Below are 127,196 nucleotides of genomic sequence, written 5' to 3' on the forward strand. Positions count from 1 at the left end.
ACTTTGTACAGGCACAGATGGCTCCTCTTCAACTGTTGATAACAGTTTAGATCAGCCTCTCTATTTGCAGATTGACAAAACATTTCTTACGCCTGTGCAGCGATCTGGCTAGCAAACTTTTGTTTGCTGGTTTTTCTTCCTTATCTTTCTGTGACCTCCTGGAAGCAACCCAGAAACATCTTGAATTCCACGAGTTCCTGCAGTTCTGTGGCTCACCGACTGAAAATTGTTCTAGGCTCTGGGCCTATTCACAGAATCGCTTTCAAAATTTGTCTGAAAGATTAAATTGTCTCGAAATTCCTTACTGTTTCATACATATATAGACACAAACGCTTTTGTTTTCAATATAAAATGTTAACTGAAGTTTATCGAAGTTCGGCTAATTCTTTAGCTGGTTAAAATGCGAAGAGGAAAATCTATGAATGTTTTCCATCTCTTAGTTTTAATCTGCATTTAAAACTAACAGGTTTTAAAGAAGGGGTTTTACATTTTCAAACAAGCTGAAATAAATTACTGCTAACATAAATTAACACACTTCATACTGCTCTAGCTACAGACTTGGGCTGTTTTGTTGAGATTTGAGATTTAAACTATGATCTTCCCACAGATTTTGAAGCGGCCCAAACAACAATAAAACTGCATATGGCTCTGAAAATCACACTCCATGCTTGCCCGCCTAGCATTGTTGGCCAGAGTAGCTATTCGGGGTAATTGGGCATATGTGTACTGTCTTCCAAAATAAATCAATGATTTTGTGGAATAAATACATCACAGTGGGGAGTCATTCCAGGCTCACACCATCAAAACCATTCCAGAACAGCTGCACTGATCGCTTTTCCCATGCAGTCGTGCAGTGATGTCCATGCTTTGTCCGTGTTTTGTTGGCTTGTCTGATTAAAAGCTTCTACTTAGTCATATACACTAGATTTTGAAAAGATATTAGTGGAAGTTCCCCATCACTTTACGCTTACGACAAATATTAGCTCAAGGGCTAGGTCCTTAAAAACAATGACATTCTGAAAAGGTGCTTCTCTCTTAATCTCCACCATTATTTACAGAGGCACTATTTTTTTTTCCTAGCATGTATCAGTTGTGTCTCTCAGGTCACATATTCAGTAAGCAAAACTTACACAAGCTACACTGACAAAGTGATTTCAGCAAAAGTCTTTGCTTAAAGCTAAAAATATTATCTCACATTATAAAAGCTTTAGGTATGTCCACAGTGTATAATTTCAGTATATGAATTAGGCTTTTTTAAGATGTTAACAGAAAAACAGGAGAATATCCTAATACAGAAGCTGCAGAGAGCAACAGGTATGGCTTATGACACAAACTCTGGGCGGTCATGCTAAAATTAGAGGCTGATGAAGACCTAGAAAGTAATTTGGAATGTAGTTAGAACGCCTGAACATAAGAACTACTCACGTGAAGATAGACTAATGCATGTAGCCTAACTTCCATTTTGCAGCAACAGTGGCCAGTCACAAATGCTAAGGATAAAGACAATAAAAATAAAGAAACAGTGATATCTGCTTGTTAATCCTCTGAGCTAGTCTGCCATCATGTTCAAAACAAGTTGGAAATTCAGATGACCCTTGCAGCAGCGTACTAGAGCATTCTAAATAGTTCACCAATGTTGCCCCATTCAGATGATAAGTCAGGGTATGATGTGCCAGTACAAACAGACTCATCAAATACTGGATTTGGAAATTAATTCAGAAAGCTGGTATGCCAAGGCCAAAGGGAACCTAGTAAGATAAACCTGACTGTTCTAGGTCAAACCCCAGGAAAATGACGACTGAGTTATTCAGCCCAAGTGCTGGAATGAGATAGGCTGGTCTAGGGATGTATTTAGCTGAATGCTGGGATTAGTCTCCCTGTCGGTTTGCATCTTGTTGTTTGACATGGTATCCAAGCACGTGCAAGGTCTGACTGAGTTTATTTTTCTTACAGCTGAGGCAAAGTCTCAGGACAATATGCACAAAGGAGGACCCTGTGGATTCCAAGATGTTTAATAATTTTGTGCTTCAGCCTTTCCCTGGTGCATACCTCATAGCCACACATACAGAGATATTTTCAGAGTCTTTGTCCTTTGTACATTCCCTTTCTGCAAAAAACGTAGTAGGAATGTAATTGCCTTGATACCTCTATGCTTTCTCAAATCTAGCTGCAGTTGCTCCATGGATGCAAAAGGTATTCAGATTGGGAGAAAGACATGTGCAGAGATGCTGTGATGATAATGATTTTGTTTCCATTAGGAAAAAGAATAGAGAGAAATTTTATTAGTAATTCTCAAGAATTTCAGGAACTCCTTAGCTTTCCGAAACTCTTAATGATAAAGGAAAATCTCTTTTGTATTAATGCAATATGCCTATCCTTTACCCTCTCTGTCATGGGCCTTGTCCCAAAATAATCGCAGCTGACATGAGGACAGCAGTTCAGCCTAAAGCCAGAATTCCATCATTGTGGTTAAAACAAAAAAGCTCTCATTCTCAGACTGTGCCTTTAGCTTAGTAACCACAAGGAGGAGAGAGGTATACTATTGTTGAAGTGGGAGGTATCAAAATTCTAGCAAGTAGCTGCTCATCTGTAGTATGCTCACCCCGTATGCGTCCGATTGATTCCTCTGTTGTACTCAAATCATAAGAGTCACCTAGACAATGGATCTACAGTTAACAAAGAGGGTATGTACAGACTATGAGTGGTATATAGGGGTGCTGGTAGTGCTTTTCCAGGGGGCAACGTGTCACCATCAGTAGCATGTTTACTGTATGTAAGAGAAATGGGTACTTAGCATTATCTTAAACTCTAATCTGGGAAAGAAAAAATACAGTCTGGAATACATCTCTGGAAAGTTGTCAGTCCTAGTCTTCTTTTAGCCGTATAGGTATCTTTTTCATATGTTATTGATTAGATTGTATTAGTCTGCAGCCTGGATGAGCTGCTGTGGAAGGTCTGACAGCAAAATCATTACACGTATCATCACAGTTATTATCTTTACTAGTAGTCAGAGTAGGAAGATAAAGTATCAGCTGGAAGTAGAGGCTAGCATTTTGTAGCTTACCAAAGCCTCTGGCAGCCTATCCTCTCCAATTTGTGAGGCCTGGAAGACCAAAGAGATTTTAGAATGTTTCTAGTCTTTCCTCCTTATGAAGAGAGCCTTAAAAACATGGCACGATTAAAAAAAAAAAAAATCACTGAAGTGGAAGACTGGTCACAGATTTTTCTGAGAGTTAACAGGTTATTTGCAGTTTTCTGTCAGAAACTTAGTTCTGGAAAGAAAAACATAGCTATATACCATGGAATTGCAGGAAAGGCAATCTGTGATGCTGTCAACCAGAACACGAGGCTACGGCAAGCTCCCTAATACGTAGCAGAAAGGAGTTCGACCAGGTGGAGCAAACAGCACGGATAGTAACTACCTGGCTGACCTAAGTAATATAGACCAAAGATTCAAAGAATTGCATTATGTAAGGTATTACAGTATTACCGATGACAAGATTTTCTTGTTCCAAACAGCATTACAGGATAGGAAAGCTGGATTTCTCCTACTATGGAAAAAGAATTAAGGTTTCAGAACCTGTTTTGTGCAGCAGAATTTTTTAAGCATTACACCTTCGGAAGATTTAGGACAAAAATGAAAAGTGCTTCTTTCTGGCAACAGGGAAAATACTTTCAATACTGAGCTTTTATTCTGAAACCAGGTATAAACAGCTACGCTAAGAACAGCTCATCGTTCGTGCAGTGCAGGCTTCTTTTTACGGACAGATATCTTTCTTCTGTGTCTGTACAATTCTTCCCTGTGGACACTCTGACCAACTCCACGTTGCTGCTCATGCCACTACAGGCTACTCATAGCTGAAACTCAGCTGTAGTTTTTCTTCTGAGCTCCCATACCTGCAGCTGCTAACTGTATATTGACCGGTTATCCTGCTCTGTGGGTCCCTCTGGCCATCAGTCTCCTTGCTGTCACTGTATCTTTACTTGCCCAACTGCTTCTACAAAAGGTGCTCTTTAATTGTGGTGGCAGCTAATTGTTGGGAATTTGATAGCCAGGCACTGAGATGCCTAAACAGAATAGGCATGTTTGAAAACGTAGGCTCTCCATCTTAATCCCGTGACAATATCCCGGCATCAGTGTGATACTGAAAGGTTGCTGGAAGCCCTAGGCCTTTGTTACTGGCCATACTTTGTTGTCTCTTGGATTTCTTTAAAGTGCTGTTCATCACTTTCTGCCAGTTACTCTTGATGAAGTATCTTTCCCATTAGCAAGGCAACTGTATGCATATTCTTGCCTGTTTTACGAGCCAAGATACACAGCAGCATGGAGCTGAAGCTACTCCACCAGGAACTGCCTGACATGACTCAGAAGCAACACCCTGAGCTGAGCGATACTACCAACGTTAAATCAAAACTACATGTAGAGGCAGCACTGAAGACATTTGAGGCTCGTTTCAAAACACTTGTGGTCAAACTGCAGGCAAGGAGTGTAGCAGAGAAATTGGGTTCTCACATGGAAAGCAACAGCTGAAGATAGATACCAGTACATGCTGTGGAACTGGAAGTACTGAAGGTAGAGGAGTGCATGCATGTTGTGGACAGTATCAACTGTAAATCTTAATTGTCTGTAGCGTTTAATAATCTAGAATTCAGCTGGATACGTAGGCAGCTTTTCTTCACCTTTCACTGCTGTTAGCTCAGGCTCTGGCTTGTTTGGAGAGTTGTCATTTAAAAATATTATGTATGCCAGCAATTATGCCAAACTGTTCTGTCAGTAGAGTGGATCAAGTAGTCAAAATGATGCACCATTTACAAAGTGCTTAGTTTCTCATTTGCTTACTACAGCATATGAATAAACATCAAGCCGTGGTCTACACTGAAGAAAAACTTTCCCACAAATTCTTTAACACTTCTAACCTGTATTTGTGAAAGAGATTTAAAAATCGTTGATGACAGTAGTTTCAGCTCTAGGGACGCATTGCATTTGCAAAGTGTTTGTTGGGTTAGGACACCCTTCTTTGCTCTATTTGTTTCCATTTCAGGATACTAGTGTCTTTCAGGCTTTGGTAACAAAAGGGTTTCCTTTCAACAGCACTGTGGGAAAAACACAACTACATTTGAATATTGTCTGTATGACAGCTTCCTCAGGCCCTACAGCTGACAGCTATACTGATTAAGAGTTACAGGTTCAAAAAATCTCACAGGAGGCAAGGCCCTGCTGACTTTAATAGCAGTTACTCACATGATGACTACAAAATCAACAGTTGTTTTTCTCATATAATAAAGACTTGCTTGAGAAAACAGGTCTCCAGGAAGACTTGTTTAAATACAAACCAAGTATTGGATTTTTTCTTTTTTAAGAAGAGGCTACTCGATTCACACTAGTACAAACACAGAATCATTCATTCACAGATTTTATTTTTTTTTTGTCACTGGAACCTTAGGTAGATTAGCAAAACAAAAGCATTCATAGCTCAAGGTCCTTTCTGCCTGTTGTGGCTTTTAAACAAACCCATTTCTGAGTTTTCCCTTTGCACCTTTTTCCCTAGACTGATTACCCAATGTTTGTTGTCTGTAGTTTTGTAATTTCCACTTCTGGGAAGATATGTAAATTAAGGAAACTTTATTATCTTGGAGCTTTGTATTTCCCTGAAAAAAGCAAAAGGTTTACTGTTAAGGTTATGTGTGAAAAGTTACCTTCTCATATGTAAAGAGCTCAGCCTTCTGTCTTTGTTTTGATGTGGGTGTGGATTAAGCGTTTAACAAAAAGTGTTGGTAAAGTTCACACTACTTAATGCTTTTGTGAGGACTTGCTTAAATACAAATTTTCTAAAATAAAATGTAATTCAAGTCTTCTCAATAAACAAACATATTTTAATTCCTTCTTTAGCTCATTGATACTCACCTGGGACCTTTTGCTAGTTTAAATACTATCTACATCAAAAAGGAGTCTGTCTTTTATATTCGAAAGCTTGAATGTTTTTCCCATCTCTAACACTTATTCTGATAAAAGACGTTGCCTCTTCCTGCAAACCTTGCTTTATTGTATTGTAAAGCATAGCAGAAATAGTAGGAATTCAAGAGGTTGTTACAGAGAGATTTATGAATGATAGACCAAAAGGATCAAAACTTTTTTAGAAAGAGAGCCAAATAACTTACAGAGGTGTAACAAATCAAAAAAAAAAAAAAAAAAGCAGAAAGAAAATAAATGGAACACACCTGATTACCTCTGGCACTCTCAGAATGTCAGAACAAAGGTTTTGCGAGTAAACCGAAGAGCAGAAATATAAATGCTTGCTTTTCACTGGGGAAAAAAATATTTTTTTTTTTTTTCCCTCTGTATCTTTACTTAAAACGTCCCTTGCCCTTATTCCGTATTAGCTTCTGGTCTCTGTTGCAAGAACAGATGAATTTTAATATTCATCTTTTTGCAAAGAATTTTCAAAGTTCTACAAAGATGTCAAATTGAATTTTATCACTCAATATAGTCTTCCAGCTGAGTGTTGATTTTTTTCTTTCAGCTACTCCCTAACGTTTGCACAGGGCCTAGGAGCGGGATCGCTGTTCAACAGTGATCACTTCATAAGCTGGTTAAGAAGCAGCATGAAGATGCCATTCCCAACCTCATCTGCTGAGAGGAGGTTTGCAGTGGGATTTAACATGAATATTCAGTTCTGACAAGCAGCTGCCTCTCTAGGGGATGGTGTATCACACCACACATCACAGTGTGAAAGAGACAGCACCCAGCAGTCCTCTTGGGTGCTAGCAGTCCTACCCATATTTTCAGATACGTACTTCTTGTCTTGTGCTCTGTTATTTTTTTATGTAGTCCATAGGTTTTACACCAAGTAATGAGTGGCAGAAGAAGCAAAGCAGCAATTGGTTTGCCCTTTCAGAAAACACTCAAGTAGCCAAAAACTAAAAGCCTTTTGCATCTAATTGCCCTGGAGATACACCTAGAAAGAGCATTGCAAACGCAAGTCTACACCGATCCTTCAGGGTAAACTACTCTCAACTGTACTGATGCCCGGCAAGTTCTTTGCTCTGATCTGTTTTCATTGCACCAGTTTCTAGCCTGGTGATCAGATGAGGTTTGTGTTCACTCTATTTCTGTTCCATTGGAAACACTGTTTGGGTTAATGTTATCCTGATTTAGTACAGCAGCATACAGCATTTTCTTTGAAATACGAGGGTTTAAGAGTTGTACCGGGAAGCTTCTGTGATTCGAAAACTCCCCGGAGAAAAGCTGGCTTCCATTTCTTCCGCAGTCACTTCCTACATCTGCATGGTTATATCATTCATACATAACGTACGTAGGTAGGTCATCACGATTCGTAAATAGGACATGTTTTTGTGACCCAGGAAGGTCTTATTTTCCAACATCAGCTCTGTCACTGATTTAATGAATAATTGTGGGCAAATCACTTGGTCTTTCAAGTTCAGTTGCTACATTTATAAACAGGAATAACATCTGATAAGGTGTGTGAGTCTTGATTAATTTAGGAAGGCAGGCACCTTTCTCCTTATGTTTAAAAATGGTTAAAGTTTATCTGATAGCTGTTACAGGCAAAATCATTATAGACTGTGTGAAGTTTTTAGAATATCAATGGTCTTAGACTTGGGAATACCTTCTGAACTATAACAGTAAGGGGCTGACAATTTCGCTGTGAGGTTTTTTGTCTTTAATAGGAGAGAGAGCCAAGCTTGTCTTACTCACACTTTTGATATCAACGTGACTGATATCTTCTAGGATGGAACTGATGACTCGCAGAATAAGAGTAGCAAAGTGTTGCCCTATGAATAACTTTCTGCAGGATGCAAAGGAATTTTGTGGTTTCTAGCAATGCTAATGGCGCTCAGGGGGTGAAAAATACTGTGCATAGGGCTGGAAAAATAAGGGCATATACAAGTCATTTTGACTTACAAAGGTTTTTTAAAGTTAATATCCATAATTTCTAGCAAGAATTATATCCACAGTTCTTTGCATTGAAAATAGATCTGTAGGGGAAATGGGAATAGTCTGCTCAGGTTTTCAGGTTTTTCATGTTCACCAGGCTAAACCTATCTGCCTAATTGCATACCGCAGCATCTAAATGGTAGAATTGTTTAAAAAAACCCCAAACAAACCCAAACAAAACAAACAACAAATTTCTCATTGCAACTATCTTATCCTGTGGCATTTAAAACTTATCTTTGTAGAGCCTAGTAAAGCAAACACTTCATCCTTTAGTAGTTATCATGAGTAATCAACTGTTAACAGTGTTCTCAGGAAAAGCATGACATTTTGTTAATGTTCTACAGGAACATATAAATATAACTAAGGGAGAAATTTGTTGTGAGCATCACAAAGATAGCTGACACAGAAGAACAGGGGTAGATTGTAATGTGAGAGAAAAGGAGGGAAGATTAATTACGAATACATTTCCTGACATTCACCTTTAGTCTCAAATCTTGTGGTAGCGTCTCTCCTCTAACCTGTGAAGAAATATAGGGGCCTGACTCCCTTAAATTCAGTGAGTTTGTACCAAAGATGTGTTCAGTGGACAGCATTTTATTTTAAAATGAAGGAAGATTTCTCCTGAGTTTTCAGAAGCAATTGCCTTTTCCAGGTGGATGAGTTTCGTTTGACTTACCCAGCACAGAATTATTATTTTGCTAGCTTAGTGAAAACTGTAGTAACTGAAAGTAATATTCCCATTTCGGTTTTCTGATACTGACTGTGGCATTTTTTTAGAGGATACTTCTCTGCCAAGAAGAGGAAAAGGATTATGACGAAGTGATACAAATCTCATAGACAGATTTTAAGTGCCAGGCCACTGTCTCGCTAAGGACAACACTGCATATTCCCAGCAGGACACTGATCTTTTGTGTATTTCAGTCTTGCACTTCTGTTGGGTAAGGGTATCACTCCCCCAGGGAGGTCTGCCTAATATTTGAAAAAGCTTTAAAGAGGGAGAGAAAATAATATGCATATCCGGGAGGAGGAGAAGAGAGCAGTGGGAAAAGAGGAGAGGGAAAGGCAGCTGACTGGAGAGAGTATGACGGTAGAGAGCATAGTAGGTTGAAATTGTGGTATAACATGGCTCATGGAAAAAATCTTTGCTTTCAAGTGGCTGGAGTCAGAGAAAATGGTGATGAACATCAAATATGATGTTAAAATGGTAAACACAAAGCTCTGTTGATACTCTGCCTGTGATGCTAGCAGATGCTTATGCTGGACAGGGTGGGAAGGAGTGGCCACCCCAACAAGGATACAGGAAGGCCACAAATATTCTGTCCAGCTGTTCTCTTTTCCCTCCGCATTTTCGCTCTCTCATTCTCCAACTCCCTACGCTCCACCCAAAAATTTCCTTCTTTCTGGCAGTTTTGCACAGTGTGACGTTTCTACCCGCCTCCTCAGGATGGCTGGAAAGGAGATGAACAGGAAGAAGGGTTGCAGTTGGGGCTGAGCTGCCATCTGTGCACCCAACAGTGCTAATGGACTGGGAAGAAACCACCTCCTCCACTTCTGTGCTCTTCCCTCTCCTGGCCCAGGGTAAGCCACGCTGCTGCCGCTGTGCTGGAGGCCCAGCAGTGCCTCCTCTTCTGCCAGAGCCCAGGCTTGCTGGTTTGGGCATGGCAGCTGTGCAACAGAGCTAGGAAGGGCAAAGCTGTAGGGCAAGAGGTAGTTGTCTCAGGAGGTGCCTTTGCAAGCAGAAGATGAAGGTATTAGGGAAATGAGGGGAAGACCCTGGAGGCAGTGCTTTGATGAGGCTCTGAAGAGTGCAGAGAACCAGCTAGAGGTTCAAGAGGCCCCTGCAGGAAGACAGGGAGTAGGATTTGAAGAGCTTTGCCTGGATGGAGCCTGCGTATGCTTTGCTATATACTTTTACATGCAAAGACTTGGGGCAGGGAGAACAGAAAATGTGCACTGTTTTGCTCGGAGAACTGGGACACTGGGGTTGGAGCAGGCAAGAAAGTGGAGGTACAAATAAACAGGAAGAGAACAAAGAAAGATGACAAAAGCACTGAAAATGTGAACAATATTTTCAAAGAACAAACAGGAGTTGGAAAAATTCCCAAAGCTGAACTGATTGTTATCTAAAGGTAGTTTCAGCCTTGAACTCCTTTTTTGCTCTTGCTTTCAGCAACAGCTGAAGATTCTGTTTTGTGAAGCAAGGCTGGAGGTAAAGAAACCACTGGTTAGTAGCTAGCTTAAATGAAAAAGCAGAACAGCTTTCTGGCTAGCCAGGGATGGAAGAAGCAATTTTCCGTGCCCTTGTTTCCCTAGAAATGATGTTTGGTCATCTTGAAGTAGTTTGACATAAAGCCTTTTATGTGAGCAATGCACCACTGTGACCTGCTGTCCAACAATAGTGATGACTTTTTGTCTTGATTGTCTTTTTGTGACACAAAGTGGTGAGGAAATACATCCCTGTTCTTGTGAGGCAGCTCAGTGAGCAAATGCAGCTTTTTCAAACACCTTACAAGTCCTGCATTTGCGTTACTTAAAATAGATCAAATGTCCCACCCGCTTCAGTGGGCTACTATGGTGTAGGAGCAACAGTCAGTGGCAGGAGCAGAGGAGTACTTTGTGCCAATGTTTCTGCGAAATCCACAGAGTTCTGTGAATCTGTGTCGTTTAGGAACCTAAACTACTCTTCCACAGTGACTGGATTAGAATATTTGCAAGTTCTTCAGAATCTTTCCTTCTGACTGGCATAAGTGTCTTTTGAATTTGCAAATTGCTTTTCCCACCGTCACTGCTGTCTTGCTCAGTCTTTCTCACTGACTGTACCTATTTCTAACCTGGAAATGCAAAAGCATGATTCAGTGGATTATCACCTGTTTATTGGTAAAATCAGTATATGAACTTGTGGAATTTCTTGCTCTTTAGATGTGCTTGTCTAGACTCGGATAAAAGATAAATTTTTGAGACCATGTTAGCTAGCGTCAACCTAATTATCTAATCCCATGAACACGCTAATGAAGTTTGCCTTGTCAGTATCAGAAATTTAGACCATGTTAGAGTTCACTCATCAGCGAGCAATAAAATGACCACTGTTTTATTGCACTAAAGGCAAAACTGGACTAGTTTGAGGCAGATGATATAAAGGAAAGGGGAGAATCTTGAATCTTGGGCTCTGTGTAGCAGCAAGATAATTATTGAAAACTAACTCCTCAATTCCATCACTTTCAGCCATGTTTTCTGCCCCACTTTTGAATAATTTCTGGTATATGTTGTATGTTCTTATGCTCTTTGTTCAGATCACTTACCCAGTAAAAGACTAGACACCTCCTTTTTTCCTGGATTGCTTTACTCCTAGATTAGTGATTTGGACTGGCTCAGGAAACAGGTCTGACAAGTTCTGAGGACAGCCGCAGGTAAACACAGTAATCACACTGCTGGGAGAAGAGCAGGGAGACTAGGTGAGCAGCAGTGGTAAGCTGTGAGCTGCTGGATCCTCTGACCCCATCTTGTATAACTTCATTTCCACAAAGGTATTAAACATTTTTGGAAGGTTTAACAAAGTAAATCTATTCTGACAGCAGTGGAGTCCAGAGACGAGTTGATCACTCAAAAATGAGCCCTATTCACATGGGTCATGAAAAAGCAGTAGGTTGTGTTGCTACTTTGCTTGCCTGGGCATCTTGATTTGGCTTGAATAGGTGTTGAGTTTCACTGAACTTCTTTCTTCGGAGGCACAAAAATCAGAGTATCTCCCAAATATCAGTTAACTGTGGCACCAAAATGAGACATTGCTCACAGTTAATTAAGCAGATCTGTGACTTTATCTCCTCCCTACTGCTGAAATAGTTAACGGTGTTGACATGTAAATTATCCTTACTGTTTGTTTAATAAAGAGCAGAAATTGTCTCTCCCAAACAAGTACAGTCCACCCAAGGAACCATTACACAAATACCCCAGGACTTGCTCCCAGCTACTTGGTTGGTTAATTATATACTCCACCTCTTCCTTATCAGACTAGGAACCCTATTTCATCATCAGGAAAACCATCACAGACGCAACAGAGCCAGCAGCATTTGCAAGATAACTGCAATCCCTTCACCTAACATGCACTGTCAAAACACTCATCTTCGGAGCACACCGACTGTCATATCCGCTGTGGACAGATCAGTGCTATGCAGAACCAGCCATTGTGCAGATTTCACCAGGGATGTAATATTTGGACGTAGCAGAAACCAGGACATCATCTCCAGAGCTTGCATACTTTCCAGTCATACTTGTCAGCCCAGCGACCCTGGTGAACAAAAATGACAACACTAATAGGAAAAAAACCTCTGACACTATTTACAACTTCTAGAGCCATCCCAGTCAGATGAACAACTACCTGCCTTTGGGCTCCTGCGGTACTTCTGGAGCCAGTTTAGCTGGTTCGGATACGGCAGGTCTGTTCTGCCAAAGCTAATAATGCCTGGGGCACCCAGGACAGCCTGTTGTGCCTGTTGGTAGTGCAGAGGGTGCTTCTTTCTTGCTCAGTAGCTTTTCTTTTCCATGCTGGATGATCTTCTTGAGAAGGTCACTGCAGATTTGAATGCCATTGATATTGTTTTGTGACTGTGTGAGTTCTGGGACTGTTTTAAACCTTGGCTTGATTAAAAATACAACATGTCTGCATAAATAACAAAGTGGATTGAGAATTTCTGTTTCTTAAGAGCTACCTACTGTTACAGACTTTAACACAGAAGTTAAATTGCCTGTTTTCTGGCACAATGCAGGAAGAAGCCCAAGGATGAGAATATGCCACTGGGGAAGTGAAAGGAACAGTGAGGATCTCTGTAAGCAAAATGCCTAGAAATATCCGTTTAACCATGGCCTCAGTCATATCAGCATATCACACTATTTGTGTACCTTCGCTGTGAACCAGAGAAAGGAATTAAGTGCCTTTAGTTCTTTTTCTTTCCCAGATTACATTACAGCTTGATAGGTCCTATTCCCATTCCCAGCACAGCCATGCATACTGACGCAAGGGAAAGGGTACTATAAGTGAAACGTGGGCAAGTATAAACTGTGTGTGTGCAGAGAGGAAGTTACAGTGTTTGGCTATACAATAAGCCAGTATTACTGCTGAAACGACAGCCTGAGGCACTACCTCCCCCCAAAAATAAAAGGGGGCAGCTGAAATATTTTTATTGTGTCTGAGTTTGGTTACCCACTTTGCAGTCTAGCCCCACAAAGTGGCAAAGCTGGAGGGACAGGATGCAGCAGCGTGAGGTCAGGACAAACAGAAGAGGGATGCTGGGAGTTCCTGCAGCCAGCAGCGCCTGCACAGGGAACCACAGCCTGGGATCTCTGGTGAGCTGATGGAGTAGTTTATGTGAAGATTTGGACAGTAACTCAGCACAAATGAAGTTGTAGGTGTAATGATGTTTTGAATCAAAACAAACTAGTTCAAAATTTAAATCAATGACAAGTGCTTAAAGCTGTCATTCAGGAGAGAACTACTACTGGCATCATGGTCTAATTTTGTAATGCAGAGCAGTGAACCTCTCTGAAGGCCATTTGTTGGGCTTCCTGTGAAATTATACGTGGCTCCTGAGATGGGGCTTTAATTCAAAATGTATATCAGCATATTCTTAACTGTAGGCATGCGAATTGCTGATTGAAGTCTTGCTTACCTACATGGCTGAAATGAGACATAGGATGTTGTTTCCCAACACTTTTAGCTGACATAAGCCAGCTCTGCTGCCCAGAACAGTGCAAGGGTGAAGTTAGAAGATCCAGTTGAGCCAAACTAACAGGTCATTGCTGCTGAAAGAGAGTGGTTCTTCTGTCCACCCCCTCTGCCTGCCTGCCTGCTGCTGACCATGCACTCCTCATGCTTCTCTTGCCCTGGCTCTGCTATTCCTCTGATCCTTCAGTGGGCCATTCCATCTCCCATGCAGTTAAAACACGACAACAGTTGTCCCATGGTTTAATGAGCTGAGCTGGCTCACTGCAAGGTTGCTTGGGCTGCACAAGGAAGAAGGACCTGGCTCTGCAGCTGCAGGCAGGTGTAAAGAAGAGAGGATGAGGGTGTGGGACTGATGTTTTTGGCAGCAGCAAGCTATTGAATTGGCTTGGCTGCATCTTCTAGCTGCACCTAGAGCTAACCCTGCTGCAGTCCCACCTGGCTTTTATTTTTTGTTTTCCCACCACCTCCTTCCTTGTGCCAGCACCAGCATTTGCACAGCCAGCTTATGAGCTGTGCCAGGGGTCAAAGCCAAACCAACAAAACCGTTGTTTAGCTCTCACCAAGATCAGCTTTACAGATGGGTGGCAAGGGGGCAGGAAGGAGTGGGGTATGGGAGCGGAGGGAAAGACTGCGGAGATTTTTTCCAGCAGCCGTGACTACTTAAGGTGTTAGCGATAGTACGTCCCTGGAGGCCTGATACTGTGCTTGAGCCCTGGAAAATGAGACATACCAAGTTTCCAGAGCATATTTGCATGAAGCTCAAAGGGCAGAGACAGTGGATTTCTCTGTTTCACATTTTGTTCGCTGACTTCTTCCAAAGGGTAACTTGACCCAGTTGCCCATCTCAAGCAATCCCAGATTTCTCCTCCTATTAAAATCACCCTGTGATTTAGTAAGGAGTGTGAAAATTAATCACTTTGTCAAACAAGTGGAAAAAAATACACCGGCTTTCACTTTTTGAAATACATCTGACCTGTTTGGTTGCTAGATATTTGTTGTAGAACATAATAACTGTTATTACTGCTGAGACAAACACAATATGATGCCAAAACCTAAACTGGATGCGCTGTCAGTTTTGCATTTTTAAGTCCCAGTTACCCAGGCTGTCTGTTTTCAGTTCCAAATCATCACAAAACAACCAGATTTAACTTCTCAAGAAATGCTGGATTTACTTGAAAGAACTTTGTCGATATTAAGACATTGTTGGATGTGTTTTAGTGTTGGCTGTAACGACTGAAGTTTAAAAGCTTGGATTTTAGATTACACAAGACTAAGGAGCGTAGAGGAAAAAATAGAAAAGCTGCTCTGGTGATGTGAATGTAGCCCACATGTCGGCTGCAGAGCTGAGTACACAATCACACTTTTTCTTAAAAATAGCCCTGAGAAGCTACCCCACAAAGAGTTGTCATGCCATGACTGAGGAGACAGCAGAGGGTAGGAGTGAGGTGGTGGGGTTGCAGGAGGAATGAGATGACAGCCGTTACGGCTGTAACCTGCAGAGATGCCCCGATGGGCTGCAGTCAAAAAGAGAGAATAAGCGGTGATGTGGATGGAGGGTGTGAGCAGAAGCAGTGATACAATAAGCCTGCCACCAAACACTGTGTTCAGGGAGCCCTCACACCAGCTGTGGCCTTGTTTACAAGTGTTTAGGGTAACTACTCTTCTATTTATGGTTGAAAAAAACCCCTCACTTTGCCACATTACAACATCTTTACTGCAATTCAGTAAAAAGTTCACCTTAAAAATGAGACCAACTACAGTAGCTTTTTTATGTGTTTTGTTGGCGTATTTCCTCTGATACTATTTTGTTACAACATTTTGTGCACATTTATAAAGCTCTTTGTTAGTATTTTTATGCCAATGTTTAGTTGACTCTGATTGGCCAAGTATACTATTTTAAAGTGCAGGTATTTTCTTCTGTTGTACCTATCCTTGGATGTGAAAAAAATGTGAACTTCTGCTGCCGTTGCTGCAGGACACTGAAATTTGCTATTTGTATACATGTATATACAAGAGCAGCTTTAGTGTTCATGGGGAAAAAAGAAGGGTCAAGAAAAGGATGAAGAAAATTAATTTTAAAATTTAAATTCACTTTAATTCTCTTTCTGAAGTAATCACACTTCTGTGCTCCCTTGCTCTAAGCAATCTGCTCCATTAATTGAATGCGTGTGTTTTCAAATTAACCCTTGGAATCACAGACTAGATGAGTTCAGGGTAATTTAAAGGTATGTTTTACGAGAGTCAGAGCTATAGATATCACCAAAGGAGATGCAATAAATTATTACAAATCAATCAGAACTTGGGCCAAGTAAGCCGAAATCCAAAGTATTTATTCCAGTGGCAGACCTCATCCTTAACGTCAGCTTAAGCCAGGTTGGCCATGTACACAGATTTTTAGTGTTCTGTAAAATGCTTTTGTAAACAGACCATCTCTGAGCAAGGGCCACTATCTTAGAAGAGCAAGAAGAGAAGAAATTTTCCACTAAAGAAAAAAATACTGAGAGGTAGGCTCATATTACCACATTACTAATGATAATGATGAAAATAATGCTGCATGGTACTAGAGCTATTTAGAAAGCATATCCTCAGTCAAAACAGCTTGCTGGTTTCCTTCAACAAAGCTGTTAGATTCCTTCAGACTCTGCCCGCTCTAGAGAATTTAGCTGTGCCATATCATCTGCTGCCAAGCACTTCCACTCCCTGTCCTCTGCAGAACTGAGGACACCAACTCTCCACAGTAGCCTTTTTCTACATTGAAAGGCTTACTTTTGGAAGGCTATGCCCGTGGAGCAATGCTGAGCACTGCTTGCCAAGTAAGGTGCCAGGATGCTGTGGCGTACAATTTCCTGTTTGTAGCAGCTCCTGATTGTTTCATTGCCCCGTAGAGTGGTCTGACCCTGACTGAAGTTTTATATGTTCTCAGCTGCAGTGTGCTTGCCTGCCTGTGTTTTCCAGTGCCCTCAGACTGTCCATTGAGATGTTACAGTGCTGTCCAAGCAACTTCCTCCTGAGCTTTTACCAGGATCACTCTGAACCTTAACGTTTGACACATGACTGAGACCACTGTTTCTTCTGAGTGGTGGCCTTCTAGCTTATCACATAGCATCCAAAGCAGTGGCTCCTTTTTCAGTCGTCTAAACCAATCTTGCTGCTGCAGCCCTTCTATTGCACCAGTGCTGACATTTGTCTGAGCTGTTCCGTTATGCTAATCCAGCAGAAAATAAATTCAATAGAAAACAGTTTTCTGCCACATAAGGAGTATCTCTCTTACCTTTCACATCTGTCACCACTACTTTTGTTTAGCTTGTGTCTACAATCCCCTTCTCTATTATTCCTGTGTGAAAATGTTATTTGCTTGCTGTAAGGTACAAGTTATATTGGTGGCTTTCCAGAGAGAATCACACAGAATTTCTTCACCTTGCCTAAGGACGATAAACTGAAGTTGACTTCTTTGTTTATGTCTGCGCATGCATACATGTTTGATTTCAGTTATGTATTTCTGGCTTGGTGTCCTTAAATCTCTTAGCACATTAATATTGCATCAATTTGCACTGCCAATTTGAAATGTCACCCCTTTCTAACCTAAAATGTGGTTTGGTACTATAAAGATATAAAAGAATGCAAAATTTTTATAAATTAAAAGTTAAACTGTTCAAAATTAGGGCAAAAGCTATTGCATTTTGATTTGGTTGAGTTTTTTAATATAAGCTCAGAACATAATTGAATAACAACTTGTATATTTTGCAAGCCGGGGGCAATAACATACGAATATCCCACTGACACCAGAAGATTTAGAACCATATTATATTCAAGACTGTTATACTTTAGGGATTTTAGTACTTTGTGTCATGCATGCTGCTGAAATAAAGACATGTTGCACCCATGCAATTTCATCACCTTGTCATTTAGACTGGACCATAACATAACCTGAGATGATGCAGGCAGGGGAAATACAACATACCACTCTTTTCACTAACTCGCATGCTACATGCTGAAAAATGTTGTTACTCCTGTTGAATAACCCTGTCATGCCCATTCCTACTAAGGCTTCACAGTTTAGTCTTTCGAAGTTGCTAATGATGTTGAAAATTATGAAGAATGACGAAAATACTGTATGAGCTAGAGTCTGACAGTCTCTCTGCCCTCTCACAATCTGTTCCCACTGTTGCTTTTTCTCACGCATTGTGTTGTAAGGCAATTAATATGAATTGAGTTTATTCATTTTTCTCATCCCAGAAGTATGAAGTTTTATGCATGTTTGCCAGACTTATTGTCTCATATACTTTAGTTCTGTTTACCCATGTTTGGAAATTTCAGAGAGCTCATCAGAGAAAAACAGATATATTTTTTCCATTGCACAATGGAACAGGCACAGCGTTAGACCAATATTATACTTGTCACAAAGAGAATATTATACCTGTGTCCCATTGTAATACCTTTGTTAGTTTAAAGACCCCAAGTCCCTCAGGGAGTGTCACAAATCCATGTAATGTCCCTTTCTGCTAGATTTTTGTATTTCTATCTCTGATTTAGTAGACAGATGTGAAAAAGCTTAGGAAGCCAGATAACTCCCTTGTAACTACACAGCTGCAGATGTTGAAGAGAGCAAGTTATTCTGGCTAAGGTCAGTATTAATTTATGCTCAAAACTTTCCTTCCAGACATGTCATTTTTTGATAGTATAATATATCTTACTGTTATTTTGGGCTGATCCCTCCCACATCGATCAAACTGCTTCCCCATCTGTGGCCTCTTCTAGCATAAAGTTGTAAAGCATTCAGATTCCAGTATTTGCTTTTCCTGGGCAAGGAGAATAGTTTTAATTCACAGACGAAAGCAACAGTAGGTTAAAAAGGCCTCAAGACAGCAGAATTTCAAGGCTTTATGATATCTTATATCTATGAGAGTTTGCAAAACTAATTTCTTCTCTACCTTCATCTTGTTATTTGTGTTCAGAAGGGCAACACAATCTGTGGGCCTTTTTAACACAAAGAAGTTCTAGTTTGCTTTTGTCACTGGCCAAATTTTGAATGTTCATGTCTTTTTTCCCCTCCCTTTGATCTGGCTAAAACTCTTTACCAAATTCCCACTCTGCTATGACCCCAGGTTTGGCAGAACCACAAGTTGAACTCTGTATAATATAAACAGATAGTACAAAATAAAGTGCTGCTTTATAATAGTCAATTGGCATTAGCTAGTGGTCATTCACTGTGGGGTAATGTGGTTGCCTAATGCTTTAAAATTTGAGGTGGGTTGGGTAACCATGCCGTTTAAAAGCTAATTTTAAACTATAAACTGACCTCATTTAGCTTGGACAACTGCCTTTCCCATAAAGAAGAACATTAGTTTTCATTTTTTTAAAGTGTATTTTAAAAGATTCCAGGTTAGCGAAGGTCATTCAGAAGTCTTAAAGCCTCTCCTAGCATCCCTCTGAATTTAGTAGGAGTCTTTCCACTTATTTCAAACATCAGTGGATGTTGAAGAAGAACAAGTAACTGGTCTTCAATGGGAAGGCTTCAAACATGGCATGGTACATTGCAGGCATATGCCTTTTTGCTGTCAACCAGTCAACAAAGTTATAGAGCTGCCCTAACTTGGCACTTTTAGTGGTTCTTACTAGTTTCAGCTGAGCACCATGCTAATGAATCTGAAGGGCTTCAGGTCAGCTTGGAGCATGAGTAGGAGCAAACTCTCATCTGCACAAAATATGTTGTTTAGGTATACCTACAAAAGATTGCCCCACATATATATTCTCCAATGACAAATGAATCTATCCCATTAGGACAGTATCCCAGCAAATGATCTTATTGACTCTGGGAATAGAGCAAGGGGAGTTCAAATATAAAGGAATTCATTCAGGTTTAGAAAAGAATTGCAAAAGACGTCATAAACTATTGAGGCAGGCTAAGAATGGTACCAACATTACAGTTCTCCCTGGTATTATTCCACAGAAATGAATTATGCCTTGAGAAAAATACATTTCTTGGGTGTTTATTTAGTCTTTATCTAAGTAAGGAGTGTTCGTTCAAGGCTAAACCCTAATTTCTAACTTTTACTGTGATACTGCTGGTTTAAAATCACAAAACAAGAGAAATTGGGAAGAATTTAGAAGTTCGTTCACTTCTGTTAGTACCCACGTTTTCCTCTGTTAATACTGTTGTAAGTATTCAAGCTGCTTCTGATGTCATATGAGCTGTGAGGTTAGATTTCTTCCTTTATCTAATAACCATTTGGGGCTACATCTCAATAAGGCAGAGTTGACTAAAGCAGACAGACTTAAAGAGAGCACCGTACATAATCTGCAACTCACTTCATCCAAGTGAGCCCAAAAAAACTGCATGACAGGGCCATACTGCCTTCTGACTGTATCTGGGCCTCCCCGCTGTCGTCAGGCAACTCTTCTGCTGGGATCAGGAGATGGGTAATTTGAAGCAACATCCTATGTAAGATCTTAAACCAGCAGAGATGTTGCAGATCATGAGGACAACAGCAACAGTAGCATCTCTTCCTCCACTTACCATTAAAAAATAATGATGCCTACTCAAAGAGGACTCCAGTTTGTGTGAGTTGAGGGTAGGCTTCTTACTCACAACCTTGAGTAAATACTATTGAAGAGCAAAGGGTTTTTACAGGCATGCCCCAGCCTCAGTATTTTACAGCTAGATATCTCAAGACCATTCCGTTATAGAAAAATCCCCCCTTTTTTTTTTTCTACACAAAAAAGCACACAAGAATAAGACAGGATAGTGCGGTTGCTTTTGCTGCACTACAAGGTCAACAGGCATGAGATAGCTCTGCTTAGTTTTTTCTCGCAAAAACTAGAAAGCTCTGCTGAAATGCAGTGGATATCAAGCATATCCTCATACTGAGATGGTTTCCGTTGCAGAGTTGACCCATAATCTGTTGTTTTGAGATTACGGGAGGTAAACATGGAACTGCATGTACCTGTCTGTGTAACACGTGTCCTAACTCTTCCCTCACATTTTACGGGTTCCTCACTGAAGAATGTCAGTATTGGCCTGTTATCATGACTTGTGTTACAACACACAGTACTGTGGTGTTCATGCCTGATTTTGGAAATAGCTGTTTTATCTTTGCTACTTACCAATTTTGCCTGCAGGTTTTCCCCATATACACAAAGGTTCAGTGTTTGCATAGAAGGCAGCGCAAGATTTTTTTTTCCTTATAACCACTTGCACTGGAAATTAAAATAAAAAGTCATAGAAAAAATGTGTGGTTCAGGAGAAAAAAAAAAATAAATAAAAGCTTGCTTTTGCAAAGTTAAATTCCAGGGGCAAAATACAAGTAGACTATTATCTTCTATAATTCAGGGAGTTCGGTTATTTTGGTTTGTGTTATCAGTACACAAAACCAAGGTATCTACTTTCTTTGAAAGAAAAATTTCACCCCTGAGAAAGCTCTATATTATTTTGAAAAAAGATACTGTAGCTCTAAAATTGAGATATGGAGCAGGTCCAGAGGAGGCCACAAAGATGATCCAAGGGCTGGAGCACCTCTCCTATGGAGACAGGCTAAGAAAGTTAGTGTTGTTCAGCCTGGAGAAGAGAAGGCTCCAGGGAGACCTTATAGCAGCCTTCCAGTACCTAAAGGGACCTACAGGAAAGCTGGAGAGGGACTTTTTACAAGGGCGTGTGGTGATAGGACAAGGGGCAATGGCTTTAAACTGAGAGAGGGGAGATTTAGATTAGATATAAGGAAGAAATTCTTCACTCTGAGGGTGGTGAAGTGCTGGAACAGGTTGTCCAGAGAAGTTGTAGGTGCGCCATCCCTGGAAGTGTTCAAGGCCAGGCTGGATGAGGCTTTGAGCAACCTGGTGTAGTGGAGGGTGTCCCTGCCCATGGCAGGGGGGTTGGAACTAGATTATCTTTGAGGTCCCTTCCAACCCAAACCATTCCATGATTCTATGATATTCAGCAATTCTGAAGGATCTGACCTCTGTAAAAGTCACTGGAACAATTCTCATTGATTCCCACTGAATTAGAGTCAAGTCTTAAGAAACACCAACTTTATTTGGCTTAACTTTAAAATATTTCCTTGACAGAAAGCTGTCACGTGGCATTAAGCAAATAGTAAATAGAAGTTGCTAAAGTAAAAAAGGGCTTGAATGACAATTGTGCCCTTGATCTCCCAGCCTTCTAGTCCAAGGACCTGTCCAAAGCGTGCCATGGTTCCCTCTCAGCTAACACGCCTGTGTTGCTCTCCCCGTAGTGAAAGACAAAGTGGGAGACTGATGAATGCCTATGTCTCACTCTGATAGGAGACTGAAACGTAGCTGGGATGCGCATCCAGGAGTTTGGGAGTATTTTGGGTGCTCAAGTTAAGGTATAGCTACTCTCATCTTTGGATACAATAAACTAGCAAGTTAGCTGTGTGGGTTTAGTATGGTTGTAGCCTTTTGCGTTTTCTGGACTTTCTTGTCTAAACTAGTATTTTTGCTATTAGATATACTTTTAAGACACTCCCTAGGTCCTCCTCAGCTTTATTAGTGTGTCTCTGCTACATCTGCCAGCGGTTATATTCTATTCTTAGAGGTGTCACGTTGTCAATATACACTGCCCCTTCAAATCACTCTTATTTATTGCCTGCAGCATACATGTAATACCCACCTCTAGTAATTTGCAGATGATATCTCGGAAGTGCTGCCAAAATGCCAGGAAGGCTTCAGGATGGTCCCCTTTAACTTGTTGGCTACAGCGTTTAATGGCAGACCCATTTCATAAATGCTTGCCACGTTTTTTTCAGCCGTGCACCTGCTTTGGAAAGAAATCTGAAGTGGAGGCTGATGTGGCCTTCACAAGATAGAGCATGCCAACCCCAGGCGCCGCATCTCACTAGTCAAGCCAAGAGTCAGCAGCAGAAATTCCAGTTACCGTGTTTTGTAGATGCCAGATCTTAAGCTTCAGCTCTCTACCACTAAACTGCAGTGTGGCATGGATCTCGTGCCAGAATTAAGGTTGCCTGTTCGTAGTAGAGACATGTCTTTCATGTTTGAAATTATGTCTAAGGAAGAACTGGAGATAAGACAGATATTGGCTAAGGGAGAGAGGAGAAGGGAATTTCTACATTTATTAGTCATGTTATTGAAGAAAGAGGAGAGATTTTATCACGTCTGTCTTGCTGAAAGCAAGGCTCTGGGTTCACAAGATCTGCTGGTAACAGTGTGTAACCGAGTTTACTTTCCTACGTGTTAATGCCAGGAGGATAACATCGCTTTCCTTGAAACAAAGAGGAAGAAAGTTCTGTCACCAAGGTGTTTGCTGCACGTATGCCTCTGTATGCGTGACCAATAGGTGAGAATTAATCTGGCTTTTGTTTTAAGCATTAATAAAGTGTGAGTGGTGGGGAGAAAACAGCACTGATCTAAACAGGTACGGGAGGAAAGCTATGCATTGCACGCTCCGCTGGCCCAGCCCCATGAAAGGGATGGAGTCCTCCTAACTACCCACTGCGTGGTAAATATGTACCTGGTGATTAAAGTACGTATCAAGAATGAAATAAAGACTAATGATGTGAAGAAAACCACAGCATTCCTACTTATGGCAAGCCCTTTAATGGAAAAAAAAATTACTTCTTAACCTGTGGGTTTTGTTGTTTTACTGGTGAGAGGAGCACGGTCCCTTTAAAAGCCTTGGCCTCCTTTTCTAAATGTTGTTGCTGAGCTGTGCCCCACCCCTGCATAAGCAACACCTGCATACCTGCAGGGTACTTTCTTCTTGATAGCTTGTGTACCTTGAAAATATATGTTGGTTGAGTGGCCTAAATTCGTGATGTTTAGCCACTCATTTCATTAATGTAAGGACGTTCATCTAACATTTGCCAGATCCACAGTGATGTGATAACTTACAGTGCGTCTAACATCCTTTTTGCAGCATTTGTGTTCTTGGTAGCCAAGGGGCTGATGAGATTTAAAAGGACAAAAAGACACACCCCTGCAAGACACCGGCACACTGAAATGGCAAATCCTTGCAAGAAGAACACAAAATGATTCCAGATAGTGTGGCGCTGTGGGAGCTGTATGCAGCAGTCTTCTCAGCAAACTGATAGTGTTTCAGAGCGGTTTCTCAGTGTTGACTGACTGCTTGTGACACGTGTTAAGCTGAACTGGAGGTCTATGCAATTGCTCTGGATACAGATGTGTATAACATGTCCAGGAATCCTCAAAGTATAGATCCTTTGGGGTCTGAGGAAGCCTGGTGGATTTTAAGGAGGAGCGAAGCATTTGAGAGTGATACCACATTCAAGGCTTCCAGAAATCTTTCTGCACCAAGCTGTTTGTATGTGTATTGCTCTAAGAAGAAATTGTTTACTTGCAGAAAAAAAATGCAGAGGATAATGTTCTTTGCCTCTTGACGTCCATGCTGTTGAAGTTCTACAAGGGACCAGACTGCTGCTCCCAGGAGCAGTGGGTTTACTAATAGGCTTAAGGCTACTTTCAGCCATAGCTGTTTCTCATCAGTAGTGTTGAAGGGGTGTGAGCAGAGTGTTACTGCTGCGCACTGATGGTTATCTGTTTCTGGTAAGACCCACCAGAGTAGAGTGGCCATCCCCCAACAGGCATTTTGGGTCCTCCAGCACACTCAACACACAGGCAGTGTATTGCTACATTCAAGTCACTTTTTTCTGGTTCAGCGGAGGAATAAGGAACTCAAAGCCATTGCGTTTTCAGGTTTTTACACATTAAAAATGTAAATGGGGTAAATAAGATACTCCTTTGAAACTGTTAATGAGATCTTCATTATATGGCAAGGAGGGAGAGAGAGAACAAAATGTTAGGAGTAAGATCAGGGAGATAAATACACGGAGGAGAAAAATAATTATGGAGTATAGGCACAATGTAAGCTGCAGAAAGAGGCAGAGGAGAAACAAATGTGAGGCCTACTGGGTTAGGATAGCAGGAGGCAGGGAGATGGTTGTCAGAGAAAAAATGAAGGCATGGGCATGCCCACCAAAAGGAGCTGCACAAGTATCAGCAGGGAAGGGGCTGCTCTTCCCATGCTTTACAGGATCAAAGAACAAGTGCAGTATTTTGGTGTATGTTTGTACAGTGTGTATCACAATGCAATTCCAGTCCTGATTACTATTAAAAGATAGTGTAGACACAATCAAGAATCATCACATACAGGCCCTAGTAGGAAAGACGAGACAAGGGCTTGGCAAACCACTGGTGGACCTAGTCTGTAACTCCTTATTTTGTTCCCAGTTATTCATCACGGAGCTAATTAGTGGCGTATTGTAGAACTGACGTCGTTAAGACTTAGACCTCTTTGCATCTTCTCCAGCTAATTTTAAAACCAACTGGAGTGTTTTGGTACATTCCCTTTTGTAGATAATGCCCCCTTGCCCTTTATTTTGTCATTTGCACGTTGTCACTGCCGTTAGTAGGGCTTCCTTTCAATGCAGCACAAGGGCTGGAGATTTCCCAGTGTAGACACGCTGCTGTTCTTTTTTCAGGACTATAGTCCTTGCCCGGAGTAGGTGGGAACAGTGCACAGATTCTGCCCCACACTCTTCACATCAGAAGGACCTGACTTGTGTGTAGACTGAGAACTGAGCTGCACTAGAGAAAACTTCAAGGATGACAGACAGCTCTGAAAAATCAAATCAGCTTTACAGAGAAACATACAGCATTTAGCTGTCTCAGCACTGATAACGAGCATTTATAATCACTAGATCATGACAACTGCACCATGCAGGGATAATTGTCTGTTATAAATGGTGCTATAGTAAGGAGGAGACCAGTGATCTGTCTTTAACATGATTATACACCACAAATCAACGATGAGGCAGGCATTGCCTCTCTGATTCACTTGCGTCAAAGATGAATGACCATAAGGCAAAGGAAAACAAAACTCAAAACAAAGCACATAGTATGTGGATGCTTTTCAGCCTAAAAAAAATCTAGAAATTAATTCTTTTGTAGGCTGATAGACTGATACATCTGAGCAATACAATCATAGAGAGAATGCAAGGTTTATAAATTCATTTTGGCCTTAGCATTCACTCTACAGCATCCTGTACCACAGAGCATGCAGGAGGTGGTATACTGTGAGCGAGATAGGAGAGCAGAGTCCTGACCACTTGCAATTACCAGAATCCTCACAAGCACGTTCCTCTTGAGCCAGTGGTGTCATTTCAGTGTCCTGGTTAAATTTCAGTTTGACCTGACTACTTAATTTCCCACGAAGCCTCGTTGTCTTTGTCTTTAATTATTCGAAGATAAAAATTTGCATTTTTTTTTTGACCACAACAGTTACACATAAAATTCTACATGGACACTGTATTTTGCAGGCAAAGAAAAAGATACAGGATTTGAACTAAGGAGCTTAAAATCAACGTAAGGATTAAACCACGTTAAAACAGTGTCTGGGGAAATGAGTTGAGGCAAAGTAAGTGGGAGTGTGAATGGATGGGAAATGTGAATGTAAAGGAAAAGGAACGTATCTGGAAAGCGATAGATTATATAATTTGCTTTATTTTGCATATGTCTTGCGAGAAAGTTCTCATGATATTTGCAGTCTTAAAGGAATTTAAATTTCTTGCTTTTGGTGCCCTAGTATTGAAAAGCTTTAAAACGGGATTTTGCAGAAGAGGGCTAGCAGGTTACACCAGGCTCACAGAAACCAAACAAGCTCCCTTTCTCCATTTATGTTGCCTCTGAAAATGCCATGTCCACAAGCAAAGGCAAGAATGATTTATTTAATTAATCACAAGGCATGACTGTAATTGTATTTCTCATCTGAAAAATGAGAAATATGGTCCCGGCAGTACACTGCTTCTTCTACATAACAGACCAGGGACCTGTTTTGGGTATCTCAGATGTCTGGGAATCTAGGCTAAAACTGGGATAGTGCCTTAGCAGTTTTGTCAGCTGAATCCTCAATCTGAATCCTAAACTGTTTCTCACAGTATCTGTGTTTTCCCTAGAGTGTATCTCATCTGAACACTGGCCAAGCTTGACCTGTTTTGTTCGAGGTTTGATGAGATCACAGTGCAAGCCTGTCTAACTGCAGGCCATAAATTGTTGTACTGCTCCATCTGGTCACTCTCTGACAAGCATAGCATATGCTTTGCTTAACCGGGGTGATATAGCCTATCAGTGCTGTCCTCTAGGTGCTGAAGGCCTTAGGTCCATGAGCAGCTCCAAGCTGTAGGGTTCGCGTACTGTGCGACTGAACTTTGCAGAAGCTGGACCAACCATGCATTGACTGTAAGGCCACTTTCAGACTCAGTTTTCTGGGGGCCTTCTGAGCTGGTGTCCATACAGAACGTTTCATCCTTGTCTGTAAAGGACTTTTAGACGTCCAGATAAAATGCTTTATACCAAAAACTGTTTTATACTTAATTGTCTGAAGCAGCAAATGGGTGCCTTAATTTTGCATTTTTTTTTTCCTACCTCATTTTAAAGAGCCATTGACTGTGCTATTTAGAAAGCTGTTTTCCTAAGTGTTGGTAAGCCATGTAGTCCTTTCCCTTCTCTCTGACACCTCCGACAATAGCAGAATCTCTGGATATGCATAGCATCTTTTGATTCTTTAAACTATATTATTAGTGGACTGAGATCATCACTTGTAATTCAGGTTGCCCAGTAATTCCTACATTGACACTATATTGATTTTATGTGTTTAGAACTTATTCAAACATTAATTGTCCTCAATGTGTGCTTCAGGCAGAATATGTGTAGAAAATGTCAGTCAAACAGTTCGAGTATTTCTGAAAACAGGATAAAGAATAGCTAACTGATTTGCCAGGACTGAAAATACTAGAGGGCTTTTTTTGAGAGGCTCTGCACTCAGAAAGAGAGATGAAATTTGGCAGGGAAAGAAAAAATTAATTTTGTGTCAAGAGATGAGCTATGAGCTGTAAGCCAGCCTCAGTTAGGTCTCAGTTTTACAACTAAATATTGCAAAAACAGTTTTCATAATGGCTAGCTGCAGCATGAACTTGGGGAGAAAACAAAATCACTCTCCGTTGTTTGACCACTATTTGTTCTCTTCACTGAATGACACAGGGCTCTTTGGGAAGGAACATATATGAGTACGCAATTAAAGACAGGTACCAGGATGCACCCAAACCGAATACTTAATTAAGATCATACCAGCAATGCTAATTTTGATTGGTTGCAACTTTTAAATGTTTAACTTTTTTTTTTTTCAATTTTTACTTACAATGAGGATTTGCAGATGCGAGTTGTGCAACAGTATATTAAGTATAGAGGGGGTTGCTTTTAAAGCTGCTCAAACTTCTTGGTCAAAAATTTGGCTATTTTTGGTCATGCAAGAAAATAGCGGAATATAAAATTGGTCAAAATACTCCTGTCCTGTGGACAAGCTTTGTGTGACTGCCAGGATGTTTGAAACCTACAAGGTAATTTCCTCCTGAAAGTGCAAACAGAAACTAATACAATACATGTACATTTATTGTTAGGGCTATCTGTTACTGAGAACTCACTAAGAACCCATTGCCTTGGGATGACTAATTAAACACTGATTTACTTACTCTCCAGAGTTCAGTTTCTTCCACACCTTTGGCAAAGTAAAACTCTGGAATTGGAGAGAAAGAAAAAAACCCATGGGGATGCAGGCATACCTGGTGCCCAGGTTATCAGCTTCTTTAAGTCAGCTGAGCACAATTCTGCCTTTTGAAGAGTCAATTGATAATTTTTGTTGGGATCCTTGCAATTCTTTGGCCTCTACTCGTTCATGAACAGCAGAAGAGCAACAGTTTTTTTTGCTTTTTACCATATAATGCAGTGCCCAACAGCTGCCTTTTCTAATAGGCAGTGATCACACCAGCTCACTTAATTCCTCAGTCCTATCATGCTTTCTCCTAGCCTTCTGCTCTTCACCAGGAGCCCCTCTCCTAATGCTTAATGTAGTTCTTCTAAAACCATGTTTGCAGTTGTGCTCAAAATAAAAGTATTTTTCCTTGCTTGAAAAAAGGCTCACTAAGTCTACCACAGTTTCATAACTGCTCTAAACTGGCTGAAGCCAACAACACTATCAAAAAGATAAGTTTCACCCTTTCTCCCACCTCAGTCCTGCCCCCGCACATGATCAGCACAAGAACTTGGACAACCACACCATGAACCACATCAGGGAACCAATCCAAATTAAAAATGAGCTTGGCCCCTGAAACATATGTTTTCCCCAGCCAGATCAGTTCCCTAGGCCTGTTCAGTTCACAGCTGCACCAACAACTGTGCCAGCACGAAGCAGGTGAGTGACATGGGGTTAGGGATGAGCAGCCAGTGTGGAGGAGGAAGGGCGGGACTGCTTTACTGCTGCCTTACGCAGCCAAGAGTGACACTGAACTCGTGCAACATGACTTAGACTTGCATGAGTTCAGAAAAATTGAAAAGAGGTTTCTAAATTACTCAAGATAAGTACCATTTATATGGGGAATCAAAATAAGACAGTGCCTTTTTCTTTCATGTTTTTAATCATCATATAAAATGGGCTGAGTATTTCGTCACAAAACATCATCAAAATGTGGAAGTAAAGGGATGCATTTAGATGCAATATGTGTGATTTTGTTAGTCTTCCAACGGTGTAATACAGTTGTCTCCTTTTTGAGTATAGAGAAGGAATAGAGCCCTGTATCCAGACAGTTACCACAGTTTGCCCAGCCTTCATCCATTGCTGCAATCCAGTTCTCCCCTAAGGTCTCTTCAGCCCGTGGAGGCCAGTGCACCTGCATGACCGTGGCTCTCTGTAGCCCCACGTACCGAGCTGTGACACACGGCCCCTCGCACGGCACCAGTGAGTAGTGCGCTGGTTGTACAGGCAGTGCAACCGAGTCACCAAGTAGTAAGAGCTCAGGATTGCCAAACCACCTTTGATTTCTTTTCTCGTAGAGTTATTAGCTTTAATTTTGTATCTGCCACCTGTTTGAATATATTTTAATATATCATTCTCTGGTGGTTTTTGCAACAAGATGTAACTGGGACAAGGACTGTAAGAACTTGAAAACAGTAATTAAAATGGGAGATAAGATTAATCTTAGCTGTGTCTTCCAAGAAACTAGTAATAGAGCTAGGTTATTCTAGTTATGTAAATCTTTTTAAGCTGTGTGACTGAAGGGAAATTTAATTTTAAAAGAACCTATAATGTTTGGTTACATAAATTCCCTTATCTCTTCCTGAGGTGATAGCCAGGAGAAAGTGAAACTACCTTCAAAAGTGTCTACATGGACGCAGGCAAGATCCAAAGGGCGAATTTCATTCTCTAGAAAGAACAATACTGGTGCAGGACAGTGGGCAGGAATACTGTGCTTTGCGCCAGCGCGTGATCAGCCGTCGGAACAGAGTGCAACCTCCCTTCTTTACCAGCAATGTAATATTGCTGGAGCAAAGTCCTTATGTCAGAGTCTATAGAAAAAACAACCAATAAAGGAGATAAGGGAGTGCCCTGCTCAGTACTTTGTTTCGGCCCAAACCTTTTGAATTCGTAATTTTTCATAAGGATCTTGGCAGCTGTAGCTGGGTACATTAATCTTAGGAAAGTAATGAATTCTGGTCTGAATCCCATCATCTCAAGGGTGGAAAAGATGAACGACTACTCAATCTGATCAAAGACCTTTCTGGCATCTGCAGATAAATTTACAGCAGAAGCCTTATTTAATGTAACAGAGGGAAATACATGTAATAACCTTGTAAAATTATCAGTTCCACAATTATTCTATATAAATCCCACTTAATCATGGTGGGCCACTTTAGGAAGAACTTCTAAGAGTGAAATGAGTTCTTTGTTCTTTTGCATATGAGAGTGAGTCGGGAAACTAAGGTAGATCCCAAGTAGACCTTTGACTCTACAGGGAAAAACTCCTGAAGAGTTCATTCTAGAAAACGGCCAGACACACCAAAGCAGGAGTATGTAGAGCCTTCATGCCACAATGTATGTCTTCAAGGTCTTTCACAACTTAGTTCCTCTTTCTTTGTGTGTAACCCACACAGTGCCAGCTCAAAGCTTCTCTTCAGTGAGGGAAAATTGAATCTTGGCCCTCGAGGATGAGGACAGATCAACTTCTGGCATAAACCAGCTTACTTTAGCTTCCACTGGGGGATGCAGAAATCACTTTTGTAAGGATGGCACTAGAATAGTTCCCTTAAGCACCAGCCTCCAGGTCCCACCACCCCGATAATTCTGCATCCCCGTTAAAGTGCCGGTGATGGGCCTCTTGTGCTCAGCCCCACTCAGTCAGCCTTGGGCAGGCACTTGGGGCTGCTGAGGCTGCTGCGCTTCTGCTGCTGGGGAGCAGGGCAGTCGGCAGGGAGAGAGGTGGAGGGGAAGGAGAGCAGCCCCGACAGCCCCTTTACCCCAGCTGCCCTCGGCTGCCCGCAGGGCACTCGGCAGCGCAGGTGGGCAGTAAAGAGGGCAGACAGGAGGGCCATTGGGCCCTCTTTAATGGGAACAGGGTGTCAGGTGAGCTGCTGCTGCTGCTGTCATTTCAGTGCCCTGTTCAGCCTGCCTCTGGAGGCCACAGTTCAGCCAGCCCATGGCACCATTACACTTCTGCCATGCTGCAGGACTGAAGTATCCGAACTAGCTCAAACCCAAGTGCCTTGCTCAACACTGGAAATCAGCTATGAACTCTGCATTATCGTGGCTAGACAGGCTGTTGTATCCAGATGGGTTTGGAAAACCATACGCAGCTCTGCACAGTTATGATAACCTCCTAAAAATACTCCTTACCTTCTCCCACATGCTGTCTTCTGCCTGAGGCATCTTTCCCAAACAGATTTGTGTAGTTGCTAAACAGTCTGCATATCCTATTTTAATAATGCTGAGGTGGGAGGCTTGTTTAATACCTCGTCTATTTAAAGAAGAAGCAGACAAGCCATGAAGGATAGTGGTGGATAAATTTTACCAGCAAGCCCTAGAAAGAAGGAAATAAGGAAATCAAATATCCTTAGAAAGCTGTTCTTCTTGACAGAACTGCCTCTTCTCTCTGAAAATACTGTTGGTATTTTCCCACGCTAGGGCAACACTGTAATGGCTAAAAAGAAAATAACTCCGGTGATTTTAATGTAAATAATAAGTTATGTGCTTGATACAATTTAATTATCTGTGAAATGCTGCTTTCTGGCAGAAACCTGGTGTACATAAAGGTGAAGCAAAGTTACTGAGTTTGGAGCTAAACTGTCTCCAGAAGACACTCTCTATCCCTGGAACCTCTTGAATAAGCCAGGTGAAGCCTAGCTGAGGTTAACAAGAAATACTAAATCATAATCTGCATTTAAACTCTGATTTTAGAGGGGGAATGAAAGCTAACAGTAGTAGTAGCAGTATTAGTAGTAATATTTCTTAAATATTTGTTACATAATATGATAGTATAAAATGTGCAGCATAATTAGTATCTTTTAGCACTCTGCCTTCTGATAAGCTATTTCTGAGACACAGATTTTAAAGGTGATTAGGCAGGTGCTTGGTGAGATGTTAAAAAGTGTCTATGAGATTAAAGTTTCCTTTGAGAATCTTACTAGAAGCTTATCTGAGTAAGTGCTCAAACTCCATTAAAATTCAAGTTCACAGGCCTTGTGACTGATGATGTCATTGGATTGTACACCTAATCTGATGAAAAGTCAGGCTGTTTACAGAAGGGATGGTTCTCTTTCTTCATTGCCCCAGCCTTCCAGCCCGTTTTCCTTGCACCAGTTTGAATGATCAGGGCAATCCCAAGCACAAATTCAGGCTGGGTGGAGAATAGATTGAGAGTAGCCCTGAGGAGAAGGACTTGGGGGTGTTGATTGATGAGAAGCTCAACATGAGCCGGCAATGTGCGCTTGCAGCCCAGAAAGCCAACAGTATCCTGGGCTGCATCCAAAGAAGGGTGGCCAGCAGGTCGAGGGAGGTGATTCTGCTCCTCTACTCTGCTCTCGTGAGACCCCCCCTGCAGTACTGCATTCAGCTCTGGGGCCCCCAATACAAGAAGGACATGGAGCTGCTGGAGCGAGTCCAGAGGAGGGCCACGAAGATGATCTGAGGGCTGGAGCACCTCTCCTATGAAGACAGGCTGCGAGAGTTAGCGTTGTTCAGCCTGGAGAAGAGAAGGCTCCAGGGTGATCTTATAGCAGCCTTCCAGTCCCTAAAGGGGCCTACAGGAAAGCTAGAGAGGGACTTTTGACAAGGGCATGTAGTGATAGGAGAAGGGGCAATGGATTTAAACTGAAAGAGGGGAGATTTAGATTAGATTTAAAGAAGAAATTTTTACAATGAGGGTGGTGAAACACTGGAACAGGTTGCCCAGAGAAGTTGTAGATGCCCCATCCCTGGAAGTGTTCAAGGCCAGGTTGGATGACGCTTTGAGCAACCTGGTGTAGTGGAGGGTGTCCCTGCCCATGGCAAGGGGGTTGGAACTAGATGATCTTTGAGGTTACTTCCAACCCAAACCATCCTATGATTCTAAGATCATGTAGTTGCAGAGTAAAAAGAGGAAAAAAAAGTTCTGTTGCCTCTTGAGATAGGCATTAATAATAATAACTGCCTTATTCAGTCTAATGCAGAGGAGGAACACTGTTGTAGGAATAGCGTCAAGTTAGGTACCCAAGGTGTATGTTCCCCTGTGCTCTACTTTTTTCAGTTTCCTCATGTTATTCGGAAAAGCTAAGCAGATGCTAATGATGTTTAATTAGGGTATATTAAAAGGAGCCAATGGAGTTAGAAGTGGTGAATGTCCAAGTAAGACATTGCTGATGCTACTCACACACAGAGTAATGGGTTTGGACAGTTAGCTATGAGTTCAACATCCTAAAGTGGGCAGCAGACTTGAAGTTTTGACTCGGCTGTGTACCAAAACAGCCCGGCCAGGGAAGCCTCATGGCAGATTTGACCATGGCACACAGTTTCTGCTTTGCCCTCTGGTCTTCTCACACAATGGATCTGTCTGAAGCTGGTTCTAACCAGTCTCTCCAGAACAACTGTTCTGGTTATTAAACATCAGCAAAAGGTCATACTATGCTGTTTTAGAGCCCTTTTTAGGTAAAGGAGCATATTAATGTGATCCTTCCTAAGCCTCAATGTAAGTAGAAAATAATTGAATTCTCTCATGCCAAAGCGAACCAACCAGTCAACCCTAACAACAACGAAAGCAGTAAAAACGTGGTTCTAACAAGACACCTGACAAACTGCAGTGCTTCCCTAATTATCTTCTTGTCATATCTGTTTAGTGTGAATCATGCACTGAAGAGGTACTCGAGCTCCGAGGATCCAGCGGATAGAGCTTGCCGCCCGCCCCAGTCCTGCCAAGTCAGCCTGCCGAGCAGACCTTGGGCACACGTAAGGCCTTTTCCATGTATTTCTCTGTGTGAGACTGGATCACCGAGACTGCCAAGCTCTTGGGGCAGATGCTACTGCTGCACCCATCGCTCCTGACCCAGGACATGTAGCCCTGATTTAGGCACCGCCACAGTACAAAACCCAGCAGCAGTCTCATGTTTCCTCTGTACCTTGCTTGCAAATGTCTTCGTTACATTGACAAAATTTAAAGACATTTCAGTTCGTCTTGAGATAAACCTTTACCAGTTGTATCTGCAGCCCAGCACTGCGCTGTATCTGTGCATGATTGGTCATAAAGAGAAAAGTTTTCTTGCTAACTGAAATTTCATACAGCACAAGCACAAAATACAAGTTAAAGCTGATTACCAAAGTTTACTCATTGTGAATCATTTAAGGTTCAAAACTTGAGCAGTACAATACTAATTTTATTCCAAGCTTCCCCCACCAATATTATGGCATCGTTCTGTGTAGGTGTTCCTCACTACGCTTCTGTTGCAGCATGCTACCTAACGACGTAGTATGATTCACCTGTTTGCGATTAATGTAGTATTTATGTGACGAAGAAATGGATGAATTTTAGATTATGAAGTTAGAAAGAAGTACCGATAACCTCACTGGGTATTTTTTACGGCTGCTGTCACGCTCCTTCTGTGACCTTGGACAAGCCATTCCACTTCCGTGTCTTCAGACTCGTAATGCTCCTGGGTGGGCAGGTGGATGAGTCCAGGACTACTGTTCCTGTGGTAAGACTCTCATGGCCCTAATTTCTCTGGGCCTCAATTTTTCTGGGTTTTCAAATGAGATTAATGCCATACCTGGAACTTCATATACACCTGAAAATTTACTGGCCTAAGTATAGAGATGTAATTATGCCAGTATAGGTGTATCATAATATTTTGCCATGTAGAAACATCTGGCACTTGTTACCTCATCTCTTCTTCCAGGAATGGTGACTGGGTAAAAGCCAAAGTATTTGTTAAAGAATCGGTTTCAGTTCGATCCTACTCGCACCACGCTGATCTGAGTACCATAAAGATTCCTGCGAACTTAGGAGGCCAGAGAGACTTAACCGTTCCTCAAGCGGGCTGCAAACTTTCGGCTGGATCCACTTTCCAGCCGACACTGGCAGATTCGAACAGAGTTGAAATTCATTTCAGGAGGGCCGTAGGGGTGAGACCTCATTACTGTACACCTGATTGCACAAGAAGCCTCACGCGCTTTAATAGGTTTACTTGCATAAATTAAGAGCAACTGCAACAGCACCTGTGGCCAGGACGAGGTCCGCAGGTACGGTACGTGGGGATGAAGAGGGGGCTGTTTTTGGAAGGTATTATTATATTAGCGATTACTTCAATATTGGGAATCCAGTACGTCAGGGAGTGAGCCACCTGTAAGCAAGAGGCAGGATGAAATCCAGTTCGATCAGAGTGTTACAGGAATTAACTTTGAGTGCAAGTCTCACAGTATTTGGAGCTTTCCTTCGAGCTCCAGCTGCCGGAGCATCCCAGCCCCGCTCCAGCGGGTAAAGAAGCGCCTTTTAAACCTCCGCCAGCCCCGAGGGCCGCCGCGCCAACGTGGCCGAGCCCGGGCCCTCGGCGCTACGACACCGGGACGGCGCGGCGGGAGACGGGGTGGGGAGAATAAAGCCACCACAGCGCCTCGCCGCGCTCCCGCTACCGGGGCCGCGCCCGCGGGGCGGCCGCCTGCCGGCGGCGGGCGCAGCGCTCCTAGCGGGGCGCGGCGGGGGCGGTAATTTGGAGAGGATCCCTTGCCGGGCCGGTGCGGGAGGGAGGGAAGGGAGGAGGGAGGGAGGGAGCGTGTGAGCGCGCGCGGTGTGCCGGCGAGCCGCGCGCTGGCGGCGGCGCGAGCGGCGGCGGGGCGGCCCCGACTGCCTGACGCCGGCGAGACCGGATCGATCCCGGCGCGGAGGCAGCGCGAGCCCCCGGCCGGCTCGGTGCTCGGCACTCGGCACGTCCCCCCTCCCCGCACCGCCCGGCAGCCGGTAACAACTTCGCGCCTCCCCGCCTCTCCCCGCCGCCCCCGCCGGGCGGCCGTGCGCGCGCCGCCCTCCTCCTCGTCCTCCTCCTCCCCCCCTCCCGGCTCCCCTTTCCCCTCCGGTGGTCCCCGGCCCCGGGGCGGGGTGCGGGGAGCGGCTTCTCCGCGCCGCGAAGGGAGCGCGGCTCTGCGCTCCTCCGCTCCTCCCCGGCATGATGGCGTCCCTCCGGCAGCCCGCGGGAGACCCGGGGCCGCTTCCCCGCCGGCCGCTCCCGACTCGAAGTTTGTGGGTAGGTGCCGCGTCGGGCCCGGCGGGAGGGAGAGCCCTTCCCCACCGGGAAGCCGCCCTTCTCCTCGGCGGCGCCCGTGCCGGGGCCGTGGGGCTGCGCCGCGGCCGCCGCCCGTCCCCGTGCCCATTGTGCGCCCCGCGGGGGGACGCGGCGGAGCCCCGGCCGGCCGGGGCAAGTGCCCCGCTTTGTTTTTGCGGGGGCGAAGCCTTTCGCCTCCTACCGCGGCCGGCCTGTGTCCCCGTCCGTTCGATATTATTTATTTTTTCTTCCCTTCCTTTCTTTCCGCAGCCCCCCTCCCCTCTTTTTTTTTTTTTTTTTTTTAATGACAAATCTCTGCTTAGAGGTCAAGGAAAGTTCACTTTTTTTTTTTTCCCCTTTCCAATTAGAAGGTTTGGATGCATAAGATTTTCCCCTCCTTAATGTAGTTTCTTCATATACTTGGGCTCTACAGCCAAATAATCTTATCCTGAATATAGATCTTTAAAGCTTATTAAAATGTACTGGTGTGGAAATATTCAGTCATGCATTTGAAAGGATCTGGGCCAAATCCTGACTCTTTTTTTTTTTTTTATAAACTGAAGTCGGTACGAGTTCCGACTGAGGAAGGGTTGCTGTTCTTGCTCTTTTGTTAGTAGATCAATCTGAAGAAGATGCGTGCTCTGACCTTACAGCTCGCCTTTACATTATATGAATAATTAGAGCGTATTATTTTGGTGTATTGTAGGAGAAAATGATGCTCGCTGCATGTGAAAAGGTAACAGTTTTATTTGGGGAAGGAGAGGTATTGTTGGATCCAGGTGGGGAGGCGTAAAAGTAGATGTGTGTGTCAGATACAAGCAAATGGGAAGGATCGTTGCCTGAAACATGTCAGTGTTTAGTGGATGTCAGCGGTTTAAGATACGGCATCTTGAAACTAACATGCTTAGGAAAAAGCTGTGTTTCAAACACATCATAGCTGGTAGTTCAAATCTCTTCTGCACGCAGAGGAGAAGTCAAAAGGAGGAAACCGTTTAGTTTTTTTTCTGGAATAGCTAGATGTTTTTTTTAAGCAGCACCGAAGAATAAGACTGAAAGCCGAAGCTAACCCGGCCCACAGAGACCACTTTTCTTTGCAGCGTGTGTCTGAATTCTGCTGGTGTTCGTGTGTCTAACTGGCTGCGCCTTGTCCTGTCAAACAATGGGAGCAAATCGTGTGAGGGAACCTGAGGTGTTAACATAGACTTAACTTTCTGCTTTTACTTGTCACTAATTACTCTGCTGAATTATGGGAGACGAGTTTATTAGTTGTAAGTTTTATTTTTCCATTGAACTGGAGGGCAGCGCTATGAAGCTTTTGAGGTTCTCATTGGGTTTTAGTGCAAGTTTGAAGTGCTTGCTTCTTTACTGAGACTGGAAGAGCATCAGTGTGAAAATGGAAGATACCTAGCCCTTTTTGAAGTTCTCGCTCCGGTCTTAGGGGTGAAATCTTGCAATTTACTTTAGACTGTAAGTAGGTGCTTGAGAGAAATTCCCCTTGATTTGGATGATCCAGAAGACTTTCACAGCTACCAGAGAGGATCAGTTCAAGACATGATCAGGTTACCCTAAGGATAGGGTTTTGTCCTTGCTTCGGTTTTGATCTCATTGACTATTGGGTATGTAATCAAATACATTTTTTCCTACTCTGTCCTGTTCAACTTACCTTTTTGTGTACCCTTGAAGATTTGATGATCTGGTACATCTGAGAAAAATGACTGAATAAACAGATGGAGATCTTTCTGTTTCTGTATAAGTATTAACTATCGAATCAAATGTTTGAAAGCGGATGAATTTAGTCTTTGCTCTTCCTCTGTAGTTTGAACACAAAGCAGAGTTGGATGTGCAGAAAAGCAATACAGAGGTTAATAAAAGTACTACTTGTGTTTCCGAAATTTGGGAAATTATTCAGATTAAATGATGAGTTTTGTTGATTTCAATTTATAAACTGAAGGAGTTGTGATATTATTTTTTTTAAAAATTGAAGCATGAATGCACTGCATATTACATATAGCCAGTGTTCTGCTCTATGAAGCGCAAGTTGTGTGTGTGAAATAAAACCTCATTTGAGTAGACTTAAAAGCCTAATGGAGGCATCATCTCAGCTTTATAAATAATGTAAGTTGTGTATAATGTGGAGTCCCCAGAGACTGCAGAGAAAGCATCATTACCAGCCTTTTCAACCTGCCGGAGATCTTAAATTGATTTACAGCACTGAACTGGTGCAAAATGATACATCAGGATGACACGGGGTCAACCTGTAAAAGTCTATGATGTGAGCCCGTTAGTTCAGTCATCATAATTAAACCATATTATGAGGGCAGCAAAGCAAGTGTCTGTGACATGTCCCATTGTGCTTCAGATATGGATGGTTTAAGAATCAAATAAAGAGAGCACCGTGTTTATTATTTAAGTTATGCAAAGAGTAGTTGAAATTAAAGCTTGCGGCCCTGTGAAGAATGAATCTGAACCAATTTAGATTGACTCTTAACCTCTTCCTTGCAGTCATTAGCAACTGAAGTGCATGAAGGCATGTGCAGCTTGGAGGGGGGTGTGTGAGGGAAGTGGTTGTGAGTGAATATCTCTGAATTTTATATATCCTTTCTCACACCTCAAAATCAGCTAGGCTTTACCTGCAGATTGTGCTATCAGATATCAAAGGGACAAACAGGCAAACAAGCTTGTCCTTTGGGCCTTTTTTCCCTAGTGTTTTTATGCTGCTAAAGTTTGTAACTGCCTGTTGAAATGTTCCTGTAGATCTCAATTCTTGTATAAGACAGAACATCTTAATCATATCTTGAACTACATGACCAAACTTATTTTAGAACATAGACTGTAATTTTGAATATGAGTTGGCATAGGTCACTCTGCTTTTCTTAGTGAAGACCACTGGGGCTTCAGATTCATGTTTCTGCTCTAAGTAGCTTAGAAAGTAGCATGCCACAGATAGTAAAACACTTATTGTATGTGAAACGTCTTAGGTCTTGCTGTTTCTGCTGATAAAATCACTATGAAGTGCTTTGGGAAAATCCTGCTAAAATTCCTTTCTCTTCTTCCTACTAGTCATTGTGCTGCTTGGTGACTTAAGGGTTTTGCATGTATTAGGGGTTAAACTCTTCATACCTGAGTTGGTGTGAACTCTGCACTCCATCTCCTGAGCTTCTCCCAGCCAAGAAAGAAACGTCTCTTATTTTTAGTCACAAATGTACCTAAAAAAATCATTTTGAGGGATACAAGAGATGCAGAGAAAATAAATGGTCGCTAGTGGTGAGAGATCCATTAGCCTCCAGGTTCAGTTGCATCTCAACAGGATGTGCTTTAGCTAAGGTGCTTTCCGAGTGGCAAGTAAAAGAATTAAAGCTCGCTCTTGGGTACAGTGTCTTGTAACACATGGATATTGGAGCTCTCTCTGCTGTGGCGATGAAGATGAATGCATGAAACGACCTCATTGAAGAGAGAGCCAGAAAATCTGCGAAAATGAAAATCTGATTTCACAAATTGCTTTATCGTTAATGAAGTGATTCGACTAATGGTTTCTGTGGGTTTTTTATTTTATTTTATTTTTAATTTCTGGTTTTGGTTTTGATGACAAACTCACCCAGTTATGCTTTCAGAGTGGGGAGAGGTCTGTTCTGCCCATGAAAACTTCATTTGTTTCCCTGTGGTAGCTGCAGACTAGTATTCTTCCACTGGTCGGTCTTCTGTGTGTAGCAGTGCCTCAAAAAATTGAACGCATACAAGTCTTAGTAAAGATGATATGCAGTTCCTAGAAGCTTATCTTTGAAGTTTACTGAACACAAAATTCGAGTTTAAAACATAAACACCAAATTGGCAAGCGTGGCTTGAAATTCTGGTGACTTAAAGGCTCATCTTAAGCGCAGGCATCTTGTGCTTCTCTAGCTGTTTTGGTTGAGCTACAACGGCGTAAGGTCAGAAGAGTGTAGGGGATTTTCATGTTGGAACAGTGATTTTTCGCTTGGGATGGGAAAGACGTTATTTTAAATTGATACTTTTTTATTAATAGAGTTGTATCCCTGCAGGCTGTTGTGTAACTGTTTCCATTAGAATGTCTCTATTCTTCAAGATTCAGAATAACCGGAGAAAATGTGAGGTTGTGCCTTTTGTGAAGGGCTTTCCAGAGGGTGGATTGAGGGGTGAGGAGAAGGACGCTCTTGGCTGCTAGTGGCTGCCACAAAGATCCCTATCCTCCTCCTCGGACAAATGTTAATTTGCATTACAGAAGCTTTTCGGTTGTGTGTGTATTTGAGTCGGGGGTGGCTTTGGTTTTGAACAGGATGGAAAAGCCAGACATTTCATAAAATAAATTTCAAGGATTGTAAAGCATTTTCCAGAATGAACTCAGATCGTACAGGATTTCTCCCTGCTTCAGTTTTATGCCTGCATGTGTTGGCTTTGGAAGTGCCTCACAGTTGAATAGGAACAAAGATCGAGCACACCACTTCTCATTAGACTGCATGAGGTCAAGTATTCAGCGCACATTAAGGCTGAGCTCTGCTGAGTTGTGTAGGTGAGTCCATTTATTTTTTTTTTTTTTTTTTAAATTTTAGGGAACACGGTAACAATGCGCATCAGGTAGTGTGGCACTGGGATTGCTATGGTGGAAGTGTTGTACAGCTGTGGTACAGCTGTGCAACCACAGCTGTGTGCTGCCCCCTGATAGTGGTGCTGTGTGTGACAGCTGCTGGGTTGAGCCATCATTAAATTACGAGGCGGGTTCTGCAAGTACGCATTCCTTTCCTCAGTTGTGCTCTTCTTGTGAGTGCTGTGTCTTGGGAGACTGCGTAAAAGATGAGTTTAGATCAAGAGTTGAAACCTTTTTTCCCGTCTAGACTTGCCAATGCAGGGAACCTGACCGGTACAGCTGTTCTGGTCACTTGCATGATTGGTTCATTCTAACCTAGCTCTCTAGTTGTTCTGGACTGTGTGTCAGTTTTACTTCAGTATGGGGTGTCCACTTGGGAGAGTGATATTAGGATAGATGTCACCAGTCTTTCTCATTTTGTTCTTCCCCCACCCGTTCACTAGCGTGCACAGGCGAAGTCTAGAGTACAAGGAGGAAAACAAATTATTTTTAAACATGCCTTTAAAGAAGTCATTACATTTAGGCACTGTTCAAAGCAGTATCATCCAAAGGCAACTATTATGTTGACTTGGCATGTAAGCAAATCATTAATGTGGTTTGCCAGTGATTTCTGAAGCATTGTTTTGTATTTCTGTGCTTATAAAGGGAACACTCTCCCCGACATGGCAGCAGATGAGACTGTCTGAATAAGTCAGTATAGACAGCCTGAATTATAGCACTTAATGGTATTCAGAAGTATTTAACTTGCAAGTTATTGTCGTTAAAATGCCAATCCACATCAAAGTGATCTGTGGACTATCAATCTAATATTGGGTAACTTGGAAATAAGATACCCATTGAAATTTTTTTACAATGCTGAAGTGATTATAGACAGAATCATGACAGTTTTCACTGTCTCCTTGCTTCTATCCCCAGCATGGGTGTAAGAATCACGTCTGCCCTTCAGCTTGGACTGATGGACCTTCTTCTTTCAGTGCTCAGAACTATCATTAGAGGGGAAGCTGGAAATGTATCCTCCTAATACAAATTTTTTGCCTCAGTAGAAGTTGGATTTCAGGATTTATGGTGTTACAGGGTTTCTTCTACAGAGTTTGCAAGACTGATGTACATGTTTAAAAACTTGTCGAGGTAGATGAAAGCAAAAAAAAGCGTATGTGCACACAGAGCTAACACTTGGCACTTATGTAGCAGGTCAAAAAGTTTTCTATGAATTCAAAGAATCCTTTATGCTCAGATTGCTTGGGGCATGCAGTGACCATAGTTGATCATACATTTGCTCACTTTTCTTCCTTACTTTGTTCAGTCTTGAGAATTAATACCTCATTCTTCTGTGTTTACTTGAAAGACTGATTTACTGAGGATATTTTTCTTGTAAATCATTTCATACTTCCGATTTCAAGCATTTTAAGGCATTGACAATAATAGCAACCTTCTGTCTGGTGTAGTATGGTGAAACCAGGGCGTGAGACTCTTAAAGATATCTTATTCTTATGCTGGTACGTATGTAGAATTATTCACACTTGGTGGGTATGCTGTTCACATATGCATGTGCACATATAATTGCCTAAAATAACATTCACTGCTGTTGAAAGTTATATTATTTGGATCAGATAAAGTTGGACTAAGCCTATATATAGTTGAGAAGAGCCTGTAAATTTTTCAAGGTGTGTGTATGTAATAACTGTTTATATATAAATACTTAAATGCTTCTTAAATGCTTAAAAGCATAAAACCAGTTTTGGTTAAAGATGAAGTAAATAACTGGAGAATCATGTTGCAACAAATTGTGGCTTCCACTTAAATGTGTTTCTAAGGATGATAGGGGGAGGAAACATCTGCTGTTTGGTCAGATGCTGTTAATGAGTTGCATATTTGACTTTATTCCACCAGTATATTTCACCTTTGTATCTGTTAGGTTTCGTTTGGATATTGACGTGGGAGGAATTAATCAAATGTCTTTGCTGTCTTATGTGTATCCTACTAGTAAGGACTTTCATTCAGCTGACATGTTGAGGGACAAAATACGTGGCTTGTAACTAGCTGTATTTTCTGACACCGTGGAGAGAGTACTCTCAAAAATTTCCTCCAAGGCAAATTTGGGAATGTATGTGTGAGAGAGAGAGGACAGAAGGTGCTGTGGAACTGACATCTCCTGCTGTTTCACTTGATGGTTTAATTCTCTGTGGTGTCCCTGTAAATTATAAAGCTGAAGAATAGCAAAAGTGTACAGGTTGGGTTTTTTGTTGTTTATTGGTTTTTAACTTTCTCCTTTTTCTCTTTCTAGCCCTCCCAAGATGTTGCAAAACAAACTCTGGTAGTGTTTTGGTAGGACAGAAAAGTTGGCAGAGCACCTTTGCTCAGTGTTGGCCAGTTGTCTTTTTCCCCAAGGGTTTCTGAGCTGTGTTGTATGAAACAAGAAAGATACTTTCAAGTTAGGCCGCTAGCACCTGCTTAGGACTGTAGATTCTGCTCACAGGTCCTGAAAAGTTAACTAAAACTGGCTTATCAATAAAACACACTTCTATTTGATGAAGGGTCTTTCTTGTGGTATCTGAATGCTCCATTGTGCAATTTAACATATTTTTATGACTATAGTGGTTTCCTGACTGAAATCTGCTTTGGGGAAGGCTGTTTTGGTTTGATTTTATTTTAACCTAGGGAGGACTTTCTTCAGGTTAGTACAAGTTATCTGATGATTTTTTTTTTTTTTTTCTATTGACCTTTCTGCATGTGTATTAAAATAATCCATCTTGGCTGTGAAGGTAGGCTGGGAGACAAACAGTACGTGAACATGACAAGGGTTAGTCATGGTTGCTTAAGGTATCTGGTGCTGTAGTGATAGGCATGGTATGGAAACCTCTGTAAATCAGAACCGCTCAGTAACTCACAAGCAGTGGAAAAAAAGGAGTGGAAAAGTGGCTCCTTGCCACAGCTGTATGTGAAGCAAGGTGACAGTGATGAGGACTTGCATTGTGATGGAACAGAGCCATACATGAAGCCAAACTTCAAGGGTGCAAGCAGTGAAGGAAGGATGAGTGAGGCAACTCCGAAGACTTCTGGGTGCTTTGAAAATATTCTAAAAGTTATGTAAAATTTGGAGAGGGGTTATTTCTCATGATTTTCTCTGCTTTGCCTTCTGCTCTCCCTGGTTTGTATTTGAAATTCTTAAAAGAAGTACAGTAAGGTCACAGGCCATTTTAACTAGGACTTGGTGAAGTGGTCAAAATCAGGGAAACAAAGTGATCTGATGGAGATTTTCTTCATAATTCGTGGGAGTCTATTCATTGTAGAATTCTGGACAAATCTGTCCTCTGCTGAAATGTATGATTTTTGATTAACAGAACTGAATCCATTGAGTTTGACTTCCTGATGAAAATGCCGTAATACTTTAAAAACAAGTTGTCGTGTGGCTCTGCCTGTGCATGGCAAATAGAGTTCAGTCCCTACCTCTACCTAGAAGCACTCAATGTGATTTTGTGTTTGTGCCGAGGCAAACAGAGTTCTATCTGCTTTTCCTGAACCAATTGTTTTTTGTGATATGGACCACATTCTTTTTTCAAATGATTAGCAGGTGATTGTTTTAAGAACTTCACAAAATCACAGGATGGTTGAGATTGGAGGGGACCTCTGGAGGAGGTCGTCTAGTCCAATGCCCTGCTCAAGCAGGGTCATCTTGGTTGCCCAGGACCATGTCCAGATGGATCTTTTTTTTTTTCCAGTTGTATGACAACAGCATTATTGTTTTGTCACAACAGCTATGAAAGTAGAATTGAAATTTGCTTAGACCTTCTCGTAGATCTGACAACATGTACCCGATGGCTTTAGGGATTATTAAATGCATAATGTGATTACACTGGTTTAATTTCAAATGTGTAGTCTTTCAGGAATCTCAAGCGCATCTAAGGTGTGTGCTTCTCTGCACAGGGAGGAAAGAGGGAAATGAGGGAAGTAGAGACTCAACTCGTGGCTTGGCTGAGATCTCACCATGACTCTCCAACATTCAGGACCAGAGTTTCATCCCCCTTCACACAGTCTCTTGGTCTTTGCTCTTGTCATCAGACACTTAAGCCTTTTTATCACTGAGGGGGGAGAGAGAGAATTAAACCAGACATTGCTTATGTCTTCGTCTCTGTTCTGCTAATTACCTGGTGGATGCAGTGACGAACGACACTATTTTGAAAAATGTGAATGAATGTTGACCTTGTTGTCTCAGGAAGCCTGGCTTACGTACAGGTTGTCATCTCGGCTATAAGAGTTTCCTATTTTGCCATTTTGCCCGCTGCTGGCTTTACAGTCGGGCATACTTAATAACAGGCCCTTTATTATCCATGCTAGCTAGTGTCAGTGTTGAGTGCTTCCGCTTGGATGGAGTAGCCAAAGGAAAAGTCTTTGTCTTTATTAACTTAAAAACTTAAGATAACGTAATTATAGTTTCTGTAATGTGTCATATTAGATTTCATCTGGAGAATACTTTATAGATACTTTCAGCTTGAGACTCTGTAGTGTGTGGTATTTTTGGACAGATGGATGTGAAATCACTCTTCTTTTTTCTGAAGTTTACTCTTAGTTATCTAGAGCAGAAGACAGTGGTAGTAGAGGGGGGTTGAAGCGCTTGCTAGAGCTTGTAGTTATTCAGAACCAGCTACGGCAGAGCTCATTGCTCTGGGGATGAGACGAGGTTTTGCACATAGACTGAAGTACTCATGTCTGAGTGTGAGCTAATCTTTGTCCTGGATATCATTTAAAATCAGGGGGGTGGCAGCTCCACAAGATAGAGAGAACTCTTGAAAGTTTGGCTCCTCTCAACCCAGCCACAGATTTCTTTGCATATGCTGGCTGGGTGACTGGTGCTCATCCTGCTCTGAGCAGATCCAGCTGTTCTGCAGAACATTTTTTGTTGTTGTTTTTGCCAGGTTAGGAAGGTGAATTGGCTGACAGACTGTAAGCAGAGGGGAAATTATGTTGGAATATGAAAGCTGGCACAAGGGAGTAAAGGGAAACCTTTTCTCTTTGGGTGGGAGCAAGCCATTAGAGTTGTGCGTTTGCCTGTGGACCTGTGACCTTGCTGGCCCAAGGCAGCTGTTGAAGGTAGCTAGTTATAAACGAGTACTGTAGTACTCCCAGATGAAGACTTCCTTCATATGCTTGCCAAGGAAAGGTCTAATTTACAGGGTTTTTTCCCAGATACTTATGTTGGTGATTAGCATGGTGAGGTTGGACTGCCAACAGTTACGTCAGTCACAAAGCCCCAGTGTAGTTACATTGGCAGCAGAACGACAATGATTAATGATACAGTGTATTTTATGGGGGGTGAGGGAGGATGGATGGGGAGGAACACTTAAACAAGCTTTTCTGATCGAGTGCTGTTTTGTTAGTATGAACTGCAACCTATATTAGAGATGTTTTTCTGGCTTGACTATAGGCTGCTTTGAAATTTCGTCCTGTTCAGGAAACATCACCTAACATAACTGGCATAAACACTCCAGGGCTATATGCTACAATTTACTGGATAACTGTTCCCTTTGCCCTTGTCCCCACTAGTTTATCAGCTACAACTCTTGCTCATGGTCAGACCCGGTGCATCTGCTGTGGTTTGTGAACTGGGAACACTGGTGGCAGGCTGCTTTGGCTGAAGTCTTGTATTCCTGAATACAGGTGAGTTTCCATCACACCTTTGCCTAGCTTCTTGCTGCCTCTATCTTGGGACACAAGGGCTCTCAGTCTTCCAGGCCAGCAGTCAGGGTCATTTGAGCCTAAAGGCTTGTTAGCTCTGGAAGTGGGGAGTACTGGTTTCAGCCCCAGAAATAAAGGCAACTGGACTGTCAGCTTAAATATAAGGAGTCTGAAATCTTTGTATGCTCTTTTTGTGCACTAGCTTTCAACCTAGAGCTAAGTAATCTTGGAAAGCTGCAAGTCCTGGAAGTTGATTGCAGTCTCACTTTGCAACATATTCGGGGCTTGCAGTCCTTCTGTCCTCTGTACTAGAACAGCTATGACTGTTTGTTCAGTAGCAGGCAGCAGTGGAAAATTTGGGAAGCGTTATGGCTGTTTTAGCTAGCCTGCTGTCGGCTGTGCGGAGCTATTGGTAAATAGCGTGTTTTGGTATCTCACCTGTAAGGTTGCAGTACTGCAACTTTGCAAAACATGAATTTTGAAACTTTAAACTGGTCTTGGAAAATTATGGTGAAATGAATTAAAAGTTGCCTTAATTCCATATACAGAGTCATATAGGCTCTGTTAATAATAGAAGCTTGCAGATAAGAAAAGGGAAATGATTATTTCTTTATGTGGCTTGATTCCTCTTCCAAAATCATAAAAAGCTTACAGATAACCAGGAGATCAGATAGATAGATTACAGCCATTTTCTCGTGTTGTAAAACTTCCGTATTGCCAGTAAGCAATGTAGGAGGATATCTCCCACTTCCTTTCAAGCTATGCATTTCTCCAGTCCTGTATGAACTACAGTTCCTATACGTGGGTTGAAGCCTTTGTACAAAACCCTCCGAAGCCTTGATCTCAGGAATATGAGAAAACAGTTTGACGTGAGATTCTGCAGATGTTCTGGCACAGGGCTGTGACAGCTGCTTTGGCCTCATCCTGCAGTTTTTTGGATCTCTCTAACTCTTCACATATGAGTGCACCCTCGTTTTGTGCTTTTGGAAGGGGAGAGGCGTGTCTGTGACTTCTGGGTCTGCTTGGTTGTTCCCTGTCGGCAGTAGTTAGGAGCCACGTTTGTTGGCTGCAATGAGTCCGGTAGCGCCAGCACATGCTCCAGTCTCAGCCCCAGTGCCTTTGCCCTTTTGGCCTCTCGCTGCGGTGGTCATTGGTTCTTGCTCAGGGCAAGCTGCCTCTGGCCAAGTGACTTACTGCCCTCTTCCTCCGTGGTGTGGAGGTGTTCCTTGGGACAATGGCACGTGCTCTCACAGACCTCTCTTGGTGTCATCCTGCCAGCAAATGTTTTGTGCCGGTGGTCACCTCTCAGGCTTTCTTTGTCTAATACTTGTCTCTTAATCAGTAGCTTTCAAGAGTTTTGTTCTCCTCCTGTTAGCAGGAGAAGCTAAGGCTTCATGTGAGGTAGTGGCTTGCCCAAAGGAAATGGGAGCTGTGTCTCCTGAGAAGCAGCCCAGCGCTCTCTGTGACAGTACTCCTCCTGTTGACAAGGCTTTACAGGCTTAGGTCTGGCAGGAAAAAATTGCACTGATAGCACATTCAGTTGCAGTCAGTAGACTTCTTCGGATTAAAACGCTCCTGAGAACAGAGCTTTTAGAATTCATTGGTGAACCAGCTGTTGACTGGAAGGTTGTTGGCCTCCACAGTAACATGCAATACCTGTTTTGTTCCAACTGTGCCTGCTGGTTCAGGGGAAACCTAGTGCTTCTAATGCCCGGTCTTTGGTTGAACCAAGAATTGTTCCGTTGGTTCCGTAGACTAATTATCTGGATGAAACATTTGTAAAAGTAAGAGACCATGTAAATGCCTTCGTAGCTGTGTGTCAACAGCTTTATTCTTCCACAAGTATAGTTCTAAAATATTGATGAAATCGTACCCTGTTTTAAGATTACATTGGGGTGTAGGTAAAGTCAGTTCAATTTTTTAGCATGGGTAAGCTCAGACTTATCTCACATGCCAGTAAAGGCCTTGATCAACCTAGATCTGTGTTTGCTGGTGTATTTGAAACATGAACCCAGAGTTTCCTTGACCTGATCTCAGGGGGATCCCTATAAATCTGTATCTGCCTGTAAATTGTAATCTTTAGAGAGTCTCATTTTCCTGTGTGTAAGCTGAAGGGGCGTCTTAAAAAGCTGAGATCTTGGCTCCTTCCATTTGTAAAGGGTCTGGTGAGATCAGTTGGCTTCGTAAATACCAAGATACTGCCAGGGAGTATCTGCTGCCATGTGGTAGTGCAGCTGCTGCTCACTGTCCCGGGAACCAAGAACAGGGTGTCATCTGAAGTTCAGTCCCGGTTCTCAGAAGGCCACTAATTGCATGCTGTAATTAAACAACGTTTCATTGGACGGTGGAAGTCTGGCAAATCTTGATGTTTGTTTCTGGGTTGTATAAACTTGGCTTGGAAAGCTGTATCATCTTCAAACACTTTCTTTGTCCAGAATGGTAGTTGTGAATTGCAGGGCACTTCACAAAATTTAACCTAGATCCTTCACTCTGCCTCTTAGCATTTTAAAGGCATGATGAAGATACTGTGTTTTAAAGGCAAAAAATACCTCCTTAGTTTTTGCAAATAAGGCAGAAAAGAAGAAAGCTAGAGGAATCCTTTTTTAAAAGGAAAGAGTGCATCTCATGAAATGCATTGAAATGTCTTCAATATTGGCAAACTGAAGAGGCTGTTCTTATTGCAAGTGTATAAATGGTGGATGGGGGACTAATCTGAAAAGATTTATCTATTTATTTTAATGCCATTACTTCTTTTGGTTTAATTTTCATCAGTTTATTCTGCTTTGCTGAGGCTCCACCTAATAACACTTATTAGTGAGTAATTCTCAGCTTTTGTTGTCTCTTACTTTGGTGAAATACTCTGCTTTAAAACTGGGGATCTTGAGCTGTAATTTAACATCTTTACTTAATCTCTGATAAATGAGGTCTGGGTCACAGTCTTTAGAAGTGGTTTAATGTAGCTGATGTAACTGTATTGGTGCATGCTCTTGGTAAAATGAATCATTTGTAAGAGGAATGGCTTGCCTAAGCTGAGCATAACTGGAGTGCGTTTGGTGGGGTTCCCTCCTTAAAAATACCCCATTGTAGCACTACACTGGCTGGGGCTGACAAACCCCTCTGTAAATCCGTGCAGGCTGTGTTATGCTGTGCTATTTTGTGAAAACAAAACACATCTTGCATTTTGAACTTTATTCAAAAGTTTTGAAGCCTGAGTGGTGATGGGCGTTTTTGTTTCCAAAGATTTCCCTTTATGCTGCAAATGTATGTTTTAACTACTTAAAAAAGAAAAAAAAAATCTCTGAAAGTGACATGTCAGTAAATTTTCCCCATCTCACCTGTGAAGGAAGTTCCTCCCACCCTGTGCTGATGAATTGGAGGGAAATGCTTTTTTCAGCTGATAAAAAGAAATAAAATTCCATGCCCTTCCCAAAGGAGGAATTCAACAATTGGACAAGTGGCGTGGGACCATGTGTTGGTTTGTAAAAGGATATAGTTTGTAAAGATGTTTCCTTTGATGCCTGTGATGAATATGGATGTGTTTCCGTTGGAGAGGGTTTTGATTAAATTATGCAATTAGAGCTGACCAGACAGATCTAAATATAGGAAGAGGTTTCAGTTATCCTGCCTTTGTGTGTATTAACACACCCACACAGATGTGTGTTTGTTATTGTTGTAAACAGCACCTGTTTTCTAAAGACAGTTCAAAAAGTCAGGAAAGGGAATGGTCTTTGTGGAAAAAGGGAGTTACACAGGAGTTTTGTGATGAAAGGGGAAAAAACCCCCTGTTTTCCCCAGCTTTTTGACCTTTTAGAAAAGGACTTCCAACTTGCTTTACTAACAAGACTAGTCATGGGTATCTCTGTGGATATCCCACGTTCACAAAGCCATAGCCAGTGCTCCAAACTGGTCTATAGGTTGTTCAGCATTTTTCAGGACTTGGCCTTCATCATATGACTATGGTGACTAAGCTCCTTGCCTGCTCCTTTACTCCTGAGTGCTCCTGGTGTTTGGTGGGACAATGTGTGGAGTTTAAATATCCCACAACACAAATGAAGTGCATAAACTTGCCCCAAAGATCCACAATTAAATACCCACTGTGATGGCTGGTAATTCGTTCTGTCTCTTGATGACTGTTTGTTTCGATAATTTTTTCTTTTGAATGTTTCGTCTTAATTTGAGGATTTCTTTAAAAGGCCTTCAGCTTTGAGAGAGTGCGAAAAATGAAGAGTCTCCTCCTTCATAGCATTTAGAAAAAAAACAAACCTCAGGAACACCATCCTGGCAAGTTTTGTGGTTCACAGCACTGCATTCATCTTATAGGCTATTTTAGTGAAGTTCATAGTTTTGTAATCCCATCTGTGCCAGAGTTTTGACTGAATCATCAAATTACAGTTCCTTCCTGACTTCAGTTAAAATATTAAGTTGAGGTTTTAGAGATAATCTTTGATAACGCATCTGATTCGGTCCAGCTGCTTGCCGACACCAGAAGGGATTTGTCCACACCTGGGTGTACATTTTGATGTGTCCTACTTGTACTAGCCCTGGTGTGCACCAGGCTTCTCTGGCTTCCTGACCAAGTAACATGGCAAACTTGGTGTTTTTTCTGTAGCCTTGGCAAGTCAGATCAGCATGGTGAGGAGACCAGCAGGCGCTAAAGGAAGAGCTGGCAGTTCGTGGCTTCATGGAGTCTCACGTGCATCTGAAAACAGGAATGAATAAAATTCAGCAGTACAAACTAGAAATTTACTATGGTTTCTCGACTCTGGTTAAAACTGCACAATTTGAGGATATGGTGATCGTTTCAGAGGCTGCAGGTGTTAGTGTTTCTTGTAAACAGGAGCTGTGCTTCAGTGAAGGTGTAGATGCAAGACATAATCAAATTGGTTTTCAGGCGTACAGTTTTTAATATGTCAAAACAGTTGCGAAGGCATTGGGAGGAAGTGTTCTTAATCAGAAAAATGGCCAATTTAATTGTCGATGCATCTCTGTTAAAATTGGGAAAGCACCTTTGCTGTGTTCTTTAGCTTTTCTCACAATTATGTGTTTGCTTGTAAAGACTTATATGCCATTGGATTGTTAACGCAGGATTGAGTTTCTAATGTATATGGAAAGCAGATATTTTTTCTGGAGAAGCAACAGTGAAGTTATCCTAAGTCTTTCAAATCTAGTAACTTCAATTTGAGAAGGCAAAGTACAAATCCAGAAAACCTGTAAGAATTCACCATTGTTTTACTCTTGTAATCATGATAATCGAGACTTCAAGGGCCAGGATCAGCGTCTCATCTGCCAGAAGCTGGGTGGGTAAGTGAGTGGAAGAAAAGTTGTGGTTCCTTGTAGAGACTGGCCGGACATTGTGTACTTGGTTTGAACTGTGGTGAGCATTGGGAAGAAACTGGCAGATATTGAGAGTATGAGGTTACTTCTTCACGCTCTGGAGTAACCGAGCAGTGGGGTTTTGTTGTTTGGGCCACTGTCGCCCTCCTCCCCTCCATCAGTAAAGCATACATTGGCCTCTCTGTCTCATTTTGAGTGGTGAATCTGCCCTCCGGTGCTCAGGTCACACTCAGAACTCATGGATTTGATTTGGCTTATCAAATAAGTTAGAAGTTGTGCAAGTCCTTCTTCTAAAGGCAAGTATTACTGCCTTGTTGAAAACAGCTAAATATTTCTTACAAGAAACTGTACGGGCTGCCATTAGTTAGCTGGGGTGCGGTCAGCACCTACTCTTTACGTTGACACTCTTGCTCTCCTACCATCTGCTGAACTAAAGGGCGCACGTAGGTATCTAAAATGATTTTCTCAGTGGGCTGAACAATGATATATGGGAGATTGGCTGAGGGATTGTCCTTCCAAGACAAATAGCGTGAGCAATTGTCTTAGAGGGGATTTCAGCAGAACAGGCTGGAAGTATCCTTCTTGCCCTTGCTGGGCCTAAGTAAGGGAGTCTAATGCAGTGTCTGGAAAAAAGCTACCTACTCCTGTTAAGTATGTTGAAGTATTTCCAACACCAATGTGCTCCTCTTTCCTCAAACAGTATGATAGGCACCAGAAATTAACATATTTTAACATATTTAAGTATTTTCTTGAATTCTTTCTATCATGCCAAGAAGACTTATGAGTTATTTTCTTTTTTCTTCTTTCTGCTTGTCCTTTTCAGAAACACACGGGAAGCCAAGTCAGGTTCTGTATAAACTCTCTAATGAGTTCTACAGCACTTTGAAATTAAACTTCCTTTCTTTTTGCGTGTGTATTGTAATGCCACTGAGGCTTCTACTGGCTTTCCATGCGTTTTTCCAAGATGAGCAAGATCTGATCTTCTACCATAAGGAGGTGCAAAGAAAGAATTCTTTGATTAAAAACAGAGTAGTTCAGCAGAAGACTCTGGACTTTTTGTTTTACAAGTCACATTGCTCTAAGAAAGAAATCAAAACTTTTTGCTGCTTGCGCCAAGAATAGGGAGCCAGAGGAAGTTAGTGCACAATCTGTTGTAACACATTCTAGCATTACAGCTGCTCAGACTGCATGCTTTTTAGTAATACATGGAAATAGATGTTGCAGGAGTAAAGTGACAGCTCCCTGGCTTCTATGTCAAAATCTGATCTTTTTTCCTTTTTTAAAAAAGCTCTAAATATTGTACTAAGTACATGAGTTGCTGAAAAGATATGTCTTTCAGAGAAGGTAAATTACTAAATATTTTTTAAAAAGCAAATTAAAATGTCTCTGCTTGTTATTTCTTTATATTGTCAATAAGTAATGGATGCTGGGAAAAAGTACATTGAATAGAGTAAGATAAATTGAATTTTAAAAACGTAGTCAAAGACTAGACAGATTTTTCCATTAACAATTATGTAGATTCTCTTCATTGTGGTTCCTGGCCCCTTTTATGTCTAACTGTGCTGAGCATATATTAAAAGTATTTAATAGAATCCTTTTGCCTGCATCACTGTAATACAAATAATGAAATTAGTAGGAGAGTTAGAACCACTTCTTGTTTGCCTGAAACTTGGACAAAACTTGTTTCACTTCCCCCCCCTTCCCGGGAGAGGATCATCTAATTGTCCTCACTCTCTCCACCCACCAAAAACAGTCATTTATGCAAACTGGGACAGTTTCCTATGGGATCTCCTGTGGGAATTTAAAACAATCTCATTGAGTATTTTACTGTCTGCTTAGTGTTGCTGACAGAGTAACTATCTCATCTTTGAGGGCTAGAAAAATAGAACTTCACTCTTAGGCATTTTGCCTAAATACGTTTGTTTCAATAGAAGACTGGCTAAACAGCTGTATGTATAATGCTTACTTTTTTTTTTTATAGGCTTCTCACAAGCTGCATGCAGGTTTGTGTGTTAGTCCAAAGATTACACAAAGGACAGCAGCAGTGACAGAGGACAAATAAAGCAGCATTGAGATTAAAAGAAGTTTGTTGATTCCAACTCATCCATCAGCTGACAGAATGCAGAATAAAAAGAGCGTGGGTTTTGATGTGTAAAGAGTGGCTGATAAGTGGGTAACAACTCAATTTCTTTTAAACTGATACCAGGCTGCTTTTTAGAGAGAGATTCTGCTGTTTGGCCTAGGTTTCTGTTTCACCCATACCTCATGAATAAACATACTCTGCAAGGGCTGGTGGTCACTCAGCCGTTGGAAATACTAACTCCCACTTTCCCAGAAAGGCATGTGTATTTGGGGAAGAAAGACGCGCACTGTGTCATCTGCTGACTCGTGGTTTAATCTGTATTTTGCACTTCCAGCTGATAAGACCACTTTGTGCAAAAGTAATACAGGAAATGATGCACTGCGAAAACCAAGAGTGGCAGAAAGGGAAACGGAATGTACTGGCAAGGGCTCAGCCCTGCGGACGCGCTCTCCGCTTCTTGGAAACTAGAAACTCCACCTACGCTGCCCCCTTTTTTTTTTTTTTTTTTTTTTTTTTTTTAAGCTTAATACTGGTGTTGGAGTTTATCGTGAGTAGTATAAAGCAGCCTGAGGGTTTTCTCCCCCTTTACTTTCTCTTGTGGCCAGTTCAGGGCTTGGAGTGTTCTGAGACCTTGTTGGGGCAGGCAGGACTTCAGCAGGAGTCCTTGGGCTGGAGGCTGGTGGCCAGCTAGATCCTGCGGAGCTGCGCTAATTCCAAGTGTATCGACAAGTACTGTACCTAATGCTCCTCCTCCTGCTCCCAGCGTATTTCTTGCTGCTGTTGTTGCTACAGAGATGCCAGCTGTGAAGATAATACCTTTGATTCTGATGGTGAAATATGTTTTGGAGTATGTGAATGTGGGAGTGGGACGTGTGTGTTGCAGGATTTGATCCAAAAACTTCGGAAAAAAAATCTCTTCCGATGGTCTGATTACTAGGGGCAGCATCTGAATGTAATCTTTGGCTTTGCAGAGCTTGTGTACTAGCTCACGTTAGGGTTTTATTTTCAGGCACTAGTATAAACATACGGTTTTAATAAATGGGACTTTTTTTTTTTACTTTTTCACAGCAAGTAGGTTGACCACTTATTTTTAAAGTAGCATAGTGGAAATAGGTCAGGCCTAGATAGAAGCGTGTCTGTGTTCATTATCAGTGTTGAAAGAAGTTTGGATGGAGATTCAGGCTTTGTACTTTCTTTGTTAGAACTTCAGCTCAAGTCTTTTAATTATTTTTTGTTTAATTCAAATAGACCTGAAGTAGAAAGCTTGACTTGATTACTTGGTGATGTACCACTGAAACTTGTAACTTTTGTGTGTGCAAGTTGTATCTTTTGTTTGAAAGATACAGAAAAAATATTTAGAGTATTGATTGAGGTACAGACTGTATGTGAGTTGAGAATAGCTCTGTTACTTACAAACACATCTGAAGCATGTGTGCTGGTGTTCTGCTAATACAGTTCTTAAATTAGGACAGCATTTTAATGGAGTGTTTTACAGTGCATGTAAGGATAAAGTATACCTGAGGTACAGTCAGTGACAGTAATGGAGTTTCAGTTCATTTAACAGTATAGCACGTGCCCAGGTAACAAAATAAATTCTTAAATTTGCCCCAGGCTCATGCAAATCTTCCATTGCATTGACGTTATTACTTCAAATACAATTCTTAGCATGAAAGAAATGGGAAGTACCAGTACAAAGTGCAGGTAGACATGGTCTGTGTCTTAGTCCATAATCATTATTCACGTAAATGTAGTTTATGCATTCAGCCTAATAAAACTGAGCCTTTGCAATTAGATAATTGTTTTAGTGACAAATTAATTTCAATCAAGTAGATGGTTTTCAGCCTAAAGTACTTTGAGTGTAGTGGTACTCTATGAAACCGTTACCCTCTTGACTGTCGTACACTGTAAGTGTGGCATAGCATTTACAATTTTAAGATCTGCAATCTTTTCTTAGAATAACTATAAAATTCTGTCTGACACGGGTGTGCTGACACCTTCTATTCTGTGTGTGTACAGGTTGCTGGTTGGTGGGGGTTTTGTGTCTTTCTAGAGGCAACAAACACATTCATATCCTTTTCCCTTTCCCCTTTCCTCTGCAACCTGTCCAGGATACGTTTCCTGTCTGTCTTCATGCTCTGTTTGAAAACCAGCGGTTTAGTGCTCTTTGTCTCATTTTCCTCTCCCTGCCAGTGCAGAGTCTCTCCTACTTCCCCCGGCAGAGCCTTTTGCCTGCCCCCAGCCGGGGCAAGTACGAAACTTGCAGCTCACAGCAGGGGCTTCTTCATATGTGGAGTTCCTTCTCCTTTTCGCCCATTGCTTCATCCCTGTTCCATGTCTCTCAACTTGAGGACCACTGTGCCATCTAAAATCCTCTTATCAAGACTTCTTCCTCCTCCCTGCTCCTTCATGTTTCCTCGAGTGCATGAGGCAGGCTTTGCAGCAGGAAGGGTCAGGATGTAATCAGTGAAGTAAGTGCGTGGTATCTTTCCCTCACAGTCTGCTTATGAGTTGTGAGGGCTTTTCGGTGGGATGAGGAGATGGAATTTTCTTTCTCAGGTGAGATGAGTGAGGGCAAAGATCCTTCTAGTTTCCTTTCTTGTTTTTTGATTTATTCCTCAAAATAAGTCGGAGGTGAAGCTGTATTGGTTTTGTTTCAGATCATGGTATGCACAAGTCTAGTGCAGAGATTTTTGAGCTGCATCACTGGCAATTTGGAGAGGGCTGGGTAGTACAATGCTGTTAGAGCATATTGCTTTCAGCTGCTCCCTAAAGTAAATTTTAAAAAAGAGTGCTAGTGATCTTGCACTGGTTACTTGGGATGTTTTTCTGGTTAAGGTTGCAACAGCTGATAGGCAGAGGGGAGCGCCCTTCACACTTAACAGAGAAAGATGAAATCTGAGAGGCTGTTTTAGGCTACGTTTACTGTGAACTACATTTCTAATACAAGATTTCTGCCCTTTTGTGGAGTACGTGTGGGAATACAGCCATGTCTTTTTGTATTTTGGCTTTTTTCGATCAAGCTTCTCATGGTACTAACTGAGGCCATGCTTGGGCACCAAGCAGAAGCACTGTTTAAAGCTGGCAATGCAGTTGCTGTCCCCCTAGAAGCGTGGCAGAAAAATCACTGAGGCCGCACAGCAAATTGGATGAGGGAACTGAGCTGATGGGGAATTGTCCCACCACCTACCTCTACCCCCTGCCCTCTACCCCCCAACTCTCCCTCCCCAATATCTTTTGGTTTTATTTGTGCTGTGTCATTATTTTCCAGGATGATCACCTCATTTATTCAGAGCTGTTTTGGGGAGAGGGATATGCAGGGTTCAGCAGCAGGCCCTGCTGCTTAAAAGTCTTCATCAGATGTGCCTTGAGTCCAGTTCTGGAGGCTGTCAACGCTTTGTTGTAGGGTTTTTTTTATTGTTGATTGGGCTTTGGTCACACCACTCTTGCGGGTTGTGGGGGGATGTTTTTAACTGCTGTATGTTAATTTAAAAGGTTAAATCCTTTTTTTTAACTCTCCCTCTGATAACTCTCCTGCAGCTTCTCAGCCGGAAGGGTTTAGAACAATGAGAAGGTCACGTCTGTCAAGGGGGAATGTCAGTGCTGCCTTCCTGGGAGTGGAGGACTGAAAAGGAGAAAGGACCAGCATTTTTTGAAACAGGCTGCTTTTGACTACTGACACAATCTGCTCTGCCTTGGTGGTGGTGGAAGAACAGGACAGTCTCTCCTGCTTGGTTCTGTGGAATCACCACAGTGGGGTCACCATGAATGTGACAAGTTTGTTCTCCTTCACCAGCCCAGCAGTGAAGAGGCTGTTGGGATGGAAGCAGGGGGACGAAGAAGAAAAATGGGCAGAGAAAGCTGTTGACGCATTAGTGAAAAAACTGAAGAAGAAAAAAGGTGCTATGGAGGAGCTGGAAAAAGCATTAAGCTGTCCTGGTCAGCCGAGCAACTGTGTCACAATTCCTCGTTCCTTGGACGGCAGGCTTCAGGTTTCGCACCGGAAAGGGCTACCACATGTAATTTACTGTAGAGTGTGGCGCTGGCCGGACCTGCAGAGCCATCACGAACTGAAACCACTGGAATGCTGCGAGTTTCCCTTTGGTTCAAAACAGAAGGAGGTTTGCATCAATCCCTACCACTACAAGCGGGTAGAGAGTCCTGGTAGGTTCTTCCTTGTTTGTACCTTTACACCTTATCTGAACAATGCAAAGTATGGCAATTAATCATGTGACTCATTAGCTTAAATAAGCAAAAGTGGCTGTTTGCACATGTCAGATTCTTCCTCTGCAATTTATCTGGATGTAAGCATTAATTACCAGTTCTCCCTTTCACATGGCGATTGCTTCACTTGTGTAAATGTTTTATCACTACTCAGAGGCATAGTCTTAACATACACCTCAAGCTGCTGGGCCTGATATCACCTGGTTTTGTTAGTGGCCACTATCCCTCAGTTAATTAGTTTTTTACTGAATTATGCAGATCAGTGAATCTGTATGAAACGTTGCAAGCTAACGTAAAGGATTATTGCAATCCGTGAACGAAAACCATTCTGGCATACTGTGGTAGTGATATTCTTTGTATTATTATTTCACTTCTATTGCTTTTGGTTTTTCATCCCTCAGAAGATAGTATTGTCTTTAGGATCTCCCACAGTTTTGGCCTTTTGAAAAGAATGTGACTTCAGATAGCAGAATATAATCCCCTCAGTTTAAAGCTTTGATAGCAGGGTTTGGTTGTACGTGAAGTTTTACTGTCAGCTGTTCTGTAAGACACTCTAACCCATGTCTTTTTTTTTTAAGGTGCAACCCATTGTCTCTGTCTCCTCTTCAAAGGCCAAACCTCTTTTTGATAAATCTGTGCTTAATTTTACTTATGCAAGTTTATTACCAGGGAATACTTCCAGGGACTAAGATGAAATGTGCTGGGACGTATCTACAGTAGTCTCCAGCTACTTGTGAGGTTGTACAGGGACATCTGCAGAAATGCACTGCAGGCGTGGGTGGACTTCCCTGGTTTAAATTTGGGAAGTCCATCTGTGTTAGGTATTTCATAAACTATGAAGCGGTCTCTGTAGAGTGGCATGGACAGCTTAAGAACTGCAGTGGAAATAAGATCGTCACAAGATTGTTTTTCTGTGGATGGAAACTACTTTTGTCTTGGATCTGCAACACATAGTGCATATCTAGATGTTAAATATTTCCTTTTGGTGTGTTACTATTAAGCTGGAAATCATGCGAATGGCAGATGTAATACCCATGTATGTATTTATGCAGCAGAAGCTTGAACAAAGGAACTCTGCACTAGAAAAACAGTTCTTAAAAAAAATAATCTGAAATTAAAAAGTTTCAATTCTTAGCAATTCCATGTTAAGCACAAGTGGGATAGCAAAACAGTCATGTCCTTGTACTGCTAGCTATCTGCATATGTCTGCGCTGGTTGCTTGCGTTCAGTATTTCAAAATACTGAAAATCAGTATTCCTGAAAGACATCTGTTTTCATCAGATTGAGCAACAGTTGGGCTCTTGCTGTTACCATAATGTTAATGACATGTTCTAACTCATTTTGCTTTAATCTTGAAAACAATTAATGAGTTTGAGAACATTCTCATTTGGACCATTTATGCCATATTTAAAAAGACGTACTTGTAAATGTCCTGTCACTTCAATGAGAGATGCAAGATAAAAATAGAATAAAACTTTCAAAAGAGGTCTAACTAAAATGTACATTTTGGGTGAGTGCTGCTAATTAGTTTAAATGGTTGGAAAGCTGGGGTTTGGGTGTTAAGTCATCTTATGAATTTTATATTTGGGAAACGGCAAAAAGTTATTAACTGTAAGCCTGAACTCTGGATGGCTCTGTAATTGTTTTTGGATGAGGCCAAAATCTCTACATTCAGCTACAGAATTTTTGCTGGGAAAAAAACCCAAACCAGTAACTTAATCAAGTTGAAGATGGTAGAAAGAAAATGATTCCCTTTTCGTCTAGAGAGTGCCCTTCTTCAGAGAAAAAATAGATATTCTTGGTCCGTTGCCTAATAGGCAACTGGGCAGTTTTCTCGTAAACATTAGGGCTGTAGTCAGTTTGGCAGAGCTGACAGAAGTATTTGGTCTTTCACAAGCTCAATGTGCTGCTCCAACCACTTAAAATATTCTGGAGGTAGCTGCTGACCAGGAGCTAGCCTTCCCTTCTGCTGAGGGAGGTACAACGTTACATGTACACTGGAGTTAGGTCTTGGATTTTTAACAGCTTCCCAAAGTGCGAGAGCGGGCTTGAAGCCCGCTGTGGTTTTACTGAGGTCTCTAGCTGGGTATGTAAAGGAGGAGGGTTTAATATTTAGCCAGCAGTTGTTCTGAGGGGTATTGCATGGAGATGAATGGGAAAATGTGGCTTTTGGAAACAGGTGTAGCTGAACTCCCATTTGGCTTTTTTCCTGTCCTTTCCTTGTTCTTCCTGTCCTGCAAGCCTTGTCTTTATCTTCATTTCCTGACAGTCACTCCCAAATTCTGCGAAACCTTTTTTCCTGGTTTTGCCAGAACATTAAAACACCATTATTGCTGTATAAGTGCTTACGCTTTGAGATTAATGGGTAGTGGGAATTCATGCGTGAGTCACTGTTTCCAACAGTCTGTGGACTCGAGCAAATATCAAGGTTTGTATTTCCAAGGCCATCATCGCAGACAGGAGAGGTAGAAACCCACTTTCTCTTGACAAAACAAAATCGGAAGCTCAGATTGTGTACGGTGCGCGTTTTGTGTGCAAGGTACACCCCAGAATTCTGGCTCTGCTAGACAGCGTGGTCTGTATTTAACTGCTGTGTGCAGATCCAGTTACTGGAGAGCTGAAGCGTATGGTGTGTGCGTGGGATGGCATCTATACATTCACTCTTCTGCTGGTTGTTGTGTGATTTGTTCCAGTGTTGTGTAAGTTTTGAGGAAAAGATTAGTGTAAATCCTCAAATGCATAAAATCAGGTATTGCTCTATGTTGGGAAATTAGTGCTGTGGATGTGTCTCAGTTTTCACGGTGCCAGAGGGATGCATGGGTTTTCTACCTTGATACCTTATTCCATCCTTGCTGTTTAGCTTGAGAAGATAAGCTTGGAGAACATGAGAATTGGCACGCTGTGGTGTGTCTGCCAGCTACAAAGCTACACCTGAATCCAAACAAGAGATTTTACTGTTAGCCAGGCTAGATAGGAACTGGTTGTAAACAGTCAAGAGGAGGCGGGAAAACTATCAGCAGTCTCAAATCGGGAGCCTCCCAGGTGTCCCTGGGTGCAGGGCACGCATCTGGCCGGCACGTGGGCGTGACGTGGTGGTACCATATTCCTGCCTAACCTGACCTAGAGGCCCTGCGCAGGCACGGGTGCCCATCTGATCCTGCGGCGAGTGGATCAAGAGGACTGAACAGACAGAAAACCACTTTTTGGCACGATTAGCTTGGCAAGCTCAGTGCCCTCAGTTCGCTCATTGTGGAGTCAGATGGGGGCAAGGCATCATGGGGGCACGGGGTGGAGGTGAGGAAGGATGGCCTTGCTGTGACAGTGCGACCCTTCGTCAGCCTGGGATCAGCAAGCCACCCTCCAGGCGATGGAGACATGATCCATGGGGTGCCTAAACAGCTCCTGCTCGCGGGGTTGTGCCAGCACAGCTGTTTGCGTGGCCTCGTGCTGAACCAGATGGCAGTCCCTTTTTCCCTCCCCTGCTGTGCTGTCTTCCAGGCTGAGCAGCGCCGGGGCTCACGGTGTGGCTGCGGGAACATCTGTACCAACACAGCCCTGTGGACAACATGTGGGAAGGAGTGAGTGGAGGTGGTGGGAAATGAGAGAAGAAAGTAGAGGCTGTTTTGTTGCTGAGGATGGGAATAAAACTTTGTACTCGACTGCCAGGAAGAAATATCTCCTCGAGATGTGTTACAGTAGCTCACTGCTGCTGGTTGGTACGTCTGTTGTGTGCAGAATTATTTCTGGTGCAGAGTAGTTAATGGCCGTCAAATTTCTCTCTTGGCAAGGCAAAGCTTTTAATTAAGGAGGGCAGGGTCTAAATTTGATGCCTTTTAAAAACTGGCACGCTCAGATGAACTGGCATGCTCACTTGGCTGAATCTGCTTTTTCTTCTCAGTTTTATTTTTTGGCTTAGAGATATCTGGAAATCAGGCTCATACCTGGTTTGGGACTATCCTTAAGTATGATTAAGACTTGAGAAATAATTAGGTGTAGAGCATACATAGAGGCTGTGAGGAGAAAGTGAACACAACGTTCCTCATCTTTCTCTGAAAACACCACAAATGACCTCTCAGGTTTTGCTGGAGAATGTATGAAATGACATTTGGAAGTCCCTCCCTCCTGAGATACTTCCTTCCCATCTTTTATTCCTTTGATTTCTGTGGAGACACAGCCTCTGTCGCTTGCCTCTGTCCTCAGTTATGTAAATGGGATCAGGTGAAAGATGTCATCCAGAATTTAGAGAGAAAAAAATTCTCTTTTTAAGCCTGCATCCTCTTTGCTTTAACAGCAAAACAAAAATAATGGGATAGGGAGCAGGGAGGATGAAAAGGTGCTGAAATTGACACTGCTGTTAAAAAAATAATAATAAATCACACCTCTAATATGGCTTTAGGAGAGGAGGAGGTTCAGTTCTTTTGCCTCAGCTAAGGGGAAGGAAGATGAAGAAAGTGAATATTTAATTTTCTTAAAGTACTAGTGAACACTAACTCTCAGTTCCATCTGATGCAGAATTGGGTCAGTTTGCGTCTACTGAACGTCTTTGCTCATCAGCCTGCTAGGTTAAAGAGGATTTGAGTTTGTAACATGTTACGAAGGAGGCAAAAGAGGAATTAACTTGTCTTCATGTGTGGAAGTGGTTGAAGGTGTAGAGCGTTCATGTAAATGGCTGCCCCCCGCCACACAACTGAATGTCGTCAGGATCCTGAGAGTGTCCAGAACCTGCTGATACCCCCTCAGGGGTCAGGCTTGGGGAGAACCTACTCTTCATTGATCTGAGTGAGCTTAGATGTGCCTTGGGAAACGGAGTTGTTAACTTCTCGATATTCATTTCTGGAGGTGCTTACTGATGCTCTGCTGTGCTTGAAGCATGCAAAGCCAAGGGGGAATTAAACCGGTCAGTCCAGGAGCAGCAGATCTGTCCTCTGGAATATTATGGTTGCATGGATCAGCCCATTAGCACAGCCACTTGGAGGCAGAAAATAACTACACCGGTTCAGGTTTTTTGCAATTACAAATAAAGCATAGATAAAAAAGGGTGGATGATGTGGATAATTTTCCTCTCTTAAGCTTCTCTTCTTCAGAGAGCTGGCTGCAGGCTGCTCTACATCAAGGGGCTTTATGAAGGTGATGGTGCCCGTGTTCCACCCAAATCGGGGGATGAGCAGTGATTGCTTTTTCGTGACATGGACAAATACATTGTCAGAATGGTTCCGTCTTCAATTCTGCCTAAAGATCATGATGTTCCTTTCCATTATAACCATGAATTTGAAGCGGATGTCTGCTTCAGCAAGCTTGTTTTTGGCAAGAAACATCTTACCTAAATGTACAGCTGCTTTTTGCCGCAAGAACAGGCTGGGTCCCCAGGCTCTGAGGAGAGCAGTAGGTGTGTCGCGCTGCTTTTGCTCCCGGCATGGACTCCTTGCCTATGACTTTAACCTGATTGTTTTCGTATTTGTCTTTGATCTCCTCTGCTGTTTGCTCTAAGTGAGTCTCCATGAAGCTGCAAACCTACTGCAGGCACCAAGGGTGCAGAAAGAAACCTGAAACGGTGGAAATCCTGGGTAAGGCAGGTTTAGACTCAGGCTGTCCTAGAAGTGAATGCTCCTTGGATGCTCCCCTGTGGAGTGCTGTAACTCTGGTCCTCAGTGAAAGAAAAATAAGGCATATTTAAAGGAGCTTTTTGCTGCCATTTGAAATCACAGATGCTTGGTTGTGTATGTTGGTCTGGTCATGCTTGTGAGCTCTTTCTCTTTCTAGGTACTTTACAGAAAAATGAAATGGGTCAGTTAGTCATCCCTGTCTTGTCCCCCAGTACTTGACTGGCCTAGGATCGCTACATATAAAATTAATATTCCCAAACTGTTTCTAGAGACTGTAAGCTGAGAAGAGGATCTTTAAAAACCCGTCACAGCATATACTCCCCCTGCGCCTCAAACCTGACGCAGCCTGTTGCAGCAGGTCACCTGTCGAATTGCAAATGCCGCTTTCGGCAAGCGGCAAGGTTCAAACACAGCTCCTGGGACTGTCAAATTGGCAGGTGCTGCGAGTCTGTCCAGATCAAATTTGGAGCCAGGAGAGAAAAGTTGGGAGTAAGCAGTGAGTCCTGGGGCTTGCTTGGTGGCTTCCTCCCAGCACCTGGGAAAATAAGGGATGGCGTGAGAGCCTCTGTGCTGTTTCCGGCCAGATGGAAGAGCTTTGATGGCCCGGGCTGGAGGGAGCCCAGCGGAGCAGCTGCCGGCACGACTCCCACAGCACCAGGCCTGGCGGAGAATAATGCCGGCAGCACCAGGCATCGGAGGGAGGGGGAGAGGGGCCAGGGCAGCCAAGGCAAAAAGGAAGCTGCTCTGGGGATGTAAGGGAGGGGAAAACTGGTGCATCTTTTCACATTTGATATGTAGAAGTTAGAAAAATCCTTGTCCTTGTGCGATTTCCATAGCAGGATTTCTGCACCTCTGCAGTCGGGGGGTGAGGGAGCAGAGAGTGTCGTCGCTGAGAAGTTTTGCCATATCGCTGTGTAATGCTGCTGTTGGGCGTAACTTTAAAAATAGCATGCTGCAACAGGTGGGCACAATTATAGAAGGGTTCCCCAAAATAGCAAACAACTGTCAGTTTGCTTGGCAAGTAGTATAAAACTTTCTTCGTTTCAGTTTTGCAGAATTCGGTTCTAAAATTCCCCACCAGAACTGGCCTGAGGGAGAGGAATTGAAGTAGGGAGGCAGAAAGGAGGGAATGGTCTAACAGCAGGGTTTTCCTTATCTAACCTCACCGCGTGTCAGACAAACAAGCTGCAATAAAGGGATAAAAGTTGTCAAGAAGGATATGTTGGTGTCTTTTTTTTTTTTTTTTTTCCTTTAAAATAACCAGATTCAGATGCTTCTTCTCACTTAAAAGACTGGACTTCCAAGGTTTAACCTACTCAGTAGGACGGTGACTGTGTCTTTCGTACAGGTAATTTGAACTCTGGTCTGTGTAAATGTCTGATCTAATATACACTATCACACTGTAACTTCCTCCTGTATCAGGACTGTTTCTCCCCCGAAATCCGCTTACAAGAACTCTTTCGCTAATGTGCATACAATTAGTACTAAATTCTGAAATTGGCCTTGGCAAATGTCAGTTTAATCAAAATGTTACCTTATCAGAGCATCCGCAAATAAAATCTAATGTTAGCTGAATATTGTAATGCAGGAAATGTACTAATATTACTTGCCAAATGCATTTAGACCACATGTCTGATGTAAAAGTAAAGCCAGTAAAGCAAGTCTTCAGTCATAACTATGTAAAATGATGAATTAAGCTGTGGGGTCTACTGAAACTGCAAAAGAAAATCAGGAGTTGAGAAAACAAGTCAGCTCTCAGCTTTCTCCTGGAACAGAAAGTCTGGCGTGTTTACCCATCTGTCACCCAAAACAGGCTGCTGAATAGCTGTTATTGAGCCTTTTCACATGTAATTATTAGAACATAAGTTTGGAGCAAAAGTCGAAAAGGCTGGCACTTCTACTTTTGAGAAAACAGTAAAGCAAAGCTGTGCCACCGCAGCCAGTAGCACAGCCTTGCTTGAGCCAGGTGGTATTGGAACAACATAAAGTAGCTGGATCCTCAGAGATTGCTCTTGCCACAACACTATTAATTTTTTTTTTTAACCAAGAGTAAACTCTGCCCTGAGCGTAGACATGTGTCTGTGTCTTTGTATGTGAGAACTTGTCCTCTGGTCAAAGAATATTCAGTGTTGTCAGGTCTTGTTTTAGCCAACATGGGAAAACCTAATGACATTAAAGCTTTTCTTTCTACTTGGCGTTTTGTTGTTTACAAGCAAGATCTTGGCAAGACCTTTCAGCCAGCGTGCTTCAGTGACTCTCTAATGCTACAGGACAGCAAGCAAAACTAAGCACGTTCAGCTGAGTATACACTGGTACCTGCACTTTTCCCACCGTGGGACTGGACTGCTCACCAGGGTGCCACAGTCCACTTCAGCTGCTGTGGCCTCAAAGGCAGGAAGTTAAGCGAGGAGTCTTTAGGAGGGTTGAAATTTTTCTTACAACTTCGTCTTTGCAGGATTTTCTATCCAGAGTGTGGAGTACAAGCTGCAAGTTCTTCCCCCTGCCCCATGTTTTCATACCCATTTCCAGATAGCACGAACTGGTGTGTGAGGATTTCCCTCCTTCCCAACCCGCAGTTCTATTTTTCTAGTAGAACATAAGTGGCTTTGCATAAATTCATATGAAAATGCAGCAGTATTATGCTTGGAAATTAAAATGCCCTGCCTAATGATAGTGCCCTCAGGTCTTCATTAAGACTGAGGGCCCTGTTGTGGTATAAGCCTGTACAAACCCTTCTACAGAATATACATCAACCTAGTTGTCATGATTTTTAAGAGCAGAAAGTGAAGCGGCAATTGCTCTTTTTTTTTTTTTTTAATTTATTTTATAAAACTTCAGAATAAGTAGAATCTACTTTGGCAAGGAAATATGATCAAAGTCTGCCATCTTACCTGTGGCCCCTTGTATTTCATTACTTGTTCTTCCAATTTCCAGACATGGAAAAAGAGATTCCTACCCAAATCTTCATGTAACATGCAAAGGGGAAAAAAAAAATGAGCCCTTGAGGGAAACTAGCTGTCATCTGAGCTTGTGTAGGATAACTGAAACCCATCTGGATAAAAAAATATGCTGCTTTGAAAGTACAGCAGGTCCTTTGGCTTAGATTAGGGTGGGGTTTTTCATAGACTTTAAAAAAAAAGAATTTATATTTATAAATTGGAGACTTTCTATCTTTGCTAAAATCGCTATCTCCGGAATGTGAAAATAGAACAAAAAAGAAAACCAAGAAAATCTTTACTCTAGGACACCACACCTGTTAGTTTTCTGAAGAACAGGATGACACGCTGGAGATACAAAGAGTAGAGATCAGTAGCATTCTTCAAAGGCCACCATTACATTTTCATAAAAGCACTTCTTTCTTGGTGTGGTTAGTTGGAACGTTTATCTGAATAGCCAGGTTGTTTTTGGTCTATTTTCTATATTTTTGGCATTCTTGGCTCTTAGATGAAATAGCCCTGTGGGTGAAATGGCCCCGTAGCTGTAATTTCTTTAATACAGCTCCGCTTGTTTGGTGCGGGCATACTCTGGGTATAATTTGCGTGGTAAAAACAAGCTACCCAACTCCCAGGCTGTCTTGAGAGATACAGGATCTCTTCTTAGCTCCACTTCCACAAACATACTCAGGCTGGCTTCCAGGTGGTTTCTCTTCCTCTTCAACCATTACTAGTAGCGTTACTGCTAGTAGTCATGTATTAACTCTCAACTCCAGGTCCACGTTGACACAAAATCTTGGAGCAAAATTTAGCCACGGTGTAGCCCATAAAACCTTTTAATCTGGTGTTTGAGAAAGTACAGAAATCGAGCTGTCGGGTGGCTTGTGGTTCTACTCCATTAACTGGTTTTAACTATTTTAATGAGGTTGAATTTGCAAATCTGTTGCAGTAGCTTTTTAAGACAACAGTGTATTTAATAGTATGTTTCCTTTAAATATATGCATCCCTACTGAATAGAAGCAATGATAATTTTTTTAAAATCTTATCTTTTTTTTTCTTTTTGTATGTGTTCCTGTCCACTGAAGAAGGTAAAGAGGAAGGGAGAAACTTTGTCTGCAGACTGTTAGAGCAGTGTCCTGCAGAGATCCGCACAGCAAAGATGTGCGCTGCTTCATTATTTTCTAGCAACAGGTGTGCTGGCTTAGCACAGAATAACTCTCTCATGCTTTCTCCCCTTCAATTACACCTCTTCCTGGAGCTGGCAGCTGCAACAGAGATCAGCCTCCTCCCCTGCTGTACTGAGCCTCAGTAATTTGTTATTCCATATGGTCGAGATCTGCAACCTGACCAGAAGCTCAGCGCCTTACACAGGGGTGAGGGGAGCAAGAACGGTATGCATCCCCCTTTGTGTTTTGAACTCCTGGCATCCTTCCATGCTTGCAAAGGGCCCGGTCCCTGCTCATGTCTTCACTCCTGAGTGAACAGCATTCAGATTAACTCCTCTGTGACTCCGGTGAAAGCAGCTAGCCTGCAAAAAAGCCCATGCACTGCAAAGAGATCAGGTTATGGCAGTGAGTGACTATCTTGGAGTTGGACTAATTGGAGCCCTGTAGTCTCTGTCCCACCTGACATGGCCTTTCCTCCTCGTTTAAGGTTGTGTGTGTGCAAGGAGGATGTGAATTAGGGGCAGTGCTCAAAGTAAATCCTGCAATGCTATTTTTGACACTATTTGTGCTGTATCAGTACCAGTTGTATTGTTTTGCCCCTTCCCTCTTTTCTGTGTGTATGTTGAAGAAAATGTCATTTAATCATTTGAGATTGAAGTAGTTGGACAAAAAGTGTAGGTTTACATGAGAGAGAGCTGGGAAGAGGAGACTCGTTCTTGTTTTGAGTCCTTCTAAGCTTCACCAGGCATTGTGCCCAAAAGGAGAAAACATGGGTATATGCCTTGGGAAAATCTGGCTCTGCTTATTTTAATTACAGAAAACATACAGAAAATATCCTGTTCTCCTGCTATTTTAGAATGCTATAAATCGTGTGGCTTCCTCTGATGTCATGTGTGTCATTGTTTAATGTGAGGTAAGGGATGGGAAAGGTAGGTGATGTACTTTCTGCACAAATTAACTTCAGAAAAGTTAATGGTTTGACCTTCATCCTTAGGAAAGGAAGAGATAGGAAAGCTGTGGTTTTAATGCTTGGAAAAGTAAGGAAGAATCATAAAGACAGGAAAGGGAAAATACTTTTTAACACATGATCTCATTGTTACTTTTTTCACTGGTAATTTATTAGCCCAGCAAATGTTGACTATGACAATTAAATGGTGCTTGACCTCACTGCAAAAGGACTGCTGGGTTGGTTTTACAGAACAAGCTTAATTCTGAGCGATCCTAATATTCAGAGAGATTGGATTTGGCATTTGCCATGTTGTGAATGAGGGGATTTGTGATGTCCACCTGAACGTTGAGTAACTTTTTTTTTAATGGCTTTTTCCAGTGACATGTGAGAATTACTGCATTAGAGGCAGGGACAGCCCGCACAGCCGAGGGAGATGCCGCTTCTCCTGGGGTGCTTTGCAATTGAGAACTTCCATGGAATTGCAGATGGATGTGTTTTGTTTCAGAAAATGCCATAATTAGGAACTTTGTATATGTCGCTCACCAGCCTGGGCTGCGGCACCAAGGACGCTGTTGCATCCTCCGCAGCCAGGAGGAAATGGCCTGCCTCTTGTAGGCAGGATAGGTACCTTGAGTTGATTAGAGTAATTAGTTCATTATCTCAACTCAGTCCAGCTGGATAAGAATGATTGGTGCCATATGTATATCCCTTGTAAAGTGGAGTTGATTAAAATTTTCATATCTAGACAAATCTACTTAAGGGTGGCATCTGCCTCAAATATTTGAAATCTGTTGGAATCTCAGTGAAGCTGCTCTAAGAAAGTGAGATATCAGATGGAATATTTAAAACCTGCTTCTGACTCTTAACAGGCAGCCTTAATTTCAGTAGCGAGGGGTTTGTGTTTTTTTCAGTGTATGTTCAAGGAAGGTTTCTGGGATCAAACTTTTCATGCATTAACGCCACTGGCAGGCAAAAATCTGGTGGCTTAATTTCTATTAGGCATATGCAAAAAAAGAGCATGGGAAACATGTTTTTGTTTGTTTGTTTAAAGTTATATTTGTGGCATCTTATTGTATCCATTTTAAACATGGACGTAGACCTCAAGCCTGGTCCATGTGTCCTAGTACTCTTGGACTCCAGGACGCTCACATAAGTATCTGAATGCTTCTGTATAAGCAAAGTCCTGAAAGAGTAAAGATGCCTCAGTGTCTTGAAAGAACCTGTTTGTCTTGGCAAGAAGATGTGTTTTTTTGCAGTTAGTTTGTAATTTAGCCTTTTGGTGAAGCAGCTGTCTCTGAAACACCTTTCTTAATCCGAGTGATAGTTATGTCTGTACTGGCTTGCCGTGTATACATGCTCCTGTTCCTCTTCTGTGTGCCCACCAGATGTTGGAGACAGGGCAGGAGTCTCATGGAGAGGGGATAGTAGCCTGGTTTGCTTTTGCTGCTTTTGCTGTTTTTTCGACACCCTGCCTTGAAGACAGGCTATCCCGAGGGGTTTCTTCCACTCCTGCTCAGCCATGGAGCTGAGAAATGAATGTGCTGAAGGGGAGCAGATGTGGAGAGGAATAACTTTATTTCATTTCCACTTCTCTGTGCACAGATCTCCCTCTCCCTGCACTTTTCTCTCCTTTTCCCCCCGTCACTCAAAAATCTAAATCAGTAACAAGACTAGCTTTTAATCCTTTGAGTGGCTTGGACTTTGCTGTGAGGCATTCAAAGTCAGAAGCTGAGGCACTGGAAAAAGAGTTGATTCTTCTATCTTAGTGTATCTGGTGTCATGTTCATATTCTCAGTCAAAAAGAGACCTTTGTTTCTCACTGGTGAGAAGGCCTTGGGAGTGTGGTGAGACAAGTAGTTTCTAATGTGTGTTTCTCTGATCCAATAGTGGCATATAGTTGGAGCTCAATTGTTGCTCAGTTGGTTTTTTTGAACTACATAATTTTGTTTAAATTGTACATTTTGTAAACTGACTTGAAGAGTTAATAACTGTTTTAATACTAACTTGTAAGAACATAGTCCAGGTTAAAAATAAAATTACAGCTGTTGGGACTAGGCTGAGTTCAAGGCATATTAGTATTAGTGTTGTCTTCAGAAAAAATATCTGTCCTTCTTAGCAAGGTTTTGGGTTACAGGCCATTACGTGATTAGCAGGATCACAAGTGCAGCAAAACGAACTGCATGTCAGCATTGTGACACACCTACTTCCCAGCCTTTCTTTGTGTGAATAAAACTAAAACACAGAATTACAATTTGTTCTTGGCCCTTCTTCCCTGGCCTTCTGTGAAAACAAGCTTCCATCTGGCAAACCAGGTATCTAGCATGATCACTATGAATTCAAGCTATGCAGTAACCAAATATAAGGAGAAGAGCTCTTGCTTAGACATGCACTCCTACATTTGACTACCTTGTTTTTGAGACAGATATGAATTTGCTCTAGGGGGGGAAGAATATGTTTTTTTGCCCTATGTAGCCTAGTCCTTCAGAACTGAATCTCTAACGCTGTGGCTTTTCCCTCTTTTTCCCTTTCCAGTCCTTCCTCCGGTGCTGGTTCCAAGGCACAGCGAGTACAACCCTCAGCACAGCCTCTTGGCCCAATTCCGCAACCTGGGACAAAACGAGCCCCACATGCCGCACAACGCTACTTTCCCGGACTCTTTTCAGCAACCCAATAGTCATCCGTTCCCCCACTCTCCCAACAGCAGCTATCCAAACTCGCCTGGAAGCAGCAGTAGCACCTACCCACATTCTCCAGCCAGCTCAGACCCAGGAAGTCCTTTCCAGATGCCAGGTACTGTCAACTTCTGTTCCTCTTCAGAAGGGAGAAGGTGGTTGGACATCACTGGTGTCACGATTTTTTTGCTTAGTAACACCAAATTCTCAGCCAACACATGTTCAATAGCGAGCTGAGAGATGTAAAGACACTGTAATCGCTTTGTCTCGTAAAGATACTGAGGGTTTTAATATTATGCCTCTTTCAAACACAATTAAAACATTACAGTGAAACTCTTCTGGGGTGAGGGGAGGGATTAAGGATGTTTTGGGAACCAGTTTAACCCACAGTAGTGTTTAATGCACAAGTGCAATGCTACAGATCAGCCTTGCTTAGGAAAGAGATCATCATAAATTCAGCACAAGGCTTTTAGTTCTGCAGAAGAAGGATGTTTCTCAAGGGGATCATGCTACTGCTACTTGATGATAAAATTTCATCACATAATGATGTAATTTCAAGAAACAAATATACTTCAACTGAAAAACAGTTCCTTAAGGCCCTGAAAAGAAATCTTCAGGCTGTTTTACTTCCTAAGTTAAAGAAGTAACAACCTTTCTTTGTTGACTGATGTCTGTAGAAAATTCTGTGAAGCTATCTTTTTTTTTTTGGTCTTTACATGCAAATGGATAAAAATTCTGCAGAATGATCTAAATGCTAGGAGAGGAACTCCATACAAATGCTTACTGATGTTCTGTTTGCATGTTTTCTTCAGGGGCTGAGGGAGAGCATGTGTAAACAAAGCGGCAGACTTGTGAAAATCTGTTTTCTATTACATGAAATTAACATCCATAGATTTCTGCTGCTGATAGTTGTTTCTCTTCAAAATTTTTCTCTTGTGAGTGAAGACTACTGAATTTGCAGAGGCAGGAGGGAAGGAAAAAGAGTTTGTGTTGTTTTTTCTAAAAAATGTGAAAAGTTCCTGCAAAACCAGCTGTCTTTCCTTCCACTTTTTTTTAAAAAATGTGATTGGGGCTCTTCCAGCAGAGATAAAGGCGTCTCTAACAAGGTCTTCCTGAACTCTGGCTTGTGGAAGTTCATTTGATCTTTGAGGGGTCTGTTCTGTCCACATGCCCATAAAGACAAGTCAGCAGCTGCAGTGAAGAAATTGAATTAGAGGAGAGGTCAAGATACTGATGTCCTTGATGCTTAGCTCTGGACAGTTGTGCATCTTGCACTAATGGGGAAAGAGGCTGACTTTTGGAAAATACAAAAAAAAGGAGCAAAGCAGTTATCCAGAGATCTTAAAACTTTCTAGATACTGGTTAATTTTTTTGCCTGTGGCCTTATTTCCCTATCCGTGCATCACTAACATCGTGCTTGCACACATGAACGTTTAAGGCTTAGTAAAACACAAGGCACAAACTCCAGTGCAGACTGCTAAGCTTTTAAATCAGTCCTTTTGTCATCTCTGTCTTTCTCTGCTGCTCCCTCATCCAGTTGAGGGTATCCAAGTAAGGGAATTAGCAATGTACCTGCTAGCATTAGATGTAGAGCTCTCAACAGAATATCTCCTGAACAATAAGCAGTTAGTAGATTTCATTAACTTGTGTTTTCTTTAAAACAAACAATCAAAAAAACCCAAACAAAACAAAACTTACAAAGCAGTGGTATGATTCTCCTCCCTTGTGTTTGATACTAATTTGGTTTTCAGGGTTTTGGAGGCCCCTGTGATTATTTGTGGTGGTAGTTTGCAATCCATGCTCTCAGTAATGGAAGTAAATGCGGGATGAGCAGCAGCCGTGTTCACCAGAGATAGCACAGTGGTAATGTAATCTCAGCTTTTGCAGCAAAAGCTTGCAGAGATCAGGCAAGGGTTTCTCTCTTTGGCATGTATCTCCACGCAATCGATTTGGAAGAGAGTGTCCTCTGGTGTATTGGGAAATGGTGACATTGGCAACTTCCTGCAGCTTCTAAGAAGCCGTTTGGGAAGCTTTCGTAGAAGTGAAATAGGCAGCTGGAGGGCAATGCAAGTACCTGACTGGGACATTTCAGACAGGGCTGGAAGCAGCGTGTTATTGAGTACGGTTGTTGTGCATGGGCTAGTTTTATGCTAGTGGTTCAATCCTGAACAAGGCAGTGCAGCCAGTAAGAGACACTGGCAGATAAATTCCAGACCCAGATGGCTACTTCTATAGAACCTGGGTACCTGAACACTTTCTACTGTTCCCAGTCTAGGGAAGTAGAGCTAATACGTTGCAATGGTGGTAATAAGGTCCTGGATATATCTGGAATGTTTGCGTACTTTGCTGAAATAATCATGTTGGAAATGGAAAAGTTTGAACTCAAAGTTTTCTGCACCAACTTGGGTTCAAGTTTACCATATTCGTTATCTACTTCTGGTCCGGTCCTGAGACCTCTTTATGCCTTAACGTCTATATGGCACTTTCAACCTGCAAAAAACATAGGCTGGAAACATAGCTGAGCTTTCTTTTGTGGCTTGATGGGGTAAAGTGACTTGTTTTTATTGCAGTTGTGCTTAATACGCACAGTAATTCTTTGTTTTCCTGATTCAAGGTCCATGATTGCTTTCTCAGATTTCTGGTGGGTGGAAGTTTATAGCTGAGTCAGGCTGGAAGCATTTCCAGGCTAAAACTGTTTGTGTGGGTATGTATATATACTTTAAAGAGAGGAGAGGACTCGTGTATCTCTGCCTTTTCTATATTTAGCTGATACTCCCCCTCCTGCTTACCTGCCTCCGGAAGATCAGATGACACACGATACCTCCCAGCCAATGGATACCAACATGATGGCACCTGCAATTCCTCCTGACATACACAGAGGAGGTAAAAACACTTCTTTCTCGTCTTCTGCTTCACTTCTTGAGAGTAAAGAACTTTGAGAACTTACATTCAAAATTAAAACTCTATTATTAAAAGTATGTTGTTTATGGAAATTTTTAGGTGTAGAAAAGAAAAAAAAAAAAACCAGCCATGTAATTTTTTTCTTTTGTTCTACGAGGTGAAATAGTAAATACGGAGATAAAAAATTGTAAATGTTTATTTAGAACAAGAAGCTATCACATGACTCTTCAAAAATGTATAATGTATGAGGTTTATTACTTTCTTACTCCCAACCAACTCAGTGACCAAAGTCATTTTGGTTTTTGTATCTGGAACTTCCAGTAATGACCAAACAGAAAGAATTCCTATGATGCTGCACATTTCTGCACGCAATGCTGATATTACGTGTGTGCAAGGAAAGGATTCTCTTTCTCTCTTATGGTTGCTTTGATTTATTGGAACAATGCAGTTAATGCTATATAAAGACTACTGAAGTGTGGATTACAGTAGATATGGTCAAGTAGAGCTCTCCAAGCAAAGATCAGAGGATGGATGCTGATACCATGGGTGATGTAAGCGCCCAGAGACATTTTACATGGGCAGCTGGAATATCTGCGTTTTTCCTCTGACACAGTACATCTCATAAAATTCTGCTTTTTTACTATGTTTTTGACCTGAATTCTAGACTTCAGTCCTTAACGAGTATGCTCTGCTTTTAGTGATTTACCCTTCTTCTGGTCATAAGGGCATTTTTTTGTATTTTGTGTTGTTCCATCTTTGAGTCATGCAGTGATAGCACTCGGTTCAGAATTCAGAGCTGTCTGCCTGAGGTGTGGCATTGATACAGACTTTAAAATCTGCATTAAAAAAAAAACCTATTGCTTTATGTACTATGACACAGACATCTTTTTACACATTGCTTTTTAAAGCTTTTGCAGCCAGCCATGACTGCTGAGTAAAGGATTTAGTGCATTCATCACATTGTGAGAAATAGCCCCTTTAGAGGACACATAAGCTTACACAGTTGCAGCCCATGCCAAGAAAGAGCAGCAAGTTGGATGCTGTGCCAGAATGATTATCAAGATCACAAGCATATGACCAATTTAACTGTTGTACTTGTTTTGTTGCTAAGCTTAATGTCTGGTTTCAGGAAGTATATTTGCCCTCTTAGAACAATTCGGATAGCTTTTGTGCTAACCGAGTTAGTCTCTGCGTGGAATGAGTTTTGTATGTGATAAACCTCGTCTGTAGCATTTCCACTTTTCGCTGGTCCAGAATACTCTATGTACATATAGTCCTTGCTGGCCCAAAGTACATTTATCGATGTTTATGCCTATCTGCAGACTTGTGCATGCTTGTCCCTCTCACAAAATACAGAAGTGCTGTAGAATTCCCCTGTTACATGAGAGCTGATAAAAGAGAAAAGGGTGTATGTTTTTCTTCTTGCTTTTTAACATTCAACTATTTCAGAATAAAAATTATGCCTGTTAGTATTTTCCTCTCATAGTAGTTTAGTACAATAGATTTTCATCTCTGTCCCTTCATTAAAAAAAAAATTCATCTTCTGTGTGCCTTCACGTTTATTATTTGTATATGTATGCTGTAATTGCACTACTTTTACAACCTGCAGATTTTTTTTTTAAAGCACAGTTTTTACTGTGAACTTACTGCAGCATTTTTGTTGGACACTTTTTAGAAGCATGTTCTTCGTGGTGATTTGTTAGTCTTAAGAGATTTGATTTAACAAGCTGCATCCTGTCAATGAAGTTGGGTAATTTCCATTGTTGGCCCATGCTGGGAATAGAGAGACTAAACGCACCTGCTCTGCATGACTTAAAGCAAATGTAAGGAAGTTAGTATGAAATCTGTGTGAGAGAGATATGATTCATTCTGTAAGAATGGCCAGCTGGCAAGATTTCTTCCTGACTTTGAGAACTGGGGCAAAGCTGCAGCTTTGATAATTACTGGCATCTTCATGGGAATTAAGTGTGGTAACCTCTTACTAAAAATTAATGACTGATTTTTGTTATTTTTTATCATTTTTTGTAGTGGCCTGAAAGAATAGGAAATGCTAGAGTATCAGGAAAGATCAGCTCCTTTTTACCAGTGTTTTAAGCAAGTTATTGGTCAGCAGTAGACACTGTGCTCAGAAGTTTTGCACAGTGATGTAGGATGTGTTATCCTGCTTTTGATTGTTTGCCATCTTTTGTATCTGCTATGTACTGCTGGTTTGAGGGGGACTTTTTGTTTTTTGTTTTGCACGTGTTGGAAAACTCATAGTGGTATGATCTGTGAGCAAAGGAAAATATGAACACTGGTCTTAGTTGGCTGATATCAGTAAAGACTTGGGGCTTGAAGAAGGAAACCTCTGGCCAGAGAAACAAGCTTTCCCGTAATATCAGCTTGATTTTCATTTTAGCAATTTGACCTGTAGTTGGAGTTTTAATCTGCAAAGTTGGTATTTTAGCAGCAAGTCAGCTGTGCTAGGCTTAGCAATGAAATAGTCGTCTTCATTTAAAACAAACCACGTCCCTTCACTAGCCTCCTTTTATTTGGAGCCAGTTGCATAATTTGTAGCTGTATTTGGCACTTGAAAGAATGTGTACTGAGTGGAGATATCTGAAGAAGCCTGTGCTGTTGTTGGACACCCGCTGGGAAACTCTTTTTGGTAAAGACTTTCGGTACAATCTGGAGAAATTGTTCTCCATGTACAGTCACAAGTGTTACCTCAAGACTTCCGTGTGTTTCTAGAGCTTGATGGGTAGAAGTTGTGAAGAGGAATTTTCTGTTGGCATTCTGCACAATTCCCAGCTTCAGTTAGGAGCTGCTGAGAAGGAGCATCTTGTTACCAGAGTCTGGACAACCACGTTCTGAGAAATCCTTGCTATTAACTCAACACATAATTCTTTTGGTGGTCTCATTAAATATTATCTTCCTCCATTTCATCTGTTCTTCAGCCCAGCATAGTTGTTAGGATCTTGTGCATTATCACAGAATCACAGAATGTTAGGGATTGGAAAGGACCTCAAAGGATCATCTAGTCCAGTCCCCCTGCCTGAGCAGGACCACCTAGATCAGATCACACAAGAATGCGTCCAGGCGGGTTTTGAACATCTCCAGAGAAGGAGACTCCACAACCTCTCTGGGCAGCCTGTTCTTCAGCCTCCGATCCCAGGCAGTATCTATTTGTATTGAAGATGTACTTTGTGCATGTTCTGTGGACAAATGTCAATCTCTCTTAGTTTTTGAAGTCTCTTACGCTTACCCCAAGAAGCCCAGGAGAGAGGTTTGTGCACACCCTGAATGCTGAAAGATTGATTTGCTGGCTGTATATTTAAGCTACCTTGCCATACTTCTTGGTACTGGAAGTTACAAATGGTCTCTTGTGCAATTGTGTGATGCTGTTTCTCCCTGTCACTGTACAACTTTGCAGTAAGCGCAAAGGTAACTCATAATTTGGTAGCTGAGTAAAATGAACTGAAGTAGAATTTAGTAAATTTGTGAGAAAGCTGAGCTGTATCATTGCAGTGTTTCTCTGCTGTCAGGGCCCACACCATAGCATGTTGTAGAAAACGTGGTCGAGATATTGAGGCACTGCTTAGTATGTGCCCAGGAGCTCCCTGCACTTTTCTGTGGATATCTCATGCCAACCTTTGTGTCTTTTGAGTCTTGTGCAAGTAAAGTGGAGGTGAAATTATTCTATTGTGTGTCTGTGGCTATTAAAAGTTACAAAAAGATAGAAGAGCCTTCATTTAGCTGCAGTTGCCTATCCAGCTCATCATTCAATGATCTTCAGCCAAAATCTGCTGGTTTATGAATCTTTAAATCTCAAGCCTGTATTCCAGCACCATTAGATTGTAACGTTGCCATTGTTGCTTTACAGATGTTCAGGCCGTTGCTTACGAAGAGCCGAAGCACTGGTGCTCCATTGTCTACTACGAGCTGAATAATCGCGTCGGGGAGGCATTCCATGCTTCTTCCACCAGCATCCTGGTGGATGGCTTTACCGATCCGTCAAACAACAAGAACAGATTTTGCCTGGGGCTGCTCTCGAACGTAAACCGCAACTCTACCATTGAGAACACTAGGCGGCATATTGGCAAAGGTGAGTTTTGGATCTTTGCATCCATGTTTTGAGGTTGGGGGAGGCGTTTCCTCTAAACATGACAACCTGGGCCGCTTGCCTCAAGAGCAGGCTGGTCTTCCCAAGTACATGGGATAAGTGCTTGTGTTGGTAAATATGTAATTTTCTGGCCAGATCTTATAAGCAAAGTATTGTTCTTACCTGGTGTGTTAAGTACAGGAAGCTTTTACCCTTAATCAATTTTTAATTGACCAAAGGCTATCATAATCTTAATTAGAGAGCTTAAGGCAGTTTGTCTAATGAAATGTCTTGATTTATCTTGATTATTGGTCTATGTGGAAATCCTAATCGTAGTTCTTGGCACCACATTTTTAGCTAGCCTTAGTTGCAACATAAATTAGTTATCCTAACATGTATTTAGAGAGACAGCCTACTAAAACAGTTTTTCCAAATTCATTTTTGTAGGCTGATGATTCTTTCAGTGGGAATTTTGTGCTTCTCTTCTGTGACTGTGACAGTGTCCTGCGAAAGAGAAAAGCTTCTGTTTTTTGTCTGAACTTAATACAGTCCTCTTTTCTGAAGACTTGCCTATACTGCAAACGACAGGCAAAACTGACATTGCCCCTTGCAATGGGGCACTCCTGCTGGACAAATTTTTTAGATGTTTATATTATTAGTAAACTCTAAATTTTCTGAGACAGTTGAGAGTTCAGTATGCCCAAGCAGCAGGGTGTATGTCTTAAGCGCCAATTAATGAAGTATCTTGCTCTTCCTTAGAGGAGGAAAGAATTGAAACTGAAGAGAACTATCAGGTCTTCCAAGCTTTAGCCCTCAGTCTGGAGAGCTTTTCTCTACATGAGGACTTGTGCAGCTCTCAGCAGTACACCACACCTGTGCTGTGCCACTCAAGTCCTAATACTTCTTCCTTCTTTTTCTCCCCATCCATCTTACCAAGTATCAGGATATTTATTTAACACCTCATTCATTTTCCTGTTAAAAGTAACCCAGCTGCAAGCAGAGTTCTGCTGAAGCACTTAACTGCATATGTACCATAGCAGAGTGTGGAAGAGACAAGGATGCTGTTGAACAAGTAAATGTGTACAACTAAGGATGATGTAGAAATGTTAGTCTTTGAGGAAGGAGGAATAAATCCCAAACTTGAAGACATAGCCGTAAATGTTTTAGCAGATCAGGTGAGAGTATGTGTGTACCCACACAGGTACGCGCATAGTCAGCAGCAAAATCTTACGTGACAAAGCACAGTCAAGGCTTTCTGACTGGACTTCAGTTTAGTTTTTAAATTCTGTGTCTTCGCTTCTCCGACTCGTGACATTGTGGGAGATAAAACGTTTAAACAGCAAATAACCAATTTTTATCCACAAAGACTCCCTGTATGTCACTCTTCCGGGGCTTGCTGCCATCAGTTGCAGGTGAGGGAGCTGGCAGTAGAAGGGGGAAGGACTGTAAAATTGGTGTGTACCCTCATTTGACAGATACATTTGAGGAACGTAAGGACTGTTTTCTTTTTCCAGCTTTCTGGAATTAAAGTGAGCTGAAAAAACTCATGCTACCCAAAGTAGCATTTAAGACTTTTCCAGAGAATCCAGCTTGAGGCAGCTTTAGTATCTACAAATTATGCAGTAGATTTCTGCTCTCTCCTCTTACATTCTCAATTATTGTTTTACATAAATATAATGAGAAAAAGTTCAAGTAGTCAAGCCATCCGAGGTACTGCATCAAAACGACTGCAGTGCTCACTCATTTTTTGTTGTTGAATGTATAGCATGTTAAAATGCAAGAATTACTGATTTCCCTTGAATACATACACAGCCTCCTTTCAAATAGCCAACTGATGAAACAGAACAGTAAAAATCAAGTTTGAAGACAGGTGATAGTCTGATATGCAATTAATGTCTCTCTCTTTAAGCAGAAACGTATCTCTGTGGAGGCAAAGCGTCAAAAATAGATACATGGTGTGAATTTGTCTAACCTCCTTATGACAACCTTCTCCTCCCAGGTGTTCATCTCTACTATGTTGGTGGGGAAGTGTACGCTGAATGTCTTAGCGACAGCAGTATTTTTGTGCAAAGTCGGAACTGCAACTACCATCATGGGTTCCATCCCACCACGGTCTGCAAAATCCCCAGTGGCTGCAGTTTGAAGATCTTCAATAATCAAGAGTTTGCTCAGCTTTTGGCTCAGTCAGTGAACCATGGCTTTGAGACAGTGTATGAGCTCACTAAGATGTGCACTCTTCGTATGAGTTTTGTAAAGGTATGTGCAAATTTGCTTGAGATTATTTTGTAAGCAAAATAAATTATTTTTTTGTAATGTGGTCATTCTGAATGGTCCTGTGCCTCCTTCCATCAGCCTGTAAATAGCTATTGAATTTTAAGTATAGAGTAATGTTTGTTAAGACAGATCTTAATGAAACAAAGTTGTCTTTGTGGACAAAAATCCATCTGACACGCAGGACCTCCTGCATATTGCTTGTTGCACTGCACAGTGCTTAGAGCTGCTGCCACCTGCCTTGGAGCTGGGTAATCCCTTCATTAAGGGGTTCATACAGAGTAGAGCAAACTGTACCTGCAGCTATCTTTGTCCTTGTCTCCAGACCTGCCCCAGAAACGGTTCACTTACAAAATATTTTGAATGCTGTTTAAATATCTGCTTGTATCTTTGGTAATTGCTGTAACAGAATCAGGTATGAGCTGAAACAAAACCTATCTTGTCTTAACTTGAGAAATAGCCTGCTGGGAATGACCATGCCCTCCTTCTCTGAAGAGGAGTGTTTCTGACTTATTCCTTGGTTTATCATGTCCATGCTGCGAATGATGCTTTGGTTCTGGTCAGATGGGTGCCTCACCCTGCTTGCATAGTGTCAGTCTATGACCTCATTTTTTAATTGGCTGATCTGTTTGGCAGCATTTCCCCCCAGTTTGTTCTGGTTTTGGTCTTGGCAAAGACAACTTGATTATCCCCCTCTTCAGAGGCTTTATTGGGACATCATGCAGCTGGCAGTGAGGAATGGGGAAATTTTGCACTGCCATGGGTTATGTCTTTTAAGAATTTAAAGACTTCCATTCCAAGAGATCAAGACATCTCAAAATGGCACCTTCAAATTTAATTCTTTTTTTTTTTTAACTTAAGATTTGTTTGTTGACATGTGATAATAATTGGTGCATCAAGGGTATTATGCCACCCTGCGGATGATGACTGTTGAAATCTTACCACTAATTTTGGTAAGAAAGAAGATGATTGAATTATGCTTCTCATGTATTTGATATTATAAAATAAGGTGATTTTTTTTTTTCTTTCCCCACTTACGATTCTGTTTCTAGGGTTGGGGAGCTGAATATCATCGCCAAGATGTAACGAGCACTCCATGCTGGATAGAGATACATCTTCATGGCCCCCTTCAGTGGCTGGATAAAGTACTTACTCAGATGGGCTCTCCTCATAATCCTATTTCTTCAGTGTCTTAAAAGGTCCCAAGCTCCTGCATTTTGAAAACGATTGAGCCTTGCATGTACTTGAAGGACGTATGAGTCAGACACACACATTTTTATTTTATTTTTTTTTCCCCTGAACTGGCAACAGCTGAAATAAGAGCCATGAAAATACTTGACTCCTGTGACCAACTGTTGGATGCAGGAAAAAAAAAAAACAAAAACAAAACACACAACAACAAAAACCCCTTTGACATACTGTTGGTATCAAGAATTTTGGTTTACATTGTAATGTACTATTGCAAAGTTGATTTGCAGGGCTTAGTGCAACGGGGACAACCAAGCCAAAGACACAATCTGTCGGACTGAGTTCCTGAAGGATCTTCCTGTAGCTGACACTCTGAGATTCTTTCTTCCTTACGTTCAGCGCTTGCTGTTTTCCCCTGTGTCCTCTGGGGCTAAAGAGGCGATGTTGGTGAAGTCTGCTTTTTTGCAGGCTCTCTGCAGTACATTTTAAAACCATTTGTCTAAGTTGATGGTTGCTCTTCTCTTCAGAAGAAAAAAAAAAGTGTCATAAGGTTTAATCTCAATAACTGTGTAATAGTCTTTGAAATTGTGTCCTGACCATACTGCTGTAAGGATGTTAGGTATGTTTTTTGTTACATGTATGTACGGTGTATTTGAAAGATTAGAAATTAATTAGATTTAGACCATAAAGGAATTAGGAATATTTGAATGGGGGGAGGTGGGAGTGGGAAGGGAAAATGACAACTGAAATGTAGAATATATTGTAAACATAGCTTGTTAGTTTAAGCTGAAGTCTGAGTTTTGCTGTGCATTTCATTTTTATAGTGGCTTCATCTTGCTAATTCTGACTATTTTTGCCTCTTCGTTTTCCCCCAAAACAATCGCTCAGCTGTTAATTCTTTTACCTGTGAAGAGGACAAAATGATTAATTCCTGCAGTTTGAAGGCTGCAGCTCTATGTATTTCAAGACAAAATTGTACAGAGTGCTCTTTAACTATTGAGCAGTTTTATACAGTTTATGTAACAGAAGTAGGCTTTTAATTTTGTAAGAGAATCTTATTTTGCCAAACCTAGTAACTGTTAATTGTTTGGAGGACTTCAAAAATCCCTGTGTGGGTCTATTTCAAACTTTTAAAAAATATATATTTTTAATTTTTACTTTTTTTTACTGCTTGGTTTATTTTCTTCTCTTTGATCTTTTATATTCACGTAAGCTGTAGTACTTTAAGTACCTTTATTCCAAAACTAGTGGGTCCTCTTTACTGGAAGTTTTGAATAAAACCTGTTGTTACTGCTTACATTTGATTAAAACCTTGTCTTGTCCGCTTCTTAGTAGACTCTTAACAAACCAGATAAAGATATGATCTTGGAGGAGGAACAACTAGAAATGAAGATACGCTGAGCTTAGACTATGATTAGTACAGGTTAGTAACCCTATAAACTCAGTAAATGAGATTAATGAGTGCTCTAGAGAGAAAAGATTCTTAAGTAGGCAAGACTAGAATGGATGCAGTAATGCTGAAGTACCCTACCCACTTAGTTAAATTTCTGGGATTTCAATGTACAATATCTGTACGAAAAGAGTTTTTGCTGAGGTTGCACTGTCAGGGGGCTCTTGCTGCTCCTTGCCATGGTTGTGGTGAAGAGCCTCCCTGCTCCTTTCCCCACACCTCTGCCTTTGCTCTGGGGAGAGGTGAGGGAAGGACTGTCCCTCTGCAGCTGCGAAGTGTCTGTCAGGTGTGGGAATGATGGAGTTTGAGAGGCTGGGGGTTGACTGGAGATGCAGCATCTGTGCCTGGCTATAGTGGACCATGCAGTGCTAACAGGAGCATGAGGGAGAGCTGAGCAACAGAGTTGAGCGTGTGTTCAGCCAGATGTATGCATGTGTATGTCGCTGTGATGAGTAATAGCCCTTTCTGGAGAATGAGTCAATCCCATCTTTTTCTTTAATTTTATTTTTTTATTTTTAAAAGAAGTTAATTCTATTGCTTGGTTCAGTATACATTTTTAAAACGAACTCTTCTTGCTTTGCTAAGGGGAAAAAATAAAATCTGTAATGTTCAAGTTTGTTATTTAGGAGAACTTGGTTAGCGACTTTTTTGTACTTGTAAGTTCCAAGAACAGATGTTTTTTTTTCATTCAGTTCAACATATATTTTTCATAAAGAAGCAGTCATAGCACAAATGTAAGTCTTAAAAATAAGTAAAATTTAAAGATGACCGAAAAGAGAAAGAATGCTGTTTGCTGTTCAGTCATTGTCTCTGTTTTTTCCATCTTCAGCCCCTGCTACATTAACTCCCAGCTGTTCCGAACCAGTTTCTTTCCTTTTGTTGGAATGCAGTGCTGAGGTAGTGACTTCTTTGGTTTTTTTTCAGTGCTGTAACCATCCATCATGCAAGTCTTAAGAGTGTTTCTATCTGGATGTTTTCATATTTGGATGATCCTGTGCAAGTTTACCAAAACTTTGAAATACCTTTGGAGTAAGAAAAGACAGTTTCATGTTGTGACTGCTTTTGAATATTAGTGTCTTGTATGTTTTGGGCTGTAATGCCTCTCTGTTTTTCCTAAACAGGGATTCAAATCAGAAAATACTAGCTCTGCAGTCTCTCAGAAAATTCAGTGATAATACTTCTGCAGAGTCCCAGTTTTTCTAAGTTCCTTCTGTTGTGAATTTTTCTATGCTGTTGATACTGTTGAAGGTGCAGTGTACATAATATTTTCTTTATCTGTTATCCAGCTTTTTGTTTGTGGTGAGGAGACATTAGGTGTAAGGAAAAAGGCACTTTCATGTGATGGCACAGAGTATCCCAGCTGAACTGTATTAAATAATAAGCTGAGTGGATTGGACTAGCACCTGAGACTAATAGCCAGAAAAATAGGAGGTGGGACAGAAGTCACCTTGGAGGAGGCAACTGTTAGCCTGAGTCTCTTGTGAAGGTTTTTGGAGCGTCTTGGAGAAGTTTTCTGGCTGATTTTGCCACGCTTAGGATAGTTGGAGTCAGAAAGCTGGAAAAGGCAGAGAACAAGACAGAAGGAAGTTTTTTTGCTGACCTCTCACAAAACAGAGAATGATGAGAGCTAGAAGCTCGGAGAGAGCCAACAGTGTCAACTCTGTAACCAGGTGAGTCCCTGCTGCCTATTTGGTGTTATTTCCCGGTAGTTTCTTGGGTCTAGTCTTCTGAACAACAGAATTAAATGCAGAAGACACTACTTCAAGGTGAAAAGCCGAGAGGGTCCCTGTTAAGAGAAACTGAAAAGGTATGGATAACTCTTTTTAGAAAAAGAATTGAGGAAGAGCAGTGAAAAATAGATGTGGAGACAAATACTTCCATGGAGCTGAATGTGTTTTGAAATCTGTACTTTGGCTTTTAAGTGCTGGAAACAAAATAATTCTCCCCAGGTGGGGATGACTTTTTAACCATTTTAAAGTCTCTGATGAACACTTAAAAGACCTGATGAAAGCTAAGAGAGGTAGTCATGGTTACTTGTGTGGTTTTAGGAAGGTATGGAGAGAAAGAATTTATGTTTTAACATGTCCTGTATCAGAATCATGGAACTGATATTCTAATGCTCACTCACCTGGTATTGCTATCTAGTTGGATAAAGCCATTGCCTTACTAAATCACTTCTTTTGCTACCGTAGCTAAGTTTTCACAACTGCAGTTGTCTTTTCTAGCCTCCAGGAATGCAGTCCTGCGACTATTGTTGTTTGAAGACAGTAAATCAATGTAGAGATGTCTGAAATTTATATGGCCCTTTCTTGGTGTGCCTGTCTCCTTGATTTTTTTTTGCCTTTGTGTTGCTACACTTTAAAACTTTGATTGACATCTTGGAAGTTAGCTGTGTTTTGATAGTCTTTTTATTAATTGCTGCTGGTTCCTTCTGTTCAACACACTGTAGCCTCTTATTCTGCTCTTGAGATTCATGATTCATAACTGTGAACTGGCAGTCACCTTTTTCTGGATGCCTGCCTAAATATACAACATAACTCTACCATCACCAATCGTGGTAGAGCAATATATTTTTTACATGCATCATCTCACAGTTCATTTTCTTCAAATACATTTGTGATTCTGTGTGGGAGAGAAGTGAAAATGGCTTTTATTTTACTCGGTCCCTTTCTGTCCTTGACTCAAACAGCTCAATGAAGAGAGACACCCTTGTCATGTTACCCTTTTAGGGGATGCTCTCTCTTCTCTGTTGGCTAAGTCCGCCTCCCTGACTTCTCTATTCTTGATGACTTTCCTTATTTTTGTGAACTCTTTGCAAATGGCTTTTTGTCTGATTCTTTTCTCATGCCTGCTGGACACTGTATGTTTGTCAGACAAAAATCCTTCTAGTATGCTTGCCAAAAGCAGGTAAAGAATTATGGGTTGCTGTAGGCACTGGAAGCCACCCATAAAGATATGCGTGCATCGCAGGCACCGCTTTTTTCAACCTCTGCTGTCTCAGATGCTCTTTTTGGAACAGGAAGGTGAGGTGAGACAGGTTCATGCTATTGGATTTCACTTTTGCTTGGGATTATTGTTTTAAAGGTTTTTATAGTTATTAAGATTCCTTTCCCCCCTCTCTACAGTAACTGAAATGACAGAAATTGTCAGCCAGGGTGCTCAGGCTTTGTATTTAGCGGTGGTGTTCCCTGACTGCTGCCTTTAACTTCATAAGCAAGCCTTGCACGTGTTCTCGTCATCTTTCTCTCCCAACAGGCTCCAGGATAAATAACTTGTGTGGTTTGTAGAACGAAGCTCCTGTACTCTGTTCGCCTTGGTGATTTGCTCAGTCAGGGACAAAGGAAGCTGTGTACCTGGGACCTGGCTCTCATTCGCAGGGGCTGCTGATACATGCGGGCTGGCTGAAGTGGTCCTTGGTCCCGGGGGCTGCCATCCTCGTGAGGTTCTGTGCCTGTTCCCGTGCCACCGCAGGTCACACATCTGTGTGGTGCCTCCGCTTTGTCTGTGTGTGTTCATGTGCTGTGAACTGCTGAGGCAGAGGGCTCTGATTGCCCACTTCTGTTCAGTTTAGCGGAGGTGGCTGACAAGGTGGCTCCTATTTCATTCATCCCAGCTGTGGGAGATGATGATTTCTTCAGCTGGAACAGCTACGTCTGACAGGGTATAGGGTGAGTTGGTTTTCATAAAGCAGCTGCAATGGAGAGAGAGCCTCCTGACCAAGCCTGTTGCAAACACAAAAGTAACTCCAGTAAGATTTAGAATGTAAACATCCCCGGGCTTGATGAGGATACAAAGATGGGCAGGTCTCTTGCAGTGAATGGGCATGATGGGTAGAGTTTTTACTTGGATCTGATAAATGCTTTACAGTTAAAAATGGCATCTGGATCCTCAGTGTGTGTTAAATTGCGTGCAGCTGGAGTAATCAAAAGTAGTGCCAAACAAACCCCCTAAGTCTCACAAACAGTCCAAAGTCTGGAATTCAATTCAGCCGTCTTTCAGGAATGCAAGAATTTTTGTTCTAGTGGGTACAGATTCCTAGGTTTCTCTTAGGAACTGGTTTGTGATTTACCTTTTTTCATCTTGCTGCTAAGGTATGAAAAAGGCTGAAAGGTTGAGAAGTCTGTGTTATGTCTTCATGATCCTGCCAGCTGATCTGAGATCAAGTCAGTAAAGCTCAGAGGAGGCTACTATAGGTAAATTTTGAGCACCTTCACGTGCTTCAGATTGTAGACAGGACTTAAGGTCTCTCATAGCAATGATAAAAACCTGCCACTTACAACTTTATATTGTAGTAAATATAAAATGAGCTATAACCGTATTAGAGAGGACTCTACACATGCCAAACAGGCTTTCCTTGCTCTAAGAGTTTGGTTTAAGTGGACAGGTCACTTGCTTAGACGTGGTGGGAACAGCACAGTTTGCCTTTGTAAAGAATATTCTACTTTTCCTATTGCAGCTTCTCTCTTTCCCCAGTATCCCTGTAACATGTAAAAACACTATTTTCTATGACAAAAAATGGTATGCCTAACTTCCCTTACCCTTCTTTATATGATGACTTTGAACTGCTTGACTTTCTGTTCCTTTAGATTACTGATTCGAAGTTAGTGCATGCAGGAGAATGAGACTCGATATGTGTAGTGCTGCAGTAAGAGTTGTTATTTTCCCAGAGCACTTGGTTCTTGGCAGGAGACCAGGGTCTGTCTCATCTCTGAGCCCTTCACTTCTGCCTTCTGTTGATACTTTTGGGATTGGTAATCCCAAGTGTTTTCAGATATATATGTGGAGACTGGAAGATGGCTGCCATCCCATCAAATATTTCTTCAAGCTTGTGGACCAGTCTCCTCAAGTCAAAATCACCATAGGCTGTAGTGCTGGCAACAGCACTGTTTAAAAACTGGATCCAAGCATGGCTTTGTTTTGAACACGACTCAGGCAGTGGTTTGCCTACAAACAAACTTTACAAACCTCTCAAACACAGCTTGATCCCTGTGTCTGTTGGATTTGGTCCATGTTGTTTCTAAAGCAGTACAGAAGGAAGCTACCTTGATCTCCATGCTCTGAAGACTTACGGTTCCAGGAGTTGGATTTTTATCTTGTGCCAGGAGAGTAGCTTTGTAAATACTCTTTCATTGGGTAGCTTTTAATTTGGGTGTGGGGTTTCTTTGTATCCCTACTGGTAACGATGGATTTGGTGCTAATCCGGAACAGATTCTGGGCGTTGTGGACAGTCTGTTTTCTGACCCACTGTATTTGCTCTTGGTCTTTCAGGAGTCATGTCATTGCCCTAAGCGTTCCTATGATTTCCACAAGTCACAGGAGCAAATTTGAACAGATATAGCAATAGGACATAGTTATAATCAAAATATTAAAACATTAAACTTCCTAGAAATTGATCATCTTCAAAATGATTCCTAGAAAAGTGCTGGCATGTCTTAATGTTGGCATGGGCACATATGGCAATTTAAGCAGTTACCTTGAGATAGGAATCTCAAGTTTGAGGATCCTGATTCAGCAGAGCATGCTTTCAGTAGGAGGCCACCTGTTCCAGCTCATGGGATCTCTTAGCACCATACAAGCCCCAGATTAATCTGTATTTTGAATAATCAACAGAAGCAAAGCAAAAAAGGTGTGTGTACAGTGGCAAGGGAGGATTCATTGAACTTAGTGAATTTTTAATTTTTTTTTTTTACGGGTAAGGTTAGGACGACACAACAGCAATTCATTTCCTGATTTTCTTTCAGAGGTAGATTTAGTGTAGTGGCCTCTGATATTTCCTCCCCCAACACCCTCCTCTCCTTCAATTAGACGTGGATATGGTGTTGCCTTTACGATAAGCAAAGCCGGTTAGGGAGATGAAGAGAATTGAGAGTTGTCTAATTTCTCTCCCTTCTCTGCCCCAGTCACCCTAAGAAGCAGACTCAAGCCAGCACTGCATCAGCAACTGCCTTGTCACAGAGGAGCAGCAGTGGTGACACTGATGTAGCCTGGGAGCTGAGCTGGTGAAGAGCAGGTAGAGGAAGAGTGGCTGGCTGAGGCAGTACCAAGGCACTGTGTTCGCAACGAGGTTTTCTTACCATCACTTGAGAAAGTACAGGGAATGTTCCTTTCTATGCCAGCAGCTGTGGGTGGGTGACTGTGGTATGACTGTGCCACTATATGGACCAATCCCAAACTTATTGGTCAGACCTGGAACTTCACAGCTGAATATGCATGGAGACTGTCTTGCATGTGAGCATCATGTTGGACTACAGTAAGGGGGAAAGGATTGGCTGAGCATGGTGTGAGTGATCTCATTGTGTGTGGTGTTTATTTTCAGTGTTGTTTCAGAGTTGTCTGGGTGCTCTTGCTCTGCTTTTCCTTCAGGTGAATGAAAGCATATGCAGAGTATGTGGCCTTCCCTTTGTTTTTCTCCATGCTGTGGTCACCTAATGCGTTTTGTAGAACATTACTGTGTCTCCTTGCGTTGGAAATCACCGTGGCCTCATACAGGTAGTGTATACAAGAAGCCCAGTCAAAATTCATTGTTTCTACAACTGTATATGACATGCCTGAAAAATGTGACATGCGTGTCACATAAACAGGAAACAGCCCTTGTAGGGGTCTGAGTGTAGCTGAAAGCCTAATCCAAATAACACTGTTACTCATCTCCATATGGTAAACTTTCAGTGCCACAAAAGTTTGGAAAATGCAGTTGTAACTGGCTTCCACATGCTGGATGAATGCATAGATACCAGATGTTGCTGTATACATATAAGTCTTTTTCTAAAATCGATCTGAGACACAAATGTTTTATGTACAGCAGCTGTGGGTGAAAGCCTGCATGTATGAAGGTTATTATTCCCACAGGAACTGGGCTGGACCTGCAGCACTAGAAGCAAGGTTGGGGTTTCTCTGATCATCTGAAGTTTCTGATGACAATAAGTATTAAAAACTAGAGAGGTATCATAAGTTATTAAAGACGTAGTTGTCAGAGATGGAATATTATGTACTTTTAAGTGCTGGCTAGTATGTCCATAAAAACTGGCTTGATTTCCTCAAAAAGGATACCACGTAATATAACAATAGACTGATGATGTTCTCTTTAGGCATGTATAATAATTAGGCACTCTCAATTTCCATATTTTCACATGTATAATCTATGGATTATATTCTTTGTTTGGCTTTGTTTTTTCAAACACAGAACCAGAACATTCTTTGTGAAGTTCCTACCTCTCATTCGTTGTAGCCTGCTCCCTTTTGCCAGAACCTTTTTTCCTCTGAGCTCTTATAGGATTTTTTGAGAGCATAGTAAAAGGGCTAGTTAATGAAAGAAAGTAGAGTATAAGTTAATGTGGTACTTTGAAAAGGTATTTAGTGTGTACCTGGAAAAAGAAACAGTAATGTGTTCTTTGCTGTTTTGTTCTTTTTTTTTTGTTCTTTTTTTTTTTTTTAAGAATCCTGTTTATTGTTTGTGGATTGTTGGGAGTGTAAGCAACAAGTCTGACATGGTTAACTTAGCATTGCTGTTTCACTGCTAAGGTACAAATTCTGTGACTGGCAGTAAGTTTTAAATTCCCGTTCTTTAGAGAAGAATTCTATAAGACCCTGTTTTTAAGGCAGAGCTGAGATCAGAAAATAGTAATTCACTTTGCTCAATATGGGTTTGTTGCACATGGCAGTTGCACCCTTTAGTCACTTTTCAGAAGAGCGCAGGTCTGAGGATAACAGCTGAACAAATGGGTCTGTGATGTTTGTAGAAGCTGACCGTGCTTGCTGCTGTTCTCTAGCAGTGTCTGTTGTGAGCTGTGTATGTGTTTTCTCTGACTATAAAAATAGTAGAGTACATGAAATTACTGTACCTGAAAAATGGAGCTCACTCCCATTTTTATAGTACCCAGTAGCTACTAACTGGCACAGCAGTTGCACAGGGCCCAGTTCTTCATGTGATCCTGGTGTCCTTTAGCTCCGTAGGTGCTTGTACTCTTTAGATATACTGTAGCACCTCTCAAAGTGATAATGGACTAAGCATTAAGAAACTAAAGTTGAGCAACTGTGGTGTCTGACAAAATGAAACATGCATAGTGTGTAGAATCGAACCCAGGCTAGGTTGGAATTAATATTCACGTGGTACCACGGTTTGGAAATACACGATGTTAATGACAGGACTAAGCTTGGGGTGTCTCATTTTATTTTGTCTCATCAAATGTGCTTAAGTGATGATCTCATGTAGGTTGTGTGGGTTGGTTTTGTGGTGGTGGTGTTTGGTTGGTTTTTTTTCCCTGGAAAACTGGATGAAAAGAGGTGAGACATTGTAGTCCTGATATTTGGGGAGGGGGAGTACAGGGATCTGCTTCACTTCCTTCCCTACCACCTCCTCCAAACAAATCCTGTCTCTGTAGGTCCTATGAGAGGAAAAGGAAAAATCTAGAGGGACTTGCTCCATGTAATTTTCTTCTGGCTAAAGCTAACCCGGGAACAGGGGAAAATCTCACAGTAATACAAGTGCTGTGTTTTTCAGAGGAAGTACGAATTTTGGACGCTAAAAAAAATCAGTCTAAAACCCTGAGGGCTTAAGAGGGGAGAGAAAATACTTTATGCCCCCAAAACATTGTTTTATTTTTTTAAAGATTTGAGGTAAATTCTTTTAAGAATCTGCATCTGAGGCGTATTTGAGCCTCGTACATATTATGCATGTGCCGAAGTGCAGTAAATCCCAGTCAGGTGATGGGCTGGCTGCATCATGCATGATTTCAGGTGATATATGGTGTGAACAGAAGGACTTTGTAGAGAGATTAAGTAAAATTCAAACAGAAGGTATTTTGCAGTCTCCCTATGCACTCTGTTCCAGTTCTTAATCACCTTTGCCTTTCTACAAACAAAACTGATTACTACTTAGTCTGCTTTTGATGGTGACGCAGCAAATCGTTCACTGTCATCTTCATAACACCTTAAGCATTGAAGAAAGGTACCTTCCCACTCCTCCCCCTACTTTTCCAGTTATCCTCTTGTCAAAAAACCTCATTTTTTTAGATTCTTTGCTTTTCCTCACTTTTAAATGTAGTTGGTGAAGTTTTCCTCTGGGTTCCAGTTTGCTCAAATCTCTTCTAGTAAGGTGCCCGAAACTGAATGTTGTAGTCTGCTTGAGGCCTCACCAATACTTCAAAGCTATTGAGTGGAGAGCTGAGTAAAGTGAAATGATTACTTCATTTCTTTCTTGTAGCACTTCTCTTAATACATCTCAGAGTTGCATTTTGCAACAGCATTTCCCATTTCTGGTTTCCAAGCCTTTTTAGTAGGATGAGTGCCTAGCTGAATGGTTTTGGTTTATAGTTAAGTATGTATTTTATACAAAATGTTGTCTCTTGCACTTGCCTTTAGTGATCATCACCCCACTAGAAATACAGCAGGGTTCCATCATATTTTCCTGGGAATCCTGATGCATTCATCATCTTGTGATGCTTTCATAAGGCTCTTGTAAGAATGAGCAAGGAGGGGAGGAAAATCTTGGCCTAATCCCAGGACTCTTACACACATAATTGAGCCAAAATCTTGAATATTGTATCCCTTAGAAATTGATCATGAGGAATGTCCAGATTAGTCTTCAGAAAAGATTAATTCAGCTCATCGGCAAAGATAGATCCCTTGGTTGAAACTTTTTTTGTTCTTGCCATTTCTTTTTTTTGACTGTTTCTCTGGTAACTTTTTAAATTAAAACTCTTAAAACAAAAGGGTGGGCAATTTTTTTCTAAGTATTTACTGTTCTTTCTTAAGTAAAGTGTTGAAATATTTATCCAGCAAACATCTGAGAGTCACTGTTAGAAAAGAAAAAGGGGCAGGAGGGGAGACAGACAGATGGACACCCTTCAACAGTTGCATTAACGTGAAGAAAGCAAGCAAAAAATTTTTTTTTCTTTTCCTCTTATTTCAATAGAAAAAAATGCATGTGCTCTCACCTTTTTCATAGATCACAAGGTGCAGTTTTCTTTTACAGGTCAGACTTTAAAAATGTGGTTTTTGTTATTTAAAATGCATGAATTAAGAAAGTATGTGGTTAGATAACTAGCATTAGGTCTGTACTTGTAGTCTTCTTCCAGAAAGGCCAACTATAAACTTTTCAGAAATAACTTTCACTAAAATATGTGCTGCCCTGTTGTCTGAGCTTCTGAGACATTGCAGTCATAATTAAGTAATCTAGGAGTGTTTGTGTGCACAGTGGGACAATCAAGTGAGGAAACGGCCTATCAGAGCTCACTGTATTACTATTGTTATTTATGAAAACTTTTGTTCTAAACCATAATGGTAAATAAATATGATTTCAAGTTAACTGAAAAGGTCAGGAGAATGGATTTGTGACATATAAATGAGGTTTGGGGTTTTTTTAGGGTTTTTTTTGTGTTCTTTTTTCCCTCCAGATACAGTTCTGCTTTGCTTGCTAAAGAATGTCAGATGAGGGTTGTACTTGTTAAGTTGGAAGTCTTCAAAGATTCTGTTCAGTAACTCTCTGTCTCTGCTGTTAACTGAAGAGATTGGGGATTTTGTATTTTATGGTTAAGGAGCTTTTTCTACCACCTCTCTTGGCATTTACTACTATGTTAACAGAACCAAACCAGATTTAACTGTTTAAATGTGCAGTTATCTTTGGGGTCTGCCCTATTAATTTTACATAGAGTACTGGAATGTCCCCATCCTATGGAGTGAGAACTTTGACTAGGGAACTTTTGCAGATTTCTCCAGCTTTTTTGATCTGAAGATGATAAAAAATATTCCACACAGATTTCTAGGAAAAAAATATGGACAATTTCTAATGTTAAAAGTAAGCAGAAATTTGTGGAGGGAGAGAAGAGAGAAAAGCTTTGTAGTTGTTTTTTTGGGTTTGAGTGAGTTTGTTTGGTTTTGGGGGGGAGATGGAGGGTGTAGTGGTAGGTTTTTTTAGAATTAATTGTAGAAAAGACCAGAAAAGAGAGAAATGAAGGCGTCCAGCTTTCCATTTGCATTGACTTCTAAAGCTCTTGAGGTACTGAGGTGTGTAACTTTGCAGCTGAAATATAGCTTGCTGTTTAATAGGAGGAGAAATTCCTATCAGTAAGATAGTAAAATACTGTAACAAGTTATCTGGATAGGTTTTGGAGAATTGGTTATTACAGTGTCAATGAGAGGTTAGAAAAATGTGTATCAGGAGGAATAGCACAGGTGTCCTTGATGCTTTCTTGGATGCTTTCCTGCTCTGAGCTGTGACTGAGTGTTTTTGGGCTTGGTCTGAACGTTTAAGAACTGAATTCTGTCAGATGCTGATATTGAGGATCCGTTTGTCACCCAAGCCTGTTTTCATGCCTATTGAGACATACTGATTTAATATAAAACAGGCAAAGAATATTTTTCTGCTCTTCTCCTTGTTCCATATGCCTGTGTAGTTAAAGCAAAGATGAGTTACAGCTAAAAAATTCAGTGTTTTCCACAGCTATCCTAGTGACAAACTTCACTTTGTGCTGGAGAGCGTGTTCCGTTGATAGTGTTTAACCTTCATTGGGAATGGCTGGAGTATGAATGCCTTATATGAGACCATCTGGAAAAGAGCTTCTCCTGAGGCTTATCAATATTCCTAACAGGAACTTACCCAGAATCTTTGCTCTCAGAGCAGCAAGACTGGAGAAGCGGTGACAGCTATAATGGCAGGGCACTAATGACTTTGGAGAAATGTTACTTTTGTAATTGGAAATGATACAAACAGTGTCATTAAAACAGATTGTTGATGCCATTTTTATTCTTGTCATAGGCTGCTATAAGAATGGATTCACTCTAAGAAGATGACATCAGAATTTTTATGCTTTCCACAATTAGATGGACAGATCATGAGGCTTTAACTCATGAAATGCTGTTTTTCCAGAACACCAGCTAAAGTAAGTGAGGATTTGAATGACTGCTTACTTTTCCTTTGGTTGAACAGTAGCACAGAAGAAGTGAAAGGCCATTGACATGTGATTCTGAAATGTGACGTAAGAGCTATCTTATTATTTTAGATATTTTTTAATATCTAATGGGCATGTAAGGCCTTCTGTCAGACTTCCACTATTTGAGGCTGACATCCTCACTGAAGTACTCGGCATCTGTTTATTGTGTTCTTGTACCAGTATTGTTACATGAGAAGGAGATAGCACTAGGAATATATTCTCTTGGAACAAGTCACAAACAAGAACAAGAAACGGTGTGTATGTATATGGAACACAACCTCGTATTTGGGTGTTCCTCTGTTCATTTTTTCATGTTTCATTGATTGAGGATTTGAATAGTCTGCCTCTGGCTGAGCAGAGAGTTGGAGCACTCCTGGAAGGTGGTATAGATGGTAGCAGAAATGGGCAGAAAGTCTGAGTCTAGGCCAGATTTGGGAGACACAGGCAGTTATAAAACTAGAAAATTTGGAAAGAACTAGATACAGCTTTTGACATCTAACTGCTGGTGTTTCTTTCCACAGCACTGTGAGAAAGGCCATCTAACATGGCTGACAGATTAGCTTTAATCAAATAAACAGCCATTTGTTTAATGCTGAAAGGCTGAAATAGAATAGTTGATGAGAAAGAAAAAAACCTCAGTTGTTCAGTCTGTATCGTTCTCTACTAAAATTGAAAAAAAAAAAAAAAATCAAATAGAGTTGAATCTGGCCTGAGAAGGGTGATGGATGCTGATGACCACGAGTCGTCTGAGGTGGATATTGCAGTTCTCTCTTCTGCATTTTCAACAACAAAACATGAAGTCCTTTAACAATGATTTGTGCAACAAGGCAACTCTTCATACCTTTGATAGGAAGTTTTCAGTTTCTTCCCCACACTGATACTCTGAATAGGTGTCTTAACACAGAAACAGAACTACTGGTTAAAATTTATGCTTTGTATTTTGTTTCTGGTTTAGGTGGGAAATAAGATTATATTCCTATGTAAGCCCTATGTTACATGGACATCCCTGGCTTACTGCAGTGACTATTGAGAGGGGAACAGCAAAATTATGCTGCAAAGTCAGAAACTCACTGTAAAGGACTCCTAAATAGGGTTACAGCCACTTGCTGCTAGTCTTCTGTGAGTAATTCTCCAAAACAAAACCGAGATGGAATTCATGCTGGCAGAGGTGTGACTTTCATATTTTACATTCTGAAGCCCACTGAATGCACTCTGAATAAATGTTCGATGTGTTTAAGTTCCTCAGGTTGTTAAAAGTCTGCCATGGCTGAACAGGGTAGATTTATGATTGTGATGATGAAGTAATACTGAATTCCTCTGTGTTCTGAATATGTCTGACCTGCATGACAAAAATACATAGCGCTAGCTTCCCCTTCTGGCCAAAAGAAGTAAGCGATCAAGAGTCACATGAATTATTTCTCAATTTTATTCCTATGTGCTAAAGACAAACACTAGTTTTCAGAGAACAAATTAATGCTTAACTGCCACTGGGGAGGGGAAGGTGCTGGTGGAACAACTTTGCATCTTGCAACATAATATAACGAGGTACTGAGATAGGGTTGCTGCTGGAACATTGAATTCTTTTCTAATCATGGGCCTAATTTGGAAAGCAATTACATAAAAATACCAACTTCAGGACAGAAAGATTCCCAATATCCCTTCTAGATCCCTATTTGCTGATGCTAGAAACAAGTATTTTACTGCTTTTCATATTCTGTATGCTAATTTCCCCAGTGCAGCTGCATCAGTTACGATTGTAACTTTTTGTTTGGAGCTTGGGTTTTTTGCTTGCTTTTTTGTCCTATTTAAAGATTCTTCTTTCGTTTTAATTCTGTGGCACAATATTTTGTAGCATTAGCGTAAGCTTTGTAAATGTAGGGTGTACTAGCATAAAAGTGTTTATTTTATGGTGTAAAGCTACAATACACAGTATAATCCAACATGCTTTTTAACAAACACTAAGTTAGTTTGCCAACCTTTCACAATGTTGTATTACTACATTTCTGGATGGGTTGATCATATAACATTGAATGTTAGCAGAGTGTCATTTTCACTCCCATCTGTTACAGCTGCCTGGAAAAATGGGATATTTAATTCACTAAACAATTTTATGTTATAAGGTGACTGAAGTCTTGCTTTTGTGGGCATGTTGGAGAGTAAGCATGCAAGCACAACGTGCATGCACATACATACATACCAGAGAAACAGAAACTTCCTGCTTGGTAAACGGTAGCCTTGTGTTTAAGACGCTTAAGTGACCTGCAGGAAACAGGCTTCCCTGTTCATACTATGGGTTTGGTCTGAATGGAACACACTTAGATTTTCCTATATCTCAGTCTTGAATCCCCATTATCAGATTTATCATGGGCTTGGTCTTCCTCTTCATCTTGGCCGCAAGTGTCATCCTGGAACCGAAACCGTGTCTTGATATGTTTTGCTGCAATGTTGTGTTCCTATGGACAATTCTACCCACTATCTCACTTCCACCAATTGTGGTTTTCACCTGCTTGTGAAGCACTCGGCATAGGGATGTTGAGACAGAGACCTCTGAGCACCAATACTGTTGGAGATGCAGGGAAAAACACTTGAATGCATGAAAGATTATGTCTTTACTCTTAATGTTCAAGTTGTCTGCAATGGTAAAGGGAGTTATGCATTCATCATTCATTCCTTGCCTCAATGTACGCTTCACCTTGTAAACGAAGATGTTCACTTTTTGGTGTATAAGATCGTGATAATTTCATACCAGCCTAATAAATCTCTAGCACAGTGGGGTGGGGGGCAGGAGGATTGTATTTAGTTACTTGGAAATATCAGCCCTCTGTTCCTTTCTTTGTCAACTCCTACAGAACTGAGAAATTGCAGTCAATCCAGCCTTTCCTTAAGCAAAAAGTAGCTGGGAATGAGGGTGCCTTGTCAAAGTCAGGTGTCAGATTGTATTATGCTTCTTATGTTTACTAATATACTTGCTATGGTTTCATTGCTGTATTGAAAATAATCAGGAGGAGGCAATTAATGGTTTCCTTTTCAGCTGTGCCATAATGAACTACAAGAGAAATATTTTGATATCATGAGTCATTGGTGGCCATGGAGAAAAACATACTCCTTAAGCCAAGCTTTTAAATACTTTCTTAATTGAAAGAAAAAAAATAATTAGTATTTTACTGACAAGTGACTTGCCCTTCCAGGTTTATAATTTTAAAAATGAATCAGTCTTGGAGAACACTATTTAACTTGCTTTTACAACCAGTAGTCTGTATGAATAATGTTTGGGCATTTTTGCCTGTCTAGTAATTTTATTTTTATTTTCTAAGAAGTGTGAACATTTACAGAAAAGACAATTGCTTTTATAAGAAAATATTTTTATCTGTCTCCTTTGTATGTCATTTTATATCAGGCTGTCGTGGGTTAGGTTGTAAACCACCCCCCACACACAGCTGGTCACTCCCCCTCCCCCACCCCCAGGAATGAGGGAGAGAATTAAAGAAGAAACGGGAAACCCGTGGGTTGAGATAACAATGATTTAATACAGATGATTTAATACAGTGTAGGTGCTCACCACCCCCTCATATGCGAAGCCCGTCTCGTCCCGAAGCTGCAATCCCGGACGAACGCGAGGCCCCGAAATAGAGAGGGGCAGAGAGAGAGAGAAGGAAGGAAAAGCAACAGAGCGAAAGCGCAGCAAACGCAAAAGCCAAAGCGCAAAAGCCCTTCTTCCCGGCTGCCCCTCACTTTTATACTGGGCATGACACTGCATGATATGGAATACTGATTGGCCAGTTTGGCCCTCAATCTTAAGTTCCACCACAAATGACAAGGGGAATCGTGTCCCCCTTGTCCCAGCTATGCTCCCCCCTTATCCTGCCGTGTTTCTGTACTCCGCACACTGAAAAGTCCTTGGAGTTTCACATCCAACCACAAACATCAGCTTGCTATCAGCATTCTTCTCAGAGTGAGCCTCTGAGTAAAACCAAAACACGAAGCTCTTCTGGCTGTTAAAAAAAAAACTGTCCCAGCTAAAACTGGGACACAGGCAGTTCATTATGAACAATTTAAAAACTTGTGCATAAGCAGTAGAAAACTTTCCTGTAATGACTGATGTCATTTCTCACTAATGTGCAATCATAGCTCAGTTCATACCAGCAAGAAAACATTGAAGTCACTGCTATAAGGTTTTGTGAAGAAACTTGAGCTCCCTTGTTTATGAAAATGTTACACAAATGTAAACCATAGCTGTTTTAAGATGAATTTTTCCTCTTCTTTCTTCAGATACTCTTTTGTAGGTCTCAGCCAAAACTCAACGAGCACATTTCTTTTTCCAGGTTCTCGGGCAGCTCTGACAACTTTATGGCTCCTCACCAGTACAGTGAATCTGCTCAGCGGTTGGAGTTGTCCTCTCTTTGCAGGTTGCTGACCCTGGAAAGCTGTGGTAAGGCTTTTGTCCCCAGACTAGCCAGGGAGCTGACTTGCTGCTCTGTCCTGGCCTTTGTAGTAAAGCCTTCAAATGCCCGTATGCAGCAAACACCTGTTGGTGTGCTCATGAGCCTTCAGGGAGATTTGCTGCTTTTGTGCTGTTTCCTTGCCTGAGTCACGAATACAAAACCTGAGGCCTGGGCTCATGTTGCATTTAAACAGGCAATTGCCTTTTAAGATGAGGCAGAAGGAATATTTTGTCTGAAGTGCTAAGACTGTTGTTAAAAGGCTAGTGCTCTTTACTGAAAATAATGCTGTAACCAGCAGTTACCTTGCTTAGTGTCGTGGTGCAAAGAGGAGATTGGTTCAATCTCCTCTGCTTGTGAGAAAACTGAACTGAGGGCTGTCCTCTGAAAAAAAGGGCAAATGGTCATTCAGTCGCCACTATAGTTCAGTTTGTACTGTGACAGGGACTGTAGTTATTCTGTAACTTGGCTAAACCTGATACGCAGGTCGGATTTAACCCTCACCACAAATCGGCACTTGTTTGTTGCTCTGGTCAGCTCTTGTAGGTTGCAATGGAAGAAATCCCTCGTGTCTCCTGTGCGTTGGGAGGCCATGGGGCTGGTTCATAGCCACAAAAGTGGAAGCGCAGCAATGCTGGTTCCTGAGGGCTGGGGGGCAGGCAGGTAGTGCTCGCAGGATGGACCCTGACAGAGTTTGAATGCTGAAGTTTGATAGGAGTTATGTCAGCCAATATTTCTAATGTAGTTTAAGGAATATTTTGGGGTTTTTCCTTGGACTGCTTGTAGTAGCAATAAAACCACTAGTCTAACTGCAATCAAACTGGCCAAGAACATGCATTTGTAAGTGAGCAGGGTGGACTATTACGTGCAGAATGGAGAAATGTTGGAGAGAGAGAGTGAAGACAACGAGGTGCTATGCTGCAAGTGCAGTATGAGTAGCCAGCGGAGGAATTGTCACTGAATTTGTATTCATGAATGAGGAATTTGCAATAAGGCATAGCGGAGAAAGGGATTTGGGAGCATGGCAGAGCCTTCTTGAACACCCTTCCCAGCCTCACAGGGGTAGAAAGAACTGTGAGGAGATGAAATAAAATCTCATCTATAAGAAATCACAATTTCTTCTTGTAAGTGATGCAGATTTCTTAATTCTGTAATCATAACCAGTAGTGACTGTAGGCATGCCAGACTTTTTAACATACAGAGGGAGGGACCAAAAGAAAGTTCCTATAACAGAAGTATATCTTTATATGTTCCAGGGAAAGCTGGTGAGTTTCAAGCTCGTGCTGTTTATTTAATTTCATCAGTTTTTCTGTCCTGTTGTAGTTTTGTTTAGATCATAGAGATTGTTGGTTTTGTTATCTCTCTTTGAAGCACATTGCTTATAGCTATGTCTATGAACGTATAGGTATGATTGTGGTAATAACATGCGCAAAGATTACTTTGGGACTTCGTAAAGAGGAGGTGAGCTGAGCAGGGAAATCAGAGTGCTGCCAGAGAAAGGAAGAACAAATGAATCCAACTAAAACTGCAAGGGGAAGCCAGTTAGACGGAATGTAAATTTGCATGGTGGAATTTGGCAAAGATGCTAACGGTAATACTGTTTCTCTTGTGAGAGGTTACAGAAGGCTCTTTTTCTATTTTTTTTAATAATGATTTGGATTCAGTTGCGTATTTTGCCTGAAGACTTGTGCCTCCTCACACCCTTGCTCCATGGCACAATACTTAATAACAACTTTACAGGATGTTTGATTTGGTATTGGCTCAGAAGGAAGACTGCCATTTCATGAGTAACCAGCAGTACCGTTTTCTTTAACATCTGGCGTAGATTTGCAGCGAGGAGGTTAAAGCAGATAATTTTCCTTACATTTTGGACAAGTCTGCAGACTGTGATGGAATAACTATGGGATGCACATTTTTATTCTTCTGACGCTCCTGGGGAAATGAACCAGAGAGAACACAAAAAGGAAGATGACTTGAATTGGAAGTTAAAAAAACCAAACCAAAACCCAAAAAACAACAACCCACAAACAACACCCCTGCCCAAACAAAAATTAAACAAACAAACCCCAAAACAAACAAAAGAGGCTGATGTGGAAAGTTACTGAAGTGCCCTCCTGAATACCTCAGCTAGGATGTTAAGTGAATTAATAATGACAGGGTAAAGGAACACATGAGCTAAGAGAACTCCAGATGTTGGAGACCAGAAAGCACAACAACAGTGAGTCTGACCAAAATTCATTGGTCTGTGTGTAATAAAGACCAAAAAAATACACGTTTGGTCACATACATTAAAAGACCATACGGGAAACATAAGAGCACTGTATAATATGACAGAATGTAGATTAAGGAGACTGTAGATGTAGTCCAGCTTCTAAGGAAATATTTTGCCTATTTTGGGTGAGGTTAGAGTACCATAAAATCAGAGATGGTAGAAGAGAGCACATTTCTAGGAGATCTGTGTAATCTCTGTTCCAGAATACTGAAAGGAGAAGTGTATATAATTGACAGTGCAATAGGAAGTCTTCCTGTCAGGTCTGACATTCGGGGACTATAGTCTCTGGGGAAAAGCAAACTTGTTGAATAACGGGCTTGAAGGGAAAGGGGGGAAAAAAAAAGGTGACTTAAACAATTTGGATTTCTACACCTCACCAGTGCGTAAGGTCTTGAAATGGTTCTTGTGGGAAGAGTACTCTAAAACACATACATACTTGTTCATGGTCATATCAGCTTGGCAGAGCAACTGATGAAGGGTATAACATAGCAGAAGTTTTGTTCTTAACTGCTGAATGCACAATTTAATCTCATTCCTATTATTCTGGTCCACAAGGTTATCATAGAGAACTGAACAATCCACTCTTCAGCATTGACAAAACTTGCAATTTTGTGTACTCATTCATCTAGTTCTTGCAACAAGGTCAACGACAACAGTATTCAAGATGAAAGCACACAAAGTGGAATAAAATGCCGGATCAATGATCTGTGATGAAACCATAGCAGAACGGCTTTTTTGCTGTTTCCACTGTTATTAAAATAATGGCGGGGATGTGGTACCTAGGTTTAAGCACGGCACTTGAATCAGAGAGCCTTAGAAAACTTGTTTAAGGAAGAGATGATAGCGATACGTGCTAACTCTGATGAGTAAAGATCTGCTTAAACAGAAAAGACTACACAAAGCCGTTCTGAAATGGGAATTCTTGTCTCTCTCTGCTGTGATTTCATCACTTGCTAGTAGGGACACAAAATTGCATGTTTTCTCACCTCTTCAGAGTGGATTGTTCAGTTGTCTGTGTGTTATGATCTTGTGGACCAGAATAATAGGAATGAGATTAAATCATGCATTCAGCAGTTCAGAACAAAACTTTTGTGATTTTATATAGTCCATCAGTCACACTGCCAATCCGATAGGACCGCGAACAAGTCTAGTGCATTCTAAAAAAGCGCTAATACCATTGTAAGGCACTAGTAACAGCTCAGCCAGTGGGTTGTGTGCATTTCTACTTACTGGAAATAAATACATGTACTTTAACAGTAAGAACTGCAGCAAAGGGGGGTGGTAAGATGACTGGAGAAATAACAATCTGTTGGTTTGTTGTGAGGTTTTTTAACTTTCACGAGAGGAAATTTTAAAAATCAGATTTGTTTAACTTGGCAAAATGAAGAGTGAAAAGAAATGTCATTTAATAAAGACGTTTGGGGGTTCAAGCATTTATTCTCCCTTCCTGGTGCCTGAAATGAAATCAGGGAATAGTAAATTATCATGCACAAATTAAAAGTGGACATTTTTAATATTTCAGACCAGGAGAGTGATGATGATTTTGCAACATCCTTCTGTCTAAGGACAGGGCAAAGGAACTGTTTTTACATCACCATGGAAGCTTGTATACTCATGAAATAACGAGAAGCAAGTCTTGGGCATGTCGCCAGAGCAAGGACGTGAAACGAGCTTTGGTTGCCACTCATGTGTCGCGTACCTATAGCGTATTTCATGCATCTCCAACATTCCTTCAGACAAAGCTTATTTTTGCACTGACTGGGTTCATTAGTGCCTTGCTGAGGTCACCAGGATGTTGGATTAGGGTTTAGGGTCACTTTTAGGGACTAGGATGAGGCTTCAGCCGAGTTTGATGTAGAAGGACCTGCTCAGGCAAACAGGAACTCTTCCCGCCGCAGGCGGGTCGGCCGGGGGGGGGGGGGGGGCGTGGGCGGGGCTCGGCAGCGCATGCGCGGTGCTGCCTCGGCGCACGCCTCCGGCGGGGCGGGGCGGGCTCCTCGCCCGGCGGCCGGGCGGGTTCCGGCTCAGCGTGAGGGCGTCACTTCCCCGCGGCGGGGCCGGGGAGCGGCGGGTGGGTGCCGCGGCGGGGCCGGGAAGCGGCTGGTCGGTGCCGGGGCGGGCGGAGCGCGCGACGCTGGTTCCTTCCCCCCTCCGGCCCCACCTGAGGAGATGAAGCGGGTGCGGGTTTGGGGCTGTCCGGGGTCCCGGTAGCAGAGGGCGGTGCGGGAGCGTACCCTCTCCGCTCCGCGTCGGTGGGGGCTGCCCTGTCCCCCGGGAGCGTGTTGTGACAGCCGCGGTGAGTCCCTTCCCAGAAGCTCGGGAAAGGAGCGGCAGCCGTGGCTGCTGGGAAGCAGCGGCCTGCCGGGCCCTCGGAGGGCCTGTCATCGGTCGGTCTGTCGGGCTTTTAGCGGTGCGGAGCGGGCCGGGGCAGGCCCAGAGTGTGGTAGCTGTGCCGCTGGTTGAGCGGGTGGTGCTGCTGCTTCGTGTCAGTCCTCTGGGGAGTTTCAGCTCCTCGAGTTTTGTTTCTAAATGTTCTTGTGTCTTGACCGTTTGTTCGTTTGTTTTTTCTCCTGGAAGTAAGGTGCAAAAGCTCATCCTGAGTAATTGTTTTAAAAAACCTTAAAGCCATGAAAGTAAAACATACAGAAATTTCCATAAGAATTAATTGGCTTGGTTGGTTTGTTCCTGGATTTTGAGGGTGTGCTCTTAGAGGCTGTCTTATTTCAAATTGCTTTTTATTTATCGGTTTACTTATGAAAATCATTTTGTGTATTAAGTATGATAATAAAGAGATGCTATGCTATGCTACTGAAGATAACATAGCTTCTTTTTGTTTTGTTTTGTTTTTTCAATGGGAAGAGAGAACCGTCTTTTTGTTTAAAACAATAAGCCTGGATAAAATAATAGCTGGTGATTGCCTGCATACATAGGTTTCATTCAAGTCCTTACAAGTGCTTTGAAGGAAGTAAAAATGTTTTTCTTTCTCTGTAGGGTGTCTAAACAGAAGTGAACTGATACCTCTGCTACTTTTAATTCTAAACAAGATGAAGATCTCCTTTCTGCTGCTCAGATTCCCTCGTTGTTATTTCTCTAGAAGAACTTACTTCACGAACTTTCACTTCACTTCCAGAACAGGTTTCCTGTGCACTGAAGCACTTATGCCAGTGCATCACCATCATGCAAAATGGATATGTTCATCGAACGGTTGGAGGAGAGAGCTGTGTCAACAAATGGCCCCTGATCAACAAATAGAGGGACTCTCTGACAGAGAACAAAGACTGGTAGACAGACTTTACAGTGGACTAATCCAGGGTCATAGAGCCTGTTTGGCAGAAGCCATTACACTTGTAGAATCAACTCAGAGTAGGAAGAAGAAAGTAGCCCAAGTGCTCCTTCAGAAGGTATTATCCTACCACAGGGAACAAGAAAAGTTAAATCAAGGAAAGCCACTTGCCTTTAGAGTTGGTTAGTCCTTTTATGTCTGTCCAGTAGTTGCTTTGACAGCGTTACAGTCCTCACCTTTCATTATCACTGTTGTTCTTTAAGGATCATGGTCTGTAGTCTTGGATCATGGGTTTCTCGTGGTTTGTAGCCAATCTAGATCACTTTTGTTGTGTAGTAGAATTATAGCTTGAGCTGGAAAATGCTTTTGAAAAAGTGCTCTAGAAATAATTGTCGCTTCTTGAGGGGAGGGACAGTTATTTGGTTGTTTATTTTAATAACTATTATAAGGTTAAATATTAGGTAGTTTGCAAATTGATATAGCTATTATCTACACTTAGATAGGAAAGGACATAGTTAAGCAGACCTGTTCTTTTCCCAGAGAAGGTGTTTTCTTGAATGCATCCTGAATTCCTTCATTAATCCACAGAAGGGAAAAGTATGTACCTTCCTGTTTTATGGCTTTACTGTAAAGCAGTCTACTTTTCAGCTGAGGAGACTTGAACCTGGTTATATTGGAAACTATAAAATATTTGTCCCTTGTGAAGAGATGGACTACTCAAGTATGTCATGTCCAGCTGTTGTCTCTCATATGTGTGTGCAAAGGTAGTAAGAACAAGAACTCGGGCATGGGAGTGAGAAATATTTGGTGGAGGTTAACAAGCTAATCTTAGTTTGCATGCTTTGACATGTAAGTAAATCACCCAATTTATTTTTTAAATAACAGCTCTTCAGGGTAGAAGAGGTCGCTTTTAGAATGAGTCTTTGATAAACAGTAAATCTGAAAATACAGATTTAGGATATGACATTTTTAAAGTTCTGAAATGTAAGTCAGTATAGACAAATTTACGTGTAGGAGAGGATATGAGGCTGGATAAACCCAATGTTATGTTGGCAGGTGTAGGATGAGGGGCGGTGAAGCAAGCGCTGCTGTGCTGGGTGAGCCAAAGTAGTGCATTTCAGGTCAGTGACAACTGCTTAGTTGGGTATATCAGTTGTGGCATAGCTTTCATTTGCCCTTGTTGTGGTATTGTGCTAAAGTGTGAATCGTTATCAGCTCAGGCCTTGATAGTGTTCATGTGATGTATTATTTGTTTAATTAACAAAACGTTCTTTTCTTCCTAATATAATTATTTAGGGTTGTCTGGTCCTCCTGGTGCTGGGAAATCCACTTTCATAGAATGCTTTGGGAAAATGCTTACAGAAAGAAAATACAAAGTGTCTGTGTTGGCTGTAGACCCTTCCTCAAGTACAAGTGGTGGTGAGTGTGAATCAAGGTTTGAGTCACGTTTCTAATACCTTGTCAACTATAGGAACATCTCTTTGGGCCAAATGGAGGAAAATTTGGGGGCCTATGAAAGTAAAATATTAAAAGTAAATGATGTATTACGTTTGTGTTTTTTTTTTTTTTTCCCCATGTTCTATGAAATTGGGAAATATGCATTAGTGTTCTAATTCTGTCAGGTTTCCTCTTTTCCAGTGTTTGAATGTTCCTTTACAACTTTTTTGTCTGAAACTTTAGATAGCTGTGTTTTTTTCTCTCTAGTTGTATTTATTTAGTAATTTCCTTGTGAATGAAGACGTAGAAGGGTATTCATTTCTGCTTCAGTTTCAACAGTGGCAATGCTGATCGCTGGGCGGGAAGCATATGCTAATTTAAACCTATTTAGAGGGTGCTGCAATCTGAACATGTAGATCAGGTTGGATTTTAGAATGTTCGTTAGTTCTTCTCATAGGAATTTTGGATTTCTCTTGACGATACTGGTTTCAAGGTCTCCTGGTGCAGTATCATTGACTGTCTGACTTGTAGCATCGTTTTTATTTTTTTTCTCTAAATTTGAAATTCTTCAAAGTTGTGTGGCTGCAATCTGTCGCTCTCAAATCAAAAATTGTAGGAAAATTGTAGGCCAACCGTGCTTGATTAATGGTATCTCTGTCATAAATAGTAGAACCTTGATTTTGATCTCCTCCTTTGATCTCCTCCTAAAGGGCAGCTGCCAGGGAACATCATTCCTTTTTCCAGCTTCTACACTGTCAGAGAAGATGTTGCAATATGTAACTATTTAAAAAGAAAAAAAAAAACTTCAGTAATGCTGTAACCTGGAGACTGTATTCTTGAATGCATGCATTCAACATGCATCAACAGAATAGCAAAATATGATAGCAAGACTGCATCTGTTAAAAGCAGTGAGCATCTCTCATCTCTTGGAATGTGCAGCATGTGTATGGATCTCACTGAATCCAGTTTAAAGTTTGTATGAGTAGGAGAAAGGCAGGGATGCATGTCAGCTTTCTTAAAAACAAAACAGAAAATCCACCATCGACAAATATCAGAACCATAAGACAGAGATTTGTCCCTTTGGACAGGCACAGCAAAGGTTTAATTGTGTGGCCTGCTGTGTATAGGCCTCAAAAAGCCGCTCAGGAATTGCAGAATTCATTCTGACCTAGAATGAATTCTTCGTATTTGGTGGCAACGAGGTCTGCTTGTCAGGCCTTTCCAGCTTCTGATAGGCAGAAGAACCAGGCAGTAACTTCCTAGTTCTCAGCAAAGTCTTGAGCAACTAGTACTTGGATAGTCTTATTTGCCTGACTTTGTCCAAGAAATCTGTCTTTTCCCACTCATTTTCGGGGCGGGAGGGGGAGGGGGAAGGGAGGGAGAAGTTTATCTCTTTTGCACTTTTGAAATAATTTAACGTTAAACGTTTAAGGTTCTCTGTTGGGCGATAAAACACGGATGACTGAGTTGTCAAGAGACATGAATGCGTACATCAGACCATCTCCAACTAGAGGAACACTGGGAGGTGTAACGAGGACCACAAATGAAGCCATTCTGCTGTGTGAAGGCGGAGGCTACGATGTTGTTCTTGTGGAAACAGTAGGTGTGTGTTTAGGGTTTTCTTTTAATTATCCTAGAGCGATACCTAAATAAGGTGTGCTACTAATTACATGCTGTCATCCTTGATTTTGTTCATGCTTTCACATGGTCACTGGTTGAAAAATGAATGCCCATTCTGTCAATTGTCTAGTCCTGTACGTTTTGTAAAAACTGTTGTGCTTCCTGTTCTTTTGTTCGTTAGTGGGATTTGTTGACGGTGCAACACTGGCATCTGCCATAATTACTGAAAGTTTGCAAAAAATGGTGAACTCTGGTTTTGTTTTTTTCAGGTGTGGGACAGTCAGAATTTGCTGTGGCTGATATGGTTGATATGTTTATATTACTGCTACCGCCTGCGGGTGGAGATGAATTACAGGTATTTTTTAGTTTCTCTTAGTAAGTATTGCTTAGGGCTAGAAAGAGAAAATTAAATCCAAGAATGTAATATCTGTCTGTGCAGAAAGTCTCTATCAAGAGTGTTTTGTAAATTACACTGCTACTACTAAAGTCTTTTCAGTGTCCGAGCAATTTATTGCACAGGTAGGATCTGATATCCCTTTCTCCTAGTTTTGGAAATATTAGATCGTAAATTTTTTATACTCTCCGACTGACTTTGGCCTGTTTACTAGTTATATGTGATTTTGGGGAGTGGATTTGTATTGCAGGAAAACAGAAATCAATATCAAATTGGTCATGTTTTGGTTAAACTTAAGTCTCTCTACACATGAAATAGGTTATCCTGTAAACTCTGATACCCGTATTTAGCTTTCTCATGTGAAAGTAGAGTAATAACTAATAGTGACAGAGGCCATTGGTGCTACTCTTGAACAACTAGCACATACATACGCACGCACACGCAAGAAAGTCAGCAAGAGTTACCAGAAACTAGCAATGCATTTTGACCTGCTTTTTGTGATAAATCCTGCTGGGTTTTCATGATTTCTCTCCATGTTCCATGTAGGGTATCAAACGGGGTATAATTGAGATGGCGGATCTAGTTGCTATAAATAAAGCTGATGGTGATTTAGTTGTGCCTGCCCGGAGAATACAAGCTGAATATGTTAGTGCTATGAAGCTGCTTCGCAAGCGTTCAAAAGTTTGGAGACCAAAGGTTCGTGTACTTCACTATGGTTTGTGGGGGTGTTGAGTGGTTTTTTGTTTGTTGGTTTTTCCCCTCAGAGAAAGCACTGAATGAGTTAGGATTGTTACCATCTTATCTAGCTATATTAGTCTCCCTGGACTCTTTCATAAAAATTTCAGTTCTGTTATTTAGTTTTACAGTGTGGTAGCGAGTTGATTGCTGCTGTTTCTGTTCACCTCTGATCTCAAGGTGTTCCACCTGAAACACTGTGCAAAGCCAGTCCTGTTCCCCTTGACTTCTGTCCTAAGCTACAATCAGTGCTAGCATACCTACTACTAACATCAGTAGTGGTACAAACTTGTCTTGCTTTTTGTAAGCTATGCGTATCTTGAAATGTCTCATAAGCCATTTCTCTTTCTTTTATAACTCTGAAGCCTATGATTATTTTTGTTCTTTAACTTGTTGATGAGTTTCTTTCATCACTTTTTTTTTTGATTTCTCACAAGTTCTTGGGCAAGAACCTCATTTGCTTTTGTATGCAATGTTTAGATTATCAAAATCCTCGTCCTGTGGGCTTTTAGTTTTAATACAGTATTCCATATGTTAAAAGCTTATGGTAAATTATTAAGGAAAAGATTCAGTACTAATTTTTAACATATGTAAAATAAGCACACACACACACACACTCACTCCCTTTATTTATATACGTGTATATATAAAGGAGGTTTGCTCTACCCTGGTATTAAAATTGACCTATTGATTTAAGTTTAAATCAGCTGGGCCGCTTGAGACAGCCACCATTTTGTAATTTTTGTTTCTAGATCTGATGAGAGGTCACATGTGATAAAGGTGACCCAAAAGAAATATTTGAGACCAGTGAATTAAACAGGTTATCAGAAGTGTGTCTCTCAGTGATGGCAGTGTCTGACAACTGGAAGAAAGAAAATACTGATGTGTAGGGGCCGTATCCTATCTATTAGATTGGGGAAAGAGGGAGAGACTTTTTAAAAAAAACCAAACAACTAACCTGTTCCATTTAAAAGATCATGTTGGATGTCTGAAATGTTTTTGACAAAACGAATTCCTAGTCTGGAAAGCAAATGCAAAAATTAGTCAAAATACCTCCTTCCTGGAATATTTTCAGTGCAAAAGAGTAGCTACTGGAGTATATCTACCAAATATGTAATTAACTCTACATTTAAGTAAAACCTTTTAGTTAAAGAACTCATTAAACATTATTCTCACTCATTATACAAGCAGTTGGGCAAGGCCTATTTATCCCAAATACTGTTGATCTCATAGTTGGTAGAGTCCCGATTTTGAGGTCTCACCCCCGGCCCCCGCCAAAAAAAAAAGCAGCACAAAACTGCCTAGAGCTTCATGAAGTGGGTGTATTGAAGTGAGCTTGCCTTATGCCTTTCTTAATTTTCATGCAGTCTACCTGATGCAGTAGTTGAACCCTCAAGCCCAGTAGTTACTTGACCTTAAAAATTCTTCTGAATCCAACAGGTAATGCGCATCTCTGCCAAAACTGGAGAAGGTATCTCAGATATGTGGGATAAAATGACAGAATTTCGTGACCTCATGCTCATGAGTGGTGAGTTGATTGCCAAACGACGGAAACAGCAGAAGGTGTGGATGTGGAATCTCATCCAAGAAAATATGTTGGAACATTTCCGGAGTCACTTGGCAGTCAAGGATAAGATTCCGCTTCTAGAAGAAAAAGTTCTTAGTGGTGTCTTGTCTCCTGGACTGGCAGCAGACCTCCTACTGAAAGCATTCAAAGATGGTCTCTAAGCATTATATTCTACTCTGTTCTTGTTAACTGCTTTTTGTAAACGTGAATATTAAATACAGTTTTTCTACGTGTGGATTCAAATGTTTTACTACAGCAGACATTAACAGAATACCTATCCAGTACTCTGCAAAAAAATACTGTAGGATTCTCTATGCGAAGATCATGATAAATCCAAACACTCACTCACAGATTACTACAGACTCTGCTGGAAAAAAGTACTTTTCTAAGTCTGCTATTTGTACACGCCGTAGATCTGATAGTGAAAAATGTATGCCTCTGTCAAAACGTGACTGATTTGGGGAGGGTGGGAGAGAAAGGTTTGTGATGGTTCAGAGTTTTATTCCAACGATGGGACCATCTTGGAGCAGTTGACACTGCAGTTTTCCATTCGAATACAGCAGCAGCTGTTGCCAGTATGGATTGCTTTTTCTTTCCTCACCTTGAGTGACCGCAAGAACATTGGACCCCCTGGCAGCACCTGACCACAGTCTTAGTTTTAAATAAATTGTATGCATATAAATAGAATATAATGGTGCTTGGTCCCTGTTTGGAAGCTATAGTTAGTTATTATACACTGTACACTAGGAGAAGGGAATTTCAACCATCCCAGTTTCTAAACAGCTGTTTTAATACAAAAGCAAAATTTAGTTAGTCTTTTTTTAAATACAGACATCAGTTGGAACAAATGTCACCCATGATGTTTTAATAGCAAATGTCTTTATGCTAGAATAACTGATCTCTACTAATAATGATTTGAGGTTTTCTAATCTAAGTCTTAAGTTTTCTGAGTTCAAACAAAAGGCCCAGTTGTGTTTGTTTTGTGATTTTTTTTCCCTCTTTTGTAGAAGAGAAGACTTAAATCCAAAAGGCCTTTTTAAAAAAAAAATAAAAATAAATTGTTGCCCTTGAGAGCAAATCTGGAGGAAGCATTTTCCTAAGCTATGATCTAGAAAGCAGAGCTCATCTGGTACTTGCTAAATATGAAGGATAAGTGGAAAAATGCCGATTTTTGAAGACCTGACAGAAAAACAGTAAAATAGGAGATTTTGTGAGTCTATTGTTGCTTATAAGAATTAACTTCAAAAAAAACCCAAACATTGGAAGTGATGATTTCTATAGTTTTGATTTTTCTGGAAACATACATAAAAAGTATGGTGTCTTTAATTTTTATTTTAGCTCAGTTTCACCTGTTTGGCTTCCTAAGAAGTATGTTTCACGCAATGTTTCTTGAGTCTGACTTTTTGAGACAATTCCAGGGTAGCAATTATTTAGTTTATTTAGATGCTCTTTTTTTTTTTTCTTCTTTATTTTCCTTACAGTAATTTTTTTCCTCTTCCTTTCCCTTGTCCCAATTGTTATGTTGTGTTCCCAACTAAGTTTACTTTTTCCTGCTGGACCTCTGTGCTTCAGAATTTTGATTCCTGCATAGGTATAATTTGGCAACTATCAGAAAAGATGAATTGTTAATGAAAACCCTGAGGATTTTGTTTCCTTTGGATTGTCAAAATGGCATGATTTAAACAATGTAGAAGAAGCCTCCATCCTTGCTGCTAGCCTTTCAGTTGTTCTTCCCAATTTATGATGGTGTCTGTATAATTGTCCATATTTTTTACATTAAACATAGGAAGCATGACCAGAAAACAAAAAACAAACTGCAAGGCAAAGTAAAAATGCTTTTGTCATTGGAAGCAATGATCCCCATGTATATTTGCAGTGAAATGCTAAAAAGAGTTTTATGGTGTTTTGTGGGATGCAGAGCTGAGGTATTGCTGTGTTAAGAAATTTTACACTGCTGTAGCTGGTTTCCACCACATAAATTGTCAGAACCTCAGTACTCTGACCCCCTTATTCTTATTCCTTAAACTTTGCATCCCAGATGAGTAATTTGGGATTGCTGCAGCAGTTACATAGAAGTAGCTGAAGGAATGTTAGGGAGTGGCAGAAGCACAGCAACGTATTTAGGATCATGCCGAGTTATGAAAAGAAATGTAGCACTTAGTTTCTTTTCTATTTAAAAACAGTCTTTATTGAGTGTGACAGAAAGTGCCCCAAACCAAAAGCACTGTCTTCTATCCTTTCAGCTTTAGAAATTAACTGTACTTTGATGGTACCTATTAGAAGAAATGACAGGTGGAAAATGAATTAATGAGAGCAGCAGCATTTTAACTGGTGAGTTCTCAACTTTTTGACTGTCTGTTTGTTTCAGGTGACAGTTTTTAAGGGGACCTCATTTGTGCTTATATGTTAGATCAGACCATTACCATTGTCATTACTTTTTCTTTTGTCAGGGCCTGCTGTTTTCCTTGTCTGATGTATGTGAGCTGTCAAGTGAGTAAAACAGAATCTGCAGCTTTGATTAAATGACAGCTGGTCAAGCAGAGTATGTTTTATGACTTCTTCAGGACTTTTTGTGGACACAGATCCAGCCATGGGCCCATGCCATGGGCCATTGTTATTTCCTCATTGCTTCTTTTAAAGTATCTTTAATTTACTAATGAACTCTTAGCAGAAGACTGTACAATGGCTTAGACAAGTTCTACTTTTCATTCAACTGCATTTTTTTCTTGAAGCAGAGTATTGAATGGAATTTAGATTTGCCTTCTTTGTGTGCTCGCTTGTGTCTTATGCTTCAGTAGACAGAGAAACACCCTTATACTGAAAATGGTCTTCAGAAGTGGCATGATAGAGAACGGTCCCTGCTTTGTTTTTCAGTGATTCCCCTACCGAGTTGAAAAGGTGTTCTCAAACTATGACCTGAGCCTCACTTGTGGGAACTAAATTCTTTGGACTTTATAACTTGTGAAATTTTGCTATGACACGTTTCGGAGTCAATTGCTGTTCAATTAATTGTGCAGTTTTGTTTATGAGGGCTGGGGGAATGCATTGTCGTCAGAAGGGCTGCATAGCTTTAGCTGGTAGGCTCCAATTTAGTAAACAATTCAGTGTTTCCCAAGGTAGGGAAGAGCACTTCCAGGTTATCATTTCTATCTCTGTGGGATTAAGTGGGGTAAAAGGCACTAAAACATTGCCAATCAAGTAAACAGGCTTCTGAAAAAAGATAGTAAACAAATCTGTTGAGTAGGATGTTAGCATAGTCTTAGTTTCTAGAGTTGTTAAGTTGCTCTCATGTTAACAGTTAAAACCACAGCTACTGCAGAACAGTATGAGAAAAGAATATAACTTTATGAGAAAATAATAGCAAGATGAAGTTTGTAGCCAGAAGTATGATAAACTGTTAAACAAATGGATATGGGAGGTAAGGAAGAAACTCTTCAGATACACAAACACATGTTCTACGAAGTCTTGCAGTTGTATGTAAGTGTGAAACTTTTCCCCAGGTCCCTGTGTAATAGATGTTGCTGGTGTTTCACAGCTGGAAAAATAAGTGCAGTGAGATCAAGTGATTTACCCAGAACTCTGAAACAGGTCAGTAGAGTACAGGGGTTACAGTTCAGTGGTCTTTACTCTGAGCACCATCTATATTTACGGCCATGTTACTTGAGGTTGAAAAAATGCTCTTAGCAAGTTCATGCTCTTAGTGTGACTTATTCCTTTCATATCTAATCTCTCTGTTTTCAGTGACAGGGCCCAGTGACCCCTTCTTGACTGCTGTTCTGTTGTAATGTCCTGCTTTAAGTAGTAGAAAACTTTTCCTTGATGTCTAATCTGCCCTCGCCTTTCGTAAATGCATTACTTCGTGTTACATATGCCTGATCAGTCTTTATGTTCTCCTCACGTATATTGCTTCTTTTATTTATGAAATCTGCAGTGTGTTGGCTGTCTGTTTGTGGGTCTTGAGATTTTTGGCGATGGGGATTGAGCAAAGCTAAACAATGCAAATTAACTATTTTTTTTTAACCTTATGCAGTTCCCTTCCTAAAGTTTTCTTTCTTAAAGTAATGTGGCAAGATTCAATTATTGACTTCCTCTGTACTCGTGTAAACATACTTATTTCCCCTGTACTTTTCCTTACTCAGAGTGCTCTATTGTTCCCTCCTTGGATGCACAGTCAAGAAGTAACATTATCCGTGGGTTAAAACAAGAAACGTTTTTACAGAGCTTAGTGTTCCTGCAGCTATTCTTGCTGGACTATTCTAAAACGCGTGTCATTTGCGGAATGATTGAACAGACTTTGCTAAATCATGTATTTAAACAAAAATCAGTGTATTCCCCTGGAACTTATGATTGGGACAATCAACAGTGCACAGGTTGACTAGCAACAGGGTTCCTCTTCTAAAAACTAGTTTCAGATACTCCATGGTTGTATTCCTTACAATTTATCCAAAAATAACCCACCCACCCCCATGTTAGAACATTAGCAAAATTTGTGGATTGAGAATAAAAATTTCATAACGAAAAACTCGTAAGCAGTTACAGTACGTATTTAGAAGTATGATAGGCATATTCTGTTCCCTGCTTCCATACCAAGGTATGATTCAGCTGGTGAACAAACAAGGAAGAGAGGAGCTGACATTCATGGTACTCTATGGAGAAGGTATGTTATAGAGCAGCACAAAGAATGTCTATTTTTTTACTCCCATGGGAGCATAAGAATTATCTTAGTTCTCTGGCAAGCCACAGAAACTGATATGATCCACAGTGTTTGCTGTGTGAGGTTTGCAAAACTAATTTCAGTTCCCTTTTCTATCTTTTGGATTTGTATGTTGCCTGGGGCTGCTCTAATGTAGACAGTTGTCCTTTGGAACTAGGTGGTTTTGTTTGTAATTGTGCTCTAAGTGGGGAAAACCTAGAAGTCCTTGTGTTTTGAGTAAATGATGGTTCACTTTTAACAAGTCAAAAAGCTTCGCTTTCCAGAATGCATGATGAGATGCCTGCGTTTTTCCTTAAAATACTATGGCAAAGTGAGTTTGTGCTGTATGTTAGTTACTATGTCTTCTTTTTCTCTTATGTTTAGATCTCTTTCACTGATAGAGTAGCGTAAAAAAGCTTTATTTTAGTTATACACCTTTTAAAATTACTCAAATGTTAACAGTGTTTCTGCTTTGCTTCTTCTGCTGAAAGTGACAATTACAACATAAAGATTAAAACCTCTCGTAACCTGAAGACTATTAAAACTTCTGATGACTGAGCTGCCCTGCACTGTGGCAGACTGCAATGGCTGGGGACGCGTAGTGCACGTATAATGAGAAGACACCCTCGTTGACTGCGTGGCTCGTGGCATTGCAAAGTCACATTGCCAAAGGTTTCCCTCAGCCCTGCATCTATGGCACAAAGATCCTGTTTGTAGTTTTCTAATTGCAACTGGCGGAAGACAAGAATCATGTTAGTTTTTATGACTCGTTGCTTAGCAGCGTTGATCAACAAAAGTCCAACCTTTTCTTTTCTTGTAACCTTGGTGAACCCTGGCTTGGACAGAGTCTCACCAGCAGGAGACAAAGATTTCTGAAGTCGTGCAAAACTATTGTTCAGTGTCTGTTAGCAGCATGTGAGGGAAACCATCTCTTCTTGACCCCTTCATTACCTTTGCCCTTTGGTCTTCCTTTTCTCTCTTGTCAAGTCTTAGAGGAAAACAGGCACCATCCTAGGAAGGTGTGGAGGATGGGAAGTTTAGAGACCAGCCAACTGTGCTAAGATGTATCCTGCCGCTTATGGGGAAAAGGAGCTGAGCTGGTTCCCAGGCAGTGATGTCAGACCTTCCTCTTGTGGCAGGAGAAACAAGACTTCAGCCATCACGGTAAGGATTATTCTTCTTTAGAGACGCTTTCCTAGTATTTTGGAGTGGGCAAAATAATCCATAGAGGAAAGGGCAGTTAGGGTGCTAAGAATTTCCTGTTTTACATCTTTCAGGAGCGATTTTACAAACTGAACTAGAAGGGATATTGAATGTGTTTTAAAATGATTAGGGATCTGCTCTGAGTGTAGATATAAAGACAATTCTCCCCTCTCCCTTCCTTTTTTTTCTTTAAATCTGATCAAATCTAGCAAAGCCTGTAAAATAAGTGCAAAAAGTAAGTTGTTTCACTTTACTTCTAAACTGTAAATTGTTAGTCTCACTGGACAAAAGATTTTTTAGTGACATCATGAACTACAACAATTAATGCGCCTTACGATGTCAGAAGCTTAAACCTGGAGCTTTTACTGTTACTCAGTTGCTTACCTTTTACTTCTAGATCTAAGTGAGAAACAGCTAAGTATTTGTATGCTTTTTCCACCAAAAATGTTACGATCCTGAGACATCTGTAGGCTTGTGGTCGTTACGTAGAAAATAATGCCTTCTCAGTCTGCTGGTTTTCTCCTTTCCCTCCTCTCACCTCTACTACTCACTCCTCCCCTCCACCCACACTTCAGGATTTGTTGATAGCTGTTAACAGCAGTATGGGTCAACATATTAAAAGGTCAACATGTGTTTCATAAGCCTGTTATGCTCTGGTGTCCCTTCTTTTCTGCAGTTCAAAGAGAAACTCTGCTGTTCAGCTGTCTCAGTCTCGTAAAATTCATGGAGAGGATTAGTGTTGCTGTTAATTACACAACTGAGATCAGATACGTATTCTAGAAAAAGGCAGCCACACAAAAAAATGGTTTGTGTCCTGTTTGTTGTGTCAAAAGCGTGGCAAGTGGATGGTACCTGGCAGAGTTTGATCAAGTAAAATAAACAGCAAACTGGAATGTGAATTACGTACCAAATATTGCTATTGATTCTTTTTTTTTTTTTTTTAATTGCACAAATCTTAACAAAGTGATCTACCTGGACATCCTGACTGCTGTCTGAGACTGAGGAATGGCTTTCCATATCTTGCTTGCTGAACAAAGCAAATTTTGTTCACCAAACCAGGATTTTTTTTTTTTTGAGCTATGAGTATGATTTGTCTGCAGTGAACAACAGCTGCTAATAGTTTATATCTGCAGGATTCAAAACAAGTAGCTGAAGTCACGTTCTTAACTTCTGATTTACAGGAGAAGAAGGGAACTTAGGCCAAAATCAATAAGCTTTGAAAAACAGTTTCAGTAAAAGCAAAAAACTCTTTTGTTGTTTTTAAGTGATGTGATGCAGAATATCTTACTGGTTCTTTCTGTGTACAGTGGCAATAGTGCCTGGGTCCATTTGAGAATTAATGTTTCAAACTTTAGATAATTAAAATATTGTTATCCTTCACCTTTCATTTCAGCTATCCATTAGAATGCGGTGTTCTCTTTTAAGTGAGAAAGTGTCTTTACTGTGAGACTCTTCAGTGCTGTCATTTCCACGTCTGCAACAACGGGGTGGACTGTGCCCACTGTACAGCAGTAGCACAACTAAAAGCCACTCTGTGTTTTATTTCTGTACCAAGATTAATCGGTTGTTCTGATTTACAGGGTGCTGAATAGGCAAGTCCCAGTTTGATGTCTTGCAGGATGCACGTGGCTTTCAGTTTAGCTGCAGACACAGCTCCACACGCTCGTTCCTGCCGCACGCAATTCCTTGCTGTGAGATGCTACAGTTTCTCCATACCCTATCACCAGGAAAGGATGGCATTTGAGCGTGTGCCTAAGTGTGATTGAATAGGGGTCCTGCAATACAGGCTGCCTGCTTTTTATCCCACTAGGTGAGTCAGTTTTCCATTTTTGGTGTAGTGAATTTTGTATGCAATGAGAGGAAATTTCAGAGGGAAACTGGAATAATGAAAATAATTTTGTTTGGTCCACTGCCAGCTCTTTCAGCTTAGAAAACATTGCTCTGGAGACGTGCACAGATCCTGTAAATTAATCTAGTCTGGATATTTCTCATCTAACATTTTGAACATGTATCCCTTTGTGAGCATCTGAAGTGCAAAGGACATTTCTGTGGGACAGTTTGAATGGTTTTGGTTTAATAATTTTTCTTTTCTTTATTGGCTGCTGCTTGAGATCAAGGCTGGACTAAGTGGATCTTCAGGTTAGTGTGGCATTTCCTCAGGTAGATTGCATCACAAAATCATCCCAAAAGAAAAGAATTTTACAAACAAGACTTGTATAACTTATGAAGAAAAATAATTTTGCGTTGGAAAGCTGAAATAGATATGTAAATATTGCACAAGCTGGATAGAATTAAGGCTACTCTTGGCTTTTAGTTTATAAATCTAAAAGCCATAACGTTTTTCCTCCTCCTGTGCTTAATCTAGAGTGTTTGTAGTAAACCACCTTGTTTGCGTGCCAAGGAATTTAAACGGAGAGAAACAAATTGCTACAAATGACAAAGGTAAATCTTTTTATTCTGAAAATTATTCCTCAGCCAGCTTCTCAGTAACTTCATTTCCTAGATGGTTCTTGGTGAAACAGTGATTCACAGGGAAAACAATTGCTTAGAAAGTTTTCTTAGGACGACAGTGCTGGAAGGGCGAGGAATGTGACCGGGAACCTGAATGAAGGCTTGCTGGGAGCAGCTGCAGTCCTTACTCTCGGTTGCAGTACTTGCAGAGAGCCCTTAGATGGTGCCGTGTAGCAGCGCTCAGCCCTCTGCTTAGCGGTTCAGCGTCCCAGGTGGTAGCTCCTTCCTCCACGGGGTCAAACGTCGTCAGGGATGCGTTTGCCACAGCTGAGGGTGTGCTTTAATGAGCTGGTAAAAGGCTTCCTTAGCAACTGCTTCGTTTCTTCACTCGCTGATCTTGGGCTACTGATGAAATTTAAAGGGTTTTTTTTATGAAGTTGTTGGGTAAAAGAAAATTAATTCCAAAGTGTTGCAGAGGTAAGTTGTAGAAGCGAAAGTGACCATCAGGGCCTGTGTGTTCACATCAGGGTGTTCCGCGCAAGTCAAAGCTTTCTACACCCCTTTGTTTCCTAAGTGTTATACCCAACAACTTGCTAAGTAATGCGTATTCCTGTCCTTGGTTTTCCGTATATCCATGGATCCATAGCCCAGGTCTAAAATTTTGTCATAGTTCAATCTGGAGAACATGGATAAGCTGTTTCATGGCGCTGTTAATTAAGATCAGTAAATGCAATCTGTCAGTAGAGACATATTAAATTCAAACATGGATTTCAATAACTGCTATAATTTCATTCTTACAAAACTTGAATCATGTCATGCTTAAATATCTGTGTCAAATATATTGCTGTCTATCCATCTGTAAAACAAAGTGGTTTTAAATAATAGCTAAAGAGTTTTTGAGGGCATTTGAGGATCATCATGGTGGAAGAACAGTGTTCACCTTGGGAACTTCCTCACATAACTATGGGTGTGGTGGTGTGGCTTTCAGGTTAAATCTTCCACACTGTGAAACTCGCTTTATTTCTGAAGAACTAGGGGTGCAGATTTAGGAATTTGAGTTCTGCTGTCAATTATGAAAGAATTTAAATGGAATTTCCTTCAGCAGGATGGGTCTCAAGCCATGAAGTAGGTTTTATTTGGAAGCTGTTGGTGAAATTGTGAAAGGGAGTTATTAGACAACTCTCAAATACTGTATCAGTATCTAGCCTTTTCTTTTGTAGTGAGGCAGAAGCGAGATGTTGACAATAAATTGATCTCTGCCTCTTGGAAAAGAGTTAAGTGATTGCGTTTTTTCTGAGTTTTCTGTAGTTTTATTGCGTGCTTATGCACGTTGCTGTAATTTGAAATGGACCAGACTGTTTCTCACCTTTTGCCACAATTTGAGGGGGTTAAGCCTGGGAATATTCCGCCAAAGCAAATGAAATAATTCATGTTTTCAGAATGACTTCATTTAGTCATGACTTTTATTTATTTAGAGAGAGAGAGAGAAAGAGCTGGTGTTGTTACAGTCTCTGCTCTATTTTTTTAATCTCTGTAACTTCCTATAGCCCAACTATTTTTTTTGACCTTTGAAATGTACCAGACTGCATAAACTGAGTATCCACTGTGCATTCTGCTCATCCCAGTAATTTTCATCCTGTGGTCTCTGCATGCGTTTATTTTAGGTGTATCCTTTGCCATTATGTGAGTTGTTAACATTACCCTGAATTCTGCCGGCATGGAGGTGGGAACTAGTACTGAGCTTTTCTTTCTTGTGTGTTGAGAAGCTCTGTATCCACAATCACTATCGAGTTAAATGTTACTGGGTGGTGACTTGTAGCCTAAAGCTAGTGGCTGTAAGTTCTCACCTGTGAAAAGGGAATCTTGTAGCTCTGTGCAATATGTTCTTCCAGCTGCGGCTGAATTTCTGCTGTGTTAAAATGCTTAAGCAGCTGCAGCAGCAATGTGTCACACTGATCTGGCATTTTGCATCCTCAAAGCTTCGCTCAAATATCCGAACTGAGTGAAGCACTCCACCGAGCTGCGGGGTAGGCGAGTGTCACTGCGACTTTACAGAAAAAGAAACAGCTCCTGAGAGGTTAAAGCGACTTTCCCTCATCACACAAGTCAATGGTGGAGCTGGAATTACAGCTCGGGAGGTTCCTGGCTCGTGCTACACAATGCTGTGGAGAAAGGTCATTTCCCAAAATAGTACAGAAGGTTTCCATTTGTTATTGATAATAGGACAACAAAGGGCTCTAGATGTATTAATAGGTCACTGTATAATGTCCTTAATAATACATAATTAACAACCTTGCAAAATTGGCTACATTGCGTTTTTCTGGGGCAGTATCACTTCCACAGTCAGTTTTGTCTGCTTTGCTCTTGGTAGGTATTTTTGTTTCGGCTCTTTTAACACAACTTTAAATAAGTAGGAACATTTCCAAAGTAAGCATAAATAGCCTCCCCCTTAACAGTCACATTAAATGGCATATTCAACTCACCTTTCAGACCAGTTCGTGTTTGTGGGCCCACCGGCAGCAGCCCCAGGGCACTTTCCTCTGCTAATTTGAAGCTGTTGAGCACAGTTCTGTCTGCCTGGGGAGAATATAGAGGTGACAGAGGATTTTGGTGCCAATGTTTTCCCTGTGTTGTGTGAGACGGAGCCAGCTAGCATACCTGGGCAGCGTAGGAGTGAGGTGCAAGGATGGGAGCCCACAGAGCCACCAGATTTGATGATGGTCTTTAGGCCTTCCAGGGAGGAAGGCAAACCGTACCCTCACCCAGTGGGACAGGGGAGAGGATGCTGAATACTTGCGAAGGGGTTGTCATTGAGATTTGGTCATTCCTCAGATGTCCCTAGGGCTGGGGTATCTGGTAGGTTCTGCTGTATTTTGTAGATTGATTTTTATTTTTTTTTTTAATCTGCCTTTTATAAAATGCTGTTGATCCCCTTTGAACTTATTGACTTCAGCAGTGCACTTACTGAAGGTTTCTGTTTCTTGTTTTTCCTCTAAATTAATTATTTGAACTGCTAGGTTACTTAGTAAATAGTCACCAAGTGGTAAGCATGAAGCTTGAGTTTATTTTTTTACTGAGCACCTAGGTCTATGCACCTGCAATTGAAAGGAGAACAAAATGGTATTTTCTCATAGCCAAGTCTGAAAAATTGCAGTGACTAATGGTGGGAAGAATGACATTCACAAAAAAAAAATAGTTATCAAATCAATTTACTCAGCCCTGTTTTGCTTGGGTTTGGGTGAATTGTTTCCAAAGAGGCAAACATCAAGAGAAAAAAAAAAAAGTGGAAAATAAAATGTGTAAGGAAAGTTAAGAAACCAGAGCATGTATAACATACAAAAATGGCAAGGGTGCGATTCTCTCATCTTTTTATCTGCAGATATATGTATTTGAATTAACAAGGCAATAGGAGCTTTATGTGCTGCATTTGCTTTTTAATGCTTGTTGGTTGAAGTAATTGGATCTATTGTTGTGGGCACTGGGAATGCCAGCTTGGCTCTTACTGGTCACTGAGTTGTGAACATGACCTTCTGGAGGTCAAAACACTGGAGAGCTTGCGCTGTTTAATTCTCAGAGGTACCAGTCGTAATAGTTATTGCTTTGAAAGAACAATGTAGATGTTCCCTGCCTCTATCTGGTTTGTCGTTTGTACTGAACTGTGGTATGGTTTTCTGGAGGTTGTTTTTTTTTTCACTACTATTTTCAAGTAGATTCAGAATTTCTGTGTTTTGAATTGCAATTGAATTTTCACAACTGATGAGAGATTGAACTATAAATATTAGTCAATGGTTTTGAGTGATGTTTTGGTACTTGATCAGGCGTCCTGCTTTCATTCTTCCCAGTGATCAAGTCATCCAGACATAATCAAACAGCCCCTGATAGGAAAAACAGTGTACTTTCAGTAAAAGAGGAAAAAAAATAATCTCTTGTGATTGATGCCAAATGATTCATGGTAAATGCTGATGGCTACAGAATTTCAGCATTGAGTACATCTGCTTTCCCTGCTGGGGAACTCCAGAGAGACCTGAGTAAAACATCCTACAAAAAAAGAGACAAATGATCGCTTTAGAGTCTCTCAGTTCATGCTCCTGGTCTCACCATTTGGGCAGTGCAAAACTTGAGTCCTTGTGGCAGAAAGGGAGGTTCCGAGGTCTGTGCGGTTTGTGTTTGCTGGCATCAGGTGGCTTAGGAGTTCCTCTTGGTATGAACCCTTCCTAAGAGCTAGGGGAGTTGCTGTCAGTCCTTACCTTTCCTCCTACAAACCTGTCAAAACATATAGCATTTTAATACCGAGCATGACATGAAACAACCCATAGATTTTGTGATCCATCATCATATCTGCTGGACTTACAGCAAAGCACTCACAGCATTGGTGATTAGATCGCTTCCCGTAAGGTTGACGTTCCTGGGTGGTTCAGATGGGGATGGTTGTCCCTCTTCAGAACTGCTTTATGTCTCCCTAAAAACGACCAAGGTATAGCTACCATGTCGCCCCTGTCAAGGATTCAATTTGAGCTGATTTGAATGTTTTAATTATTATTATTTGAATGTTTTAATTATGATTATTTTTTAATCCTGATGAATAACCTTCTTGCACCACAGTGCTCCTTAAAAACGCTCATGTTACCAGCTGAAATCTGCATCTGCTATAGGGCTGTTTGGGATCTGTAGGTAGGCCCACCCTGTCTAGGTAGTAGTGACGTTTTTCTGTAATTAGGAGAGTTTAGACCTCCCTAAAACCGGACTCCTATTTACAACAGATTTGAGTATTTTTATGTCTTGCTAGAGACCCTTATTTTTTTTTCTGCTGCTCTGTGGCTTGGTCAGGGCAAGCAGCATGCTGTATATCTGCCTGCACTTGTTTGGAATTGATGTGGTGCACTGTGTGTTGTACTCAGATTTACAGCTAAGGTAAAAGGAACAGCCACTTGTTACCATCTCTTTTTTCCCCTCCTCGTTGTGTCAAATTGCTCCTTCAGAAGTGTATTGTACTACTCAGAACCAGAGAAAGTGTGCTAAAGAAAATGGTAAGCAGAATCCTAAATCAATTGCCTCAGGTCTCATTTCCTTCTGGGTTCTGCGTTTCTGAGTTGTTTTTGACCAGGGCTTTTTCACTGCTTTGTGATGGGCAAGACCTACTGAGGATGTAAAAGGTTTTGTGGCTGGAGGAGAGAAGATGCAGGGCTGGCAAGATCAGGACTCCCAGCTCTTGTGTAAATAACTTTAAGGGCATAACTCTCTTCAAGAAGCCTGTTCGCGGTTAAGTAGTTCAAGGCGTTGATCTTAGTCAGGAAACCTGGGTTCTGTAGCCCCAACAGATTCAAATGTATTTGGATCCTTCCCACCACTCACTCCTTATTTTGACTTGATTCCTTTTGTTTACATGGTTTGGCCTTGCTAAAACTATCCATCTCTCAAGTTTTCCTTCTGCACATGTTTTAGGATTCTCATGAAGGTGTATTTCTGCAATCTTTCTGGCAGTGAATTGCACTGCGTGTTGTTCCCCTTTTCCTTACTTCTGTCCATAGATGGAAAGGTGCTACAGCCAGCGTGACATTCAAGCTACTTTTAATTACTAAGAGTGAAATCCCACTTTTGCAAAACTCTTTTCTTTCGTTTGCTTCCATGGAGTATCTTTGCATCGCTGTCTTCTGACTCACTTGGCTGACAGACCTCTCTCTAGCCTGAGAGGGCAGGTTGCAATCCTGGCAGTAAGGGGCACCTGGCAGGTGCCGCCCTCTTCACTAGTGTTAGATGTAATCAGGGAAAACGCGTTTTTAAGTTGGAGTTAGAAAAGGATCAACACTATAGTCCCTTGCCCAAAATCATGACCGTTTATCTTCAAAAGATGCTGGATTTGTATCATGCATCTGAGTGGCTGGTGTCACAGTATGAAGTCTTTATTTATAGATGTATATAGACACAAATCAATCTTCCTCTACAAATTGTCAAATTATATTTCCCAAAAGCTGAAGAATCTACAGTCCATTAACTCTGGAGTTCATGAGTGAGCCTGAATCCCTAGAAAGAGCATGTTTTATTCAGAAAGACTTGTTTTAATTTGGCTGCTGACATTGGTTGTCTGCAGTTTCTTCCTGAAAAAACAAACAAACAAACAAAATGCTGCTTTTCAAGTGTTAAAAAAAAGAAAAAAAAGTCATCACACTGTGGTATTTAGTGCGTTTGCTTTATTTCATATTTTTGAGTAAAAGAAATCCCGTATAGTTGAGAGGGCACATGATATAGTGGCAGCACGGACAAAATAAGATGTGCAGTCAGGGGATAAGGATGGGTAATTACCTAAGTAAGGTGTTCATCTTCTGACATTATTTGTGCAAGGAGAAGGGCAGATCACTGGAAGCAGGTGCCCTGAGCAGCTGGTATAGCTGTCTGCTGTTCACCTTTCCAGGACGTGGGTTTGAGTTACACTGTACTGTTTGATCGTAAACAAGAAGAACCAACCATATTTGGAACTGGAAGTACCTTGAGGTTAACTTCCATGCCTTATAAATTAAGAAAAACCAGTTGTTTTGCTTCAGGGCCAGCCTGCGAACCACGGTGGATGCATTCTCCATTTCCCAGTTGGGCTGCATGAATCTGTTATTCTGACGCTTCTCATGTCCAAAATAACCTGCAGGCTCTGTCAGGGCACAGCCACGTTGAGCTTGCTGGTGAGAAAGCGTTGGGTTTGGGTGCTCCTACAGCTCTTTGGTTGGCGTCTCAAACTCCTGCATCTCCATTCCTGGAGAGTTTTGTTGCCCATCTTAGGCGTTACCACTTGAGTCTCTGGTCCTCCCTTTAATGACCTGAAGACTGGATGGGGTCTGGCACATGCTTGATTGTCCGTCAGTAAGAGAAACTGTGCTTATTTTGAAGAACACCACAAGACATGTCAGTATGGGCAAATGGGTGGTGTGCGGACAGGCTGCTGTCCTCTCTGGGGCCGTCTCTGCCCACTGTCCCAGATCGCCTACTGGAATTGAAAAGGGTGTGACTTTCTCCCTGCAGTTTCGGAGCACTTAGCGGCTGTCTCTGGCCTGTGTCCATGGGTGGGGGGTGTCACTGTATTCTCCCATCTTCCAGGGAGATCTTTCACAGACCTTTAGTAGGTGGGAGGGGATCTTTCCTTGAAGGTAGCTTGTTTCGTCGGCTGTCCTGTTTATTGCCAGGAAGAACAGGCTACCATCAGCTACAAGGCTACCATCAGAATTCAAGTTGAATGCTTCCTTAGGATGGTGTAGGACTTCAGATTTCTTTTGACTGACAATATTAATTGCGTTATCGGGTGTTGCAGGTGCTTTTTCCTTTTGTTAACAGGAAAGAAGTCTTCAGAAGGTCCCCTTGCATTACTGGGCCTGCAATGAGAAGATTTGAAGGAGCTAGCAGTCTTACTGTAGAGGAGGATAATTGATTTGAGTTTGTAATTACACTGCAACTTGTTACAACAAGTGGGCCACCCTCTGCAAGAACAGAGCAAGAGGAGACAAGGCGTGTGCACTTCTGTGAGTACTGCTGGGGTGGAAGTTCTCTGGCTTTCAGCATTTGCACAGTAAATTCGCTGCCAACATACATACAGACAGCAGATCTCAGAGGAGTTGGAGGTAAATAGCCTTTATTTTTGAGGTTTCTAGAAAGAGCTGCAGAGCTAAGGGATTCCTTTGAGTTTTTGGCCTGTCACGAATTGGCAGATGACTTGGGAGGAGGTAGCCCCTGGTCATTTGGCCGTGCCAAGAGTGAGCTTTGAACTGTGTAAGCTTTTGGCAGCTAGAGAACATTCA

The 127,196-nt window shown here is 41.4% G+C and overlaps 2 protein-coding genes across 2 annotated transcripts; both read left to right on the plus strand.

Annotated features, from left to right (window-relative positions):
• The first annotated feature begins 35,948 nt into the window (after window positions 1–35,948).
• On the plus strand, window positions 35,949–82,658 carry SMAD1 (SMAD family member 1). The gene is made up of 7 exons (XM_086612529.1): window positions 35,949–35,971; window positions 57,500–58,123; window positions 71,367–71,624; window positions 74,273–74,389; window positions 78,270–78,491; window positions 80,488–80,744; window positions 81,812–82,658. Exons 2-7 carry the CDS (start codon window positions 57,724–57,726, stop codon window positions 81,953–81,955), a joined length of 1,398 nt encoding a protein of 465 aa, XP_086468655.1. The 5' UTR covers window positions 35,949–35,971; window positions 57,500–57,723; the 3' UTR covers window positions 81,956–82,658.
• A 22,373-nt stretch (window positions 82,659–105,031) lies between these two features.
• MMAA (metabolism of cobalamin associated A) lies at window positions 105,032–111,320 on the plus strand. Its single transcript, XM_009990456.2, has 6 exons — window positions 105,032–105,500; window positions 106,615–106,737; window positions 108,188–108,358; window positions 108,645–108,730; window positions 109,316–109,465; window positions 110,945–111,320. Exons 1-6 carry the CDS (start codon window positions 105,080–105,082, stop codon window positions 111,230–111,232), a joined length of 1,239 nt encoding a protein of 412 aa, XP_009988758.2. The 5' UTR covers window positions 105,032–105,079; the 3' UTR covers window positions 111,233–111,320.
• The last annotated feature ends 15,876 nt before the right edge of the window (window positions 111,321–127,196 follow it).

Source organism: Tauraco erythrolophus, chromosome 5 (assembly GCF_009769465.1).
Source record: "Tauraco erythrolophus isolate bTauEry1 chromosome 5, bTauEry1.pri, whole genome shotgun sequence".
Lineage (NCBI taxonomy): Eukaryota > Metazoa > Chordata > Aves > Musophagiformes > Musophagidae > Tauraco > Tauraco erythrolophus.

Bases quoted from the DNA above. Each gene is read 5' to 3' on its own strand.
- SMAD1 (XM_086612529.1), top strand. From the start codon at position 57,724: ATGAATGTGACAAGTTTGTTCTCCTTCACCAGCCCAGCAGTGAAGAGG. The intron at 71,625-74,272 runs GTACTGTCAACT...TTCTATATTTAG, and splicing joins AAGTCCTTTCCAGATGCCAG to CTGATACTCCCCCTCCTGCT. The intron at 74,390-78,269 runs GTAAAAACACTT...GTTGCTTTACAG, and splicing joins TCCTGACATACACAGAGGAG to ATGTTCAGGCCGTTGCTTAC.
- MMAA (XM_009990456.2), top strand. From the start codon at position 105,080: ATGAAGATCTCCTTTCTGCTGCTCAGATTCCCTCGTTGTTATTTCTCT. The intron at 105,501-106,614 runs GTTAGTCCTTTT...ATAATTATTTAG, and splicing joins GCCACTTGCCTTTAGAGTTG to GGTTGTCTGGTCCTCCTGGT. The intron at 106,738-108,187 runs GTGAGTGTGAAT...TAAACGTTTAAG, and splicing joins TTCCTCAAGTACAAGTGGTG to GTTCTCTGTTGGGCGATAAA.